A 144,179-nucleotide genomic window follows, 5' to 3' on the forward strand; every position below is an offset into this window, starting at 1 on the left:
GAAAAGAAAAAAAAAGAATTTCACAAAGGCAGTGGAGATGAAGGCTCATTTTCAATGAGCCTGGAACTTCAAGCACCATTACAAACCTTCCCCACAATGCAGGCAACAAAGGTATATAAGATTCCCTTGTAAGGAAGGGAAGGGAAAGCTGGATGTACCTGGCATATCAGGAACAATTCCTGGTGTACATGCATAAGGGTAGGATAGGAGAGGGAAGTAAAATCCTGGTATAGTCACAAAGCAGAAAAGGCAGAGGGCCCCACTGTTGCCCCAAAAGAGAAAGTCTGAAGTGGGAGCTTTCCCAGAGGTTTCAACAGAAATGGGGAACCAGATTATATATGTATGGTTCTAAAACCATGAGCATGGTTAATGTTTAGCATGTTTTTAATTTGTGGGAGTGTATTGTTTCATAGCCATAGAATGAACAAAGGGGTGAATGAATGAATGTGGTACTGAGTGTCTACTGCCGAGGGCAGGATTCATCTCCATTTGCTAATACATACTTATGCATGGTAAGAAAAAAAAAACAAAAAACAACAAAACAAAACAAAAACACAAAAGGATACAATAACTCCCGCATTTCCATGCATGTCTTTCAAGGCTGCTACCAGCTTATAGGCAGCTCCAGAGCTGGGATCTAGAGAAAAGTGTAGAAGGGGCTATAGTATCTATTGTACACCTGGAACAAGAGAAGAGGGAGCAGAGTAGTATATGGGCTTTCTGGCCTTGATGAAGGACCTGTGTCTCCCGGACCTTCTTGCAATTTCAACTGTCTTATATGAACAGTGTGATGCCTGTTAATTATTTGTTAGCCTAAATGCTTTGATATAGTGGCATAAAAACTGTGAGCGTTGGTGGAGAGAGTTCCTCCAAAATTACAGGGGCACTGTAGAGTTCACCCACTTACTGCTGACCTGGCACACAAACAAATGAGTTTCTCCTTTCTGCTCACATCTAACCTACTGGCTGCAAATGTACCTCAAATTAAACACATTCAAATTGTACTGGGTTCTTGCAAAGGTGGCAAATTTTTTTTTGGTCTTGAATTGATGCCATGAAATGTAATAGATTCTTGCAATAGTTTGATATTGTGTAACTGCACAGCACACAAAAAAAAGAAAATACTGAGTTTACTGTGAAGAAATGATATCTGAAAGACCCAGAAAGACATCGGCATGGTGGGTTAGGACAGGGCTGCACAGCAGGGACTGAATTCTAAGTGTGTGTGAGAACCTTTAGACCTACCAACTAAAATGAGAATGGATTTGTATTTCCTTTCTTCCTGCTCAGCAGAAACAGAAAGAAATTGGTAAGTAGGAAGTTCTGAGATTACAAGGTTATAAAAAGCAAGAACCCTGACCTTACAGTAGAAGTGAGGATCTGGCAGCATTTATATTCTTTGCTTTGGTTTGTGGTACATGACGTGCAGATTGTTTTCCACAAAATTAAGAGAAGGTGGTGCTTTACTAATGGAAATTGGCTTGCTTTGTTTCTTCCTGACTTCTCCATTTGCATTATTCGATTTCAAAAACCTGGTGTGAGAATTAGGAGAGTGGGAGAACAGCATGGATGTAACAGTAAAACACACATTTCAGAAAACAATAAAAGTAAATATATATTAAAAAGCAGGGGAATACTTGATAGCCTACATATTTATAACTGAACGTTCTCAGAAAGGAATTACTGTTTTGGTCACTCTAAATTGTTTTAATCCCAAGACAAAAATCTTCCTGGATTCCAGGAACTAATAAATCCATCAATCAGCAGCCAAGGGATAAAAACACCTGAAATTGCCAATAGGAAATAAAATATAATAACAAAAGGCCTCTGTTGAAAATAAGTGTTTGTCAAATGTGAAGAGGTAAAATTGGCAGAGTCCGATCTTTCTTTCTTTAGCTAAAACTGGTCACAGAGTCCTGTTTAACCATGGGTTTCTGAGCTCTGTTTGCTGTGTGTAATGTCTTAACAATCTTTTAATGAAGTTTCAACAAGTCCATTTAAAAAAAAAAATCCACACAGTTTGGCCAAATTTTAATCTGTAGCTAAAACTGATCTGATTGTGCCACAGAAGTATCTGAGAGTGGATACAGTGCAGCTCTTTCATTGATATCACATCAGCTTTTGGAGCTGATCCAGGCTTGGTGGAGGTTTACATGCAAACCTGACTCACTGTGGGTCTTCCATTCACATCTGATCTGCTTCCAGATCTGATGTCAATGGAGGCACTGTATATCCTACGCTGCTGCTCTCCAGCTTGGCCTCCCTCCAGAAACCTAATGTTTTTCTTCAGTTGCATCAGTGCCTCTGAGCAAAAAGAGAATGACATCCGTATGTTTAAGATTAAAGCCGAGTCAACATTCTGAGTGAAAAAAGGTATGCATTTGTAGACCTACAGTAATATGGTGAAGGGGTAAATTTCTTGAAATAGCAGTTCAGGTCTCCAAGCTGCTGAGGCCATTGTGTAGGTAATATTTTGTTGAAAGAGGTCAGCAGAAAGATGCATGCAGATTGCCATGTGTTTTTTTTTTTCGTGGCTAAATTTTGAACCCTATCAGTTACTGTATTTTTTAAGTCAAAGATGAGAATTTGGCAATAAATAAGTTGATAAATTCACAGTTAAAATACATGAAAGAGCAGTTAACTCAGAAAGCTGCTGATGGCAACTAGAGAGAGGACAGTGGGAGCCTGTTGCTGCCCTTTTTCTGTGCTTGAACATGGCTCTAATGTCTTTTATGAGTAGAAATTTAGATTATTGCAGTTGCATAATGCAACAAATGCAGATTGATTCCAAACAATATGAGTCACTTGCACACAGAGTGAGGCTAGACTGAAGTTTTAAAGAAGTCGTCTATTGAAGAGTTCTTCCAACTCCTCTGCCAACCTGAGCACTAAGCACGCCAGTTGGGATGGTTTCATTTTACCTAAAGGTGCTCCTGCAGGGTGCTGCTGCACTGCCAATGCGTGGGCACCTCTGCTGCCAGACATCATATAAGCTACAGTTTTCTCTGGCAGGCAGAGGCATGTGCTGGGGAATCAGTGCTACCTTCACCCCATCATGGTAACAGGGACAGGGAGAAAGTAGTTATGAATGCATTATGGAAAAGATAGTTTAGCTTGTTGTCTCTAGGACCACTTACTCCAGACTAAGCAGGACCTTACTGGAGACACAGTTGGGGTAAGATGCAGGTGCATACAAAACAATAGGAATCTGCCTCTGGTTCATTTTGTCTCAAGTCTCTTAAATAAATACTGATATTACTATTCTAAAAGCCACGGTGCCCTCCACTCTTGTTTTGCAATATGTTGTGAAAGAGCTGAAAGAACAAAAAGGACCAGATAGGGTCACTCCAAAAGTTGCAGTGTGTTTTTTTAATTTCATGTCATCATCCAACTTTTTTTTTTTTTTTTATAATGAGAGCAAGATGCACTTGGTTCTTACAAGATTCCTCTATTTGTTAAGGTTGATTTCTGATGATCTTGCTATATATGAACAGGTAAATCCCTGTGCAGAGAGTTAAAGTAGTTTGGGAAAGGTGCACCACCCCACTGGAGGTTTCCTTCAGCAGGTTGATGTGGGGCCCAGCTGAGAGCCCTGCTCATCCCTGTGAGGCAGGGCAGCACCAGCAGATGCTGCCAGCATCCCTTCAACTTTGATTTCTGAAATGTGAGGTTTCAGGAAACTTCAGGGCTTGCTAGGGGCAGGTACATTTTTACAGGTGGAAAAACTTCCGCTCTTCACCAAAATCTCCTTCTGTGTGGCCAGTGGCAAGACAAGGCAGGGTTTGAAGGCAGCACAAACCTAGCCTGACACTGGACATATCTAACACGGTGCTGCATGGGCTGCAGCAGCTGCATGGGTTATCTTCATCACACACGCAGAGCATGTCATGAAGCTCACTCTCCTTGCTCGCCTGTGCACTGCAAAGGGATTTTGGGGGTGTGGAAAACAACCCCCACCAGCATTGGTAAGGGAAGGGAGCTGCCCTGCAGCAGGATGGAGCACAGGGCTCGTTTAGCGTGGGCACACTGGCTTCTGCACCCTGGCGCCTGAAAAAAAGGGCCGAGGGGCTGAAGCAAATGATGATCATTCTGGCATTTGCCTCTTCTCCACAGTGGGAAGGGGGAGAGCTGTGGCATGCTGAGCTGGGAAAAATGAGAAAATGGCAGCTGCCACCAGTACTACGAGGTGTCCTTGACTTCCAGCCTGGCTGCAGGCATTTTCAAGTGCACCGCACTTCTATTTTTCATAGCTTTCTAGAGCAGTTTCTTACACTGCTGTGTAGAAAAGCCACACATGAGAGATTTTTTTTTTTTTTTTTTATTATTAAATCTAAACATAAAAAGAAAATTTCACAAATCTGTTGGTCTGGCTGTTTCCCAGTCATATGTCATCTGAATTACATTACCACAATATTCCAGACATTAAATTAAAGACAGTAGGAACAAGTATAGTTGACATCTGTGCAAAATTTAAAACTAAGGAACTTCCAGTGGTTTCTTTAATCCCAGCCAAATTATGGCTTTTACCACACTCTTCCTTCTATAATGCCATTTTTTTTTTTCTCTCTCTTGCGAAGGCATTCATAAGATCACAACTGTGCAGCTGCAAGGCGTCCTGTCCTGTTCCTGTGTGGGCTGCCCACGCCAGTGGTTGCACCAAGGCAATGGTCCCGGCTCATCTTGGGGGATGCTGCCCTGGTTTCCCCCTTTTTGGTAGGTCTGAGCAGGGGTGACTGGGAGTGCTCATTGCCAGGAAGAGGTGATCCCTGCTGCACCAAGCATAGTGGTCACACCTTCCTTTGCTTGTTGTAGGGAAGAAATGGGTAAGAGTTAACTGTCCTTGCTAGGAGGATATGCAGCACTGGAAAATGGTATCCAGGGAGACTGCGAAGATGCTTTCCGTGGGGGTTTTCAAGACTTGGCACTGCCATTGCTGACCTGAGCCAGGCTGGCAATAGTCCAGCTACAAGTAGGGGTTGGGAGCTGGTCACCTCCAAGGCCTCCTTCAGCAAATGTTTAAATTGTCACTCCTCTATCGTTGAGGAAATGCATGTATAGCAGTAGCCACTGCTAGTGGCAGAGCAATTGTTGCCTGATTGTAACTATGACTGTTGCTGATCTATCCACAGTGAGGCAGAGGAGTTTCTCCTTTTCTCCTGTTCTTATGGTGAAAGACCTTAACGGCATCTGGTAAACAGACACGTGCTCACCATGCAGCCCTTTGGTGCCCACTGCTGTCCCCAGGGATCCTTCCCGCAGCCCACCCGCACCACTGGCTGGCCCACAGGGGAGCGAAGCGGGATGCCTTGTGATGCCCTGTATCCCCTTGTTTTCCTCTGTGTTTGTTCAGCTGTGAGTATATTTGGAAACACACTGGTGGTGGATGGGTTGTTTTGGCATTACAGAAGGAAGAGTGTGGTGAAAGCACTGTGTTTTCCAGAACAATTATCTGATGGATACCATTCTTCTTTCCTCTTAATAGAAACAATCCTCTATGGCTTTGAGATTGCCTTGACCACATAGGCCAGAAAAAAATGGAAAATGTTCCATTTTGGCTTAAATATAAATAGTATTTTCTGTGGAACTGATCAGGCAAAGGTAAATACAATGTTGCGAGTTGTTTCAGAAGAAATATTATTCCTCTACCTTTAATATTTCCATCAAGAATTATTTTGGTGTGGAAGGGCTATGATTTTTGCATGTTTTTTTCCCAAGGGGAGAGGGAGTAAACTTGAGAAAACATTGTTGCTTTCTACCACAATGAAATGAATACTTTGCATAGAAAAATATCTGAATGCTAGTAGAAATGAACTTTTAAATTTTCCACTCTGAGTATCAGTTCAATATACCTCACTTTTTATTATATTTGGAGGCTCTTAGGTACAGAAATGAAAGTTGGGAGTACACTTTTGTGTTTTTAAAACTTCCAGCCATGTTCTGCTATGTGAGCTTAAAAGAGATTTCTTACAAAGACTGCACATTGCAATGAGTGCGAGGGGAATCCTGTCTTAATCTTATTTTTACAGAGTATCAATGGTGCTTTGATGTATCTGTCTGCATTGTCCCTCTGAGTTCAATGTCGTTAAGGTTGTAGAATCTGTTAAGCAGTGGATGACAGAGGGCGAGTAGGATATTCTCATGTTTCTGGGCAGAGTTTTGTTTCCTATGGATTGATTACCCTGAATGAAGGATCCTGAGAAGTGAAAATTGCATTGGGAACACTCCTTCTAAAGCTGGGTGGCTGGGTATGGTCCCCGGGATAGGGAGGAGACAGCCATGCATGGAAGTCAAGCAGACCATAAGGAGGACCCTAGCACACAGTGGCTGAAGTACCAGCCTTGATTCTTTCCCCTTATCAGGCCCACACGTTTATTAAGTGGAACAGGGAAGAGACAGTGCACTGGCTACTGCCACATTAAACAGTGGTATACTACACCTCTACTTGGTAAACAGAGTATACCTATCAACTCTTTTTCTTTTAGCTTGGGAAGGAAGGCATGAGACCTCCCCACATACTTGGCTTTAGGCAAAAAAAACGGAAATTAAACACTTTTTCTTGTTGTTAAGTTCTGAAAACCTGTTTATGGCACTACCAGACAACAATATGATTGTCTACGGTCATTTCCTATAACATCTTCATTTTATGGTCCAGACCTTGACTTCAGTATATGCACAGCCAAAGTAAGTTTTAATTAAGTATGTAAGTGTATGTCGTTCCATCTGATGGATCAGAGAGGAGGGAATGCTATTTGATTCTTTATTTCTGTTTTGTTCTTTTTTTTTTGTTTGCTTATTATTCAGTTATGATTTTTAAACAGCTACAAAGAATGAGATTCAAATGCAAGGTCCAACTGTTTTAACATCAGCCAGATATCTGATATCTTCTAGGCAATCTGGGGTCCAGAAATCAATGAATAAATTGCCATCATCCAGTGAATAAAACAGTCATCTGAGTAAGTACGGCACAGATGTGCCCTTTCACTTCACTAACACATATTGTATGCAGAATACCTTAAACATGATGCAATTTCATGTTTCATAATGCATGTTTTTTGTGAAACAACATATGTCTTCATTTGCGATTGTTTGAAGGTACTACTATAAACTTGATGGCTATTATTATGTCTGTTGCAGTTGGCTAGTCATTCTCGAAACCATTTTTTTCCCTGCTGGTAAAAGAGATCACTTTAATATAAATCAGCTTAATAAAAATATTTATTAAAACAATAGTCAACAATCTGCTCCTCCTAGCACGCGTCTTGTACTGTATCAGAGTGAGAGCACACATTATCATCTTACTGAAATAAAAAGATTTATAAAAGAATAACAGTAAACAATCTGTTCAATCAGGCATCCTACCTACTTAGGTGTGTAATTATAGAAATGATACAATGTTTATACGAGTGTCTTAAGAATAACAATAAAATGTAATGTGTTTTCTAGCAAGGAAGATTTATGAAAATAAATATGCTATAAGCCCAACAGGGCTACTCACATGACAACAGAAGTGTAAACAGGGAGAGGCATTCCCTAATGCACAGTCAAAAGGGCAGAAAGGCAAGGCTGTGGAATATGAAGTTTGATCAATGTCTGAAAGGTTAGTGCTCACTCTCAGTTTTCTTTTGCTGTACTTGAAGTACTCGTGCAGAAGAGGTGGGCAGCACAGACAGATCTTAAACCTGTGGCACTCCCGGCTCTCCACTGTGCCAGGTGAGTAAGAAGTTGGAAAGCTGGGAGAACGCCTGTTTGCATTTAGCTCTCATGTGTCTCACTTTGTCACAGTCTCTCTTCTACTTTCTAAATCCTATTTGCTCATGGTCCAAAAAAGACATCTAGCCTGTATGTCTTACTTCTAGATATCTCTCCTAATCACTCAACTTATAGAGCAAATTCATCCTCATTGCATCAGACTTTGCTCCGTATAGCCCTCTTTCATCTCTAATCTTCCCAGTGTGACAGGAAAATGTTCCCCACAGCAATGTCTTATGATGTCAGATTTAGAGGCTTCTGGCTGGATGAGCAAAAGACTATTTAAAAGGCAATTTTAAATGCGCACATTCTGACTGCATAGTCATCACTGGCCTCAAAAAGGACATGAAACGCCTCTCCATGGTTTGACCTGCAATTTCCCTTCTGTAGCCACCTAAGATAATTTCAGGCAGAAAATACACCTGATCTGTGGGATAGCCTTCTTTACCTGCCCTACACAAGTGTTCTTGGTAGCAAAGCACCAGTCACTGGTTAGTTGGGTGCTCACCATTTGTGACCAGCCATTGTGCTTGTTTTCTTTTACAGCATTTCAGCTGATCTGAAACTGGCCAACAGCTTTAGTATAACAGTCAAAATAATTTGTCATTATCTTTGGTAGCCTGTTCCGTGCAGTACTGTGTCTGTTCAGCCCTCCTGTCTGAAGTGGGGTCTATGAGGTTTTCACAGCAGACAAATTACTTTCAAAATACTGGTCAGCAGGATGCAGGGGAATTGGCACATCTCTCCACTGCTTTGGCTGCCTCCCACTCTTGAGTGACTGCTGATTGATAGTCATTACACCATTACCCTGGGGTTGACCAAGAACTTGTAGCAGTGCTAGGAAAACTCAGTTTTGTTGCACAAAGGTTTGGGCCACTTTTGCAATAGGTGGGAAAAAGTGCAAGAAAGGGCCCAGGCTCAGTGATCTGGGATGAAAGGTCTGAAGATGTGGGCCTAAGGCATTTTCTGTGATGCCCTGATAAAGACCAATGGGCAGCAGCATTTGCTGCCTTGGGGAATGGGATTTTTCTTCTTACAGAGCCAGTTCACCCCCTCCAGATACCTCTCAAGCCTGATCCATAGTGGTTTGCAGTCCACAACTATACTGAGGTTTTATGGACAGGATTTTAGTTTTCCTTTTCTCAATATGTTATTTGTATTATACTATATTAGGTGATATGTAGGGATATTTTTGGCTCTGTCCTGAGGAATTTCCTGGCTGTGGTAGAGCCTCTAACCCCCAAGGAGCCTGGAAAGTAACCCTGGTTCAAAGGAAGAGGATGGGAAGCTTAGTGGTGTTATAATACTTATTTTGAAAATTAAGATTGTCTTCATTTTCACTTGTGATAGTTATGCTTACATGGCTGCCTTTTCTCCATAAATAAATGTAACATTATTCCAATTTTTGGTAGCATTCCACACATTTCCCTAGCATTTCCAAAGGGGATACATAGTGTTTGCTTTAAGTTATGAAAGGAAGTTAACACACTTAGAAGTAATCCAGACTTGAACACAGATGCCAAGAACGACTAGAAATATTTTGAAGCCTGTGGATCAGGGTCACTGGGCTTCTTGATGTGAACCGCCAAACACTGCACCCTCTGCTCACTGGGATGTGTCACACTTTGGGATCCTTGGTTTTGGGACTGTGCGTGCCATGTCTTGACTGTACAGTTGCACTCCCTCCTTTTGGGCAACTTGCTGTGGAGCTGTGATTTTCTCCAAAGCAGGCTTGGCATCAACTACTGATCCTCAGGCTTTGACCATGGGAGAAAAGCTTTCAAATACACATTCAGGAGCTGGAGATGAGTGGTATGGAGGTCCACATGAAAGTGCTAATCAGGCTGGGGCTCTCAGTGAGCCCCACAACCACTGCAGCAGTGGTGTGGCCCTGCAGCAATGGCATGCCTATCCAGTGTCAGCTTACCCAATGCTGTGGGCACCCATTCCCTGCTGGTCAGGGAGCCTCTGGGTCCTCAAACTGCATGGGGCCAAGCTGTGATTCCTCCTGAGTGAACTGTAGGAAAGTTAAATGACTTTTGGGGCACTTAAGGAGACTAGAGAAATGTTGGAGGGCTGTCAGCACTTGCATGATTTAGCCTAAATCCTCTCAGCAGAGTGAATGTTCACAGTCTGAGGGGAAATCTCGCCTGTAGCTGTGTACAAGCCAACTAACTTAGTCTGAAAGGACTAAATTAACCTTGGATAAGAGGTTTTTGTGCATGGATGGTTAGTGGATTAGAGATGTCTAAGTTAAAGCCCAAACGATGCTAAGGGAAGGAGCAGCCCTGGCTGTGCATCTGCCTGACCTGGCCCTGGTCTCCTCCTGCCTCTGCCCCTGACCTTGGGGCCTCCCAGCCTCCCCTTCCTGCCCACCTGCCAGGGCTGCTGGCAAAACTCAACACGAGCCTCGGTTCCATGCTTTAAAATTGGTTTACTGAAAGCTGTTAGCTTCAGGCTTTTCTCTTCATCTTTTTTTTTTCTTCTTTTTTTTTTTTTTAAAGAAACACCCACCCTCACCTGGCAAGCCAATAAAGCACCCCCCCTCCCCTCCACTTCCCTGCTGCAAATAACCACATGTGCTTGAAGACAGGATTTCAAGCTGAGGAAGAAGGGTGGCATTGCATCCAGTGGTCACGTTTGGTGTGGGCAGTAGTTCTTACATGCAGTCATAAATACAGTGTGATAACTCCACTGTGCCTTGTTTCAAAGGTCATCAGATCTCAGGAAGTAGCTACTGTGCATTATTTTTGGTAGGGAGGAAAAAAAAAATAAAACACTTTAGTTGGATCTTTTTTTGATTAAGTTCAGTCACTTATCCCATACTCAGGAGTTGGCTGCCCATTGGACATCACCAAGTTGTGTTTCATCAAACTCGATACGAACAGTCCCTTAGTTTTTTTTCAAAGCATGTTTGCATCCTCCGGCCCTGAGTCCAGCATGGATGACAATTCATGAGCTTAGAGCATACTAACCCTTTTTGGACATCATCTGCCTGCAGTGAACAGCAGGACTGGCATGGGACCATCTATAGCCTGGGTTATACATTCCAGTTATACTGCGCTTGCTGCGTGGAGACTAAAGATGGCCTGTGGCAGGCAGTGGCATTTACAGGACGTACGGTGGCTGCTGCTATCGGCCCCGTGCTGATGCAGGGTCAGCAGCTGCCTGGCAGGCTGAGATAAGACCATTCTTTGTCAAGACGTTTCCAGGCTACTGAGGATACAAAACCAAAGGCTGTCTAGAAACGCTGCTCAGTGTTGTTAGTGCCTTGGAAAACGCCACACATAGCAAAAGGACAACAGGCAGCATGCATATTTAGAGCAGGAATTACATGCGAGACAGCTAAATCTGTGGGTCTCTAAGACTCAAAATAACCTTGAAGCTGATTTAAACCCTTTCTTTCAGGATTTCTTGCATGTACCTACAGAAAAGAGGGAGTAGCTGACTTGCTGTTGTACTATGCACTCTCCTGCAGTGCCAGAATGGTCTCCTTGCAGTCAGAGTCATACAGTAACCGTCTTGAATGTCTTTTAAGTTGAAATTTGGGTCCAGCCTGCTGTGTAATGAGCAAAGATCAGGGAATCACAAAGATGCGTATGACCATTTTTTGATTCTCTGAATTGGACTGGAGACTAAATGCATTAGAGCAGGATTTCCAGCCTGCCCTCATTATGACGCTAAAAATATTTTACTGTAACTTTGCAGATGGCAAGCTTGATATAATATCTACCTCATTAAATTTAAGATATAAACTACCCTCTTGACAATCCTGTTATTTACCATACTATAGAACTAAAACAATGCAAAGATATTTATTTATAGGAATTATGTTGATCTTACATATCAGACAACAAAATTAAATTAATATAAAAATACATATATTTATCCCCTGTAACCAACAGCTGGAATTAATAATAACTGATGTTTGGAGGTAATTATAACTGAAGTTTGGACTATTCATTTTTATGTGCAGGACAACTCCCCTGTGGTTTCTACGACCAGGATTTTTAGCCAGAGACACAAAATTTCACAACCACTAGAAACATACATACTCCTATCAAGTCAATTAGGGAGGAAAAATAACCGTCTTGAAGCAACATGCCCAGGAAAACCCAAAAGGTAGGATTAGGTTGGTCCTCACAGATCTCATCTCTCTCTTAACCCCTATACATTGCACCTATTAGAATTCACTGAAAAACTTAAAATATTTGGAGGGAAAGAGAGAATACAGAAAAAGTGGTTGCAATGTTGTTATTTTCAAGTATCTATACAGAGTTACAAATAACATCAAGCAGCCCCTGCAAATGGATAACCTTATTCCTGAGAGCTGGAATTGAACTAGCCTGGATTTGAGCTAGCTAGGAGATAGAATACCCATCCTGCAAAACTTAAGATATATCTTCTCCTAAGCCCCTTTCCCAGGATGAAATCCAACATTTATTTTCAGGAAGAAGGAAAGTCATTCCTGGTAGGTAGATGCATAGAGAATCTTCCCAATTTTAGGAAGCCTGGGTTGTAGTGGCTGTGCTGTCATTTTCTGCTCATCTGGTGGGAGGCTTCTGGGTGGGGAGGGGCTGGAAGGGGTGTGCTTTCATCCTCCTTTTGGCAGAAATTCCACCCTGGACATGAGAGAGTACACAAGTTAAAGTTCAGTGCAAAATACTCTTGTGCAGCTTTTTTGATTATGATGAAGAAGCATTTTATTTTCCTTCATGAAAAGAAAACACAGCCCCCACCCTGTAGTAGCTGCATTTTGCATGCAAGCAAACACAGTTCCCCCACAATAGCTCTATTTTGCATGCAAGCATACACACATTTCCCTTTGTTATTGTTTGTAAAGTATTTTGAATAGGAAATCGTTCTTGGTGCTGAGCATGAGCGCAGCTTGCAGGCAGCTTGTTTGCCTCATACCCTTGGTGCCCCACTGGTCCTTGGGACACTTTGTGCTGCTATGAAGCAGCACCTCTCTTTGTTTCCTCTGTGCCTTGTAGTTTCTTGGTGTATGCAATGAAGATTGTATGCTATGTTTAAATTTGCATTTTTAAGCAGGCTTAGTCTCAGCCATCCTCTGTGACAAGAACGATTAGTCTGACCTGCTATATGAATCTAGGTCCCTGCCTCTTCAGCTGCTACCCTTTTGGCATTTTCTTTCTTAGATAGAAGAAGGCCAAAAGCCAAGCATCAAAACTGAAATCAGTACATTAATATGTGTGAACATATGACATGAATATGTTTCTGGAGCCCAGAGAGTGCTTTTTCATTATTTCCACTCTCAGAATGAGATTTCTTGTGAATATGCCTCACTGGAAAGAATGCACTGGAAGGAGGGACATAGGTAGGTAGGTGGGTAGGTAGGTAGGCAGCTGCTTAAAGGAAGGGGTAGAAGAGGCCAATGTGGAAAGCCTTTGTTTGAATGGCACTGATCATTATTTCCTTGAGCCTTTCACAAAGGAGTCAAAGAGCTTTGTGTCTGGCAGGTAATTGTAGTCTGCCAAGGTTTGATGATGGAGAAACAAACAAAACATCATTCATAAAACATGTCCACAGTACACGCACTACAATCAACTGGGTTGGCTGGCACTGTAGGAAGAGGCAGCTTACAAGACCTGGGAAATCAGAACAGCTGTGCTCTGACCCCAGTTGCCATTTATTATTTATTCACTTTGTTCTGCTTAAGCTGGGACATGTGGACCAACATAAATTTGATTTGCCTTTTAGAGTACATTTGAACAGACAAAATGGGTGTCTGTCAGTGCATTTAGCTCATGTGTGGAGTGCTTGCCATAATTAACAAGGGGATGTGTTAGGGCAGGACTTTGCTAAATTCGGACCTCTCCAAAGCTTGGGCTCACGTGAAAGGGTGTTGTAGCCTAGGGTCCTGCTAAGCATAGGGCCCACTGCAGCTGTGTTGATCTTGCTTGCCTACAGCTATCCCTGAGGGTAAGCCCCTGAAGTCAGGCTAGCTATCTGTAATGCCGCCTAGGGGCAAATTTAAACACACAACAGAATGACCTACATTGGCAAGAGGGCTTTTGCTATTGACTCTTCATAGTAAGATTTCCATCCACATAAAGACATTTTTTTTTTTTTTCACACAGCCAGCCAACACTGATTTTTCACAGGAAATCATGGTTTCTTTCTGTCTATCCTGCAAATGGCATGATGTGAGCCTGCTCTGAAGAAGCATAAACAACCCAATCCTTAAAGCATAGACAAAGCCCAAGGGAAATAAAAGGGAACATGTCATCCTAGCTTTACCTAGCTATGAAATCAAGAGTTTAGTTCTGTTATCTTGCTCAGGAATGGGAGGATGATGATGAAAGATGGATATAAATGGTGCTTTCAGAGTAGATTTCTTCTATGTTGGTTAAAAGGTTTGTTTAAACAAGGAAAGAAACGCTACTTCCCTGTATTAGTCATAGTTGTTCATGACTATTTCTCAAGGTAAGACAATCTTGGGTTGGATTCCCAGGTCTTGGATAGGATTGCTTTTAGCCCATTCACACTTTTCCTGAATAAATTTACTTGAACTTCCTTGCTAGACTCTCCAGCTGTATGGCAGAGAGAGAGAGAGCTGGCCCATGGAGTCTGTGGACACTTTTTGACAGTATGTAGTTTAACCAACCATGCAAAGTGTGTCTTCACAACTGCAATTAACAGCAAAGCCCAGCACTGCTGAGGATTGACGACAGTGGCAGCTTCAGTACATGCTGACAAGCCCAATAGTCTGGCCTCAGCATCAGCCAAGAAAAAAATGTTTCATGTTTCTTGCCTTACCTCTAGTTTCTTCTATTTGTGCTTCTCTCCATCCCTCTGTTTTTATGTGAGCTGTGGAAGCAGAGACCATAGTCTATGTGGGAAATTCTTCAAATATTTCAATCTTGAGTTACTGCCATTTTATTGCTGGGCTTCGTTTTTTTTGTGTACCTTCAACTCTATGTTGTTGTCCCTGATGAAGTAAATGATGATACTGAGCAATGCCTTTTCAATTTTGTCTGCATCTAAATGAATTCTAGGTTTATTTCTCAGTATAATGTAGGCCCTATATCTAGTTTGCTTATGATTTATATTCTGTTCAAAGATATGAGCCTTCATGAAGCCTACTGCCTAATAATTAATTAAGCTCATTTTAAGTCATTAATCTGTTGTTCTGCATGATTTTTCCAGAACACATTTAAAATGTCTGACGCAATGTTTATTCTTGGTCCTTTTAATGCAAGTCTTCTCTATAACTGCCTGCCTTTATTTTCCATTTGCATCACCTGCAAATGATTATCTATACCTAATGGATTTACAGTAACCCTTGAAAAATTAGATACTTGAGGTGAATCCATTTAAGATATTTTTTACAAAAGTCTAGTATTCCACCCAGGCACCATAGCTGTATGTTCAGAAAGCCAAGTGCACTAAATGTGTCAGCATTAAGATAGCCAAAACCCATTTGCTGTGGTATTGAAGACTAACACACAAATGACCCCTGGTCTCAATACATGGAAATTACTTCTAATACTTCTAATTATTCTATATTTTCCAACTTTCAACCTGTTCATCTCCTAACGCTTTGGTAAAGACTCCTTTGAGCTGTCTCTAGCATTTATCAGGGAAAATTTTGAGATCTCTGTTGGAGCTCTCCAATTTACAGCTGAGCAGCTGACCCAGTTCTGTTTAGGGCAATGTGTCTTTGGTTACAAAATCATTGTTCCTTATAAGCCTCTTGCCATGGGACAAGTGGATATATTTTTTACTCTAGGTGACATTTTTAAGCTGATAGACAGACACTATTTGCCCAGCATTTTTTAATCTCTATTTCATGAAAAATGAAGGTCTTTGGCCTAGAATTTCAATTTGATTTATATTCACAATTTCTCTCAACAAGTTTCAGCCTAGCTGATATCAAAACATGAACATTGGCTTTAATCATTACCAAAGGTCTCCATGTGATTTAATAGTGAGAGAGAATGTTGGTTTTCCTCATCATTTTTTAATTTCTCATAAACTGAATATTATATTCACTAAGTTTCATCCAAAATCAATTACTTTTAAAACCTGTAGGAAAGGAGACCTTGAAGGAATATCCTACCATAATTTCTGTCTATCCAATCTTGGTGATGTCTCTCATTAGTTGGAATCATTATTACACCTTAAAAGTAGCAACTTTGTGCAGTAAAATGGCACCACACATCTCAATTATGTACTAGGTAGGAGTGCTCTAAATTTTTGCTGTGTATCTTACTGAAGTTTTTTGTATTTATTAACACTAGATAGTCAATAGAGCCGTGAAAGTAAGAATATTTTGGTATTTCAAGTCATCGAAAAATGCTTTTTGTTCTGAGGCCAGGATCTTTAGAAGTGGACAGAATGTAAATCCGAAGTGAAAATGACTCAATTCCCACTTGCCAAAGGGAGTTTCCCATCTGTTCTTCCTAAAATGCATGGGAATTCTTGTTGTTGATTATCTTGAGAGGAGGGTCAGACCTTGACTCATGGGAGGAAAGTGCGTTTAGCTGTTCTGTATATAAAGTAAAAACACTTCAACCAAATAAGCTTCTGACCATCTGAAGAAGCTGTTTTGTAGCAAACATTCTTGGTTTTGCAGAGGTGTAAAACCCCCTTGAGATGATGTAGTCTTGCCCACCACAGCAACACATAGGCATAGATTAAAGAGGTGCTTCAGTACCTCTTGTAATACAGAGGCCAAATCTATTTTTTTTCTGCCTTCAGCATGGGTAACATGTATTGTGAAGACCCTTTTTAACACCAGACTTTTGCTGTTCAGGGAAAAAAGCACTGGACTCAATGTATAAAACAAGAACATAAAGTAGCCCTAATAAATTAGTTTATGAAAAATGGGAATTAAGAAATATTGCAAGAGGAGATTAAAAAAAAAAAAAAGCCCTTTAAAGTAATTATGAAGCATAGACTACATTCATAACTGCCAACTCACAAAGGGAACTTTTCTTGTTGATAAATAAATATGCATGAAGTGTTCTCTTTCTACCTTTTCCCACCAAACTTTCTCAAGTGTACTGTACCTGTCTTATCAAAGGTAAGAGACCTGCCTAGGAATATGCCTATGTGGGAAATCATCTACTAGTGTTAGAACAACTACAGACGTTGTTGGCTAGGGAGACTTTACTGGTTAAGGAGACCTCCAGAGAACATCTCTTTTGATTCTGAAACATATCTTCAGTTTCAGAGCCTCTGCAGGTCAGGATGCACTGAAATGTTCACATGTGTATTGGCTGAACACATACAATTTGACAAATTAACCACTTTAAAAGACCATGTCCCATCAAATTGCTCAGCATTTCCTAACCTGAAGTTCTAGTTCTCATTAAACAGGTCATGTAGGTCATGCAATGTCACTTGCAGGTCAGCTAATGGCATTGGATGTAAATCTGCATCAAATGTCTTTATCACCATAGGGAGATTCATGGAGTCCCTGTGCCCACATCACCTCAGTTACTGTCTTGACTTTTTAAATAGCTGATAGTTTTCTCTTGCTTTGCTCATTACTCTCTGAGATAAGCTATTGAAATTCAATGGAGTTGTACCAATCACAGCAGCTAAGGACGCCACCTTCTATTTGCTCTTACAGTTCCTGAAGCATATGTGATTCAAATTCCACTGGAATTACTCTTTCATCTTTGCAGTAAAAACATCCATTTTTTCTTCCAGTTTGCCCAAAGCAGCATAAAGGCTGCGTGTTGGTGGTTAAAGGCTGCAAAAACATGTTTTTTTTTTTTTTTGTTTTGTTTTTTCTTTAAAAAAAAAAAAATTAGATTGTAACCACTCATTTGAAGAACTTTTATTTATTTCCACTAGTTCCAATATTTTAGTTGCATTTTATAGTAACATTCTTAGGAGCTTGTTTGCAAAGAAGTATGCTGGTATTGCAAACCATCTTGTAAAATCTGAATTTTGTTGCGTATTTCTACCAAAAATAAACCACCCCAGACTTACAAGTTTTGAAGCAATAGCTATGGGGCAGTAGCAGTAGTATGTTAAATCACACAGCAAGAATAACAAATTGTCATGGTGAACAGTACCACACAGATATAGCCTGTAGAAAGATTACTTAAAAAGCTGTTCATCAGAAAATGAACATAACTGCACAAATTTAGTTTGCAATCAATTAAACGTGAGTAGTTAGATCATTAAAAGACTCGCAATAATAAAAAAAACAGCTATAATAGAGACACTGAATGGAGTAGATACCTGTTAAACACCTTGTCCCCAAGTGGTTACAGAGCACCACATGGTACCAAGAATAAAAATAACATCAGTGAAGAAATGAAGAACTTAAAATCTCTGTCTGAGCCAAAACTCTTTGAAAATGTGGAAGACAACTAGAATTCTAATTTCAGCAGGAACTTTTCTCTGTGTTTGTAAGCAAGCAGTGACAATAGAAGGGAAGACATTCAGAAGGTAGCCTTATTTTTAATGGTGGCTGGCTCCAGAAAGCTTGTTGCAGTTAATAATTTTCTGTAAAGCAGAGCAGAGGCTAACTGTGAAGTGGTAGTACAGAAATGTGAGGAACCCTGAATTCCATGTAAAAATGAAACATATGTGTGAGATTGGCTCAGAGTGAGCAGTCTTGCAATTTTGAAGGCTAACTGAGAGGAGACTGGGTCCTAATGGAAGCTGTGAACAAAATTCCGAGAAGCTACTGGAAAATCCAGAGTGAAGCTGAGCAAAGCTCCTAGAAGGTGATGGTTAATAGATGTTAGTGCAGAAGGAAGTAACTCAGTACAGCTACGGGGTAAACTCTATAGTTCTTTGAGACTGCAGGCCTGATTTGGTATGTAAAAATATCACACACACACACCCTTAAGGTACAAAAGGAAGAAAAGCTCTAACAGGGAACCGAACAAGAATAACACCGCAACATGCATAGTTTGGATAACCACCAATTAAAAGGACAGTGTCCAGAAAAAGAAATATAGACCCAAAAAGGCAATGGGCTGCACCATTTTTTAATTGATTGCAGACATCCCCAGAGTGTGGCCAGCACAGGCAAAAGATGACAAGTATGCCTCTAGCTCAAATGAACTCCACATAGCAGCAACAAATTACACTCTGCCAAAATATGAAGACTGTCGACCTGAAAGTAAATATGACAGCTATTATTTCCAAGCTGCACACTGACGCATAAACCACTGTTCCCGGAAACTCTATTAAAAGAGCTTAAAGAAAAGCCTCAAAAACAAAAGATAAACTGATAAAGAGTGTTATTTACACATAAAGTACAGGAGTATTTGAGGTAGAGCCACAGTTAAATAGTAACAAGGATATGAATGCTACTTCTTGAGTTATAAGGATGCCAGTTCTTTTATCCAGGGGTATGATCCTGCAGTGATAGGAGCCAAAATAAATAAGGACATCTTTAGGACAACACAGAGAGGATGCTTTTGCTCTTGCTGCAGCATGCCAGAGCTGGTAGTGCCCTACCACTTCTGCAGAAGCACTGTGTAGATTATCCTGATGTACTTTGGGACTGTCACACCAGAGGAATGCATATGATCTGACCTGGCACTTACTGCTTCTTGACATTAGTATTCACATATCAGAGGAGACATACAAGTTTAGGAATTGGTAACATCAAGGACTAGCCGGATGTTGCTGTTAAGGTTAGTTTGTAGTCAGTCTGGAAGTTCCTGGGATCCTGTGTTATGCAAACACTGTTCACTTGTCATCCGAGTGATATGGAGAATAATGCTATGGGGCCTGGCCTGTGCAGAAACATGTGCTAGGTCCTGCCCAGGTGCATCAAGGTACAGTGGAAACAGTGAACGAACAGTTGCTGACAAGGTCCTTGCTGCAGAGTGATGACTGAATAGCACAGAGAGCTTGAACTCAGATAATTAATTTTCTATTCTTCTACATTGCTCTACTTAGTATTTTTCTATACCCAACCTTAAGATTTTAGAAACGAGATCTCTTACACAATAAAGCAGAGCAGTGACTACAATTCCTATTCCTGACTTGATCAGTAAAGCTAACTGAAAGAAATGCACTGTTTTGCTTTTTTTTCTCCGTTATGAAATGCTGCAGTGAACATACATCGGAATCCTGTGTCTTCATCCACAACTGGAAAACAGAAAGCTAACTTTCTTTTTAAGTTGGAAGTTTTGATTTTCCTCTCTTTCAAAAAAGACCGTTCTTTATGGCTACAAAAGAAATTGTCAGAGAAATCATTAGCAAAGTTTCTCACCTAGCTCAATGTCATTCTTCAAGCTGCTCTACCTTTTTTAGCTGTCTTCTGACAGAGGTATTAGACTAGGTTGTTTGTAAAATTTGGTAGCTGTTATCATTTGTGATAGAAGTTGCCCTGAGACGTTGTGTTTGTCCAACAAATCCATTTCCTTTTTTAATTAGGATTGATGTAGAAGTCACTCTCTGGTGTTGAATCAGTCTTCAGTCCATATCAAACTTTGTGCAGCCGATTACACTGATTAAAATTCTTTGGCTGGTTCCTCCAGCTTTAACAACCCTGTTTTAAAGAGGATGGTAGTGGTTGGTTGTAACACAGTAGATAGCTAAGTGGATGTTTAGCAAAAATTATGTCCAATATAATAGATGTCATTTTCTTTTTAAAGGAGTGTTCTCTGGCAGATGCTCTTTGGCAGAGCACAGCTGATATATAGCTCTGGACATAGCACTCTGGATGGCATAAAGAACTGTAAGAAATGTCCAGAAAGAGCATGCATGTATGTGGGATAAGTTTCAGTTACATCCAACCACAGGTTCACTATTTGAAAATAGAAAAAACATAAATAACTTTTAGGACTTAATTTCACCTCAGAACCAAAGTGCAGGATTGGACTTGTTGAGCCTGTTGAGTGCTGGAAGCTTACTGAACCTGTATTCTGTCAGCCACTCTGGCTGCTGCTTGGTTTTCAGATCAATGTGGAGACACTGGTTTTGAAGAATAAAAGGCAAATCATCTGTGATGTATCTGTCTGAGAAAGCCTCTAGCAGTCAACAACAGACTGGTTGCAACTGCACCATGAAGTCCCATCATCATAAAAGAGAGGAGGTAGCTGTCAGGCTGCTTGCTCTTAGGACCCCAGAGTTTATAGCAGTCTTTTCCTGTGTAGATTGATAATAGCCATATTTCTTCAGCTTTCCCTGTGAAGCCCCACCTGATTTAGCTACTGAGAAGACAAAGTGTATGTTGTCACTGAACAGAGTGAGGAGATTGGCTAGCACCAAATATACTGGCCACTGTGTCCAGATTCTGATTTTGCATGAAGAAGTGTGAATAAAAACATTTAATGTGCATTTTTAGCAATTTTTCCTTGCAAAGAACAGAGGTCATATTTGACTTCAAAAGTCATTGATTTAGGCATAATAATTTAGTAACATGACTGAATGTTAGGATCAGGTATTTAATCACATAGCAATACCTGCATACTTCATTGACTATGAAAATGCTCCCTGTGTGCTTTCTGGAGTGTGCCACGTGCCACAGAACATATATTATCTTTTAAATAATGATAAGATCAGTAATTACCTTCTTTTTGGAACAACTCATGTGATGCTTACATTTCTGCCTTATTGGACTTGCTCTTTGGGGCCATTTAGTCAGTCCTGGCTCACTAGATGAGGAACTACTTGAATAAGTGTAGTTTACCTAACACTTTGTTCAGATTGATATGCCCTCATAGAAGCCATAAATTACCCAATGGGTCCAATGGACAATTTATGGCTTCTGTGGACATTACATCAAAATGATTATGCATCAAACTTCTAAATGGAGCATAGTATAAAGTATAAAGGACACACGCAGGAGCCAGGTGTTTTGATTTCTACATCCAGCTTTTTGGCTGACTTAAGGAAGTGTTACATGTCTGAGGCCCAGGCCTAGCAGAAGGTTGCAGGACATGGCCCCAACATGTACAACCCAAGTTGCTGTCTAGAGCATGCACTTGTATTTATATGAGGAAAGGAGTACTATGAGAGGTGAGAGACAGCACTTCTTCATGAGTGATGGCCTTGAACTCCAGGTGCCCAAGCCACCAGTTTGGGTGTTGTAAGCCATGCATGGTGTGAAAGCAGATGCCCCACTACCAGCTCAATACCTGAAATGGGATGCTACTGTGCTCCTCCCCTCCTTCCTCTTTAATTCCATGAATCATAAGATACTCAAACCTGACAGCCTGGCTTAGGTAAGACGGCAGTGTTCCCACTGCAATGAACTTCGCCAAAATTAGTTTCAGTGCTGTTTCAGAGAGATGGTGCTGGGACTTTGGCTTTCTCAGGCCAAGGATGGAGATGCATCTATAGCTCCTTCTGTGAACTCTCTGAGTGGTCAGTGTGTCAGAGAAAGACAAAGAAGCCATGCCATTTTGACTATTTTGGTGCTAGGTCCAACCTTAAGACACTTTTCCAGCATAGAAAATTGTGGAGGAGGAGAGATTGTGTGGAGGAGGAGAGATGTAAGCATGAGTCTGTTCTGGGGCTTGGACCAGAGGAAGCAACTGTAAAAAAAGCAGCATGATCAGAGAGGATGCTTGAGGTACCTTGAGTACATTTAAGTCAAAAATCCAGTTTAGAGATTCACAGCATTAGATAGCAGCCGAGGAAGAGTGTTTAGGACCCCGATTTTCAGTTGCTGTTGCAGTACTTATATCCCTTCCTTGATTCAGACCTTAATCTTGGTTACTCAGTTTTGCCATCTGTTGGAGTGGAATATTAATTCCTTTATATATAGGCTTTATACAAAGAGATTTATGGAGCTTAATTTATAATCTTTCAGCTTGCTTTAATTGTTCAGAAGGAATGATATACACACACTATATGTTATTTCTGATGTAAAATTAACAGTGTATGTTTCATTACAAACAAAGTAGTTACAAATATGTTACTCTTCTTTTTATCAGCCAACATTTCAATTAACATTTGCCTGATTCTTCTTTCTATTTGTTTTCTAGTTTTGTCGATAATTTCATTGTCACAAACAACAAAAGGTTGATTTTTTTTCTCCATCAGATTCCACTGGACATATGCTGCTTTATGTCCACCAAAATGTGTAGATATAAGTCATGCTAAGGCCAGAGAACACAGTGAAAATTAATATTTTTAAAAATCCACTCATTCAGAAATGAATAAATAATTTATTGCTTTTGAACACTTAGTGTCATAGAATATCTCCATTGTTCACGATAAATTAACTTTTTCCTTTTTTAAGATTTGCAACTAGAATAGTGTAGACTGATCGTACAGGAATTTATACATAGGAATAACATTACATACAAGTAATCTTGAGGTGAAACAGAACTAGTGAATTCATAATGCTACCTTAATGCATATTTACAAGTATGTTTTCACTTGTGTATGGAACATTTGTTGTCCTCTGTTAAAAGAAAAAACATATGTGCACATATATATATGAAAAGAGATAAGAAAAGGAAAAAGTAAGCAAGCTGAAAACAAAATCTCTGCTTGTCCTTCAGTTTACTATTATAATAATGTTTGTTTAGTATATGTTAAACAAAAAAGCCAGGCCATGTTATCTTATACTTGGCTGTTTTCCTAGTGAGACTCAGTTTGTCCTCCTCTGCTTTTACTTCTGAGCTTGACAATTTGAAAAAGTTGTCTTCAAAATTAGAATATCTTCTCTATGAGATAAATATTTTCTTTGTGTATTATGGGATAAATGTGCCTCCAATACAGAAGGTGTGATAACTAGTACTGTTGGTAACTTCTTTTCTTGGCTGCAGTCCCACCAAATGAGTCACATTTAATCAAGATTTTGCCCTATTATATGCCTGGGGTCAGTATCCTGGAGATTCGGTGGTTACTAATGGTTACTCAGGCAGTGAAATGAAAGACGAGGTAAGGCAGAAAAAACATACATGTAAGGTGTATTTTTCTAAGTCCTGCTGTGAGAGTGAAAGCTGAAGACACTTTCCCCCTCCAAAATATCCAGCTTTTGGGGGCTGCAAAATGGATTCTTGTTATGGTCTCAAAAAAAGGAAAGTGATGGTAACCCCCTTTTTGAGTAGTCTCAAAGACTTCTAAAGAACCTGTGGGAGCAGAGCAGGAAAAAAATAAAAAGGTCTTGGTTAGATCCAGCCTCTGTGAAATAATGGGCTGGGGAGAATACACTGTAGGTGCTCCACACCTCAGTTCCTCAACAACCAGCTGTAAACAAGAGCATTAATGGATGTAGCCAATATAACGATAGATTTTAGACATAGCTAAATTACACAATTAGCCTAAACATTTAAGATTTTTTTTTTTTTTTGGTAGTTCATGCAATTGTCTCTTTTCCAAAAGTCTGCTCATACATCTGTCTGCAACTGATATCATATTGTCATTTCATGTCACTCTCATTTGATCTAATACCTGAAAGTTTAATTCATGGTTAAAGGCCTAAGAGAAATGGCCACTTAACCGAACGCCTACATTTCAGTGGCTTCACCAAATGACCGCTTTGACAGAATGACTGTGATAGGAATTAAGAGTTACACAGCTCCCTTATTAATCAATGCTCTTTGGACTTTAAAAGCAGGTAAATTGTATCTAAGGGAAGTTAGTGTGTGCAGGGGATTCGTGTGTCATGGGAGGAGGGTATGGAGTGGAGAGAAAGGTGGGAGGAGAGGGGTTTATTATCCCTTTGGTTTTGGGGGCATTGTTCCCACTGAAGTCAATCACAAATACACCATGACAGCAAAGGTGCATGGGCCAGAACAATGAATCTTCAATATTGGTGTGCAACTACATGCTGGATCTTGCTATTTGAAAAGCATATATTTCCCAGATGAGGGCACTGAAATGAATAATCCCTGTTACTGAAAGAAAGTTATGTGGGAGCAAAATAGTCCTTGGGACTGGGATTCAGTTGCCAGTTTAGCTCTCTGCTGCACAGTTTTGTGGCTAATCAGGGCACACAGAAAGGGTTTCCAGCTGCTCCATGCTTTCCCTGGGGAGGGATTTTATTGAGTGCTTGTGTGTATATGTGCAGCAGCACCTCTTTCAAGCAATGTATGCGACAGCCAGGGAGGTTTATTGGTGGGTCTGGTTTGTTGATGGGTTTTTGTTTGGTTTATTTGAGGCATTTTTTTGTGTATTTTTTTTTCTTCCTATGTATCCCAGAAGAAACAGCTGGGGAAAAGATTTTAGAGTAGCCCTGCAGGCCTCTTATGCCAGTTTATTTGAGCTGTTTGTTATGTTTGATTTAATTTGTCCCATGTTTAAAAAATGTGGACTCCTAAAGAATGTAGACGTGCATGAGAAACATTAAAAATAAATAAATATTCCAATAATGCCACCCAAATTGCCCTAATGTGGTAGGATAAAATAAATCAATGTGGGTATTTTCAGTGTGATGAACTAATATTTGGGAACATATTCCTAAAAGGAGCTAATTCACCATTGCCTATGACCGATTTTGTAGCTTGAAGTCAAAGAAAATACATTTGCCCGTAAGGATTACTCATACAAGGCTGGTCTTCAGCCCTGGAACTTGAACCAGCAGCCCACAGCATGAGACAAAAGCTCTGCATAGGTTGCATTTAAGGTTGTTTTTTTTATTTGTTAGGGGAAAGATGGAAATTTATTTATGTTTGACAACGTTAACATAGTGGTGCATTTTTTTAATAAGGATAATATCTTTATAACAATTGTGTAAAATATCCATATTTAATATGGCTTTCATTTGTTAAATAACTTCTTTCTCCATTTCTGTGTTTGAGCTTGAGGCTTCAAAAATCTGCAAGAAACACTCATTTTTCATATGATTAGCAGACAAAAGGAGCAGACAGGCAAAATGACATCTGTTCCTTTTGTATTTTTTAAATAATTATCCCATTTAAAGTTAATATAAAATTGATTTATTCAGTTTTGTTATAGGAACCTGATATATTAATGAAAAAAAAAAACGCTAAGTACAGCTTTTTCTCAAAACCAAACCACTGTTTTTTTTGCTCTTTCTCATTAAAGTATTTCTTTATCCAATACCAATGAACTAACATCACATTTTTTTTCACCTTTTTTATGCTGAAAGCTACATTTCATTATATTAACCCTTTATTTCCCATCACCTACAGTGGCATATCCACAACTTTCAAGAAATCATCTCCAATGAGCAAGGTCATCTTTAAGTAGAGTGCTGAAGATCCAGTCCTATATTTTCAAGACCATATAATTGAGGTATTTTATGATATAAATATAATTCACAGATTGTGTTTCAATTTGTTGTTAATTCTGCCACTGTAACTGTTGCTGTCTTAGTTACTCCCCCATCTATACTGATTTTTTAGATTTCTGTTTTACTTTTTTCTGTCATTCTTTTTTCCCCTTGGGTTGATCTCACTTCTTACTATATTCCAAAGCTTGGCTTTAGATAACCATGGACACGATTTGGAACTGGCTTCTCAAACAGTTTGTATAAATCTTGTGGCCAAAAATTCATATTTCTTAGCAGCAAAGCCTTTGTTTCATTACTATATACAGCTTTTGCACAGAGACTGTATCCTTTGCAAATATCATTGCCATCTAACTAAGGGCATTCCTAAGAGAAAAAAAAAAAAAAAAACACAAATTTTTCATTAAGTTGTTATCATGGTTTCACGTATGGGTCAGAGTAGGATTCAGTCACCCCAAATCCACCATCACTGTAAAATCATGCATGCATTGATTCTGTTTATGCATTTCTATTAAGCATAACTGTGAATTTCCATGTTGATATGAGATACAGTGTTCAATCTGTGGAATAGACTGGGAAACCAAGAAAGGAACCCTGAATACAAGCCAGAGCATGCTGCCAAAAGAGAATGCGCTCCTGGGCTGTAGTGTGAGACATAGGTATGTGAGAGGATACATTTCCTAACCAAATGGGTTAGGTAAACATCTGTAGCCTGTCAGCTGGGTACAAAGGAGTAAAGAACAATCTTGTAGATTTATCCTTACTTCAAACAGATTAAGTGCAGCTTGCTTTTATTTCTGTTGTTTGCATCTGTGCAATCCATGTCTTTGTATCTGGTTGTTTTTGTGAATTTTGTTAGTAGTCTGCTTTTAACTTTGACCTAACTTAATTGAAGCATCATTTCTAGGTCATTAGCTAGCACCAAAATGCTCCATGGCTGTGGCTGTCCTTGCAGCTGCAGGGTTTGAACCACTCTTACAAGTGCCCTGCAGTTTCTTACATTTCTCTGTAACACTGAAAAGCAAGGATTTATGGCGATGTGAGATGCTATAGCTGGGAGTTAGTAACGCAGTGATGTAAAGAGAAAAGAAACGTCTCTCTCTGTGTGCAGAAAAACCCTGGCATGTGGCTACTAATGGAGAGCATACCTGAACCTGCAGAGACCCAGCAGAGTTGGTAGCCATGTCCAGGGCACATCGATAATACATCAATACTTTACATTGATCAGAGAGCAAACCACCAGCTTTAGAAGGAAAGCCTGCATACCTACTATTGTCAGATCAGACTGGAAATAAGTAAATGTGGAGAAACAGTAAAATTATTTATCCTTATCTCGGTTGCATTGTATAAATATGATAAGCCTTAGAAACAAAACCAGCCTATAAAATCATTTGTCATTGCTTCCTTCCCGTTTCCCTTCCAACCCAGCTGGTGCATTTGCAGCCAGGTGAGCTTTTTAAAATGATCTTCCCACGTAAGAAAGTATGGGAGCTATGAAATATTACTGCAGTCCAGTTATCTCTGAAACGCTGATCTGCCTGGCTAACATGGAGACGAAATGCAGTTATTCCCTTTGACATGAAGTCACTCGTGAATTTACCAGATGAACTTCCCTGACAAATGGCTACCACCCACTCAATCCATCACTTCAGGGAGGCTGGGCTGCCTCATACTTTTCCTTTCCTGTGTTTTTAACTTTTGTTCTGCTTCTCAAAAAGATCCAGGGGTAAATTCCAACCCAGTATTCAAAAGTATGTGATTCTGAGCACCAAGTAACAAAGAGGTCTTTTAAAATTGCATATTATACAGTAATCATGTACTTCAAAATTTCCTCCTTTTTAATATAGAAAAATCAGCTAGAATTCTTCATTAATATTTTAATTGGCGTAAGTGTTGAGTTCCCAACTATCCACATGGTAATTTACACTTATGCTGTAGCTGGTGGGAGTTGGTTTATTTTTCTTTGTGCTAATCCAAGGATCTCACTTCCTGTGACAGGAAAGCTGCAGACGACAGTTGCACTGCATGGGTAAAAGGCACAAAGGGAAAGGTAAAATATGTATAAAAGGATTTTTCTAAAATATAGAAGAAAAAAAATGATGATAATAAAAATCCATAGTTAAAGAAATCCACTCTGTCATAGCAGGTAGATGAAAGTAGGAAATAAGTATTCCATGTTGATACACAATTCAGCCTTGCTTTATTTAAGCAGCTGATGGTGTGAGGTTGCATTTCAAGAAAATTAAACTGTAAAAAACATTTTTTTCTACTTAGAATCAAATCTGAGAAGAGGGAGGATGCTCAGCAGATATGCAGTATCTCAGAAAGTTATGTGGGAGAGCACCCCACAGATTTCCTATCCCTATGCACGCGCTGCTTTTACACAAGCTCCAGGGGAATTCGGGAGAGCCACCATCCCGGTGTCTTCTCCTGCTTAGCACTGGCACAGCACAGAGCTGCAGATGAAGCAGGGGTGGAAAGGAACGGCTGAAGGAAAATCTGGTCTAGCAGGAGACTTTCCCCCGTGGGCTTTGGCACATGGGGAGAGAGGGGGCGCCCTCTGTAATGCTCAGTGGATGGTGGGAGTCAGGGCTCAAAGACTACAGCTGGTGTGAACCTGGAGAGGAGCTGTCAGAGGAGAGACTGGGCTACTGAAATTGTTCTCCTTGTGTGCTGGCTAAAGCCCGGGGCTGACAGGTTGCATGGAGCTGCTGTCAGACATCCCCCTCCCCTGCCCTTCCTGGGCTGGTGTCCTGTGAACTTGCCTTGCTGATGGGACAGGGAAGAGGTATTGCCCCTCATGTGGCTTTCCCACCATTTCCTCTAGGATTGTGGGGATTGCTTTAGAAAGTGTGTGATCTTTCTCACTGTGTGGTTTTGCTGTTTTTGTCATTGTTGCTGCTGTTGGTTTTTAATTTGTTTCTTAAGGGAATGAGGTTTATGGGAGCATAGGGTCTGACTGGTTGTCTGTCTCTTTTTCTTTGCCTGTTACTAAGTCTCGAGCCCAGTGACAGATTTCAGCCAAACGTAACAGAGGGCTAAAGCTCTCCCAGATAATTAAGTAACAAATGTCATGAAAATAGACAAATGGGTAGAGAAGACAGATGCTGTAAATGCCCTTACTGTGGGAAAAGCTGCCGAGTGGTATCTCACATCATTAGGCACTACAACAGCCACATGGGAAAAAGGCTCATGTAAATGCCCCAACATGGAGCTAGCTTCAGCTGGGTTTCTGTTTCATGCATACTAGACCTGACCACTTATAAGACAAAGCTCTACAGAATGCGGGCTTAGATTCTTTCTGTGCCCAAATAGCTGCTGGTTTTCTGATTGGCATCCCTACAAAATGTTCTTTGGATTCAACTATTTACACTTAAGATATTATCTACCTGTAAGCAGGTAAGCTGAAGTGCATATGATTTAAGCAGAAAACAAAACAAAACAAAACAAACAAACAAACAAAAAAAACAGTATCCCTCAGAAACACTTTTCCTGCACTAAGATCTGCATTTCAGAGACTTAGAAAAATGGGCACAGTGAAGAATGTATTGTGTTGTGCCAACAAAGCCATAGCTGTCAGGAGAACTGAATCGACAATGTGGCCATGACTGCATATGTTGCAGTGAGTAGGATTCAAGAACAAAGAGCAGAGACCGGTTGAGAGAAATCAGGAGAATTGGCTCATACCACAGCATTAATGATGCTCTAGCCATAATGGAGATGCAACAGCTCCCACAGCTAAAATGGCTGAAGCTAGCAAGATCAAGAGCTCCACACATTACAAGTTAATCATCTTGTTAAATATTTGGCTGTTGTGGCATCCTGGAATAACCCTGACGGAGTGATGCACAGGGATAAATAAGGCAGGCAGCTCCTACTGTGGCCAAGCATTCCAGCTGTGCGTGGCCACATCCAGGGCACAGCTGGGGACCAGTGACTGTTAGTCCCAGTCAGTTTTAGGAATACACTAAATTCTAGTTTTAGAAAAATTAGCTGAAAATTTAGAAAATGAGAGGAAGATAGTTTGCAAACCTGTTTCTGTGTGTCTGAAGCTAATCACCTAGGTTTCTGCTATGCTAAAATCTCATGAAGAGTGTTATGAGACTTTAGAGCAATCAAGAAGAAAGGAGGTTAGAAAACAGACACCTCTTGGCTTTGTAGCCCATAATCTGGGGAGTGGTTTAGATCTGTGGCTCAGCCCAAAGTTCAAGGGAGAGAATAGAGTCAAACTTCCTTCTGTAGCCCTGCTCTATTTAAAGATACTTTTTAAAATAAAAGCCTTCTCTGGATAGCCGGTGCAGAATTTATTACTAAACAGATGCTCAGATATCTTTACAGTATCAACCACTTCTTTAATATTCTATGCTATTTCCAATATTTCTGCGACCATCGAAAGAGAGAAAGAGAGTAGTATTCTCCTTTAAGTCTCCATCTTAACAAAGCATTGGTTTTGCTTCCTCTGGGTGATTTCAGGTTACCTGCCATCTGTGGCATGACATGGAGACTGACTATGGGTAAAGCACCGTAGTATTTTAGCACATGTTCAGTACCAACAAGCCAGCATAAGTGAGTGAAGAAAACAGAAGCCTAATCATTACTCCATGTTCCTAGTGCATAAAGAGAGATACTGTCCACCCACACAGTCTGATCAATGCCAAGTCTTTTGCAAACTTGGGGCTTTAGTTCAGCTTCTCGGATTTATGCTCCTACATCCCTCCCTGCTCCCACCGTTGTGGTGACTTAATGAGCTGACTGGAAGCTGCTCTGCCACAGTGCACAAAAAGGGTGTGCTGAGGATGTATGCTGCTGAGAAAGGTCCTCTCAGAATCACAGAATGGCTGAGGTTGGAAGGGACCTCTGAAGGTCATCTAGTTCAGCCCCTGTGCCAAGCATTATCACCTAGAGCACATTGCACAGGATCACATCCAGGCAGGTTTTGAATATCTCCAGAGAAGGAGACTCCACAGCCTCTCTGGGCAACCTGTGCCAGTGTTCTGTCACCCAAACCATAAAGAAGTGCCCTCATTTGGAAAGGTTAAGAACTAAGCTTCTTAATACTTTTGGGGGCCTCATGTCATCGCATGGTGGCTTCAGCTTGACAGGATTTCACCAGATGGCAGTCACACAGAGCTGACCACACAGCACCTCTTTACCCCTTCTTCCCTGACTTGCCTAGTGTTGCCCATGTTTTAAAAGCTGCTGCATCTTCTTTACATGGATGCTTTGTAGTCTCCTGAGAAGGGAATGGGTCTCTTTGGAATGAGCTCTGAAATACATCTACGGTGATGTCATTTCCTTTAAAAGGTGCCAGTATGAAATGCTCAGCAAAATCAAGACTGTCCTTGTTAAAAATAGATCACTTACAATATTGTATTAAGTTGTAATCAAAAGTGCACATGGCTCAGCCATGGGCAGAGAGTGGAGAAGTTTCTGTGAAAGACAATTCACACACTGTAGATACACGCATTGATACATTAAGAAAATGTCTTTCAGTTTACAAAAAGAGAAGAAATACAAAAAACTGGTGGGGTGGAGGACATGTCAACATGAAAATTTTGAATCATGATGTACAGCATGGGTAGAAAATATCCCTTTCAAAGGACAAAAACCCTAGTAATATGAGTAGAGGAATATTACAGAGGAAGTCTGTGCTGAACAGTGTGTGTAAACAGGTATATCTAAAATTGTCCAAATGCCATGCTTGCTCTCTCTAGCAATTCTTATAGCTCCAACTACATTAAAAAACAGAGAATTGTACAATTCCCCCAGAAACTCAGAATGAGTATAGAACTCATTTTTCAGTGAGAACTGGCTATGGGAGACATAGATTCTAAGTCAGATTCATCTTTTGGTACAAAAAATATAATTTCTGCAGTGCTTTAACAAATGCAGATCTTTAAAAGAGCCAGTTATTAATAAGACATTTCCCCACTTGTCAAGATTTTTCTTCATAAACAAAAAAGGAATTATTTATTTATTTTTTGCACTGGAAGTTATAATCAGGGAAGAAAATAAAGATTTAAAACTACCTTGTTGAAGGTTAACGTCTGGTGTGTTAGAAGACTAAAAAGCCTAATATACTTGCTTATGAATATACAACGGCAATAAAGATTATCAGCAAGGGCAAAGGGGAAGGATGCTTGGACAAATATCTGTTATTCACAGCTTGACTGCCTTCTGCAGGGTTGTGAGTGTGTGCACACATGTATGTATCTGATTAAGCTTCAAAATTGCACTGAGGTTTTCTACGTGATATTAATGTAATTTCCTAGAAAGTAAATAGGGTCAGACATGCAGTATTTTCATTTCATTTGTTTTCTTCTTTCTCCCTCTTTAGTTTCTTTCAGGGGAGAAAATTTTTGTTCCTCTGTGGCTCCTACTAGTGCGGGTCACATTTCCTTCTATACACTATGGATCCTTTTTAATACCAGTGTAAGTGTTGCCATTGACGTCACTGAAGACAGGATTAAGTTGGGAGAGAAAAAAAGAAAAAGAGAGAGAAGAACATAAAATCTTGCAATACTCATATTCTTTTCTTTTTCTTTCTTTCTTTTTTTAATCTAAAAAAAAAAAGTCAAAAAAATGCTAAAATACTGCTTAAATAATATGCATCATTATTTCATATACACTAAGAGAGAGAGGTTATGAGGTCACACTACAAATTAGAAGACTTTGAGGTGACAAGGTTGGGCTGATGATAAAGCAACAATCCAATTTACAATTAATTGGGTTTAATGAGTATTCTCAGTGTCTCCTCCACTGCAGGGCCTGATCATCCTATGCACTGAAACATATGGAGTTGTTTGTATGCAAACTAAGTAGGTATACAGAGAAGCATGAAAATTATATCTCCATTTATTACTTGGCATCTTAGAAAAGAAGATACTAATGACTGTACATTGCACAAGATCATAAATAATTGTTTTGATGAAATAAATACTAAAGTAAAAATTTATAGTAAATATTGTTGAAAACATCCTTTTAAAAGTCTGCATTGTTATATTAATTTAACTGTGATTTACAAGATTCTTGATAGATTTTATTTAAAATATATTAATATTATGTATTTTGCCTTTTCAGATCTGTTCTGTATAGATTGCTTTTGACTACTGTGAATTCATTAGCATGATGTAATATGTATTTAGGGTGTACAAATTATCTCTAACCTCAGCAGATCTAAATGGAAACAGCGCCATGTAGATCTCAAGGCTATGCTGGAGAGCAATGTTTTTCTGTAACTCAGATTCAAATTCAAGCAGGAGACAGAGCTCCTCTCCACAAGGAGCTATATACATGCAAGACTAATTGTCTAGTCATATTTCCTCACTCAGATTATTGTGTTTCTCATCATCAAAGGTTAAATTCAAACCTAAACTGGGGTCTGATCTGCACACATTCCTTGCAGCAGGGCTGTGTCCAGTAGTAGAGAAAACATGCTGGGGAAGGTGGTGTGGAAAGAGATGCCAAGTTTGAAACAGATAGTGAATATCAAGGTGCTAATCTACAAACAGTTGCTTTCTGTAATTAGTCCAGCTGTAGTCTCATTAAACTCCATGCTGAAAGGGTGCTACCTAAAGACACATGGGTGCCCTGCACTTCGCTTTGGGACCTCTCTGTGCAGCAGGGATGTTGCAAGGATAAATAGACCTTGAGAGCAGCCCAGAGTCTCCTCAGCATGAGGAAATGCCACCAGAGGGTGTGTGAAGCCAGGCTAGATCACTCTGCACTCTATGTCCCCATCCCTGCCCTGAGGGGCACCTGGAGGGACCCCAAATGCCCAGAGGCTGGTTCCTGGGGTACAGATGTCTGGTGGTGTTGCATAGAGCACCGCCAGTCCCTTGGCTCTCTCACCAGCTAGCTACACAATTCGCAGGCTCAAGTATTTTAAGACTGCTATAAGCTATGCCAAAGCCTGTTCTGGCTGGTGGCCAGGCAAGAGCTGGAGTAATAAGAGTGGGAAAATGCCTCCCAGTGACATTTTCCTCAGCTGCCCTCAGCTGCTCCAGGCAGGACGGCTGTGCAGATCCAGGTGCAGGCCAGGGAAAGTGGCAGCCACTGAAAAAAAAAAAAAACGAGAGAGAAAAAAGAGAAAAGATATTGGGCTGTTTTGAAATGGTGACTTCATTAAAAAAAAAAAAATATATATATATATATATTTTACTTGGGGATTTATCATGGATGTTTACTTCCATGACTGGAAAACTGTTTTTCACCTTGTATGGTCATTTATACACTGATGACTGGGTGTGAAACTTCAGCACTTCCGTAAGCCTGACTTGGCAGTACTTCGTGCCAGCCGAGCTCAGAGTGGACGGGGAACACACAGGGGGTGAGAAAGATGAAAATAGAGCCCCTGCTCGCTCTTTATGTATATGTATATGTATATGTATATGTATATGTATATGTATATGTATATGTATATGTGTATGTGTATGTGTGTATGTGTATGTATATGTGTATGTGTATGTGTATGTATATGTATTAAAAACTCCAGAAAAACTAGTAATCATGAAGTGCTCCTGAACAGGGGAAGTGTCCTCTCCTGACAACAGAAGCCAACAGGGCAATCAAAAGGTTATTTAGGTCAAGTCATCAGGAGCCTGAGATGCTAGTGCTCTCTGTTAGCATTAGAAAGAAAACTGGTTCATTGTAACATTGATTCATCCAAACTGAGGTTGTGTTTGGTTTTTTTTGTGTTGTTTTCTCTTTTTGTTTGTTGGCTTTTTTTTTTTTTTTCTTTAAAGAGAGATTGACAATGTTGAAAGCAGGGCAATTTGGGTAGTGGGTGTCTCACACAGGGGATACTTTCACTAGTCATGCTAGTTATTACAGAGTTTGAGGCCAGAAACAGGCCAAGCTCGACCCTATCATATAACATAAATGAGGAGACTACCAAGGGAAGTTCAGCTTTCATTGCCCAGGTTAGTTAGTACACTTCATTCTTTATAAGGCAAGCAGTCTCGAGGACTGATTTATTTTAGTAGCACTGGAGAAAACAGTATTTCTTAGTACTGCTACCTCCTTCACTTTTCACTACCCATGAAGATGCCCATCAATACTTAGCAAGACAAATTATGAATAGGGGAAGGAAAGACTCAGAACAGAGGAAGAGCAAGCAGTAAGCAGAAGAAAGTACTGTTAAGACAACATTTACTCTGGCTTTCCAGCATCAAGTAAGGAGATCTAACAGAGAGAGCAAATGTGGGCTGCAGACTGAACCCAAGCAATATTTATGGTCTAATACATGAAATGGCTGCTCACAGAAGAAGAAGAAATTATTAGGTATCCAACATGATCCTTGAAGTAGACTCTGTGAAATATATCTCTGAAAGGATAGAGTAGACTTAAATGTAAAAGTCCAGTTAATAAAATATAATTTTTGCCAGAGGAATAAAATGAAACAGGAGGATCTTGGGCTGAATTCTTCATTGAGATATTGAAGTAACTTTATTCATTATGATGATTGGCTTCTCCCGCTGCTCCAAGGAGCATGATTCCAGACTGTTCTCTTTTGGTCTTGTTATTTGACAAGCATAAAGTGAACGGTAAATCTATTCCAATCTTTAAGCACTATTAACAGGAAGTTTTCAATATCACAGGATAGGTCTAAGCCATATAAAAGAGGAAAGCAATCAGTTTAGAGCCCTCTTAAACCTCTAAGTCATGCAACCAAGGAACCAATGAAACAGCTGTCAATAGCCAGTGTGCCAAGTGAGACTTCTGGAAAGGAAGGCAAGCAAAGAGGACAGTGATCTTCTCACCCAAAGAATTGCTGTAAAAAGTGTTGAGTGGATGTGAAAGATGAAAGCCCTAGCAGGAGAAACGCCTTTTGTGCTTTTTTGGCTAAGCTTCTAACAGTGAGCCATGAAGTTGTCATTCATCCCTTGTCAGCTGTAATATGTAAGCTACATGCAAGGCAGCTTCACAGAGCTGAAAGGAGTGCTGCTAGATAGCAGAGTTGGATTTGTAGCCTGCCATCAGGACAGCCAAACATGCACTGCTGAGGTGTGAATTATGAAAGTTAGTTTCCAAATGGCCAAGGGGCAATAAACATTAATATCAACTAGACATGGATCCATGCCAAATAACCCCGACTCTCAGGGTGTTTGGATTGCAAACATTTGATTGGGATCCAAGCTTTGCAGCTGGCCTTATCTCTGCAGTGGCCAAGCCAAAACCCCAGGGTTCATGGCCACCTGGCACATTCTGTGATCCAAGGATGCAGCGTCTGATTACCTGCTCCTTTGCCACCTCCAGCAAACAGTCCTTTTTATCAACAATCACTTGTGCTTCCTGTCTTGCTCTGGTATCTTTTCCCTGATTTGGTGTTTTTTCTCTCTCATATTTATACTGGAAGTTCCCTGAATAAGGGACAGGCTTTAAATCTGTTTAGAAGAACTCTGGGTAGAATTATGCAATATTGTGGAAAATCATCAACGGAAGGCATGGAATCTGAGCATGAACTTTATACCTTCCATGCAAAGCTTACAAAGGGCACTAGACTGCTGTGCTTGTGAAAGAGAGGTGGGTAAGCAGTACATTTAATAAACATACCCAACTCAACTTGGAAGACCTTCTGAAATTTTAAAAGATGTATTACGGCTGGTTAGCAGTAGGTGACTACAAAATCCAAGCCAGAAGTCTCCAGCCGTTCCTGGGGTCAAAGACTGGACTCTAACCGTCTGTGTTTATTCTTTCCACCTCAAATCCCACTGACTAAGTGTCAGATGGAGATTGGCAGTCTGGAGATTATAAGTGTTTTTATTCCCCAGGACATAATGCATAGAGTAGAGAATCACTTGACTTTGCCAAAATATAGTCTTGAGCCCCTCATTTCACCTCCAGCAGCCATAGCCATGCAAGGAGGTGTATGATCACCCTGTTCTCAGTGGCTGCTCTTTTTCTTCATGGACATTGGAAAGGAGGGGCTAACTTGGAGGATTTTTCAGAATATCAATAATTGGAACAAAAAATGTGTTCCAGAAGTACATGTACCTTTAGGGGGAAAACATTGCCAGGCCCAGTTTCTAATAAATGCCTTTACCCTAAACCAACAACCAGGAAACAATTCACATTTAATAGCTTAGAAAAATACCTAGGAACTTAGCTCTCTATTCTTCACTTACATCTAAAATCATATACATTTGTAGCAGGATATACTATGTCCCTCTACATGGGGTATATCAGAAGATACAACAAGAGAAAGCAGAGCCTCTTAAAAGGTTTGAAAAATTGAAAAAAGTCTGACCTAAAAGTCAGACTTTAGGGACAGAAACAAAACACTTTGCCTTGCCCTAACCCTTAAAGCCAGACCTGCATTGTGATCCTAAAATTGCTGAGATTTTTCCTGCCTTCTGTAACAGATATAGTTAGACATGACATAAATATCGAAGAATGCTGATTTTTGTTGAATTCTAAGAGGTTAATTAGCATGTTAATTATCAGTAATTAATATATGCAGATGCAGACATGAGAAATGGAGACTTTATTGGTATGAAATTTGTCTATTAGCTACACTTCACACTCATCAAGTCTAGCGTTTCTGAAGCAGTAAGACTATTGATCTACATTATGGATTCTGCTTGGGTAATTACGATGTGTATTTAATATCCTTATCTTAAAACAGAATAAGGGGATGCTGAGCTTGCATCTGGAGTTGTCTCAATTTCCTCTTCTAACTTAGTGGTTGAAAAAATACATGAAATTTTATGATCAGTTCAATCCCTGGTTATAACTATCTCCATTTTTAGCTGAACAGGTTTCCTGAGCCTACATTTCTGGCTATTGTAATTATAGTCTTAACTCATGGTTGCACAAGGAAAAACTTTGTGGACTCCACACTGATAAAATTTCTGCAGGGACCTCATCTGAGCTTCTAGGAAACAAAAGGTTAATAATATTGATTGAGTTGGAAGGATGAAACCTTTGGTTTCTGACATTTTGAGAAACATCTCACTTCAATGATATTTAAACATAGTGGTGTGGCAAGTCTTCATGGATTGATATCATATTAACGTATATCTTTTCCTTTGTTTTTTTCACTGTCCCCATTGATACAGCTATCATTCCATACCAAATTTTCTATATAGACTTTTCTATACACACCTCCTAAATCATGAGTATGTCTTTCTTTAGATGACAGTTTTTATAGTTATCAATTTTTTTTTGAAATAGTGTAGGTCTAGGACATACCAGGGAGTCTAGATCATCAGAATACTATAGCAAGTTGATGAAGATCTGTTCTGTCTGAACTGTACAAGCATCAGGAACATGCCAACATCATTAAGACACAGTTCCTTAAAATCCAGGTGTAGGTATGGATATTATTCCATATCTCCATATCCATAATCCATATCCATATGGAGGTATGGATTATATCATATATATCATAACATATATATATATATATATCATATATAACATGGAGATAATCCATATCCATATCAGTTAATACTGCCCAGCCTTGTCTCCACCTGTGTGGAAGTGTCAAAGATGTCTGGCAACATCTTCATTTATTTGGGGCGGAGTGCTAATGAACTTGTGTTTCCTACTTGGCTGAGGGTTTGGAGTCTTCTTTTTCAGTTCACATTTTCAGTTCTACCCATGTGTTGTCATCATCTTCTACATCTAGCTTGCTGCAGGAACCCCAGATTCATTGCCTGTTCTCACTGTTGACTGTTTTATTAAGAATTCATATTTTCCTGCAGCAAAATTCAGAACTGACATGCTTTGCAAGGACTGTCCTGGGACACATATCCCTGACAGTCTCATGAGACTATGGGGCAACCCGTCATTTGTGTGGGGGTTAGGAAGAAGGTAAGCTATGGTGCAAATCTAATGTAATGCAATTTAAACCAGAAACAGACAGCTCCAGGTTTTGCAGTATCACCTACTGAGACCCCAGGAAAGGTTGAAAGGTCAAGCTGTGAGCTGTTTCACTTTCATCTATTTGTGAAGGCCACAAAATTCTTTGTAGACATTTTAACAAATAATGCTTCAGAAATATATTTTCCCTTAACATCCTGCTCCTTTTTACTTCCCAAGTGTAAAAGCCAACAACAACTCAGCACGCATGTTTTAAGTTGAATAAAAAGAGCTGGTAAGAATGCATGTTTCACCCTTCCAGAGGGGTCATTATGAAAGTAGTGAGGTTAAAAATAATGTTAAAGTGATCTGCGGAAAAATGAACTCTTCATTTTTCTGCATCTTTTAAGACATTCTGAAATGTCTCTGCATGAACCCTTGTCTCATCCTCTTTCTTTTCCCTTTGCCCCCACACCCAGCCTCTCCATCTCAGAAAAGGAAAGTTTTTGGTACCTCTGGCTGTAACAAAATGAAGGGACCCTCAGTGCTCTCCCAGCTCCATCTTAAGATGAAGTCAAAGTACACAATTCCCCTTCTCACTTTTCCCCTTAGCCTCTAGCATGATGGTTACTGGAGTAGTGAAGGAAACCAGGCACCCAACCATAATGGGATTACATTACAAGGATGTTGCAGGATGCACCTCTCTGTAGTCTTCATGAGCCAATACTAATCCAGATCTTCAGTGAATGCCTGAGAATTTGCAGGACATTTGAAATGACATTGATGGTGCTTTACCCTTAAAAAGCAAAAGTTACTGGGCATTTAAAGACATCTTTTTTAGCAAACTGTTAACAGCTATTCAAGATTATATTTGTCAAAATTGCAGGAGAACTCATCCTGAAGTATGTGTAAATGCATCCATCCTGACCTACTACTGCTGGTGCTGTCCAATGGACTGAATCATTACCAGTTCAAGATATGCTGCTGTCAGAGGGAACTGCTAGCAGAACTTTCCTCTCTTAGGAAGATGCTCAACATCATCTTAAAAAAGGTAAGTTCCCTTCAGGTATCTCAGATAAACAGCAAGAACTACAGTTCTGCCCAGTCAGGCACTTCTACAAGCACTTCACAAAGTTAAGGGTACTTAGTGTCATATTTTTAAATGCTGAATCCTAAATACCTAGAGAACTCAAAATGAAGAATTCCTCATCGTGAAATTTCAACATGTGGTACAAATCAGTTTAGCAGCAGAGTCAGGTTTTCTGGATTCAGAACACAGGTTCATTCTCAGTGATGAACCTGTTGGCCCTGAAGGCAAGTGGAGACGCACCAACAGTTTGTTAGCAATGTCCAGGACAGTAAAGGAATGTCAGAGTTCTGGACACTACAGCAATTGAATTATTAATGAACTAATTAGCATAGTTATTACAGATATGTTAATAATCTTACCATCACAATGATTATGATAGTTATTAATATAGTAACAAGCATAATTAACAATAATAACATTTATTAGTACAGTTATAAGCTCTTTGTATATTATGTGAGAAGGTATGCTCTGGTAGCACCTTCTCACTTTGTCCTCTCAGATACTCTCAGTTCTCTTCTGCTTTATCCCTCCTTGGAGCTACTGTCTTTCCCTTCTCCTGTTTAATCCTTCCAATCTGTTGTCCCAAAGGTTACCCTTATCCCTGACTTTTCCCCTACCCCAGGGAATAGTCATTCTTCCATTCCACAGGATTTGTACCAGCTATGCACAGTGCATGTCATGAACTGTACAACCATCACTGGATTCACTGCACATGTGGGATATTCGCCTTCACTCTGGGAACTGGGGTAGGAAGCCCTAGTTTCTGTTGACATCAATGCACATTCACTCTTGATCTCTTTCTCTTGAAGTCTTCTGTGCAGAACAAATACAAAAGAACAAAATAAAATAAAATAAAATCAAGTGGAATAGTACTATTGAACATAATTCAATGATGAATACAACAAACATTTATTTATAATAACTAATATTGAGGAAATAGTTCTTATGAAACCTAGGCTTTCTGACGCAAGAAGTCAAGTTCAATGTGGTTACTGCCTTGGGTCTAAACATTTAGGACCAGGCTGTGCACTAGCTGGACTTTGAAACTACTAATGCAAACATTGGCTTAGAGTATACTACAGCAGCTCATAAAGCTCCATGTTACAGGGACAAAGTATCTGCTGTTTTGGTGTTTACTGTTTCTGTTCTGGGGTAGACTGCATGTAAAACATGGCAAAGGGGTATGGCATCTTCATACAGATGGAGGAACATCCCTTTCCTCCCACTGCGCCCAGACACAGTGGTGTATCTACAGAAGGAGCAGCTATTGAGCCTAGGATTTCTGAGGTGTACACAGGGGAAAATGCCCCCTTTTCTTATTAGTTCAAATGCAGCTGAGAAATTACAAGCACAAATTGCATTTGTAGAACAAAACACACTATCCTTTGGAAATGTGATATCTTGCTTTCCAAGGGTCTCACTACTACTTATAGTTACTTCAGTTTATGCCCGCTTACCCATCACCCTCAGGCCCAGATCTAACAGAGCAGCAAATTTTGATGCAGATGTCTCTTGTCACCATTAGCATTGCACAGCATCATGTGCAGGCTCAGAAATGCAACCACAGAGGGTAGCAGGTTCAGATGTGCACACATGCATGCATGCATATTCAGATAACAGTAGCATCTGGTCACAACTTTACATGTTGTCCCTTCTTTGTACACCTTCAAGTGCTGTCTTGCCAATAGACCGCAAATTGGCCTCCTTTTGAGAAGTATATTTTAATGTGTATATACACTCACATACATATGTCTATACATGGAGAGAGAGAGACGCCATGGCATATATGTAAGTATACAAATACAGCCTAATAACATATGACCCTGATTGGGCCACCAGATGTTGGCAATTATGAAACTAGCTAAAGGTAATATTAATGACACACAAACATCCTTTTTTGGAGTTCTTGTTCATGGTCAGAAACAAAAATGAATAATGAATTCTAAAATTGGTTTATAGCAGTGCCATCAACAGCATCTTTGCATCTTCTAGGTGTTTAGAGATGAGGGGCCCAGTCAAACCTGACTGGCATGTAGATAATCCCAAAGGAGGGACGTGCAAACTCCACCCTTTCCAGTGCTCACTTTTGCAGAGGATGCTGCTGTGACTGTGGCTCAGTCCCACTGTCATCAAAAAGGACAGGGAGCAAATGGGACTTATAACAGCAGTGCCTGGTTTCAGCAACTATGGAAGCCTGCCATATATGCTGTGCATCGTTTTTATAGCCCTGATCATGACACAAGATAGAAGCCGGAAAATAGTCTCTTATCATCATTCCACACACAACAATCTCTCTTTTAGTATGTGCCCTGGGCATGATCCTGCCAGTTTCACTGGCACAGATACAGAAGACAGTATTTACTCTTCTCTGTAACCTATTTACAGGGATTTCTTCTGAACTCCCAGAATTTCCCCTGGAGTGGGACAACCCCATGCTGTTCTCAGTTAGTGCTATTCATAACAATTTCTAACAACAGCAACAAACAACAAAATTCTGCTGTGTTGAGCCTGAAAGATTTCTGGCACAATATATTTGCCAAATACAGTCCAGGATTTCATTTGGTGGCTTTTTGACCAGCCTGCTCCTGAGCCAGGGTCCTTGGGAGTCCAGGGTCATCAACTGGGAATGAGCTACTCTTCCCACCTCTCTGCTTGGCAAGGGGAGCAGAAAAGGCCAGGAAACTTTAACTATAGCACAGACCACAACTTTGGAGTTGCAGGCAGCTGTTCAGCAGAAATGACTTTTCTTGCATCAGTGAAACTGTGGAAAACAGCAATGTTACTGAGCTGATGTAGCTTCTGGGGAAAATACTTAATCTGGGAAGTGTTATATATCTTAGGTTCTGAAAGAAAATGTTCACAATTTCTTGTTCATAGGAACTTGTGAAACATTTTACGTTTTGGTTCAGTTTTGATTAAAGTGAAGTTTGGAAAAGGTTAAGTTTTTCACACACCAGAAAGCTACTTTAACACCAGTTCTCCTTCTATTGCAAGCTAGGGCTAATTAGGCAAGTTCTTGGCCCAATAAGCAATGAGATGGCCAAATAAAACAAATAGCTATGCTACTAATCTCTCTTACATAAGTGAAACATGAGAGAATTTCACAGAATCATTGGTGTTATTGTAACTAGGATTTAAAAACAGGATAGTAAATAAATGTCATTGCCTTGTCAAAGAGATGTAAGACTTTTATACTGGCTGTATATTTGCCCTCTTGACTGCTGCAAAACAGTGGAAAGAAATATCGTAAAAATAGAAGCGCTTGAAAAATATGGTGGAAAATTAGGCAAATAACCAAAGCAGTTTGTAGTTATAGCTAAGTATTCAAATTTCCATTTACCCTACCCAGTCTTGAAATGCTAGGGTAAATTTGGGGTTGATTAGGAACACATGACAGGAGCCTCGATATCTCTCAGCCCCATAGCTCTCAGACACATGCAGTATTATGTAATGTCCTCTTCATGTTACATATGCTCTTCGGGATCATGACCAGGCAGGAGCCACCAATAAGGCTGACACTGATGTTGCAGGTACAGAATACAATGCTGCCGCCTAAAATGCTTGGATGTTGCCACCAAAGAACTGGAACATGAAGGGTTTCTGAGCATGAAAAGGCTGTAGCACCTGCTCCTCTACCTTCTTCCTATACAAGAACCTTCACCTTCCTGTACAAGGAGAACTGTCTTACCTAGCCAAGAAAAGAAAACAAGTTACCTGTCTGCCAGAGGACTGGCAGACTAAATACACAAAAATTTATTCACTCGCATGCAACAACGGCATGCAATCCGTTTGTCTGTACATAGTGGTGAATAAAACCATTGCAAGCTGAATGAAAACAAAAGGTATGCTTTGAGTTAATAGATTTTGTTCTAAATAAAATATGGAAATGGAACCCTAGAGGGAGGAAAACAACAATACTTCATGCAAAGGTAGTTAAAAAAAGAGACAGTTGATATGGGAATATGGAATTTAATGTCTTTGCATACAGTATTTTTAAAAAATGCCAATTTTCAGCTTTTACTTTGTGGAATGTGGACTAGCAGGTCAGTTGCATAAGCTGTTTGCTGCTCCCATTTTTCCACTGTTCATACCTTTGGCTTGGATAAATTCTTTTGAAAAACAGCTTTACAGAGCACAGAGACAGGTGCATTTGCTGGTGGAACTCTGTAGACCAACTAGTCAACTGACTATGGTAAACCTCTTCCCCCTTAAAACTGGTGTTTTGAATTGTTATATAAATTCAACAGTTTCTAAAGATAAATGTGACAGTGACAGCTCTCAGGCTGGGCAGGTCAGTTACTCAGTTATATAAGAAACCCGGCCTTCTGTGCAATGTCAAAATTTGCCTGCAATATGTTTGGCCAAAGATCAACTATAAACGGAGACTCTGATCTCTTCAGACTTCGTCTGACCTGCCTGTGGTTTTTCTAATATGTAGCCGTCTGCTCTGGGCCAGAACTACATTTTCTTGCATTCTAGATTTTATCATCATTTTACATTTTACCTTCAGTGTCCCTGTGAGAAAAAGACTGAGATTATTATTATTAATTTATTATTTTTTTTTAAAAAGAGGATCAAGCAAAGAAGAAGAAAGGTACCAAAAATTGTAGCCTGAAATGATTATCTTAAACTAAACTCCTTGGCAAATATTGGTATTTTCTGGTAAAAAAAGAAGATAGAAGAAGATTGTGAAAACACATCCTGCCCACCTTGCTCAAAACTGACTGGTGAGAAGAGAATTGGTTGTGGTTGCACACATGCTATGCATGAGTAATCAGGCCCTCAAAGCTTTCAAGTTACAAGCCTGAAAAAGGTAAGATCTTCAAGCAAGGGGTAAGTCTCTTTATGAAGAGATCAATATGAGACATGCTGCTGAGTGCTCACCACTTCTTCACAGTAAAAATCTGGCATATAGGCTCCTCAAAACAATAAATAATTTAGCACAGATCCCAAAGACTTCATCAGTTTAAAAATCATGCTTTCATTTTTTTTCTGAACATGCTGTGCCTTACATTACTATGGAAAACAACTTCCAGTGGAAAAAAGAAGACAAGTGTTAGTGAAATGGTTAAAGAGATGCTTCTAGGTTTTCCCCCGTAAATCTGATGGCATTTTGCAAATAGTTCCTTGTTTTGCTTATAGATTTCAAAATTATTGTCTCTGATTTACACGTGTTTTATACATGACCAGAGGAAAACATTTTTAAAATTAAATAAAATAATTATCTTTTTCTGTCCCACAAAATGGCCTGAGGGAGTCAGGATGTAATCTACTGTGCTTTATAGATCGCTTTTTGAAGTAGATTAGATAGGTGATTTTATATCTTTTAAAAATAGCATAGCAAAGTATTCCATAACAGCAAATTTTTCACACTTCATCCCTGGATCATGAAAATGGTCTTCTTCCATTATGCGCTCAATAATGAGCAAATCAACATGTTTACCATCTAATTGAGACATGTAACTACAGAGAAATCCAGCCATCTCAAGTGCAGGTGGTACAGAGGTCTTCAAAATTGTGAAGTAAAATACATCTTCAAATAAAATCACAGTGCAATGACCTTGGTCGAAATTCAGCCTCAGTTCTACATATATTGGGAACCAAATTCTGGGGTAACAAAGAATGAACTTCTTACCTTACAAATGATCAGCAGAAAGCCTTTTCCTTACTTCAGTCTTACTGAAACCTGGCATGTAAGTGGGACAGGCTTTGTGAATCAGCCCTGTGCCTGACTTGTGCATGGAGGTGAATGCTATCCTGAAAAAGGGGAGGAAAAAAAAAAGGTGATTCAGACTGAGCTTTTCTAGACTTAAATAACAGTTTAAAAATTTCAGATGTCAGAGTGCAACTGATTAAATTTGCAGCTGTCTAGGTGAAAGCAAGTGATTGGAGGATCTCAGAGGATTTGGGACCAGATTCACCCATATGGTTTCAGTCATTCCGACAACAGAAAACATCTGTAAAACTGTTTCCCTGGCCAGAAAAAGTTGAGTTTATAGTTACTTTGTGTCTCTAAGTATCTGATGAATACAATCCTTTGTCTCTAGAAGCATCTGAAAACCCAGATGCTTATCTGCAATTCTCAGCTAAAAAAATTGTGATAGGCATCTTGTGATAGCCCATCATGAGCTTTTCAGTCATTTTTGATATTGAGTAATCGGTTAGAAAATATTTGAACAGAAATTCTCTCTGTGCCAAGAGGAGTTTTTATCTTGTATGGACTTTTATGTTTATTAAAAGGAAGATCCTGTTCTGGGAAACTTGCAGCCTAGGTATAAAACTGCAGAAGAACAGTTAACAATCAGTTTAGATAGACAAATTAAGACAAACAGTGCAGGAAGAAAGTCTAAAAAGGAAGAGTAACTGAGCACTTGCATTTGGCTCATTTTCATGTCTTAAGGCTGCAGGGGGTTGTTTGTTTTTTTATCTGTGCTCCTTTGATGGACTCAATGGGAGGGTTTTATGAGACAAGAGTATTTTGAGAAGAGACTTTAAAGAATAAGGGGTGGAGGCACAGTGGATTGGGTCATGAAGGGAATTTCAGGCAGGGGGGCTCCATTGAAGAAGGCACCAGAGAAAGAGCTGGCGAAGCAGATGTGTGCAACTTGAGCCAAGTAAAGGAGACAAGGGTGAAAAGATGAGAGCAGAGCTCTTCTAGCAGACTTCTCATGCTTCTCGTCCCACTCCCACTTCAAGCCTGAAATGCATGGAAATAGAGGGTGGGGAGGTGCTGATGGAGAAAGAATTGCAGTGGCAGAAACTAACCCAACCTTCTCAGCCTTCAAAAAAGATACTTTTAGTGTTCTGGATTGAGAGTTTAGATTAGAAATTTTGTCTGTTTCCACTTCCTAGTGCTGACAGGTAACAATATTTTCTAATTCTTTTTAAAGATTCATTTGCTAGAAATCTGCTACTTTTCTTTGTGTTTGCTTGAGACCACTTGCACATTTGGATCTCCCAAATATCACGCAGAGAGACTCTGGAGACAGAGAATGAAAGAGGTGCTTTATTGTTTGCTCCCTTGCTAAGTCTCTCTCTTTCTCTCTTTTTTTCTCTCCCCTGTCTCTGAAGGAAATATTTCCAAATGTGCACTTTCTCAGTCTTGTCTGAATGTTCTTTAGATTAAAGGTCAAAGATACAATTCTTGTCATTGCATAGATACCAAAGAGAATGGTAAAAATGGAGCAGTATCAGTTTTGTGGACCACATTAAAAATAACTGAAAGCAACAGCTTTAGGACTGATTTAAAAGGCCATGCAAATGGGTAAAATCTAGCAGCCTTAGGACACAGTTTAACACTTTGGGACATATTGCATACTTTTATAAAGATCTTTAAATGTTGGCAGGAGATAAATCACCTTTTCCAATTATTTTGAAATTATGCAAGCTAGGCATACTACAACTTTTGATCACAAGTACTTACTGAAATGTATGTAATGTATTCTCTAAGTACTCCTATCAAGGTCACACTCAGATCTAGACCATAATGGCTCTCAGAACACTGGTGGTCTGAGGGCTCTCTGCCCTTCCACTGGCAGCAGTTAAACAAGTACAATAACATAGGAAACTCTGATTATAAAAATTCATCAAGTTAAACTAAAACACTAGCTATTAAACGGAATACATAAAGTAGGAAAGAATTATAATATAAGCAGTGTTGTGTTTTGTAAATAATGAATAGATATCTACTGCCCATGGGAGAAAACAAACAAACAAACAAACAAACAAACAAAAAAAAAAAAAAAAAAAGACAACAATTTACTTTAGGCAACAAGATAGACAACGACATGCTAGCATTAAAGTGAAAACTTTTGTGTCCTTTTAAAAATAAGTACTGCATATACCTACATAGAGAGTAATGTATTCTTCAGTTGCTGAGAGCTAGTACAAAATCAACATGCTTTGACAGATAGGGATAGTTCTGAAAGGGTTATTCAGTGCTTAAGAGAGTACTTGTCACTTGCATAATTTTAATAGAATTAGCAGACAGTTTGATGGGATTACTTCTTCTCATGATAATCCATCTTCTCTGTAATACTGGGAATTTTTGGTGACAAATGTGGCTACTGGCTTATACAGATTTTTTAAACCTCGTTTTAAAAGTCATTGTGTCATTGAACATTGTTATTATTAGATATGGACATTTGCCAAAGCTCAGAGCTGTGCAGTCCCAGATCAGGAGAAATTTGGATTCATCCTTTCCATTTTGAAACTAACCTTCTTTAATTATAATTAATGTTTTTTTTTTGTTTGTTTTGTTTTGTTTTGTTTTGTTTTAATTATTTGTTAAATGTGGATTCAAGCAAAAAGGAGTATAGAGAATGAAAGTGTCCTGAAATATTTTAGAAACAGAGATGACACTGGAAGTATGGATTAAGGGATGAGCAAGAAGAAATCGGGTTGAATTAGCAGTAATAAAATAAAATAAACATAAAATAATAATAAAAAAAGGATAATAGGATGAAGGATATTGGGAACAGTTTTTACCTGACAATGCAGTAAAATGCTTGACCAAATTGAGTACTCTGGAAGACTCCTGCCTTCCCAAAGGTCTTATGAATAAGGGGTTAAGAATGCAATTGGTAGGGAACAGAGAGAATGAGTCTAGATGGTTTTATGGGCTCTTTCTGAGGATTAATTTCTGAGAATTCTATACAACCAGATGGTGGGGAAATGGCTTCTTTGCTAACCATGGAAAAGACCACCATTGTACGAAATTAGAACCAGTGACACTTCTCTGATTTATTTTCTGCTGCTTATTTGAAGTCCAAAGTAGGAAGTGGAAAGGAAGGACCCAACTTTGCCTGCCTCTTTTGTCCCATAGAAGTTCTGCTATTTTGTCCCATAGAAGTTCTTGTGAGTAGGTGTAGAGTAGTCCCCAGTGCTATGCGATGCACAAATGAGCCAGGACAGGGAAGAACAAAAGTGACCCTCATACAATGCTGTCATGACTGAGACTCTGACAAACTATTTGGAGGGATGAAGTGTAAGAATTGATATGGAAGAAGGATTCTCAGAGGAGTATAAAGGTTATAAGATAAGGGATAAAGTTGCTCTAGTGGTATCAGTGGGGAGATAACAGCTTTTTGGTACCCAGAAGTAATATTTCCATGGCTATGTACCTATGGCAATAGAGAGTATTCTTCTTCCAGAGCTAATATCACTGTGAAGCTGGAGGATATAAGTAGCAAAGTTCATTTTATGACTTCCCTGATGCTAGCTTATTGGGCAGTCCTCATTTGTATGCCCTTTGAGGTTTACATACTATCTTCCCTCCCAGCTCAGACCATTAAGACCTCTCAGGAGCCTCATTTCATTTGGAATAAAAAATGAATGTCAACCTGGGTCTAAGGGCTAGTCTGAGGCAGAAGCAGTACATAACACCAAAGAAAGAGATCATCTAAAACCTGTAACATATGAACATATGAATCTTTCCAAAGTATCTGTAATTTACTAGATATAGTTTCAATTGCACTTACGAAATTTCAGAAGTAAAAACTCTGGTATTGGTGAAAATTGTATTTACTATGAAATGTCATATTCATTCAAAATTGATTTCTACATGAGCTTGCAAGTTCACACACAGAAATGAGATTGTTCCTAGACCTGGGGGTAACGTAAGTAGTGTAAAAAAGGGTAAGTAAAAAAAGTGATGTGAAAATATATACCTCTCAGTGTAGGAGCAATCTTGATTTTTGCAGCATTATTCTTGAAAAGCATGGCCACAGCAATTTAAAAAAAAATAAAAATATAAAAAAATGTAACTCATCACAGAGATATAATTTCTTGTTAGATATCCTATCCCTTGGTATGTTTTCTTTTTTTTTTTTTTTTTCCTTTTTTTTCTTTTCTGTAGAGACAGTTCAAATGTGCAAAGAGAAAAAAAAAAAAGTATAAACTGAATTCTGAAGACTGTGACAGGTGAGATTCTGTTGAAAGTGTAGTGAAAAATGAAGACAGCAAGGACACTGAAGAATTCTAGTTTTTATTATCTCACTTGGACTAATGCACATTTCAGTTGCATGTAGTGCATAGCATATAAATGAGATACATTTGCAATAGACCAAAATGTAAGAAAAGCAACAAAACTCTTCTAACAGAGGATATGTAAGGCAGGCTTATCTGTACAGAATGCTCAGTAAAGTGTTCCTAAGGTAAAAAATATGTACAATTAGAAATCAACTTTTGTAAGCTGAAACACGGACTCCCCCAGAGTCCTGTTGGAAATCTGGATAATTTTAAGATCTGTATAGCACTCGGGCATACAGGACATTTCCTTGCATGTTCTGGAGTGTAACACCCTGGATCCCTATGAGATACTGAACTGACAGGCCCAAGGGGCCCAAACAGATTCAGCAGCAAGTAAATTCCTGGTGCCATCAAAATCAGAGAAAGCTCCCTTTAGTCCTTCTCTTGAAGCAGCTCTGCTCAAAGGCCTGTGGTCAAGGTGTTGTGAGGTCCTGGGCAGAGTAGCAGGAGTAGTTTTGAAACCAACCAAATCAAGAATGAAAAATAAATGGAAATAAACACACTGGCAAGTGTTCCCACATAAATATAATGCAGTGCAGAGTAGGAGCAAGTGGTATAATGAATTGGAATAGGATAGCATTGGTTTGGCGAGTTCATGCAAATATCACAAAAAATATGAACAATGCTTATGTTATTGTCTTTATGTAGTTCTCATTGTTTCTGAATATGTACAGACCTCCAATAGGCTATTTTGTGGATTGTTCATAGCGAAAAGGAAACATGAAACAAGAGTTATGCAGCTGCAGAAATTCAAGCCAAAATGCTTCCTAAGAGGAAGCCAACTGCTTGGCATCATGACCCTGTAGACAGGAGGAGAGCTGAGTGATATATCTGCAAGATGAAGGGTACGTGTTTCTGACATGGTGATATTTTAAATTGGGAAGAAATTAAATCATTTAAAGTTGATAACTTTCCTTTTCTGTTTGTCTGTGTATGAGTCAAAGAAAGTGCCTGTGGATGAGGGGCAGCATGTTCTGCCCTCTGCGTACCAATTAATACAACTTCATTTAATTGTAATTCTGTTTCTATTAATTTTGGAAAGAATGCCAACCTTATGGTGTTTTTTTGGTAAGTTTGAGTTCTTGATGAGTTTGGTTCGCAACATAGTATTTTTATTGTCTTGTTGGAGGGCAGCCTTCTTCAGGGCTTGATTCTTCCTTCTCTATCCCATGGTGTGAAAGAAGAGTCTGCAAGGTTAACTCACAGATTCTAAGATTTATTTTTTTTTCCTTTTGCTACTTTTGAAACTTCATCTTACATTTGAATGGCTTGCTTTTTCAATGTATTCTGTCTCCAATAGTTGCATGTTGTTGTGAATGGAACAACAAACATCAGTGAACACCATAGCTCTCCTTCAACAGGTGATTAAGGCTTTGAAGCAAAGCATTGTTGTTTGTTCCTGTAACTTTTAAAATGCTATCTTATTTGAATTTGCATTTGTTTGAACTTAATTTGATATTGATAAGATCCAGATAATTAACTATAATGAACTGTTTATTCAAGATATCTAGCTGTTGCTTATTCTACTGGATATTACGTTGCAGATAGCTGCAACTGAACAATTCTTTTCTAGTTTACAATATTTAGTACATGAGTAATTATTCCAACATACATGCATAAGAGATTAAATGAATATAGGAACAATCTTTCCTGTGGCTAAATTTTTGTGTGGTAAATGTATCCTCATGTTAAGGACTTGATAGAATACATAAGGCACAGAACATGGTATATATTACTTGATCTTGGGTGGTCTAGTAGATCATTCCTACAGCTCAAAGCCCCTTGCCATTTAGTGAAGATACAATATAGTATTCTTCCATGACTATTTACATTCCCTTTTTTGCAGCAACTTCAAAGGCATACATTAGGCATTTCTTTCCTCTTGTCTTTTTTGATCTCCCTGAAGACAAATTTTACTATGGTGACAAAATATAATACAGTCCACTCATTCATTAGACACAGATCTTATTTACAGCAGTCTTATTTATTGTAGTGAGAAAGAGAGCATATTCCTCAGAAATGGTCATGGAAGAAAAATCAAAAAACATGACTAGCAAACTTTAAAAATAAAAATAAAAATAAAAAATAAACTATTGCTTCTTTTATCTCACCAAGGCCTTTCTGCAGCTGGGGAAATGATTAAGAAGGCTCTGTAGAACAGAAAATCTGAGAAATCCTGTAAAATTCAATTTTATTATTTTAGAGGTTTCTGAGCAGTTATGTAGTCCTTTTGAAGCTCAATTATAATTCATCAGGAGGAGGCAAAGGAGAAAGATTTTAAATCTTCCTTGGAAATAGGAGTTACAGAGGGACTGGATATAGAATAAAGATAATGAGATCTTTCTGTCCCTTATATAGCCAGTGAAGATGCTTCATGTAATTCTTAAATGAGTACTTAGTTCTAACATATTTTAGATAAAGTTCCCCAAATTTCTCATTTGTAAAACCACTCTGAGTTTTCATGGAAGAAAAAACAGCAACAACAATGACGACTTATTCAAAACAAAATTAAAAGAACCTAAGAAACTGTGGGCATCATTTCAGTGATACGTGCTTCCATTTATAGTGTTTCCTTTGAGGATCTCAGCAGACATGAATCGAACTTCACAATGACTATGTCAAATATTTTGGATTATTTCTAGAACAATCACAACTATTTGCAGTCAGAAAATACTGATTTGTCAAAAAGAGAATAATGTCTTACTCTGCTGGTCTTTGTAAAGATTTGTCTTGATAACATGGCATGTGTTGGACTGATAAAATTCATGTTTTGACTTTTCCAGCTGTCAAATAATATTATATCCCGATACAGAATATGTAGGAATGATGGAAGTTCAACAGAGGGTAAGAAAAAAGGTTTTGACCCTCATGAAAGCAGACACTCAATTTTTAAAAGTTTATTTCATATAGGTCATGTTTTGATAATGAAAATTCTCAGAAATTGAATTTTGTAGCAACTTAAAATTATTGACCGTTTATTATAGTTCAGGAAGAATAGAAAATGATTTTTCATTTATGTATTTATTTTGTAACCTTTCATGAACTGAAAGGTTTTGAATTTTAGCAAAGGTAATTATGATATCAAATTTTCAGAGCTTCAAGTGTTCTGTAAGTACTACTGCATATGTTAAAATTTAAACACAAAATTGCCCAATCTGCAATGGACAAGCTTGTGATCTTAATTTGTAATATATCTGCAGAACAGGGATTTTACAAAAAAAAAAAAAAAAAAAGGAAAAAAATAGAAAAAAACTTTCCATCTGAGACACCAGTATTTCCTGGTATGTTTTTCCACTTGCATATAAACCATGCATCCAACATATCAACTATTCCCCCTCACCCCCAGGCTTAGGAACACAGAACCCTGAACACACTGACACGGCCGATCAAGTTGATAAAGTGGATATACATACTCTGTTCTTCATTAAAACTAGCTATTTTAGATATGCTGTACTGAATTAAAATATTCAGGGAAATACTTAATATATTGCTATGGAAAACTGACCAGTACAGATAGGAGTTTATTTAACGCAAACCAGTGGAGAACTGAAAAATGTCCTATTTGAAATCTCATTCATAATAAAACCAAGTGAAAATATTTGTAAATACAATTTCCATACTATCCTGTGAACTAGCAATACTAGCAATATATTTTTTGTATACATACCTATATATAGCAGTACATGCTCTTATACTTCAAAGATAGCTCCTGTATATCTAAAATTAAAAAAACGCTTGTTTTGTAGCTAGATCAAAGTTTTGTGACAGAATGGGCAATAGCTAAACGGCACTCATGATAGGGAAGATAGCTTCATATAAAGCAGGAAACAGCTCTGGTCAGACATTTGAGAATGTATTAAAAAGGGATGTTACTGAAGCAGGTAGGGATAAGGGGGGAAGAAAAGGCAGGTAAAGTAAAAAGAGAAAGGAAACCATCATCGCAACTTGTACTTTAAGGCATCTTGATAGACAAAATAAAGAGAAAACAATGCTAATCTACAAGGTCAGCAAGTACAGAGGGAAGGGTAAGGTATGTGCACAGATGCAAAATTGGCTTAAACATTGAAGACAGAGGGTAATTGTGAACTTCAGAAAGAGAAATGCAACTAATGGACCTCTACATGGGTAATCATTAAGGATGATTCTGTTCAGTTTTTGTGTCAGTGAGCTAGAAGAAGTAATGCAGCTCGCTGACAGAGGAGCTGGAGTGAAAGACCAGTTATCAAGTGAAAAAAAGCATTTGAATTGACTTAGACTAGAAAAGATGTGGTTTAGAGCAGAGCTGAGACTATTAGTGACAGAAATGAAATACATGCATCAAGCAGATGTGCAATAGAAAACACTAATAAAGAGAAGGATCTCAATGAAGTTATCTAGAATAGAAATTTTGTTTATTAGATTCTCAAGTTAAACTGAGAAAATTACCATAAATATAAGTTAAAATACTATTTGCCAGAAGACAGATATTACTGAATATTCAAACAAATCTCTGAATGCATGTTACAAATATATTTATGTAAATATATCCACAGTAGAAAAACACTCCAACTGTAAAAGGTAAATACCAACCAGCCCAAAACTTGAAAGAGAATTAATCCTCTTTCATTTCCTTATTAATAGTGATTGAATGTGGTACTGTGTACCTTCAAGGCAGATACAAGGACCCAAAAAGAGGAAATGACAACTGTTTTTTTCTTGTACTGATACATTGGGTTATCATTACATAACACAAACTAATCGATTAGATGATTTTATAGTTCTTGTGCTTTTATTTTTTTGCTATTATCCATAAATATTTTCTTGTTACATGTTTTGTGAAACAGTTATAAATGCAAAAAAAAGGTTACAAACTTTCAAAAATTGAAAGTTATACGAACCATGCTTTCACTATTTAGGTATGTGTGAAAGTAATGTATTTTGATGCTGATTTTAAAGGAACTTAAAACATAAATATGGTGTCTCATTAATCTACATTTATATAAACAAATTTAACATACATTATTCGCATTATATAATTGCTGCATAAGAGCATATAATTTCCCTTATCCTGGAAGCTTCTAAATCATGATAGAATTTTTCTGTACTGAAAACTGCTCTTGGCTAAAATCTTTTCTTTTCAAATACATAAGCTGAAAATTGTTTTACTTGTTGACCTGTGAGCCAAGTTCCCCAAAGCCTGATGCAAATTAAAATGGTTGAGTTATAAATATCTCTGAAACTAGGTTTATAATGGAAACACAACCAGATCCTCGACTACAGCAGTACTCATGGGGGCTGTTAGGGCAGTTTATAGAGCTATCAGCGCCAAACTATAAGTTAATGAGGAGGAGCAATTGACTGTAATAAAGCACCCCTAAACAAGAAGAGAGCATTAAAAAATGCAGGCACTGAAAATTCCTGTTGGGCTTTCCATTAGCTATATCCCTGTATAAAGTTGCTTCTTTCATCATTTTGATTCTGGAAAATATTGTCTTTACTTCTTATATTTTCATATTCTGAATTCAGTACGTACACTTTTATAGACCTGAGGAAGAGGTGTGTGTGAAACTAAAAGTCAGAAGCCAGTTGTCAGAAAGCAATTTACTATTCTCCTCTCTTCTCAGCCTTCCCTCTGTTCTCTTTATTATTACATGACTGGGAATGCGCCATAGGATGACAGCAAGATAAAATTAGATATGGCTCCATTTGACTTTTGCACCTTTTCACATCAATCCTCTCCTGCAAGTTTTATTGTTAACATTTTAACATGGCACAGAGTACAGGTGTCTGTGGCAGGCAATCAGTGCTTGAGAAAGATGCACTTAAAGACATGGCTTTGTTAATGTTAGGGTATAGGGGCAACGTGGAGTAGGGAGACAATTGCCATTATTCTAGTCATACAAATGTATCACTAAGTAAATTTAATGCATACTATGACTATCATTATAAAGCCAGCATTAACTGTAGAAGAGATAACAGAAAGATTTTTCTCAGTTCAAATATGATTGGTGATAGCAAGGAGAGAGAAGGTTTTTTATTTTCCAGACAGAAATCATGGTACTCCATTTTTGTAAAAGCAATTAAAAGATTGAGGCTGAGTGAAACTCATCAGCAAATAATGCTGTTGAAGGTAAACATGAACACCTTTGAAATCACCTTGGTTGTTTTTTTTGCATTGGGATGTATGTGTTGCAGGAAGCATTAAATAAATTCTCTGTCTTGGATTGAGATGAATGAAGCAAATGATGAAGTAATCCCCTCAATATATTTGTGTTTTGTTTTGTTGTTTTTTTTTTTTTCCTTCTTTTTGGCTATGTGCTGTCTCTTTTCTGAACTGCATACATACACTTCTTAGCGAGAGTAATAAAGAGATAATTTAGACAATATGCATGCTATATAAAAAGATGCATACAGTATTCCTGTGTCTGGCTTACATTAGTGAGTGGTTTAAGAATGTAAAATAATTCATTATGTGTAACTGCATCTCCTCTCAAACTCTGTTATATGAAATGCAGTAGCATAATGAACCCTTTTAAAATTAAAACTCCCTTTGAGGTCCCCTAAGCCCGTGCTTCCTACCTGTCACCTTCACTTGCAGAATTGCTGCCACCTCAGTTTTCTATGTCTGCTTAGCCTTGAGTGATGGTAAACTGGAAAGTGAAGGGTAAAGCTGATGGGAGAATGGCTATGCTTTTCTGCAGTTTTGCTCTAGACCGCAACAAAATCCCAAAGTTTCACAGCGTGGAAACTGACATCCCCTTTGACAAAATGGGGTTGCACTGAAATCCATTTTCTCCAGTCTAGTCCAAGACAGTTCATTGTGGCCTCCTTTCCTGTGCATAGGGAATGGAAAGTGAAAATACAGAAAATAAGCAGTCTCCATTTCTTCAGATTTGTTTGATCAGATGCCTCCCGTTCCTAAGCTAAGAATGTGACAACAGGTTTTAACTTTAAAAATGCAGACAACAGGATAGCTTCAGTGGTGCTCCCAAGCTATGTCCTGCTATATTTTTGCATTTATGGGAAACCCATTAACTTGGTGTTTCATGAGTGTGACTACTCCTATTCTACATTACACTGGAAGACCTGGCAGTGGAGATTGCTCTACACCCATGACTACAAAAGTGGACCATTGCTCTCTCCAGAAACTGGTATGTCCTGCTGATGTTGCCTGCAAAGCAACAGGGGCCACTTTCCTCAGCTTCTTGTGACCCTTTCAGGTGAGGAGCTACAGTCTGCTGAGGGTTTAAGGCACCATTTTGGAGGAGCACAAAGGGCTGGAGAGAGAGGATGGGACATGACTGGGAAGAAGGAGGAATCTCCCTGCATGTCTCCTGCCTCACCACTGTTTTTAATAAGGATACTTGTACTGCAGCAAGAGACAGGGTACCAGGCAGTCCTGCTGCAAGCCTGGACCTGTGCATGTTGTGGCTCCAGTGGCCAAACTGGTTATATGCTACTGATACATAACATGCTATATTGGATACTGTATGCAAAACTCCTAAAGATAAGGAACTTGACTTAATTCAAGTACCATTTTTATCATGTTGTGTCTATAGTAAATCTAGCAGAGCAAGACAGAAGACCCTTAAACTTTAATGCAGATTCATTTGATTTTGAATCCTACAATTGTTTGTATAATACTGAGGAAAGAGAAAAATAATCCTTCAGCATGTCTGCTGGGCTCTTCAGGCACAACATGTTCATAGACTTACTATATATACTTTGTATCCTGCATAATTGCAGTGGAGAAAAAAAAAAAAAAGAAAAAGAAAAAATTGCACACTCAAACTTAATTGAATTCAGAAACTCTAATATGTCAGGTCACAGAAGGCATGTACACATTTAAATAGGACTGCTGCTTTGGAAACCAAGTAGCTCTGAAGTACAGCTACATGTTGGCTCCTAACTCCATGCAGCTCCATTAGGTAATGTTTTAAATATAAAACCACTTAATGATGAATGTTCATAAATGAAAAATGCATATTCCCCATAATACGTTTATCAAACAGCAGTGCCCACATATTTTTAGCACACACATAAAAAAATCACATTAATCCATATTGTTGTGAAACTCCTGATCTGCCCTTGAAAGTCTGTTCTAGGATTTTAAATAATCAGTCTAACAAGGGAACCTTTTTATTTTATAATTTCCTGCTTTTTCTAATAGATACCTAACAAAGCAGAGGAGGAATGAATGTGAAATGGCTTAGGTTTGAGGTGTTTAATACCAACAAAAATTTTCTTCACCTCGAGCTGTATGACTAACTGTTAAGAGATCTTAATTCCCTTAAAGAAATTAAGTGTTGAATTGACAAAGGCATGCCGATTACAGAGCCATAATGTCCACAGCAGCAGAAGAGGCAGAACGTATTCTCAGTAAGAGACCACTGTTATTAAATACACTGTCACAAAAAATTAGGCCAAAAGCAGATCACGTTTATAGAGGCAGCATAGCAAGGCACACTCTTTTAAATTAGACTGTCCTCGTGCACTCCACAGAGTTTGTTCTGTACTGGAGTTTAATTTAATTCAATGCAAATCGTACTGTAGTCAACCTTTTGGCTTCCACCATCTTTTCTCCCATGTTTGCATGTTATGGAGACTATTTTTAAAGTTAATTAGCTTATCCAAAATAAAGCAGAGAAAGATGCAAATCCCAAACTAACATTTGAAAGCACTATAATGTGAAACTGACTATACAATGGTAGCTGTTAATTTTCTCCTATAGAATCTGCTTTTCTAAGAAAAGGAAAGTAAAGGATTCACAAGAAAATTATTTTGAAGTCTTCATTTACATAAATCCCTTAAAACTAATTTCTTCCCCTCTAAAAATGAAGTAGTAAATATTGAAATGAAGCATTACATAATGGGAAAGGAAGCAAGTAGAGAACAGTAGAAACAGTGAAGTGGAATTGAAAGGACAAATCTTGACCAGCAAGTCAACGTCTGCCATCAGGATTTCATGTGGTCTCCATCATGTAGGCTTCCTGCTCCACGGGAACAACCTTTGTGCTTATTAAATATAAAGAAAATCTAGACAAGAAGACAAAATTACTTAAGAAACATCAAGAATGGTATGGAATCCATGACACATGATCCACTTAATAGGAGCTGGCAAAACAGGAAATATACATTATTGTTGATGATCATCATATGAGTAGTACTTACACACCATAGCCAGGGATGATGACCTCTGTGATGGGTACTGTGCAACCACCCTGAAGTAGCCACTTCTTGTATCCACAGATTTATTACCCCAGGAAAGAAAATAGGGCTAGACCAGGAGCAAAACCATAGATAAACCTAAATTATTGCAGGGCAAAAGGTAACTGAAGCATCCCAAACCTCAGCTAAGAGCCAAGTCATGAGCAGCTCTCTCTGGGGAATTCTGTTTCTGTGTATCTACCTGTCCTATGGGTGTAAGACAAACATACCATTGCCAAAAGCAGACTTCCTACCTCTCACATGCCAAACACAAATACTGTAGGGTTGAGCCAGACATACTGTAAGTGGAAAAGAAGCCAGCTATAAGGATCTTCAAGGTCAGGAGGAATTACACTGAATAATGGTGTCCCTAATGCCATAATGAACATTTATGTTCAGTTTTATTATCTCAGTCCCAGCCAGTTGCCTCCTAGAGCTGGTGTATGTGAACAGGGGAAACATAAGATGACATTCATCTTAAGAGAGCTGGAGATGAATGCTCACTCTAGTTGAAACTGCTGTGAAATAAAAGTGACAATTTGAAAATTTCAGTCAACAAGCAGTTGTCCATGGTTTGTCATGTAACATGTATCAAGTCTGGCTCTGCGCAGACCTGTCCTACATCTGATACTGAAAAAAGGTTTTTATTTCCTGCTGAAATAACAAAATACATTATTAAACTTTCAAAATACTTTTGAGGGGGTAAAAACTTTGTAGTATAGGATTAGGAATCAAAGAGTTCTTGTCAAATTATATAAATGGTCTGAAATACAATGAGATGCATTTCAGTAAAGATGAGTGATAAGTATTCTACTTAAATAGGCATAATCAACCACACACAATTACGGGGAGTAATGATGTGGTAGGCAGTAACTCTGCAAAAAAAAAAATATCTGATGGATTGCAAACTCAACATAAGTAAAATAACCAATAGTTATAGTTAGAATAAAACAAGTTTCATGCTGAAACATGTAACTAGGAGTGCCACAGACATAAAACACAAAGTAATCCTTCATCTTTTCTCTTCACTGATGAAATCTATGTCCAGCCTGAGACATTGATTCCCAGGAAAAATGTAAACCAATACAGAGATCCCAGAAGAAATCATCAGAAATCATCATCAAAAAATGATGCTGCATGTAAGGAGGGGAATGCCCTGAACAACTCAAACCTCCTGCAAGGTGGAGAAAAGTATCCTGCACGTCATTTGTGATTCTCTTGCTCCTTAGTATTTAGCAGTTTGTCTTTCACGTCACTTAACAAGCTTATATAGGCTTTTGTGAGTTGCATTGGGCTAAATCCCTACCAGTCACATTACTCCAATCTGTGCAACTTATGTTCCTGAGACTTACCACACTCCAATTGTTCTGCACATTGCACTATGCCAAATACTGCTAGGTTGCTTTATATCAAGATTTTTTAACTTGAGACTATTTTTGGTTTCTTGAATAATGCCCAGGGAATATGGATCACTTGCATTCATGGGCAGGCTGCTTGTATACATTTATTAATCACATTAAAAAAAAAAATTAAAATAGTGACAACAAAACACTTCTGAATCTTGTCAACTTCACCTGGCATTTACAGAGAAAAGCCCAGATGTGCTGGGAAAAATATGGCTGAGTGGCAAGCTAGTGTGTCTTAAAAACAGAAGTGCAAGTTTCTTCAAATGTGTACAATTTTCCATTGATTTTCTGGCAAATATCTGTACTATTCTCATTTCAAAACACCAAATGGCTCACACCAGACAAAGTATAATGAGCTAAAAATGTTTTCCATTTTGGGTAATATACCATTTTGATCAACAATTTGGCTAGAAAAGAAACAAAATATGAAGATGCAACTTCCTTTTGCATTTTCTGTAAATCAAAAGCAAGGGAAAAAAATGTGTTGGTTTTTGTGTATTTGTTTTTGCTTTTGCTTTTAAACAGAAAAAGAACACACACTCAGCAATTGACTTTGGAATACTAAGTATAATATTTTGAAATACATCTAAAATATTTTTTAAAAAATCATATTCATAGAATTTTGAAGACTAATTAACACCTGGCCTCTGTTTGGAGCTAAAAAACAGGCAGTCCAGAAAATATAAAGTGCGGTTGTAATCTGTAGTACTCATGGATCCAAATTCAGCATTTCACACCTGGAACAGTTGCTCTGTCAACAAGAAATGTATGGCTCATCTCCCTTAAATATGCAACTTAGATGTCTGTTTTTATGATGGGGTCATTCTAGAATCTTTCTAGTTAGTTGAAGGGGTAGGTACATCTGGAGAAAAATTCATCTTCCCCTAACCATCTAACTTTCAAATGAATGCTTCTTATGATTATTATTATGTTTGCTAGATGTTGAAATAAATAATGCCTGTTTCTTCCACTGGGTATGCAAGCAGTCTAGACAACTACATGGTTCTTGATGTCTATATTCCAGACACCTGAAGTGTTGAAGATAAAACCCAGCCAGGACAATGCAAGTGAACAAACCCACTGGAGTGCTAATGTGTACTAGATCAGAGCCTTATTATACTCTGGATAGATCACCCAACAAATCACATATTCCTTCCCACCATTTTAGATAGTTACAGTTAAATGATGGTGACTATCTCTGAATGATGTGACCTAAATGTTATCTACACCTACAGTTGCAAAATTAAAGTAGCCCACTGTAAAAGAAACTAGACACTGGCATCACTCTGAGCTGCAAGCTGTAAAACAAACCCTCAGCATTAGATAGCTCTTGATGACTCCCTTGTGCAGAGCAAAGTAATAGTGACTGCTCTAGACAAGTGGTTTCAGAATTTTAAAAACAATCAGGTAAATATTCCACTTACTCAGTGTCCGCTAGCACAGGGATAATTGCTAGTAGCTGCAATAAGTTGAGGAGTTATAGTAGATAATTCAATGTGCTATACAAATATACGTGTTCTTCTATTATTCATACCATGACATTTGTTGGTTGTCTCAGGAGTAACAAGTGAGGCTCCTACCAGTTCATGAATTACTTGAATTATACATGGTTATGGGTAGGCACTCACCATGTACAAACTGGTTTTGAATCATGCATTTCCTGAGGGCAATATTTCTCATGGTAACTAGCAAACTTTTTAGGTCTTCCAGAGCCTGCTGTGTATTAGTAAATTATTACTGTGGCAGTGATCCTAGCAAGCATGCTTTCTGGTAAATGTGAGAGATAATGAATGTATAAATGTCGGTAGATGGGAATCAGCATTTGTAATTTTTCACATTCAATAAGCTATCTATAAAACTACTAAGCAACTATCTGCAGTTCAATTGTCACTATAAATAGCTGTCCACAAGAGGGAGGTGGCAGTAGATCATATTTTTTAAGTTTGGAACTGTATAATCATATCATAACTAACAGTCCTGTTATGTTCTCAGTTTTAGGCTTTTGTTTCTAAGTACCTCTTCAGTGTTTTTAGTTGTTCTTTTGTATGGGCAGTTCTACCCATCTATAATGGAAATGTGCATACAAACACATTGGTACACATTCACTGTGTAAATACAACACATTAGCTTTACCAAAGGACAAGCCTTTTCTGAAAAGATTAATAAAGACAAATTTTTCTTGTTAAAAAAAAAAAAAAGAAAAGGAAAAAAAGAAAAAAAAATGAAACTAAACATAAAAAAACCTTTATTTTCCCAGAATCCCAGAATCCATTTTTACACCAGTAAAAGCTGAAGGGAAGCTCAAACATTGTGAAGTCTAATGCTGTTCATGGAACATTTCAGATTACTGAGGTAACAAACTTTAATTTTTTGTTAATGTTTTAAAAAAATGTAATGTCATGATGCAGATATCCTGTTCAAACCTTGGTGCAGGAAATGGAGATCCTGCTTTGTCCTGGCTTGGGCAGCAGATTAGCTACAATAGGAGCCCCAGCAAGATGTGAGCATGGAGTGGGGCTGGTACCAGGGCTGCCATGAGGCACTACCTGAGGGAGCCAGCCCACCGGCAGGCATCATCCATTACTTCTCTGTCAAGGCTTTTAATCCCTATGTCAAAACTAAAACCTAAATACTTGTGTTTGGTAGGAAACAAAAGCACCAGCAAGCTTCATTCCTCTGGCAAAATGAAGGAGGTCTGTATAAAGTGTTTGCTCTGCTGGGCAGGAAGTATTCTCTGTATTTTCTAAGCTGGATAAGTACAAGTGCCTTAACACTATGCACTTAGCACTCATGTCTGCAACATCTAGAAGTTTCTTATGAAGCTTGCTGAGTTGAAGACATGCGGTGAGCTAAGTAAATGTCTTTCACTGTCCCCCACCAAAAACATAATGTGAGTAAACATGCTGTCAGGGAAGTTGGGAATCAGTAAAAGGCATTAGATCTTTTTCACCCTGTGAAAGCAGATTTACTTATTACATCTATTTTCTAGTGTTTTGTCCAAGTGCAGCCTAAAATTCTGAAGTACCAGCACTTCTGCCTTCTGCTTCGTAAAATGAGTTAGATAAACTTCATAGTCAGGATGCGTCTCTTGAATTTCAGGTATAATTCATGCTGTTTTTCACTTCATTCTTTGTAACAAAACAACATAATAATAATCTAATGCACTCCTGCACTGCTTTATTCTTTGCTTACCTAAATCAATCCATACAGTGAAAGTTTAGGAGTCTTGTTAATAAGAAGGCATTGTAAGGATTTTTTATCACATTAGTTCTTAAGATAGAACTGCATTTAAATACTTTATTATTATTATTTTTTAAAGGATGTAATGATAAAGGAACATGTCACCACTTGTTGGTGATAAGTACAGAAACTTGCTAAACTTCCTTTATTTGATAGGCATTGAGATAGAAGTTAATATCTATTATAAGACATTTCTCTAATTTGTGTAAAAGTAAATAACTATTGAAACCATCTCAGGAAAGAAAAAAAAAAAAGTCACAGAAACACAACTTGTAGACTTTCTGCATGTTTTATTTGCAGGCTGTGAATTTTATGGCCGTAAACTTTGAAAGCATTTTGTATTTGTACTTCCTATTCCTAGTCTCAACAATTGCACTCTGCAAGACTTTCTTTACTCCTGTTCTACCAAGAAAAAAAGGGTTCATTCAGCCCAACACACCAAACACGGCTCCAGAGTAGTAGTCCCCAGTGACTCCAGTGCCCCTCCAGTGCCCCCTATTTTAGTGATCTCTTTTTCTCATTTTGTTTGCTGGCTCCACATTCTAATCGTGCCTTGCTGAGAAAAAAAAAAAAAAATCACAGAATGACAGAATGGTTGAGGTCAAAGGAACCTCTGGAGGTTGTCTGGTCCAACAACCCGCTGCTCAAGCAGGGACACCTAGAATAGGGTGCCCAGGACCATGTCTAGGAATCTTTTGAAGATCTCCAAGGAGGGAGACTCCACAACCTCTGTGGGCACCTGTGCCTGTGATCCTCACAATGAAAGTGTTTCCTGATGTTTAGCAGGAAACTCCCGTCTTTCAGCTTTTTCCCACTGCTGCTTGTCTTATCATCAGGCACCACTGAAAGAGCCTGTCTCTGCCCTCATTGCACCCCCCCCCCCCCCCCCCTTCAGGTATTAATAAGCATTGATAAGATTCCCCTGCACCTTCTATTTTCCAGTCTTCCCTCATAGGAGAAATGCTCCTGTCCCTTTATCACCATTGTGGCCCTTTGCTCCACCACTTCTTGGAGCTGGGAAGGCAGACCAGAGCCTGAGAAACTGCAGTTCAGGGCAGCAGAGCTTCACCCCAGGCAAACTGGGCACTTCTGCAGATGACCCCACATGTCCATGCAGCAGAACCCCGCTCCACACCTACTCTTATCCTACTTTAGCTTGCTTTAAATCTGTGCACAGACCTTTTAATTAGGTACAAAACTAGATACTAGGTGAACTAAGTAAGCCCTGAAGTAGTAAGTAGAAGGCTGGTTGTCATGTTACACCTCTAAGACCTGTGCATAATTCTAGATTATTTTTATAGCTTAATTTATGGCTACATGTTACAGCAGGAAACTGTGAGGGCTCCTGTTTGGATGCTATTTTGAAAGTATGGGCATACATGACTGACACATGCCTAAGTAGTCAGTGTAGTCTTCTTCAGTAGTGAATATGTTTGAAGTGAGCAGGTTGCACTTGGAAACCTTATGGTTAGTTTTATTTGTCTCAAATTCAACAGTGAATGGTAGTTATCCCTAAAGAAAGTCAGCAGCTGCTAACTGTAAGTAGGTGGGGGTTAGTGAGCTTAAGAGCAGTAATTAATGTCCCCAGGATAACCATTTTAGGATGCTTTAAGTCTGTTACTGTTATGTCAATAAATCCTAATAATAGCAAAAATGAACCAGTTGAGAAGGCATTATTATCTTTTTTTTTTTTTTTTTTTTTTTTTTGTCATTCATAAAAGACATGAGTAGCTGCTTGCTCTGCTGTGATCCTTACTAGCATTAAGGAAGCCCCAGGCTGTAGGAATGCCAGCCCACTCACCTTTTAGAAGCACAGTGCCCCAGAGAAGTGGGCTGGTAACATTCTACAAAATTTTAATGTAGTATAATAAAGAAAAAATACAAGAAAACAGGAACTTGTAACATCTTGTACAACATTCACTTCATCCTTTGCACTTTTTTCATTGTTTATGTGTACCTGGCAGGAAGACAAGTATTTCAGAGCCAGTATTTTTGTACACTGAAGTTGTGTAGCCTTACTTCCATTACACAAATTTTTGCTAGTTTGGCGGTATATTAATAGAAGATCTTCATCTATTAAAAGGTATTTTAAGCAATACATTTATTTCATATTTGTTTGTGTTTGTATGCACCTGATTTTTTATGGGGTTCATCTACTTAGTTTACAAAGGTGTATCTATGAGTGTATGTCACTGAGCTCTGTAGATAGTACTGTAAAAGAAATGCTCAGTAGCAAATAATACAAATCATTGTGTATTTTATAGAGACGTGCTTCTGTTGGCTGGTTACTACGGATACTTTTTCTTGTGGGTATTTGTTATTTATAACTTCAGTATTGCATCTCATTATAATTTTGCTTTTAGTTTTTATAACTTTTTAATAACAGGGAAAGAAATCATTAGGAGTACTTGTAAATGTGTTGGTGAAGCTTTCCCAAATTCACTATAAGCAAGTACAAACTTTATTGTAAAATAGATCTCAAATTATAAAAAAGAAAAAAAAATGTAGATGGAATGCATATATATACTCACAGCAGGACTTTAAAAAAAAAAACAAATCCTAATAGCGGGTGAAAATCCAACAGCTCTGCTCTGGAAAGGCCTTGGTGAGCTGACTGTCACTTCCACACTTTCTATCTTCTAGTTGGCAGGACTTCATATAGGAAAATAAGGAAGATGTCTTCCAAAAGTAAAATCTAAATGCTTCTCTGTTATAGTTAGCATCAAATCACATTAATTCCTCTACTATTCATTGTGATAATGATATTAATCAAGCTGCTCCCTGGATACTCATGTAGATGTAGTATGTAATTCTATGGAAGCTCCACTGTAATTTAGTATGAATTAATGTTCACTTATAGCAAAGTGTTATGGGAAAAATATATTTGTGGACTTTACGTAGGATCCTATTCTTCTACTGTGAAAGAGGCCAAGCAGATGAAGCATGAGCCTGAATAGACGTTGGGTGTAATGAGTAGATGCAGTTGCATGTAGAGTGCACTTAACAATCTCACAGTGTAAAAATGCAAGGCACTCAGAGCTGTTATATTTTCAATGGCTTCATCAAGAAAATGTTGAGAGACACTGGTATTGTGGTTAGGATTAATGGAATCCCTCAGTGTCCTCATTAAATTTAATAAACCTGTGCAACAGGAATAATAATAACACTTCACATGTGTATAGCGCTGCTCCTTTTGTCAAGGATCTCCAAGCACGTTACGAGCACTTGTGAATGGAGCATCACCATCCACCTCTGTGGAGAGGCTCTCCTCTTCCTGCCACAGACGATATCCTCTCCTGGGAGATGTCTCAGCACAGGGTCCTACAGGAGTTCTGGACAGGCTTTACTGTTCTGTTCTGATACCTTCAGAAATTATATTCAGTGGTTGCCTAAGACCCTAGTACTATGTGTTAGGACTAATTTATTTTTTTTAACATTCTGTTTTTATTTTTAAGAATATCTACATTTATCTACAGCTTGTCCATTTACAGTACCATTATCCCAAAACTTATTTCATGTTTTTAATTGTATTACAGACAAATTTATACTGCTCAAACTCTTCTTTACCTCACTGGGACAGTTTGATTAAGTAGCCATGCAGCCTATTGTCCTGGAATACTCATTTTAGAAAAAGGCTTCTCTTCTTATTTTTGGTAGATTTCCAGTGGCACAGAGATCTTGTTGACTTGTGGTCTGTCTCATCAGATCAACCTATGTGTAAATGCTCAGAATTTCTAAAAGTTTCTTCAGCTGTTCTGCAGCAATCATGACTTCTCCCCCTACATAAAACCTAAGCTGTCCACAGCTCTAGGATTTCCCTTCATCTGGTGAAAAAGGATCACTGATTTTTAAAATGTGCTTCAGATTCTCAGCTACTGTTATGCCATTTGTTAACACCCTCCTCCTTTACTAACAGTCCAGCTCTCTTCTACTTTAGTCATCTTTGCCTAAGATGTGGATGATGTGAAGCCACTCACTTTCCCACTCATTCAGACTAGGAGAATGACCAGGAAATTCTTTTTAACAGGAGACTGACTGCCTGGCCAGGGTATGGCAGATCTGCTGGGAGCTAATTAATCTGTCATTTTCTCTTTGCGTGCTGTGTATCTGGTCCTTTGATGGTTGCTGAGAAAGTTATGAAAAATGAATAGAAGGGAGAGAACTTAGGGATTCTCTTTTTTCTCCCTGAAGCTATAGATTTGTGCTTTGCTTTGGCTGCTGAGGACTATGTCCATACCCTTATTTAGAAGGAAGAAAACTGACCATGTTACTATTAGAGAGGACAGGACTTCTGAGCTCCTGTGGACAAAGGATATTACAAAACCCTCCTTGAGAGGCAACACTTTCAAGGTTGCCCCATTCCTCCTTAGCCCTTTTAATAACACAGACTAATTCTGTTCCTTTTCTGTCATGCTTACCTGATTCATTACTCTTGCTAGACGCCTTCTGTCTTTCAGACTGCCAGTCAAATGCACATGCTCCTGCTCTTTCTACCTCACACAAACAAGTTTTACTATTAATTAGATTTGCCTTCCAGCCCAACTGTTCACAATCCAGTAAACAGAGAAATGTCCAACAAAGAAGACAGGAAAGGGTGGGAAGCTGGGAGATCCATCTCCAAGTTTTGCTCCCAGGTCAATATCTTTCCTTACTTAATTATGCTCTGTAAAGTTCTTTGAAATCATTGGATTAAAAGAACTGTGCAAGTATATGGTGCAGTTAATTATATTGCATTTGTAATCAGGCCATAAAAGAAAAACCCTTGAACCACAGCTACATTGTTCCAGGCACCGCAGTCCGTGGACTTCTTCCTTTCAATTTTGTTCCATGACAGCCAGCGGTAATAGGTTCTCACTGTATCCAAAACTCCTGCAGTCTTTTTCAGCCTGTCCTGGCCAGTAGCCCATCAGCTGTTCTACAAACAAACATATATTTCATTCTGTATTTATTTCTTCCTTCTTTTTTGTCCCACTGTGCAAGCAATTATCTATTGAATCCTTAATAAGCCAATCTAGTCCAGCCCACATGACTATTTTGCTTCTAATCAATTTATTCAGCTCACATAGAGGGATTTATCATATTTACAATATCACAGCTATTTGTGTGGGAGTTATGAAAGGTAAGGAGTAATTTTAGGGAAAGAAAATCCAGTTGTAGGTTTTTGCTGTTTTTGTTGAGCTCCAGTATGCGGGGGTTCGTGCCTCCGCTTGGGAGGGGAAATTCTGGATTTCAGTCAGCAGAGTTCAGATCCACCAAGGGAGAAACAGAAATGTATAATTAAACAAGCAGCAAATTACTTGGAAAAAAGGAGTCAGACTTTTGCAAACTGTCTTTTTTTTTTTTTTTTTTTTTTTTTCCAGAAGCATTTTCTTAAGTTTTACCATTGTTCTCTAAACCTTGAAGATGGACTTCACCCCCATCTGTTATCACTTTAAAGTGTATTTATTATCACAAGGGAAGAAAACACAAAAGGCTCAGTGAATCTGGTTAAAGAAGAACCTGTGCAGGATGGATATTTATGCAAGGTGACTTTTAAACCTATTGTAAAAATCTTAAATTTAAACATGACTTTTAAATCCACTGCTGTAGCCTCAAGTCCCCACAAGGTGTGCACGTGGTTTGGTCTCCACATTTCCTGGGCTTCGTGTCCCTCACTGCATGTGCTTGGCGAACACTTTTGGATCCAGGCAACCATCCAGCTCTACTTGAGATTTGACTGCAAATCAAACTAATAACTTCCTTGGCCTGCAGGGAAAAAATAATAATAATAATTAAAAAAAAAAAAATTATGCCTTCTCAACTGGTTCATTTTTGCTATTATTAGGATTTATTGACATTACAGTAGTATTAGGAGGCCCAGCTGAGGCTCCTGCATTGAACTTCTTCCCCGGCTGCCCCAAATTCCCACCCTTCTCCCTGATATTTCTGTTTCATAAATGATATGACTCAGATTTGAGCACAATGTGCATGGTGTTATTCCAATACACGATGGCACTATTCTTACCCTGCCATAAAAATAAAGCCTATGCAGAAACAAGGCAGGGTCTGTAGAAGCAAGTAACACTTGTAAGAAATTTCGAACTATATTTTCTGTATGAATTGCAGTACATGAAAGGGTTAATTTCATGTTGACTCATGAGAAAGGTATGAGCTGCTAAGACTTGTACATTAAGAGGCTTGGTTTCTGCTGTAGCTGCAGCATGTGAACTGCAACACATGCTTTGTTTCGTTTCAGAGTGAAAAATTCTCCTCTTAGAGTTTTGAGAGGAAAATGTTTTCTTCACAGGCACTTTTATGCTAATTCAAGTGTTCTTTCTTCAGATACACACACGTAAATCAAGTTTCCAGAAAGACAGTCTGCACCAATACCAATGTTAAAACATACCTGGATTATTATTATTTGTTGTTCTTCTTCTTCTTTTTAAAAATTTCAGTATATTTTATTCTTCATCTAGATCCTGGGCTCTCCAGAAGGGTATAATCCAGAAGGGATTAGTTCCAGCAAATAGCACAGATGAAAGCTGGTATCCAGTATCTGCAAGGGTTTAAATCAAATACAAATGCAGTCACTGAAGATTAAATCCAACCTTGCAAGTGCAAAATGGATGGAATTTGCATCTTTCAGGGTAAACTCTGGAAAACCACTAGGCCTGTCATTCATTAGAAAAATCTCAGTTATAATATTACATATTTATAGCACAGTGGTTGCATTGAACAATATTTATTGTTAGTTCCCCTTTTAGGGCTAAACCTGATCCAATACAGTTTACTGCCTTTCTTCCGGTATAGAGAATGAAATGCCATCTGTGTCACCATACTTGATCATGCCTTTTGATAGAGGGTTGCTGACCATCACTGCTTTGCCCAGATTGAGCTTCTGAATAGTGGCCAGACTCCTCCCGGGGCAGATGTTGCTCTTAATCTTTTTCTGGGGCACATGGGCAGAAGATCCAGAAAAGTGCCATCCATCTGTTTCTGCATTTCCCAATTACTTGAATTTGCAGTAACGTAGCTTGTCAGTGCTGTCACCCATAAGACACATTCTCTTATAATTGAGTACTGCACCGTCTCAGCAGGCTTCTGAGCAATATTTTTTGATGGAGTAGAGTTCAAAGAAAGATCTAAAGTCTGTGAAGAGGGAGAGGCCCATACATGGCATCTATTTCTCTGTGCCTGTCTCCTCCCATGGAGATTTAGACAAAATCTTCTGTATGATAATGTTTTCTTCCAACTTTTTTCCACGCTGTTCCTCATACAGCTTCAGGCTAAACTTTTATTAATTAAAAAGAGCTTCCAAAAAGCAGGAAAAATTCCTAGAAGACAGGAGGGGTGAAACTAAGGCAAAGAGTTTTGAGAACTGCTGGAAACAAATAACACAGACAGAAAAGAGGGAGAAGCAAGCTCTCAGTAGTGTTAAAGATGGGAAGAAAGAAATCAGGGTTGAGGAGGACATCGATTCCAACAAGCCATGTTTTCTTGGCAGAGGTGGTGCTGTTCTTCACCTTTAGCTAAGCCTAGCTTGTATTAAACAACCTAATTATTCTTGCTTAACAGTCACAGCTCTCTAGTCCAGATCTGAGGCTCGTTTTCACTGCAGTTTGCTGCTCTCTCCAGGCTCATTTGCTGCAGACCAAGGCTCTACACCTTGACGATATACCAATGAGCCTTTTGACCTTCTCAGCCTCATCGTAGATGCCCAGACAATGGCTGTTCTGCACAAAAGAGAGCTGAGAGATGTAGGGAGCTGAGAGGTATGCATGCTGGGGACTCTGTAAAGCTCTCGGTAATTTGAGCCCCATAGGGTGCAAGTACTTACCACAGTGAGGCTGAGTCACCAGAAGAGGTTCAAAAATCCGTAGTTTTAATCTGAGGAGTGCAATATATAAAAAATAAATAAATAAATAAATATATAAGTCTTAATGAATGGCTGCTTTGAGTATGGATTATACATTGCTAGCAATATGCCAGTGTTTATAGCACATCATTAGCCTGTTAGAGATGTAGTGATTGAACTTTTGTGTTTGTTTCAAAAGTGCCACAGTACAACATTTTAGTCTTTCTGCTGCAGTAACCACTGGTTGTTACAAATCCCTTCATGAATGCATTATGGAAAACTGGGGCAGAGTTCTTCACTAGCTAGCCAAGTGCATGCCTGCTGGGGCTTTGTACTAGGAAGCAGTGAATAATGTTTTTAAAGCCAAAGTACAGTAGAAACCCATTTTATGCATACAAGCATGTTGCACAAAAATAATTCGCATTGAAGTTCCCTGCTGGTATGTGAAATTTATATCGTTCTACAATGCAAAGTTTATTTTTCAGGTGTTCCTTTAAGTGGGCTCATTCTTGTATCACATTTCACCTGTTAGTGTCCTCAAAATAACTTAGCTCAGTACGTTTATTATTTTGTTGAGTATTCATGTAAAAAAGGCATCATTGTACTTCCCTCTATGGTCTAGTGCACAAAATAATATTCTCAAAGGATACAGTACACATTTAATTCTGCCCTGCTTTACTCATTGGTATTATTGCAGGGAAAAAAAAAATCATCCTGCTTGATACCCTATGACATGGCTATTAAAGGCAGCACTTCACAACATGGCACTGATGTTGTGACCTCTCTAAAGGGGTTGGGACCTATGCATTCTTGGCAAAGCAAAAATATAACACGAGGCTGTAAATAATTACATTATGAGAGAAGTTTGTTAGTTTATTTGGTAATTATGAATATAAGGTACAGTTTAGAATACAGATCATACGATAAGTAGTGAAATGCTCCATTGTTATATTAGTAGCATTGGGATAACCTTTGTAAAAATTAGTTCACGTAACTATTTGTTTGAAGCTATTTGTACTTAGAAACAATGAAAAAAATGCAATATTTTAACACTATTGCCTATAAAACATGTATCTAGTTGAATGCTAGAAAAAGCAAAGAACTTGGTGCTTTGTGGCTCCTTTTCATTCTTGGGTCAGTCTAAAATTGGAAAGAGTGACTATTCCTTGCTAATAACTTTTACCATGTTGTTCTTCTTCCATTTCACTACTCCATGTGCTTTATCTCCTGCCCTCCAACAGAAAAAGAAGTGGCAAAATAAAATATAAATAAAAAAGGAAAGGGAACAAATCAATAGAAGATAAGGCATTGTATTATGGAAAGGTAAAGACAGCAAAGCAAAGGGAATGGAAAAGTAGGAGAAAGAAAGAAGAATAAGGAAAAAGGAGTGATATTTTCCAAAGAAAATGGGAGCAATACCATAAAAACGTCTGAAAACAAGTAACCCCATAACAGCCTACTATTAATATTTAAATAACTCACCTAATTGTTTTGTCATCTCAGTATAGGAATCTTATAACTATATTTATATTAGACATACCTATTATCTTCTTTTTACAGGAAATAATGAATGGAAACCTTGAGGAGACCAATGCAAGTTCTTGGCCACTAAATAAATAAAATGACTAAAAGCATAAGTGCAGATAAGCAGACACAGGTGCAGTAACAGCTAGGCATCACACCATTAACTTTTAGATTACAATCTAGAATTAGCTCTGCCCTCTTTTTTTTAGAGGGGTCTGAAAACCAGCATCAGTTTTCCAGCCCTTGGAGCAGCATCCCTCTACCACTTTTGATGCTCTAGAAGCATTGCCCTCATCACTACAGATAGGGTGAGAATACATTTTGGCTTTGAGATGGAGCTGGTATTTCAGAGCATGGTTGCCAGAGACTTGCTGATCCAGGTGGTTCATTTGAGTCCTTATCTATAATGGGTATCCTAAATATTTATCTATGTTTTGAATCAAGATGAAACCACCTCACTGTGCACCTAGCTGAGGTCACCATGACATTAATTACAGTACAGGAAAGAACTTTATGCTTTGTTTATTTATTTAAAGAAAAGCAGCTGGATACAAAAAAGTTGTAATTCCATCAGTAATTAGGTCTGGAGCTGCAAATTACATTTCAACATTCAACACAAACAACATATATATACATACACATAACAAGTCGGTTCCTGTACTGTGCCTAGATATGTTGCAAACACAGAAATGGATCATCTTGGAAATGCATGTTTGGCAGTGCTTTCACTTGTAAGACTTGATGGCAGCTGGAGATAAAGCATGCTGGATATACTGGTCAAGATAAAAAGATATAGGGGTAGATGATACAAACAGATTGTAAGAGATGTGCCAGATGCTGTTTATGACTGTAAGCCCCTCCATACACACAACCTGTCTTGTCTGTCTCCTTTTAACATTTTCTTAACTAGCTCTGGATTAGTTAAAAATCACTTCTTTAGCCAAGTCACTGAGTTAACAAAATTATTATTACTTTTCCAACACAGGTACCATGGATATATTGATATCATATTTTACAATTGAAGATGTGGATATTTGCTTCTGGCATTACAATATTTGCTTTACAATTATGACACTTGCAGGAAATGAGGAGAAATTGGAAAACCACAATTTAAGTGGAAAAAGAGAAGAATAAAGAAATTGAGACATCTTCTACTGCTGACAGACAAGGACTACTTGGAAAATCTACATTATAGCTGCGCAAATCTGGATCCCAAAAGATGATGTAATGCAGGGTTTGGCCTGAGACTTTTCAAAAGCTTGAATGAGCTGAAAAGCTAGATGTATTTATTCAGCAGTACACAGTGTAGTTCTCCAAGTTAATCTAAAATCTGTGCTACCTGGGTACAGTAAGAGACGTTAGTAGCAGAGCAGGGATAGATGCCAGTAAGTTTTGCAATTGCAATTTCTCCAGAGGCCCCACATCTTTGTCACTGACCATAAGTGAGCATTTCATACTCTTTTTCTATCATTCCTGCTAAAGGCAGACTTGAGTCAGGAGTGTGGAGAAAGCTGGTTGCTGATTAACCTGTTTGACCTGTCACCTAAGAGACTTGTGATATAAAATATTGCTTGAGCTTTTAAAACAAATAACTGTAATTTCCATTTAATTGATTTTTGACCTTGCTCTGCAATTATTCAATGGTAATTTACCTGAGCATAGAAGAACAGCAGCTGCATACAAACTGTTAAGAAAGATGCTGTAAAAAAGATATGTGCACCAGAGAAAGACTGCATTTATTACAGGCTAGCTTACATTTGTGCAGTAGCCAGTTAATACCGTTTCCTTTTCCTGTGATGTAATTATCAAAGGCAACATAATTCACAAGGAAAACTTTGAGAAACATATGGAAGTCTGTGCTATGCAAACAATAAAAATCCTTGTTTGAAAGCAGTTCTATTGCTTTGTTTAGGACTGTTTTTTATTATTTATTATAAGACCCAGGAGCGTGCTTAGGATTTTACAGAACAAAAAGGAATTGCAGGTCCCGGCCCTGAGAAGCACACAGCCCAGGAGAATGAACACAGGATTAATGCATAGGAGGCCAAATTCTGTTCTTTGTTCAAAACAACCACAGTTTAAGAATGAGGTGGCTCAAATTCTGTCCTGGATATTCAACCCATGATTTTGGATCTGAGGAAAAAATCCTATTAACCATTCATCATAATCTGGATGTCTTAATGATCTGAGTATGTCTTTTTAGGTAGATTACAGGGTATACAGTAACAATGATTATCACTGTTACTACTATCCACAGTAACAATAATCTGTATTGCAGCCTTGCATAGAGACTCACATAGGAGAGATTGTTTTTTACCATTGTACACAAGCTGCTATAATATGTGGTGAATTGCCTTCTTCTTAATTATGGTGTAAAGAGAGATTGACTTTTGCAAAATAAACAGTAGAAGAAAGGAGGAGAAGCTGAGCAGTTCTGGTCTTGAGTTTCTATTCCTCCAGGCACAGAACAGCAGTCACTGCTTGTTTGAGAAAAACATTATTTACCTACTGGATACATTGTAAATCACCTCTCCAGGTCTTGAGCCATCCTAACTTTATTCTTACAAGTTATATCAAACTTCAAGAATATCCTAACATCTCTTCACTGGAAACTGGAAAAACAAGGAAAAGCTTCACTGTGAAAGGATGAAAAAAAAAATAATCCTAAAATCAACTACATAAATCATGGCCCTGACTTGAATGAACCCTTTGAAACTAACTGATAAAGGATTCAGTGATACCCTTGAAATCAGCTGTCTGTCACAAGCCCATAATCTCCATGCAGTGGGATAGAATTTGGAAAATGGAATTGCAGGAGTAATTGAGAATTGACCTTGATTCTTAGGCACTACCAATATCCCATTTTCAGATTGGCTGCCAAGATGACAATATCGTGGTGTGTATCGGTGAGGAGAATGGGTACATGCAAGGTCCTTCATTCAACCTTTCCTTCCCCTTAAGGACATGAGCTGCACAAAATGTACCCACAGTTCATATTCCCACTGCAAGTGCTGGCAGAATGTAAGAAGAGTCCTTGCAATTTGTCTCCTATATTTAATCAAGGGGCCCATGCTGGCCAATAACACACTGTTTTACTGCAGATTTTCTGCCTGGATACTGGATGAGATTTTTTGGGTTTATGCTCATGGCATTCACATTTGAAGTATCTTGGTTTGGGGTTAGAAAGCCCTATATCAAGCAAGAATTGTCCCAGCAAAGGAAGGCAAGAGCAGACATCTGACGTAACTAGAAAAAATTAGCTTGTAAGAACCATTAATGCCACCTGCACTGGTTACAGCCTGCCTCAAAGACACTTTCCGTGAGTGAAGTAAGCAAAACTCTGGTCTAAGCATTCGACATTTACAGCTTCCACTATGTTTATACCAGAGGATATAAAGCTTGTGGTAAGGGGACTGCTGAAAGGAAATTAAAGGGTGAGGTCGAGGCAAGAAGCAAACACAGAGAACATAGATGTATCTTGTCATAAATGCTGATTACTGTGGAATGGGAAACCCCAGCAAAAATAGGAATAATGCTGGCTTTTTAAAGAACACAGGTCCTGAGAGAAGGGGAATCAGAGAGCAAGACCGAGATGTAGTGTCTCACAAATTCTGCAACTTTCTGAAGAATTGGATCATCTCTCTCTTCAAGTATTTAAAAAATGCATCCTGCTAACAATGATGTATAGTGCAGAAATAAAAGGTCTCCACAGAATGTTTTTTTAGCACAGAGAAATATATAAGGTGTTAAATATTTCAGGGCCAGTCAAGAAGATCAATGAATGGGTTTATAACAAACATCCATCTAGGAAATTATTCATCAGTGATACACAGAGAAGTAATTGCAACTAAGTAGGACGGCTAGCTCAGAAACAGGACATGCAGTGGACAAAATTAAGTCACAGAATAGCAGTCATAGATGTATAAGAGAAATGAAGGTTGCCAAGAGATGGCAAATGGATGTGATCACAGCATTTTCCTGGACAAGACAGATGAGCAAAGTACAAGGCAGAGAAAAATGGCAGTTGCTCTCTTACTCCATTAGTTACTTGGTATCAGCAGCTGCTACTACTAATATGATGCTATCTGTATCTACAATCAAAGTTCTATATTTTCAGTTGATTTGCAACATAGGATAGAGCTCTTGTTTAAAAGAGAAATGTGCACTCATTAGTGCTAGTGAGACTGTGTTGTGGCAGTGCTTTGCACAGAGGGTTGCTGCTGGGCTTCTGGTGTAGCTGCTCCAGCTGGAACAGAGCAGGAAACTTGTGAATTAATTCCTGTTTTGAAAATATTCTCCATGGGATCACTCTTAAAACACATACTCTGTTTGCATGTGGAACAGAAATAGGTAACAATCATCAGACTCGGATCTCTACATACCTCACAAAACTACAGGTACGCTGTTCTCTCTGTGCTGTTGTTTGCTATATGAATAATCATAGTTTGCTGGTATAAACCCACATATGATTACTGAAAAATTATGGGGAAAAGAACAGAAAGAAGTGGCAACTTGAGGGAATGCCAAATAGGCTTATGTGGCTCAGAAAGTGTCATTTTTTCTAACTATATGAATTGATCAAATAAAGTGTATTATCTGTCTATATAAAGCTTGGCTGTCTTGTTTATCTATGAGAAATAAAAGAGAGCTAGGCTTTGTATTTGAATGCTATTAATTATATACATGTACATAAGAACATTTATATGCATATATAATCATATAATCATCCTCAGAGTTGCAATCAGTTCTGTCCCAGTTGTGCTGGCTAGGAAGTTAACATAGAGCTAGAAATAGCCACTAAAAAACAAATCCTGTGGTCTCAATGGGAACATGAATGTTCCCCAGTTACAAGCACAGGAGGCATCCAAAAAACATGTTCCCTTTGTTTCCTTCAAAGAGATAAAAATAAACCAACCTGTAGTTTATGAATGTCTGAGAAATATAACAGCAAAAGGGAGTTTCGTGAAATAATTCTATGAATCCAAGTTCTTGCAAGCTTCTGCTGCTGCTGCTGCTGCTTAAAGGTTAGCAGTAATGAGGCAGTGCCAGTGAACAGGTCAGGAAATATGACTGGGAGAAAGTCTGGAGGTAAATATGCCTGGCTGCCCACCTGGACGTGATCTGAGGTGACTGAGTGACTGATTCAATATGCCTGAGCATGAGTAAAAGAGCATTGCGATTCAATATGATTGCAAGGATAAAAGATCATGTGTGTAAATGATTATCTCACTGTCTGTACAACTAGAAGATGAGATGAAATGACAGGAGTAAATGGAGGAAAACGGGAACATCTGAAGTGCAGAATAAGTGGTGACAAAGAATGGTCCCAGATGGCCCATTTCTAATAATCAATGGAAAATCCATATTAGCAATAGGCTTATGAGTAGGATGGAAGTACGCCAGTGCATGAATTTAACATCACTTGCACCTGACTTATCCCCAAGATCAAACAAGTCAAATTGTGACACGAAGAATAATTGCACCGAGGTCTTACTATTAAATTATTTTTGACAGGACTTTCTCAAATGGAGACTCTCCTGACTGCTCCAAAGTGACTTTGTAAACAGGTATGCAGGACACATGTGAAAGAAGGGCTGCCTCTTCCAGCTATCTTTGCAATATGTCTTGTATGCTTTTTGAAGAGGAATGGGGGGAATATTGGAGGCAAGACACCTCTTTCTGCCAGGGAATTACTAGATGTACAAGCTCCTTGATTCATTAATATATATTCAGTTTCAAATTACCTATCTATTGTATGTTGCTTTAATCTTCTTTGCTCTTCCTTGAACAGTCTCATCTGCTTTTGGGCGGAGGGCATTAAACAGGCTTATAAAATTCCAATTCTTTCATCCTCATTAACCATTTTGCTCTCTGCTGTTGTGCAGAAAATTCCAACACAAGGCAAAACAGTGGCAAACAAAACCCTTTGACACAGCCGTCTATGTGAGGGAAGTGCAAAGAGAGTTCACAAGACCACCTGTCTACCCGACAGATTTAACGAACAGAATATCTGAAATACCACAACTGTCAGCATGCAGTTACTCTGGATAAAACTACATCCCTGCTCTGTGATTGTAATGGCAGAATTACCTTCAGACTAATCCACCCTCCCTCCATAGGATTCATAACACTACAACTATAATAAAATAAACACACAGGAATGTCTCTGTGTTTGTATGTGCCTCTCCATCCCTCTATCTCAATATAACTGAAAATGGAGTTAATAAGTAAATAACAGATATTCTTGCTTGATATTTTTTGTAACACTCTGAAAGAAACATTTTATTCTGCAATTTTCCTTAACCTGAAAGTTGATGAGAATTAGGTACTTTTCTTCCAAATTTAAGCAAGTTTATATTGATTTATTCTAGTATTGTGTGCAAGAGCAATTTTCTGTATCTTGTAAAATACTAACTTTTTCAGGGTTTCAAATATGCATTAATCCTTTCTTGGTTCTGAAAGATTAAAACCAACCTTTTCTTATATGATTGCGTGTAGATGCCATTGGGATGTTCAGAAATTATAGAAATACAGAGATTGGTACATATTTGGTAAACCACCTAGTTTCCTCCCATTGCCAGCAGAAATGGTGAATGGAGAAAATTATATACTTTTTTTTTTTTAGATGGTAACTTTCCTGAAGAGCTGAACTAGAAGAAGAAAATCCTGCCTTACCGAAGGCAATGGCATGCTCTCAAAATGAAAAATAGCAACAGCAGTCAACATTACATACCAGAAACCTCCTGTTACTGTCACAGTTGACAGTCATGTCTTTTGGGATGGGAACATTATCCCAGATTTAGGTCTGGGGCATAAACTGTGTTTCTACTGATTATGTGATTATGCAATTGAAAAGATAAGCAATCATAAATTTAATATTAGAATACTGTTTATGAAATTAGACAAGAGGCTGCTACTCTCTGAGCAGCTTCCAACGTTAGAAGCAGCTTCAACAACAATGACCCTGGAATAAATCTTAAAATCACTTTACATCATCTTTTTCTTTCCTTGGACTAACTTTTACACAACACACCTATATAAAATAATACTGCAGAAAGACCTACTCTTCTCACCTTGGAGCTGCAGGGAAAACAAAAACACAAAGTTTTTTGCAGTGCTACCAATGTTCCTCTGGAGGGAAACCTTCTGGTATGGCTCCTTCCTTCTGAGGAGGAGATACAATGTCTGAACATTGACTGAGGTGAACTTCAGAGGAGCAGACAGCACCCAGGGAAATATGAGATCTGTAGCCAGAAGCTTTATCCTCAACTCCAACAGGCCATGCTGTGAGTTGGTGCAGGAGGGCAGCTCCTCCCTGGCTGCTGCAAGCTGCTTTGCACAGCCTCAGCAAAGATCACGAAAGTGGCTTGCTTCACAGGACCATGGTTCTCACCTTCTGAGCTCAGGCAGCAAGAGGCACTCTTCAAAGGGTGCTTTATAAAGCCTTGTGTTGGTGACACAGTGACTCCTTTCACTTTTGAGAGGGCCTTGTCTGCTCTGTCGCATCCCTCAAAATGAAGTCAACAGGTAGCTAACCATCATCTGCTTAAAAAAGCCTGCAGACGTCTCTCACAGCTAACAAGAAAAGAAACTGAAAAGCAGTTTAGAAAGAGTAAAATGCTTCATTTAGCTCATTTCTGTCACTAATACTAAAAGTCTCCTACTAATTCATTTCATGGTAGAGTGCAGATGGAAGTCCTCTTCTTGACTGATACCACTCCCTCCCTTTCCCTCAGTGAGCACTTTGCCCTTGTGGCACTTGCAGGCTGAGCCCAGGCTGGGATGAAGAGATAGATTGGGGGGTGGATGGGAACGAAAAATAATAATGCTGCAATTCATAATTCTGTCATCAGGCCCAGTTTGATAACTTGCATAAAATACATTATTGACGAGGGCTGCTTTAGGAATAGAGATTATTCTGTTGTCACATTTGTGGCTCAGTGAAGGAGACAGTAATGCAGAAGCAATAAAATGTAAGGGGTCTTGTGATTTCATGATTAGGTTTTATATTATGATTGTGGCAAGTTGTTGTTTAATGGCCAGGTTTCCTTTCCACTTAAGTCAATGGGGCTTTTCTGCTGATTTCAGTTTTATAGATTCTTAACTTTTTTTTCACTTATTTGATGATTTTAGATTTTATATAATGTCTGTCAATTGGTGTTTCAGCAAGTTCTTGGTGATCCATCAAAAAGGCCAATAGGCTTTTACCATCTTGTCAGCTATTTTATTAGCTTCCTTTTTTTTAGAGTACTGAAGTTCATGGGTAATAATTTTTCCTCTCCTTTTGTTGACAGTGGAGACTCTTGCACCAAATTTTAAATAATGCCTAAGTCTAAGCAGCTCTATTAAAGCTCAGTCTGAAGAGAAAGCAATTATGTCACCTTATCTGAGATTTTTCCCTCTGTCTCTTGCTCTCTCTGATGATCTTACAGAGAAAATAATTTATGAGACATTAAGAGTCAAAACAAGCCCTCAGAGATGCAAAGGAGTACTGGGACTTGCAATTAGACATTACGTTGCATGAGTGTAACTAATCACAGAGCTAGCTTTCCTTCTCCAGCAGAAAGACATGACCAGAATTGTCAAGGTTGTGGGTGTGCAGAACAGGAAAAGACACCTCACATGTTATTTGAAGAACCCATCACTTGATTCTGGATTGAGAAGACAGAGAGGAAGATAGATTTATTTTTTTTCTTTCTCCAGTTTTTAGTAACAAGTTATGGGCAGCAAAACAGAAAATTGCAGGAGGCATAAAGACAGAGATCCTGAGCCTGTGTCCAAAAGCTTTTCATCTGTCATCTTAAATCCTGACAAGATCAGTTCTAACAGTACGAACTTTATGGGTGGTTGGTGGCCTGTCTGATGGTTGCTAATTTAAAAGGAAACAGACCTTTATGCCACCACTGCAGAGCATGATGCCTCTTCTATGGATGTTAGCATCATCAGCAAAGAGGCTGTGAAATCAGCTTTTGGACTTCCTCTTCACTATATATAAGAGGACAGAATGAGAAAATTCATACCAGCAAGTACTCCGTGTTTATGCCATAAGAAAACACTCTGACATTTTAGATTACATTTTGTAAAAGTCGCTTGGTGCAAATGATGTTGAAATACCATTCAGTTTCCTCTCTGCCATGACTCAATGTTGCTTTGTCAAAAATAAGACATGTTGAGGGCTTCTTATTATTGTGAATGTCCTGTGGCAGAGATGACACTTAGTGGTGTTTTTCTGAAAAAGCATACTTTGCAATGTTACTCTGCTTGTTTGTTTGTTAACAGCTATTTCTGGACTGTGAAGTCAGGAGACATACAGTGAAGACCATGTCCAGGTTTAAATCCACCTAAGTCTGGTGATGAGGAGGCTTAGCAGAATACGTACAGAACTGGAGATCTTAGTCTAATGTATTTTTCCACTAATTTAATGGATGGTGTCAAATAACTCACTGAAATGTTTTCCTCTTTTCTGTACTAAGATAAGAGGGCAAGTTTTTAATTGGGCTTGTTAATGTATTTGGAAGGTGTAGTAGAGAAAACCCACTTTATCCATAGTCAGTGCTCAAACAAAATGTAGGAGAGGTTGCAGGATTAGAGCATATGAAATTGCGTACTATGCAGACTGGACTTTCATCTGGGAAAAACCTGCAGCAAATATGCACATTCCACCCCCCACTCCCCACCCCAACAATATCTGGGGGGCTTTGCTGGATGCTGCCACAGGGCAGACCCTGCACAGACTTCCTTCTCTGTTCCTTTTCTCTTTATTATATGATGAAGGTCACACCTAGGAGGTGTGGGTCATTATGTCAGTGAGGACTTTCTCAAATTCTTTGAAGCTGTAAAACATAATTTGATATTTAAAGAGTAATATGAGTACTAACAAACACTTTTCCATGTCATTTTTGAAATGGGTTTTTGAAATTTTTCTCTTGTAGTAACTTAGAAACAGAAAAGATAGATGGTACCTGTAGCTGTACTTCACTGAGGGAATAATTAGTAGCATTCCCCTTCAAAAAACAGCACTCACCACTTCCACCCTTGCCAAGAGCAAGAAGGCAGTCCAGAGAAATCACTTCCCAGGGAAAAACATTGCTCCAGAGCAGAAAACTTCATCCAAGGGGAAGGCCTGGGGAACATTCGGGTCCTGCAGCACTCTGGCTTTCTCAGGGTGATCCCAGGGTGATCTCCAAATGTTTGTATGCTGTGGGGAAACCCCTCTGGGGGTGAAAGATTTATTCTGGCATTTTTCCAGCTGCTACAAGGGGCTCCCCCAGCAAAGAGAGAGAGCCCTGTGCCTGGTGTCCTTGCCCAGTGCTCACTGCATCAAGCTGGGACTGCCAGGGCTCAAAGTAGGCAAAGTGTAGATAAACCTGTACAGCAATCAGGGCAGCCTCTAGGCTCTGATGCTGCTATAACACCAGTGGATTTTTGTAATGTACAGCTGCAGCACAAGCTTCCCCCATGCTGCAGTGCCTCCTCCAGCAGCACCTGGCTCAGGACCATGAGGGAAAAATCCCAAACTGCTCAGGGGGTTGTCAGCATGGGTCAGCAGAGCATTACAAGACAGGTGTGATGGAGATGGGTAAAGTGTCCCCTTCTGTGTTGTGCTCTCACCATGACAGGGAGTAACACCAGCTGATGTTGTTTTGCCAAAGTTAAAGTGATCTGTGGATCAAACAACTTTCTAATCTGCAGCTTTTCTAAAAAAAATGCACCCACCATTTCATTTAATACCAATGTGTACAGTATTTCATAAAGTACCTTATTGTGTAAATGTAAATGTATCCCAATGTGTTAATCTCAACCACAATATTTTACCACAAATAGGAGAGTCATAGAAATTCTATTTGAATGTAACAGTACTCAGAAAGGGGGACACATTTTGGGAAGGAGGCACACCATTTGTTTCTTCTCTGTGAGGAGTATGGGATTCCAGGCAGCCAGGCACAGCAGTTAGCTACCCCAGATGGCACCTGCTGCAATGCCACTCTGCTCTGGTCAGTGGCATTATCCTGCCACTGGGAGCAGCTTCCAAACCTACAATGAGCAAAACTGATTGTAAAATTCAAAGTAAATCATACATAGCTTCTCTCCCTGGGGATGTATGTGTGCTACATAAACACAACAATACTTCCACCTGAGAAAGCCATTCCCAGTGTGCCTTTTTAATAGGAGGAAACTAGAGCTTAATACAAATACTTTGGTAGCGTGCACTCCAATTCTGCTTAGCAAAGCTCCATTTTCCTGTTTTAAATTTAGAGCTTTAGATCCTTTGATCCAAGAGGTTAAATACTTCAAATCACATCAGTGCCCTAAGATGGTGAAGGACCAGCTCAATGATGATGACTGCAAGTTGAAACATTAAGAATGCAAATTATCAGCCAAGTGACAACTGTTAAGCTGTATTAAAGAGTATGCTGCTTCTGCTTAGCAGATACACAGATAGAAATGTTGCTACTGTGATTTTATCTATTTATTTATTTATTTATTGCAGGGTGTGGGAGTGGTGGGGTTCAAAGTACAGAGAAAGCATTTGTTCTCTTGTCTGTTCACGTGCTGTTTTGAAAACATGGAACAGTATCACCTCAAGAAATCTGCAGCTGGGTTCTGTCACCAGGCAGTGTCCTTTTTAATAAATACAGGATGGTGATGAAGAAAAAACATTAAAAGAAGTTTTAGTTTAACAGTCAATATGTTGTATAATACCAAATGCTCCTTGTTAGACCAGTTTAATACTTCCTGTGAGTCATAGATGGCACATTATGGAATTGAAAGGCAACGGCCTCTGCTGACTCTTTGCTGAGGTCTCATAAATTCACCGAGCTGATAGAGCTTGTCCGAGTACTTCTGCATATCACATTGATTTCATCTCTTCCTTCCATCAAGAAAAAATAAAAACGAAAAATAAAAAAACTGTATAGAAATTCTTCTGCTTTGGATGTGCAGATGAGATTTCTTTACAAAGGCAGCACCCAGCAGGCAAGGAAGAGTACTTCTCATGTGTCCATTTACTTATTTCTAAATGGAAGCACATTCTACTTTAAAGCCTTCTGACACAAATGTGGAAACCTGATGATGAACTCAAATCAAAATGTACCAACCAAAATATAAAATATGTCCACTTCTTCTTCCTGGTTCTGCAATATATTGCTGCTGGAAGGCAGAGATTTTAATGCTACTGTTAAATTAAAAAAAAAAAAAAGCTAGATGGTTTTATGACACCATTCACACATCCCATTCTGGCATTGCACAGTTCACAGGCTGAATTACATTTTAGATGTTATATGGCACTTCACCACTGACTCCAACAAAAGGAAAGATCAGACCTCATCTTCTTCTGAACTGAATCTTGTGTCTCTGCCACAGTGTCCGTCCTGCACTCCTGCTCTTACCTGAGACAATCTGCTATGGTAAATCCTACGTTCATGCTGCATCGGTATATTTTTTGTAATAGTGGAGTAGTATATCATATTGAAAAAGCTGAATAAGGCATTAATGCCAGCTGGTATGACTGCATCATCTTACTGAAATGTTATTCTCATCATATGATGTCTGATGCTTTTGTGGCCTATGAGTATCTTATTCACTTATGGATGCAATAACTGCAGGCAGCCTGCAAGCAAAAATCCAACCAAATACAAATACAGTAACATTACCTGAGCAGTGTTTTTTTGGAAAAATAATTTTGAAATGCACAGATATAAACACCCACCTTGCACAACACCACTGAGCCAATCACATAGATTTTGCTCATAACTTTTAAATGATTGTTCCTAAACATCATGAGAGAATATTTTGCACTTTGGTATGGAAATTAGTGACACAGACCTATTGACAATATTGCAAAACTATATACATTGCAACTTCATCTTGCTGGTATCTTCCTGGTGTAAAATATAAATTCCTAGTAAGATGATTCTTTGGTGAATTAATTTCTAATGCACAAACCAGCTTGTGACATTCAATGATTTTTCTCTGGCTATCACCGCTGCTGTTTTTGATTAGCCTTCCTTCCAAAAACAGTTTGGAGTTCTGGTGCAGTCTGTTAATTTTTGAGACACTTCCCTTGGAAACAGTGCCTATAGACTGCCAGCATTCAACCAATATCATTACTTGCTTTTCCCTCAGTATTTGGAAGTCATTTTTTCCTTGGTGTTTTAAATACCAGGTTCTGTGAGATAAAGCACAATGAAGCTCTTTTGGAGAAGCATCTGGAATTCATCTGTGTAAAGAGTGAGTATAGACATGTAGAAGATAGTGTTTGTAAAATGATTATCCGCCTTCTTGATTTAATAAAATTTTATAGAACTCCAGATTCAAGTTAATGCAGTTCTGAAACAACCAGCTGTATTTATAACATAAAGTTGCAACTAATCACAATCTCTCATTTACTGCACCTCGAAGTACTTTACAAAGGAGGTAAATATCATTATCCCTAATATATGAATAGCAAAACTGGCAGACAGAGAAGCATGACCAACCACCTTTCAACTTTTTCATAAAGCTTTTATAGTCTTTTCAAAGCAGAGATCACAGATACCAGCCAACGTCCAACACAGCTCAATGAGAGTATGATAGATAATTATGTTACACAATTGTCTCAGATTTCTAAAATGGTTAATACAGTACCGTATCTTACATGAGTTTGCTGTACTGTATTACACACAAGGGAAGTCACCAAAAAGAGAGAGACCTTTGCTATTGTTGAAAATATTTCCTGATTCATGTCCAGAGTGAGACCATGAAAAATAGATCTGAAACCAGCTATGGCTGCTGAATGCTGAGAGAGTTGAGAACAGCTCTCACCTAAGGAGGCTGATGTGACCCTTTTGGAGTTGTAAGTAGTTTGTTCAGACAATAACAAACATGTAATGGGAAGTTCCTCTGAAGAGTGATCATCTTCCTTCTGTGTGAATTGAATCTCCCCCTAGTAGCTCAAGTGTTTATAGGAATGTCACGTTACGCAATTCCTGACATTCAGGTATTGCGTCTTTGACTGTGTGGACCATAGCCGTAATTTGGAGGAAGTCTGATAGGATTAAGGAAGTCTCTTTGCTGTCCGTAGCCCATGAGTTAGCACTAAAACAATGTGATAACTGCATTTCCTGAAACAAAATAATAGAGATATTGGAATGATATCACCACTGTTTCCTACTGCAAAAGCATTATGATTGTTTTGCATATGCTATACAGAAATCTTAATGTCAAGTTCTGTTTATTAAACAATATTTTTACAATAATAAATTAAAAATGAAATTTCAGCTAATATGCAAGCCTTCAACATTGCTATACAATTTCAATTTCTGAGCATGAACAACTATATTTATCACATCCACCAGGTATACAGGGTGTGACAAGCTTTTTAAGCTTCCCAAAACAGTTTTGCCAATGCACCTTCACCCTGATTTGGAACTTCCTTATTATTCCAGTCTCAGGCTTTTCTTGATGAGAAATGACATGTTGTGCCAAATTGCATAGTAGTCTCTGCATCAGTAAGAGCACTGTAAAAATTAGGCTCTGTCAGTTTCCAGTTGCATCAAATAATGTAATTTCCCACAAAATCGAGGCTGAGTTTCATTCCCAAAAGGCAGTTCAGCATGGTCACCACACAGTAAGTGAGCTGCCAGGTTAAGCCAACATTTGAACCTAAATTCCTCCAACGTGGTTATGAATAGATGTGCAGCCTTGAACTGGAAAAGAAGGCCTGAAAAACACACATATGAAAGAGTAATTGTTGTTTTTGCTGTGAAGAACATAGGCCTGGAAACTGCATCCTGCGTCATTGTGTCCAGTCCCCTGCTGTCTTAGGCAACCACAACATATAATCCTTTTCATAAATTTATCAAGTTCCATCTTCAACCCAGTTAGGTTTCTTGCCCCCAATGGGAAGGCTGTTCCCAAGCCTCACTGTGCTGAGGGTTAGAAATATTCTTCTAATTTCCAGCTCACATTTATTCATGGCCAATTCAGACCCATTTGTTCTTGTGCCAACATTGTTCTGTAGCTTAAATAGCTTCTCTCCCTCTCTTGTGTTTACCACCCCTGATGAACTTATAGAGAGCAGGCTGTCCCTTTGGCCTCTCACTGTCATGCCATCCTGTTTGTACACAAGCTGCAATCCCCCTGAACAATGGATGGGCTATTGTTTTAGGAAGGCTAGCTGCAAATAAAAGCAGCTCTCTGCCTCACTGTCCTGGATGGGCAACATCCATCATTGGGTGTCAGGCGACCCACGGAGCCCTCCAGAGCTCAAATGCACAGCTCAAAACAGAAGCATAAAGTCGTCATGGACCAGTCATAACAGATTCAACATAATGGGGACGCTTTAACACATTTCCCCAATTAGCCCTTGTTACTTCTGAGTGTGAAAGAGCAAAAAACTGTGTGCAACTACCGTCAGCAACTGGGCTAAATGAGTATTTTCAACAATGTCAGCGTGCCTGTGGGAGGAGAAAAACACATTCGTGCTTTCAGGCATAATGGGAGTAACTGGTCAGAGAGCATGGAGGGTGTGAGCTAAACACTTCTCTTGTGAAGGCTCATCTGTGTATGCATAGCTTAGTTTCATTGTAGGTGCTAACAACCACAAGGCAGATTATGAAATTTTCTTGAGAGCCCTCAGTTTCAATACTGAAAGGGTAACTGTTCCTTAACATCTGCTGGAGCAATTTAAAAAGGCTCTGCCCCCTTGTGTTTCTTGCTTATGCGTTTTTTCCTGTGCTTCCATGATTACAGCAGGAAATCTCAGAGTATCATAACATAAACATCATTTTCTCAATGAGTAAGATTTAAGTGACAGCACACTTTATAAAGGATGCAGGTTTGTCTGAATTCTTCTCCCTGTGTTTTTATGTATTCTATCATATTATATATATTCTAATATATTGATTGAATTCTATGTAACATTACATTATATTATAAAATATAGTGTTTGTGGTAGAAGAGTTGGGAATGGTGGAAATTGCTGGCAGAGCCTCATAGCTTGAGGACTGATGACCTTGTAATTTAATTCCTGCTAGTATGACTACAGTTGCTATTATATTCATAAGTGTCTAGCTCTCTTTCAGCTTCACTAAAATATCAGTCTTTTAGTCAAACCACATTGTTCAGATGGGTCTCTGCTTTCCAACATACTCATAAAGGTCAGAAAATTGATCCATATTTTATTTTCAAAATTATCTTTGAGCTAGACAGATTCTTGCATGCTGCTCAGGAAAAGAAAAGAAAAGAAAAGAAAAGAAAAGAAAAGAAAAGAAAAGAAAAGAAAAGAAAAGAAAAGAAAAGAAAAGAAAAGAAAAGAAAAGAAAAGAAAAGAAAAGAAAAGAAAAGAAAAGAAAAGAAAAGAAAAGAAAAGAAAAGAAAAGAAAAGAAAGAGAGAAGAGAAGAGAAGAGAAGAGAAGAGAAGAGAAGAGAAGAGAAGAGAAGAGAAGAGAAGAGAAGAGAAGAGAAGAGAAGAGAAGAGAAGAGAAGAGAAGAGAAGAGAAGAGAAGAGAAGAGAAGAGAAGAGAAGAGAAGAGAAGAGAGAGTTTTAGAATCCCAAAAATTCTGAAGACCCCGAGCCAAAACCAAGAGAAAATGGAAGGGTCAAACACAGTTTCAAAAAAAAGTGGCATTAATTTAATGAATTGTGAGCTAATGAATAGTGAGTTATAGCTGCAGGGCTGTTCCTGCTCTAGTGCTTTCAAAAAACGTTTTGTCCTTTCACAAAAAGATTTTTCTTGGTTTCACACACAGAGGTGAAGGGATTCTGGTATGCCATTTCCTGGAAATCTCTAGTTTGCAAATCACACATATCGTAGTGATGTTAGGAACAAAATGGAGAAGTAGATTTCTTATGACAATATCTATTCATAATATTGTCTTTCTGTGCATAATGCTGGTGCATATGTTTGAGGAGCTGATGTAGTACATGCTTCTTCTGCAGCACCCATTTCAGCAATAACATCCACCACCAGGCTAGCTCCCATGCAAAAGAGCTACCATCACCCATTTCCAGGGCATTGGTGCCAGCCCAGCCCCTGCTGACAGAGCTGAAAAGACAGAGTATTTGGTCATTTTTTCTTAGTTGTTGCCATCATTTACTCACGTTTTGGAGACAAATTGGCATGTACAGTTCCTTTTTCTCAGGATAACTTTGGTATAGACATTGTGTCTGACACAGCATCTAACATTAAAATGAAGAGACCTGTTTTTGGTTTGAACACAGTTGTAGTGAAGAAAGACCTAACTCCACTCCTGATATTTCATGGCTTCAACTGAAGCACATTAGCTGTTGTCCTTGACACATGATCAGACTCAACTTCAGCTCATGTATATCTCAGCAAGACAGATTTGGCAGTGGGAGCTGGTGTTGGTCTTTGCAATAAAATTAAGCAGTCTGGGTGCAATTGATGAGACTATTCCCTTGAATCATCTCACTGTAATTCTGACTTCCTTTCACAGTGGATTGGATGGAGGCCAGTGGTTCGTCAGGGTGCCTTGGGCCAGGAAGAACATTAGGAGAGAGAGACAGAGGATTTATCCACTCTGTTGGAAATTAGTCCCTCAGTGATCAATGCTGATTTGCTCCTTCTCTGGACAGTCTTTCCTAGCTTCTATAGATTAGATGCTGGTAGTGTGGGGAATAACAATAAAACCATTCGCTAGCTGCATCTGGTGCAGGGAAAGCTTTCCAGAGATGATTAGTTTAAGCATTCTAGAGAGACATAATAAAAGGGGGATCATTATTACAGTGTGTGTGTTTTAGGGGATCCATTACTGCCGTGTCTTAGCATTATTACATAATTTAAAATAATAAAAACAATTATCCTTTAGAATAAAGGAGACTTTGAAGACGCTGAGTTATATGTCACTGCTTATGCATTTGTTAGGCCAGAAGCATCTTGGCATGGTCATTAAAAACTAAGCAAAATGCAAGCTCTAGTGGAAAATCTTGGACAGCAATAGGAAAGCTGCAAGAGTTGGGTTCAGCATTATCCACAACAGAAGCGATGTCTACATCTCAGAGCTTGGCACCAGCATCAGCATCCTGCCACATAGCTCAGGCTCAGCCTGTTCCTCCTGAGTTTTGTTTTCATTTGTACTGCATGAAAATAAAGAGCAGGGATGGTTTTCATCCTAGACATCCCCTAGACATCCTGTCAAGGCTACATCTTTGGATGTATTGGGATACAGATATCAAATGGAGATTCCCAAAATTGTTAGTGTCCCAGAATCTCAGGCTGGAAGAGTTCTTCCACAAACTACTCAAATGCTTTAGGACTTGAGGCTTGTGACCTTTGCAGCAGGTCTGAGATGGTAGCAGCAAAGTCCCAAAGGAGACTGGTGGGATATGTGAGGTGTCTTGCTCTCAAGTTATAAATATTTTGACACATGGCATTGCCTGATGGATATGTAAATGACATGGATCTGGGCATGAGGGCTTTTTTTCCTCACAACTTTTCCTTCTGTATCATTGACTTGCTGAATGACTTGCTTAATATTGGAGGTGTTTAAAACTGCAGGGACTCAGATCTTTTGAATATGGGAATGTTGTTTTTGAGGCTTCAGTCTAACTTTAACCTTCCAAGTTTGAAAATGTCAGCTTTCATTTACTTGTCTCTTAAAAAAAAAAAAAAAAACAACTTGGGAAACCCAGTCAATTCAAATCAGTAATATGCCCACCAGACACTGCATAAAATGTGCTACTTAAATGCAAATTATTGGTGATTATGTATTATTTTGTCTATATTAAAATATATCAACACTGAACATATTGTCATAGATACTGGAGGATGTGAGAGGGCTACACAGGCTTTGTAAAATACCATGTGTTTGGCATGCGAGTTAACTGAGGCAAATGTTCTGTTTGAATGGATGTCATACATCCACCAGTGTGTGGTGAAGATGACCCTCTCCCACACTAACACAACCTTGAAGGACTGGCGTTATGGGAAGTATCCTGGTTTCAAAATGCTGGACCACTTTCCTCTCTCTTACTCACTGCAAATTCCTCTTGAAGTCAGTGGGTGGCTGGTCTGAAAAGAAGTGCTGGGCTGAGAGCTGTTTTTCTTAGATAAAAGTTACATAGAGCTCTTGTGCTCTCTGTCCTTTACTCTTTTTCCCCAAGAATCCACATCAGCAACTATTTGTATTGGCCACACCATTATGTTAAACAGAAGGGGCTGACTTACACCCAGCCCACACACAATCAAAATCACCACGTAGCATGAAGCTGATGTCACCTCTTGCTGCTACTCACATAATGGATTTTGTTCTCGGTCTGTGCACCAGTACATAATTTACTAGTCTAAATTGTTCCAAGAGACATAAATTACTGAATCAAAACAGTCTGAAGGATTACCAAAATTCATAATGAAACAAAGAATACAAAAATGTCACATGAATGTTCTTCTAAAAATTCTCTATCAGTTTGATTTCCACAATCCATTTTTCTTTTCAACCTCTGGAACATCCCCTCCAAGAGTTAAATGGTCACAAATTCAAGGCTTCTTTTCTTTTTTCCCAAAACAATCACTTTGTCACCAAGACATATATGAGAAATTTATTCCTGTCTCTGCTTGGCATCACTGCCACCTCATGGATTAATGAATTCTGTGTCCTCTAATTCCCCCACATTATGTACCTCTGTTTTATATGAGTAGCCAAATGTATCAAGATTCATTTTAATGAATGTGAGTCATTCTCCATATTCAGAACTGTTATGTTTTAAGTAAGCACACCATTAGCTGTGCTAAAAATAAACAAGCATTACCTGCAGGAAAACCTATATCGTAAAAGTATGCACTGTGAAGTACAAAAGAAAAAAAAAAAAAAAAAAATCCAGGAAGGGTGTTTGTGCTGTATGCACTGTCTGTGAACTAGATAGATTACGCACAGCATCTACTCTATGTTTACTCCAGTGTATCTGAAAGCAGAGTAGAACCTGAGGATTGCCTTACCAGGAAATTTAAATTGAAGACTTCCAGTGTCATTGTAGGTTTTATCAATTTTCTGCTGTGTTTAAGTTAATTTAATTGTTAGTGTTGAAAGAAAAATAAATGGATGGTTCTTTGTAACACCGTTTTTCTTCTGTGTCTTTGTTGGTGTACAGCAACTATTTGTTGTGTGGCTTTCTGGAGGTTTCAAGGTTTGAAAAGCTGAAAATTTCAAGGTCAGCCTGAAGCTGCTTAAACAGAAAGCATGCATGGCTTGGCCATGTGGTATTTCTGTTCTATTATTTTCATGATTCTTAGTGTGGTGCAATGGGAAAGGCTCTGGTTGAGTCTCAGAAACCAAGCCCATAAATCAGTAGAGTCAATCAACAAGTCTGGGGAACAATATGTTCTTCTATTTTAATTTCTTTGTGGGAAATGTGTAAATAGATACTGGCAATGAAGCTGGAATATAATGGGTACTTATAAATTAAAGCATCCAATGATTTATCTTCTCTACGTGCGATGTAAAAAGAGGTTATGCTTTCTGATCTGTTAAAACACTATTTTTAAAGTAATAAAACATCTTTAGCTTTTGAGGATGAAAATTACTGTCTTCTGACCAGTTTCTAAAAATATGGGAAGTTAACACACTGAGAATAAAATGTAGAGACTCTCAGCAGAACATTTCTATATGACCATGCTCACATGTTACCAGAGACCTACCAGCTGCACCTCATGTACCACACAAAAGCAAGGCAAACAGACCTGGGCAGGGATGGCACCAGTTACCACAGACTCAACCTGTCACTGCAGTTCCACCAGTGTAGGACCTCTGTGTGTCTTTACCTAGGTGTTTCCCACTGTAAAAGTGGATGACGAACACTAGGCTTAACTGTTTCACAGCAGTCTCTGGAGACTAATTAGTTAATGTTTGTGCAGAGCTGATAAAGGTAGTCATAAACCATAATACATAAAGCATTTATCAAAAGAAGGGAAGAAGCCTTGAAACCACGTTGTTCCTATCCCTTTGCTAATGAGTTTTTACTAGCATTTGAACAACTAAAGAGCTGTCTGTACAACTGATCCCAAACAGCTAATTTAAGCCCCACTTACTGAAATCCTTTTAAACAAAACAAACAAAATGTATTTTATGACGAAAATTCATTATGGAAAGAAACAGAAGTCATTTATAAAGTTACATCATCCATTCCAGGAAAATAATGCAGGACTTGTGATTTAGGAAGCCAAACACCAACCCTACATCAAAGAGTCTACTAAATGTTTACTACAAACAGCTGACAAATGGCAATTCATAACTCAAAAATATCCACAAAACTGCTTGCCATTTTAAATAATTTTATTACTTTTTTTTTACATTTTTTTTGCTGTTGTTAAAAAAGGCCATTATTTCTGGATAACTTACAAATAGAAGGAAAAAATTAACATTTGAGAAAACAATTGTTTGCAAACAGTAGTCTGTCCTGCCCTAAGGACCTGACTTTTAAGGTGTATTTGGGAAGGCAGACCATAAGTGGACTTTTCGAAAGCTTCTGAATATCTAAATGAGGTACCTATGAATTTTTAAAATCAGCTTTCTGCCTGTATAAATCTTGGCACGATTAAATGCCTTTAAAAGCTGACCCCATGTTTTTGCAACATGAAAGGCATTATCTGAAGGCTCATCTCCATCGCAAGAGGCAGCTACTTACTGTACTACAGTCATATCCCTCAAAGAGAACCAAAGTAAGTCAACAATACTAGGCAGAACAGCAACAGAGTGTGTCGTGCTAATTCAGGCTAGCTTCTACCTTCATCACCAAAAGATCATTAGGTTGAGTGTCTTCCCATCTTCGACCTGTTCTCTTAAACTGCAAGATAGCTTAAGCTTAAATATGGCCTCAGTTTTGTAGGAAAAAGGATCTGGAGAGGGATCCTATAGTGAGGAAGCTTCAGGTGACAGGTATTAATCAGCTACATCTCTAGGCATGATTTAGAGCTTGGGTTTTAATTTAAGACAAGGAGTCCATCCTTCTACTTCCATAAAGATATAGTGTATTTCTAAAAATATAATTCCTGATGAAGCTGACTGAAGTGTATGTCCTATGTTCAGTCACAGATGTAAAGACTTAATATTGGATTTTTGAATGGGAGAGATGCCTTTTCCTTTTCAAAATTATGGTGGCCAGATGTGTTGATGTGTAGGTCATTCTAAACCTAGTTATTGAAGTGCATAATTCAATCCTAATATGAACTGCAGCAGGTAATTTTTTAACTGAAAACAAAGTTATAAAACAACAAAATATACCAACATCTTAGAAGTTGCTTATTTGTACCCATAAAATGAACAACAGCAAAACTTATTTGGAGATGGATCTAAGAACTGGGCTGGACTCATTGGTGAAAAAAATGTTCCCTAGAAAACAAGACAGTTTTCAGCTCCCCTTGGGAACACGGTGATTAATTGAAACTCACTATAAAGGGACATGAAGAAAAAGCTAATAAAATGTAAACAAAAACCACTATAAACACCACATTGCAGAAAGTTTGGCTGGCTCCGAACCCTGCTGATTATAATACAAAAAATGAAAACATTAATTTAAAACCAGCATCTTTGATTAGTTTCTTTATTTTTCTTAATTTGTGAATCTTCCAAATATTTTCCTTAAAAACACTTACTATGTAAAACACTATTAGGTTTGGAATAAGATTTATATATCAACATCTATTTTTATATAGCTTTAGAAATATAAGCTTTATAAAAATACACAACACTCACTACATTGATGGGTTTCATATGATTTAAACAGGTGGTTTTCCTGCCCAAAATGCTCCATTCTCTGTCTTTATTGTATTGTCTTAAAAACACAGAACGAAAATCCCTGCAAAAATTTGTGCACCCAAATTTAAAAATGAACTTTGTACCTGCATTTTGAGTACTCTGGAAAACATTTATCTCACTGAATTCAAATGCTGACATATTCCTGTAATACAAACACAGTCAGATGCAAGATCAGATGATGCAGACAGTGTTAAAAACATAGCTGAACTATTTGTACCACAGCACTTGGTCAGCTACTCCATCATATTTTTCAGAGCAACAAAGGCTGGCCTTACACCTGCAAAAACAGGCAGCTGCACAAGACACCTCCTTGCTCTGAAATTACTTTTTAGCTGCTTTGTCAACAAAGTGGCTCCCCCTAGGCAAGTCTTGCTTGCCCTTGAGTTGAAAGACTCGTTCTGCGCCATAAATATGATCAATGGGTAGTGGGATAGATTTACTGCTTCTCAGTCCTCTTCTAATCTCTTCCCACAATATCATCAATACCCTCTGTTGAAAAAAAAAAAAAAATTAGCACAACCATGTAAGGCTGTGAACACCACGAACTGCCTCTTTTCTCTCCAGCAACCTAGGGGATGTTCCTTAGTATCCTTGAGGAAGTAATCTGAGGAATACATACAGCAGGTGTTAGCAATTGGCATGGGGGTCTCTGTGCAAGCTGCTCAGAAAATAGTATTCTCAGATGCCACCTTGACTTTGTCAAATCCTTCAGATGCCACAACAACATTGCAGAAACACTGCCTTTATGACAAGGAGAACCACACAGCCTAGAAGCCAAAGCACAAAAATGTAATTGTGTGCCCATGTGGCAGAATTTGGAAAGTAGAAAAAAAAAATCATAGAATTCTGATTGCCTTTCCTAGTCCTGTACTTCCTGGATTAACTGAACTGCTATTGCTTCCTTCTCTAAAACCCCTGTTTACCAGTGATTTCTTCACTTCTCATTCATAGAAGGAGCTGTGTTGCACTGTCTGGAATCAATCAACATTAAAATGCTGTTTTTACTAACGTGGATTCCTTGGGGAATCACAGTTTCTGCTGTGATTGAAAGCTTTCAAAGGTCAACCAGAGCATACGATATGATATATTCAACATGATATATTCAACAAAACCCACAGAATCAAACCTCAAAGATTTCTACGTCATGAATTACATTTGAAGCCATCATGTTCAACTGAACTACAAATTTTCACAGATGAACACTTTTCTACTTATTTATTTATTTATTTATTGTTTGGACTGTACCATAGGATCTTTAGGTTCCAAATGAAACAAATTTAAATGTCTATTTACCACCCAAACCAAAGAGCTTTTGGAGGCATTTTTCATATATTCTTTTCCTTATATCCACCTACCCATCTTCTTTGTGCAGGTGTTCCCTGTTGACAAGGACAGATGACAAGTTGGCTAGAAGTCAGACCAAGAACTCTGCTGCTGAAAGACAGACCTTTTGTATATTCTTTGTGATGTATGTTCTAAACTGCATCAGAATGTGTGTGTTACGTGCTTCTTAATATAAGAAGTTCACCTATGACTACTCTGTCTAATATAAGAAGTCGATCCCAATGTCTGCATTGAAGTCAGACAGGAGTCCTTAAAGAAAAAAATAAAAGGGGGGGGAAAAAAAAAAAGAAAAGTTGGCATCTTTCTGAACACAGGTCATGAAATAATTATGGACTTAAAATGAAACTATTCATCTTTCAGCAGTAAATCAAAACAGATAGGTAGATATTTTCCCAGACAAATGTACAACAAGACTAATGAAGTCTGACAGGATGAGTGGTAACCGTAGCTTTCTGTTTGGCAGCCCTGTGAGTTTACCCAGTCAGTATCTCAGACAGGAGCAGTTCTGAAAAGGGACAGACAGAAATCCAGACATGTAAAACCTTGACAAACCTAAGCTTCTAAACTAAAATGGAAGCTTAAGAAATCATTCAATTTCCTTCAGCAAGCTATGTCATATCTATCCTGAAGTGCGACATAAATTTCTGATTCTTTTTTTTATATCTTATACATAAAATGCCATTTACTATATAGGCCAATTCTAGTAGATTAATAACATATGGAAGAAAGTCTTCCAGAAGAAACTTTGAAGGCTTCAAAGAACTTCATCTGTCAACTACTAAGCTTTTTTTTTTTTTTTTTTTTTTTCAGTCTTTAGCCCTTATTGGAAATGAAAACTCTTCAACCTGTTTTCAAACTATGTCCCCAAAACAACAACCATGTCTCAGAAAGTGCAAAGCTTTTGTCTGGTGATCGCATACTCTTTTGTCCCCAAGGAAAAGTCTAATTTTAATAGATACACAAGTAGGAAAAACAGCATATCTGTATTTAGTTCAGTAAGGAAACACAAATTTCCCTAATGCTTGAGTTTTTTTGATATAATAGGCTGTGTGTATTTAACCATCACTTTAGGATGTTAGCTTTAAATCCCATTTTTTGGTATTATTATCAATGAATTGACCAACCTGGTGATAAATGATTCCCTCACTAAGTAGTATGTCCTAGTAACAGTAATAATAATTATAACAACAGTCATAGCAATACAATTGTCAGATAAATGGATAATTTGTGAATGAATCTCTTGGTAAACCTTGCTCTTTTGATTCTCCATTAGCTGACAACTAATGACCTCGAAGTTACAATTGTACATTTGTTCTTAATTATTAACATCTGATCTCACTAGTCATAATGATTTTATTGACAGTATGCAAATCACAAAATCAATTTGCTTCTCTTAGGTAAAGACTTCATTTAATTAAAGTCAGCATTTAATAAGGAGGAAACATTAACACATTATGTGGCAGTTATCCGTTTCATAATTACATTCAACAGCATGCCTTCATCTGTACACTTTCCTGTGGTTAAAAAATAAAAATAAAAAAAAATAAAAATACAACACCAGCATTACATTACAAGGTTTATATTTGTGATTGCTTCACTTCATCATTTGAATAGCTGTATATATTAACAGAAAATAGCATTAGCATGAAGAAAAAGCATAGATACAAATCACCAAGAGAAGTCATCTCTGTGAATATAACAGAGTGATGAGGACCCAGCAAAGCATGGTTGTCTAATTGCTTCATTTACATAGACATAGATGTTCACAACAAAACATCAATTGTTGTACTGGAAGTGTCTCTGTGAGTACAGTTGGAGTTAGATGAAGGTGGGTTGAAGTGTATTCTGGAAACAGTTATCAAATGAAAATGTGCCAAGAAGTTGTTTCTACATTAACTCAAGTACCTAAAAGAAAGAGTAGCCCAGGCAAACTAAGAAAAAGAAGACAAGAGTCTGAATAAACCATGCTCTGCAAGACTCTCTAAAAACAAACTATAATTGAAGATTATTAAAACTATGTTCAATAAAAGAGCAGCTGCCATTCCACATAAAGCAGCCAGCAATGTCTGTGTCTGGGATCAGCTGTTGGTTTCCCACCTAATTACATCAGATTTCCCCTTGTAGTGCGCCATGGGCACACTTTGCTCCCTGCCTGCCACGTTACCGGCCGTATGCCTCTCGTCCCAGTAGTAGCTTCATCTGAAGCCAGGCATGTCAGGAAGATGTCTTGTGACTACACTTTGTTACACAAAAACAAGGCAGGGAAAACAATTAGAAGATATAGACTAAAACTGGGAAAATGGTATAGTAATAGCAACCATTTCCTAGGAAATAACAAGAGGCCAAAAACCAGCAATCTGGGTGTATCCCTTTACCTGTTACAGATCATGAGCTGTTAATAAAAACCTTTAAAAGGAGGGTTGTGTTGATAAATATGCATTTTATCCAGTTCAGGAACAGTAAACTATCATGCAGCTTGTCCTCCATGCTCTGTTTCTAAGGAGAGAGCAAAGCAGGCATTACACATGACAGGATTTCCAAGACGCAACGTGTAAGAGATTTAATGCCCCTGGAAAATGACAGGCATCTAATGTTACATCACCTGTCATTTTCCTCCTCACCTGGCTAGGTAGCCTGCTTCAAAATAAGGATAATCTCACCTTTTACCCATTTTCTTCTGAGGTTATCTGCCACCTCTACATGCTGCCCAGTGATAAACTCAGTGGTTCACTATGATGGAAATTAGCAGAAATCCCAAAATAATAAGATCCAAGGAGGGAAAGGTCTTTCACACATTTGCCAGGTGCTTAAGGGGAGGGGGGGAGGGGGGGGGGGGGGGATCGGGAGGAAGGAAAGAAAAAAAGATGATGACTAATTTTCCCTTTTTGGAAAACACATATGGACAAAAGAAAATGATTTACATTCACACTTTTACTCTCCAAGCAAAAAGTCTTGTTAATAATAGAACTTGGCTGGCTCATACCCTACCCTTATCCTTAAATCCATTGCAATGGCATGGTACTTCTGTCAGCTTCCACAAAATTTGTTAATCAACAGAGATTTCAGCTTAAGAACGTGGTATTTCAGAACATACAATCCATTTCCAGGTTGATATCTAGGACAATATCCCTGATAAGTGATGAGAAATGTACTTAGCGAAATGATAGAGACAGATAGCCTAGATATCTGAGCTCCAGTAACATCCCAGGCAGTCTGGGACTGCTCATGACTGTGCACAAAAGAGCATATTTGTTGTGGGTCTGGTCAGCTTCCTAGTGATCTATGCAGACAATTTGTGGATCTCTTTTTCAGGCTAGGGTAGAAGGTACAGGTGCCACCATGTCTGAATAGCCTTCAAAACAGAAAGTCTGGTCCTGTCTTCAGATGTGCAAATGCAGCTTCTTAGTTCCCGCAAATTCAGCTTGTGGGGGTTTTCAGCTGGCAGGCAGTACACTTGCTGCATTGTGTTTAATAAAGCTGCAAGTGTAAAAGACACAATGTGCAAAAGATTGTACATCCACCCCTAATCCTCTGCTTTATCACACCCATACTTTTTTGCCACCAGGTGCTGGAGTGAGCACTGTCCAAGCATCCTGTGCCTGCCTGTGCAGGGAAAAAGAAGGAGAAGTTCTGAAAAGTAAGAGCACGTAGGCACAGAACATATCTGAATTACTTTCATACTATTGATCTATCTTGTGATCTTGAGCAAGAACAAGAACCCTGCACTTCTTTATCTTCTGGTAGACTAGAGTATAGTGTACAATGAAGACCAAACTCTGTTAAGCATGTGGTGTTTTATAAATGCTGGTGATAGATTAAGATTACTTAGTGGCACATAGTGGCTACCTCTGTGTACGAATAACACAGGGGTATTTAGGAAACACCTTTTCCCACCAGGAATTTTGGCAATACAGTTTGTTACTTACATATTACATCATGATTAAGATACAGATATAATTGTTTGTAGTAGCACTTGGCTTAATAGTAGTATTACACAGGGATTTTGTGCACAACATTTTACAGTGATGTCATATCATTTAAAAGTAATGCGATGCCTTTTTTGTCTTGTGCAATAAGCCTTGCTCTGAGAACATTTGGGAAAATCATTTTATCACACAATATTTTACTGAATATCACCTACACTTATGAAGTCAACATGCAGTTTTGTATGAAACATCATCTTAGTGGCAGGATTGACCATAATGAAAGGTACCTTATTAAGGTGATAATCTTTCAGGCATCTCATGCCTCAACAGATGAAAACAGAGTCTTTGTAGAGAGCTTTAGGCACTGGCCCCAGAACTGCAACTAATTCAGAAAGACTTCAAGGAAAGAGAGGAATACAAAAGTGTGCCAAGGAAATAAGCTGTGGATTTTGAATCCTATATCTGAATTGCAAAGTGAGTCTAGATTCCATCATATTACGACAAGAGTCAATCTGGAGCATTTTTGTTCCCCTGAAATCTTCTGTGAGATTCCCTCTAAATATTATATGATTCTTGCCAGCTGAAAACAATTGCACACAGTTCCCTCCAACTACATTATATCATATGCAAGATGTTAAAGGAGATATAAGATATTTTATTACCTCATAGACTATGACAGTTCCATTTAACATAAATAGAAAGGTCCCTGGCACCTTTGGTCCACCCAGTCTGATCTCAGAGGATTTCATTTTCCTGGAAAAACACTGCTGCTGCTGCTTCTAGTGACTATTGCTTGTGACAGTCCTCTCGACTAGGGGAGAATGAGGAAGAATTTCCAACCACTAATGGAAAGAAACAACAAAGCCTGTGAAATGCACTCTCAGGAGAACATAGAGAAAATGTGACTGTTTGAAGTATATTTATTGTCTTGTGTGATGTAACGATGGTTTCTTGTGTGCTCTACAAACACGAATGGAAGGGATGCCTAAATGGTTTAGTGAAGAAACAATTTACCGAAGTCCCTTTAACTCATGGTCAGCAAAAAGGTAAGCAGCTTGAATTCAGTCCCTATTATTTGACCCTAACACTATAAGAAAGTCTAGTAAAAAAACAAAACTTGATTTGCTGTACTGAGATGTGTTATGCTCCTTAAATACCATTTGGCATATAGCATACGTCTAAACTGTTTGATAAGTGTACCAGTCCAAATAGCCTAGATCCCAGTCTATCCCCAGCCAAACTGCCATGACTCCCATCTGTTCCACATGGCTAGTTTACTTCCCCCAACAACTGAGGAACTGAGAAAGGGAGAAGTATATATATGTAAATCTGCCCCCTGAAATGAGGGTGGCATTGGGTTACACAACTCAATTCGTGATCTCGGAAGTACTTCCAGGTGCTGCTTATTAAGCATACCCAAAGAGTACTCTGGCAGAAAGCCTAGATCTCATGGTATGGAAAACTGTAATAAGCTGTTGATGATGCATATATGGAGATTGCATATACACAATTTTCTAAAACTTCTTTATCTCAGCTTCTTCCAGTGCATTGGGCACCCTATGCATTTTTTCTTAATTGTTCACTCAAAACAAATCATTGTAAATACATACATATTTTACACACATCCTCATAGGAGAGGAGTAGAACATGCCCATATACAGCATTTGCACGTTGAAAGGATCTGACAAGCATCAACTAATTATACTATTTAAAATAAAAAGAAGAGGGGCTCATCTACATAGCTATAGACAAGCTAGTCTCCCTTTCAGTCGAATGGCATCTAGGCAACACAGACGAGAGTCTAGGGCACTATTCATTTCATCCAAAAGCAGACACCTAAAATAGATGAGATGTATGTAACCAAAACACACCTTTTTCTCTCTACTGACTGCACAGAGAGTATTCTCTATGTGCCTTAAGCATGGAAGAATTTAGATTTCCAAACCTGACTGGGATGAACTAATTTCAGTAGTAGGATGAAGTACTTTCAGTAACTTCATGTCCTGTATAAATTATATTCAGCTCAATTTTATCCAACTACGAAAACAATACTTTCAATATTTGAAATTGCCTGGAGAAGGAATAAGAAATTTCACATGCACAACGGAATATAGTCTAGTAAGTACTTGTGAGCAATATTCTTCTCCTGTTAAAGTCAGCAAATGGATTGAGTATTTGTTGTTCTTACTATGATTACTAGTTTCTAAAAAAGCTGTTTGCTCAACTCTGCAGGGTTTATGTTTCATGTTACAAGTGTTAACCCTGGTTTCTTTAGATCAAAATGCTGATAACAATAGCTATTTTAACTGTCCATAAAAGGTAATCTGTACGACAGCAATCTAAGAGTCAAAAACAATTGTCTCTAGATCCTTTCAAATTATATTATCATAATTATCATATTTTGTGCCATTCGAATCCTGCATATTGACTTCTTCTATAAGAAATCATGTTCATTTGTTATGAGAAAATAAAGAAAGAAATATAAAGAAATCTACTTCTGAAGGAGTCATGAAGAAGCAGCTGACATGTAAGTTAGTCATACTTCCTTGTGGCTTGTCTTCTAAAGACATGCATGGCCAATCTGCTCATAAAAGCCATAGATACACTGCTAATAGTGAGAGATACAAAACCTAAGTTGCTAAACTTTTGGCCAGTCTTCTCCAAGCCTCCAGGTGACAAATACAATAGTCTATATACTAATGTTTCAGCAAGAGCAGAATCAGATGGGTTTTGTTTATGGCAATGATATGTAGGAAAAAAAAATGTTTTCTAAGGATCACTGAAGAAATCAATTACGTTGTCTAGCTGTTGTATTGATTTTGTTGTTGTTGTTGTTTTGTTGTTGTTTTTATTAAAAACAACAACAACAATGAAGAATGCCTATATATATATATATATATTAATAAAAACAACAACAAAAATGCAGGTTGCATTGAAGAGAAGGTGTCCTGCCTTCTCAGGAGCCCCAGAGTACAGGGTGTGCCACGGTTTCTTTCACATTCTTTTTGATCTCTGTAACTTTACATGAAAGTGTTATAACAAACAGAAAAATAAATAACTGCATACATTTGCCAGGTACAGAAGATTGACCTGTATGGTACATATATTGACCTCCAACTTCATCACGTTACATCATTTTGGAGTGCTCCAGTTACAATGATAAAAGTGCAGAAGCCATAATAGAAGAGTGAGAATGGGAAGGGGAAAAAGAAAAGCAAAACAAAACAAAGCAAAGCAAAATAACACAAAGCACATAGATAAGCAAAGCAACAACAACAACAACAAAACAAACAACAACAAAAAAAAAAAAAAACAGGAAGAGAAAGCCAATGCCCCATAACAATTCAGTAGCAGATGACTCAATGAAGCCTGTTTGAGCTAAGACTGTAGCCAATGCCACAACAAGCAGCAATATTAGCCATCTGGGAGCCTGAGACTTGGAAGGATGGTTGCAAGAACAAGCCCACCCCCTCATCTCCTGGCTCCTGAGGGAAAAGGGCAGCAAAGCACCTCAGTTTCAAATCTCACAGAGTTTTAAAGAATATGTATTTTTTTGGTCTTTGTGTATGAGGGCACAGTATTCACTCAGAAAGACCTCCCCTTCCCAGGAGGATGTAAAAAAGAATGACTCATGAGTCAGTCTGATGATGCTTTGACAATGGTAGAAGTTCTCACAACAAAACTCAGAGGTGCTCTGTGGTCCTTTGATATAATTTAGGACAACCACCAGCTGTCTTAAATTACACCATGAAGGCACATGAAGTTGCAATAAGCTAATCATGCTCTCCATACTGAAAGCATGTTGTAAGACTCCTAGTTCCAGGCTATCACAAAATCCACACATGGAAACAATTAGCTGGGCTTAGTTTACTGTTTTGTTATTGTTTACATATAGGCACAGATAGACAGATAGATTGACAGTGTAGCAAACATTTTCTGTCACAAAATATCCTCGTCTTTGCATGACACTTAATTTCCATACCTTTTTCTAATATGATTACAAATGAGAAGAAGGGAAAAAAATGAGGGAGGATCTTGAAGGAGAAAAAAGCTTAACAGAAAGAAAAAGATGAGTAATACTTCTGTTTCTGCTTTTCAGAAGGTCTTGTTTGAAATCTCTGTTGTGCCTGAAATGTTGATTCACCCATTATGCTTTTCAGTTTTTACGTTTATCCTGAACAACAGCAAACTTTTGTAACTTGTATATGGGAAAGAAAGAAGGGTTACACTGGGGGGAAAGGGGAGAGGGCTGTGTAGTTTGCGTATAAAAGTACAGTTAGAGGAGCTTTATAGTAACTCTGCTTAATTTCAGAAGGAGGGGTGGGGGTGGAAAAGAGAGAGCACATTTGTTTTCTGTCAGCCGGGCAAACAAACCTGAGTTAAAACATGAAGGTCAGTTCGGGCTTATTCCTTCCTGCCCGTTATTGCTGGTACCGAGGAGTGTGGCCATGGGGGTCGGAAAGCCCCGTGGTTGATGATAACATTAGACTCTTAACGATGAGGCCATCAGGAATATAAGAGTTTAGAGGGAACAAAGAAGGGTGATTCAGGAGACTCCATGCAGTCTGCGGTTGCTTGTTCTCCAGCCATTAAGGCATGAAAGTTTCTGGGTGTTTACTGTTGTTATATTCAAAGTTGTTTGACCAATGAAAAGTTGTTTTGGAAAGAACTGCTATGGATGGAGAAAAGGGTATAAGAGGGGAGCCTGTCCTCAGGATTAAAAAAAAAAAAAAAAAAAAGGCAACACGATGTAATGAAGTTACGTCGTCAACGGGGAGGCAGAAAGAAGGAATGAAGAGGAGCAGGCTAGCAGAACGGAGACCAGGACGGGAGCAGGCACATTGATTGCCTCATGAAGATAGGTTCAGCCCAACTCAGCAAACTGCTCAGAGAAGCTCGTACAGAAAGTCGCTGGAAATGGTCACACCGGAGCTGGGAAGAAGCTCAAGCTGAGAGAAGCGGAGCCGCGCACACAACTACCTCTCGCTGGTAAGCAGCTGCGCACTATGGGGAATCATACGTCCTTGGAACAAAGACTGTCCTGGTAACCTTACAGCTTATTCTCCTTATTAACAGTTGGATAGTTTATGAGCCTGAAACATGGAACCAAACTGAGGTCAAGGTGTGGGACTCTGCGACTGAAAACGACAAGGTTCCAGTGGGATTGCTCGGCACCTGGTGAGCAGTCTCTGAGGCCCTAAAGAGCCGTGTGGGACCACAGTCAGAAACATGTGGTTTGCCAGACCATGAGGGAGCTGCGGGCTCCTTTACTGATCCGACTGCTACGCCATGGGCCCCTCTGCTGCCACAGCCATCGAAGGCTTTTGCTGTTACGCCCCCTGCTGACCTGGACGTGCCTTTTGACCCAGGCCTATTGGCCTTGAAAAGGAGCTGGATATGCTTTTCTTTGATCTGGGAAGAACGGGATACATGGCACGAAGGCCGAGTTGCTTGACAACTTAAAGCAAGACATATTGTTCAAAAGGAATGGAAAATGGAGACTTGTTTGTAATCAAGAAAAGGAATGTAAAATGGAGGCTGTTAAGTCATGGAACTTAAAGGATTTTTTGTTACCTTTTCTGATTGTATAGGCATACTTTTTTAGTATGTAAAAGCAATGTTCTGTATATTTAGAACATTTGATGTTCGTGTGTGCGTGTTGGTAGAGTGTAGACTCCCCTCACACCCAGCACTGTTTACTTGCCTTTTATACCTTTTATAAATATTCTTTTAGAAATATTACTAAATTCAGATTGAGATGAGACTTCATTTATAACAATAGGATGCAGCTCTCCCTATTGGACTAGATTGCTGTTCAGGGTTAGTAAGTTTAAAGATCAGTAAAAAATATTTTTGTAACCAACAACAGCAGATGTAACTGAATGCACATTAGGTAGCAAAACTAGGGACAAAAGTGCCATTTTACATAGTCACTTTTCATAGGTACACCTTTCAAAGTCCCTTGTTTCTTCTGCATATGAATAGGTTTCTGCCTTCTCCAGTCCTGCTCTGTGTAATAAATCCAGACTTCCTACTGTGGGTTGTAAGTAAAATGGCAGCTCCCACAAAGTGATAAGAAAAGTTCAGAAAATGGACAGCTATTTCTAGGAAATGTTCTGGAAAATTACTTTCAAAAAATTTAGCATACCGTGCATCATTTTTCTCTCACTACTTTTTGTGCTTATAATACTTTCTTGTTTGTTGTAATTATTGATGTTTGCACTTAATTCACTGAGGTGAGTTAAAAGTAATGATGGTTTCATGTTTAAAATAAAACACAAATTAATATCTCTGTGATTAGAGGTCTTCCTCAATGAGATAAATTCAATGTCCAATCATTTGGTTACAAGGATTACTTGTGGGAAATTTGACAGAAGTTTTGAAATTATTCTGAAATACATATATATTTTACCTATATATATATAGGTAAAAAAAAATGAAATCTGATTAGCCATAAGGTAACACACTGCAAATGGATATAAATAATATAAAGATCAGAAATGTGATTACTTATGTATCTATTTTACTTCTATTAAAGAACCACATGATTTCAATGATCATTCACACAGCAAAAATAAATAATCCGAGCAATCATACTCAATCAATGACTCATTGACTTCTTAATAAAAAACTACTATGTCCACAGGAAGCAAAAATAACACTGACAACAACTTGCCAACCAAAAAGGAATTGAAACTGTAAACTATAAGATAAGAAATGAGTAGCTACATGAGATCAAATGTCAAAAGAGAAAGTAAGAGAGAATGGAAGAGAAATCCAGATTTAGCCTTCCAGTATCATGTATGTAGCACCTACAGCTAAATGATGTCAGCTTGATCTGACAAGAGTTCAAATGTTCTAGACTGAGTTAATAATCACAAACATGAATTTTTATGCAAATCTAAAAGAGAATATCTAATCTTCTAGATGGCAACATAACCAGGTTTTATCATTCATTCTGACAGTAGAATTATAATTAATTCACAAAATGCAGATTTAAAGGTGGTGAAATGCATATATAGAGAGATCTATAGATATATGAAAGGCACTCAGAAAAGAAAATATATTCATGCAGTACAACTAACCACTGGCAATAAAAGTCTCTCAGGAGCCATGTGTAAATCCCCTCCTTACTGGAAGCCTAAAATAAGAGGAAAAGAGAGGGGGAGTGAGTTACCTCTTTTTTCACACCCTTTCCCAGAACACCTGGCAATGCCCTTAGGGACTCAAAGATGAGAAGGCATCTGGGCCAGAAGGTGAGAAATATACGTAAGGTTCAGCCTCAACTCTGAATGGTGTCACTTGGCACTGTGGAAAATACCTGCTCTGAATCCCAGGACAGCAGTACATAGAAAGGTCCTTAGCATCAAAATTTTTCAAGTTATTTCTAGGAAAGTGTCCAGCTTTCTGGAGGGTTGATTCTTGAATGTATTTCTGCATTATAGATCATAACCTCTCTGAACCAATGCAACACAGCAATGATAATTTGCATAAAGTTTGGTGTACTTTTGGGGAGTAGCTTTCACTCTACTGCAAGTTGATTTGTATTCAGAGGAGAAACTACTGTTAGGGAGACAACAGGTTGTCTTTCAGTTTCACTTCCAATGACTCCTTTGGTCCTCCATTAAAGATGTTGGTGAATGTCATATAAGCATTGCCCTGTTCTAGTGGATTGATACCCAGGTAAAAGAGCCTAGGCAGACAGTTGGAGACAGAATTAATAATAAAATTCTTTCTATTTACATCAGCTTCTCCCAAAAAGAAATCAGATGATAAACCTCAGTTTTGACAGGAAAAGCGAACATCAGCCATGTACAAGAAAGACAAAAGGACTGACCAATCCATGTCTTATGGTACCCTCTAGTGAATACGTCATCACCAGATTTCAGCTAAAGTGCAGCACATCCAAGGACAATCCCTAGGGTCACTCCTGAATGTATGGAAATCAGTCTCCAGCTTCCCTTGTTAGGTAAACTACTGAGTGCTGAGCATTAATTCGTTTGTTGCTTGCACCAGGGTTTGACACTCTTAATTCCAGGTGCCCAGCTTTTAAAATCTATATGAGTTTGCAGCAAGACACACAGTATTCTTTGATCTCATGGTATGAGCTTCCTACACAGCAGGAAGCTGATATTTTTTCATGTCAAAACCCAGTCATATCTCAGAAGGAAACAAAAATAAGCTTTTTATTCTCTGCCCCAGTTTTCATCACAAAACCTTTGGCCCCTGTTGCTTTCATAAGGTCTTTCCTCCCTGTCTGGCACATGAATAGTGAGAAATTTTTCCCAAGTGCACTTAAGCCCTACTCATCAATCCATTCCAAAAGCCACTTTGGGTTCAGTGTCCCTCAATTCAAACACTCCCTTCTGCTCCCATGGGGTTTAACTCAGAAACTGGTGAGAATTATTAATATCACCTGAATGGCCTGGCCTTGAAAGGTCATCTTCAAAAGTGCTGTAACTCCCTTCTTGACCACTGTTCTATGTGGTGACAGAATGGAAAGAAAAGGAAACTTCAGCAAGCTTTGTACCTTATTTCCTTACTTTTAAAGGCATTTCTTTGTTGTTCCAGTTTCTTGAAAATAGTCAAAGAGATTTTACAACTTAGATAACAGGGAATACAAGGGAACTGGTATTAGTGAAGAAATGAAAGGGCATAATATCTGTAGGGTTCCGTATGTGCTATATATTTTCAATAGCTGCAAACTCTACCTGTAATAAGATATCACTGTTTTGCTCTTCAACATTATAGACCCACCACTTCAAAACAGTGCTGTCTTTGGACCATAAAGCCAATCACAGTTTAGGCAAGGGATGTTTCAAGAGGTGAAGGTGAAAAGGAATTCTGGGGAGAGAGTTTAAGTCTTCCTTGAGAAACTTTGCAGCTCGTGGCTGAATGGTTGTTTGTACAGGAGTAGTTGGAAAAATGTGCCAAGCAGGTTGTTGAAGAAGCATTAATGCTTTTCAAATGGATTTATGGATGGATACCTAAGGGGTCAGCATTTCATGATGCAGTATTGAGTTATTTTAATCCTTTACTCCATCCATTTATGCCTTTGGTCCCATTCCCAGAATGGTTGAGTCACCTTTATGAACTTATGGCAGAGAAACGCAGTGACTGGGAAGTGAGCAGGACACCAACGTTTGAAACCTGAGCTAGATCTGCTGATGATACCTCCTTGCCATTCCCGGAACTAGTGGCGAAAACTGTATCTGATCTGTTTTATTTATCACTGCCAGCCATCCAGTGAACAGGTCTACGCACCGCTCTCCAGAACACGAATACAGTATCTTAAAACTCTCCAGGGCTCCAGTTTTCAGCTGTAGAAGCTGTTTTGAAATTGTGCTTAGGGATGAGCAAACAGCAGCATGACTGGCAGCTATCATGACTCAACCTTGATACTAGGCAAACTGAATAGTCAAATAATTCACTGTAATTCAACCTAGCAATTCAAAATACTGCACATTCCTGATTCTCTGGCAAGCTACCTCATGTAGGGTATGATATATTTTTTCAGCAGTTTCAAACTGCCAAAAATGTGGTATTATTTCTCAAACAGGAAACAAATTAATGAAGGATATGAGAGGTAAATGAAAACATGTCACAGAATGAAAACATAGTTCAAAAGCTCTTAATAAATTAAAAGTTACAAAAAGCAATTTACAGAGTGTTTTATGTATGTCACTACGATGAGGTTTTATTGGTGTGATATCATAATTTGGCTGTCTCTGATCCCTTTCTCTTGGCAGCTCTACCTTTAAAGACATTATGCGCTGATCATGCCAGCTCAGAAAGCTGAATGCCAGAGGTCTGCTTTATTTGGGCAGTAATCAACAGGACTTGTAGGTTTACCTGAGGACTTCAACATCAATTCTCCAAACACCAGGTCTTGGGGTATTTCTTGTTTGACTTCAGTAATTGCTTTTGTGCAGAGAAACTGACTAAAGTCATCAGGATTTGCTGCCCAAATTGCATGGTTTTCAGTTGTTTTCCAAATTTCCCACGGAACTATCTGTGTTTACAAACGTATCCAGATTTTACTTTGAACTTGCTCCCTTACTCTTGCCCTCAAAGATAAATGAATTCCTAAACATGTTTGTACTTTGCAAATTCATAGATTTATACACTTCATGCCACTTTAATCCCTATTAAACTAATCTGAAGTCATGTCAGGCCAACTATCCACAGTAAAATGGATTAGACAAGCCAGTTGATCAGATATAGAAATGACTCTGGGTGCTTTTTCTGTCTAGCCTCCATGCATTTAGAGCACTATTTTCATACAAATAATTTTGTTCTCTTTAATTCTTTTGTGATTAAGCTAATTCAAAAATAACATTGGTTCTTAGAGAATCATTAGTGTGAAGCAGAGCAGACAATGCTTTTAATTAGGGCTTTTCATACCTCCTCTATCCATTTGGTAATAAAATTACTTCTGTATTAATTGATTAGTTATTTTAATTTACACAGCAGTAAGTGCTGATATGCAGTGGCCATAAAACAGCTTTGTTAAATAATTTTTAAAGTACAACTGATATTTATTTCCTGGAGAAGTGAAAGATGTTTTGTTTAAAAGCTTTGTGATGTATGTGCTGTAGCTCCTGAAAATGTTTCTCACCAGAATGTAATGGACCTCCCAATGAATTTTAAGATACTTAATACATATTTCAACATTATTTTTAATTCTACTACATACTCTTATATTGTTAAAGGAATACATTGGTTCTTTGTATGTCTGCAAATTTTGTATGAGACCTCTTTGTGTAAAGGGATTCTCAGACTGGAAAAGAGTGCTTATCTACTGAATACTCAGAGAAGTACTGTGTTTTCAATTTTATTTACACTTCTGTTAATTTTTGTCGCAAAGAAATAAATTAACATACTTTAGCTTAGTAAAGGGAATAGTCATTAAAAATGGTTGTTGAGAAACCAGTTTTTCATGCATGTTTAAAACAGAACAAATCACAATTTGGAATAATAGATTAACATAATTAGATCATTACATCAAAGTCTCTGTTCAGGTTGCAACATTAAAAGAAATGTAAGGATATTTCTAAACTACTACTTTCCACATTTCATTTTGAGAACAATGGCCTGACTTCTCAGCTATGCTAAACTCTTTGTACTGAAGGATAGAAATGCAAAGAGGGTTTTTACATTACTTAATTATAAATTACCTCACTCAAATGACCCCTTATACTACCAGGTTGACATAACACAGTTTTGGTACAAATATTAATTGGGATCTGCTTCCCCTGCCTTTCCTCCATAGAAGGATATTTCCTGGCCACATTGCCACGTTCATGTCCCTTTGGAGCATGGCAACGATTTGACCCCATGTTTGACCCGACCCACTCCCAACCACTTATGCCTGTCCCTACTTCCTCCAGCAGGAATGGGGCTTTCACACTTATCCTATTCCCACCACAACATCATGCCATGGTTGGAAAATCAGCAAACAATACTCTTTCTCCTCATCAGTTAAAAGGTTTGGAACATGGTACTGGCAGGCATAAAATTACCCAGCCCTGTCTTACATATGTGAGTAAGGGAAAAAAGAATTCCAGAGGTTTTTCTACAGGAGATGGTATACACTACATTGCAGTTTCTTCAAGCCATGCTTTGGACTAAGAAGAGAAGATCTGAGTGAAAAAGAAAACAAAAATGAAATCTCCCAGCAGAAGTTTTAAAGAAAAGTGCCTGTCTGATACCCAGAAAATACCAGTCTTGAGCTTAGACTTGCTGCTCATGTTAAGCAGGTGTGCTGAACTTGCTTATACCTATATATATCAGTAGTCTTTTCTGAATGTTCTTGAAGCAACACATTGGAAGAAGTAGCTAAGAAAAAGCAAGGATTGGTGAAATAATCTCCAGTGGTATCTCCCGTTCTATGGTAAAACATAGGGAAACAGGAGAGTGTTTAACATACTGGAGAAAGAATGACATTTACCATTATACAACTCCATTTACTGTCCCTTATGAAGTTTCAATCATTTAAAAATTTCTGAAGTCATATATGTGTTTCCAACTGAAGTTATTTATTTTATTTGTTTCACAGAAAGAGTTCAGAAGTAAAAAAAATAATAATAATAAAAAAATAATAAAATTGCCCCAGCTAAAAACATCATTGAGCACTGAGGCATTTATTTTATGTGTTCCAGCAGCTTGCCACAGAAAATCATTAAATGAATGTCATCCATCCTGTTCATTGAATGAGGCCCACATCCTCTGGGAAGAGAAAGGAAAAAAAAAAAAAAAGCATGCAATCATATGGTCATAGGCTGCATATTTGGAGCATTTTGCAACTCTAGAATATCAGATTTTTGAGGATTTACCAATCCTTTAAGATTTTTGCATACTATGTTTATAACTATGGTTTGTCCATGTACTTCCTTTTCTACATTTTTTGCCTCTCTTAGATGTTGCTTTCATCTGCCACCAGATTGAAACCTCTTAGGGCAGAAAATGTATCTGCCTGTAAGTACAAATGGCAACTTGCATATAAACAGTATCATAACAGCTGTAATAATGATAACCTGAGTTACCATTTAAGCCACAAAAAGACACTGTTTTAGGAGAGGGACAAAAGAAGGTACACTTTTAAGGAAAATCATATTCTGGTGTTTAAAGTCTTAGCACTCAAAAGGAAGAAAAATGAAAAATGTTAAAAAAAAAAAAAAAAAGCTGCTCTTATGGCTGAGTAGTTGCTAGCTATTTTGCAATTTTTCTGCACTTGGCAAAAGAAAATGTAGAAAAAAATAATTCCTTCTATTCTGTGGGGTATTATTAGTGTTACTTGCCCAACAGAAGTCAGCAAGGTGACAGAATGAAACTCTCAAAAGACTGAAGAATTAGACTGAGCTTTTCTGGTGTATATAAGCAATAGTACTATCCTGTAGCTCAAATCCTTTGCATTTGGAAAGACTAGGCATATACCAAGTATAGAATACATTGGGCAGAGGCTTTCTAGTTACTGTCAAGGTGAGCTTCACACTGAGCCTTCATCAAAGTTTTAACCCAAACAATGATAATCAAAGAGACAGTGACAAATGGAAAGGAAGTGGGGAAGAATAGTGACATTTGGTGCTGAACCATATGTGCGTGGTTTGAAAGACATGACTGAATTGTTTTTGGTGCTCTATTATTCTGACATTTAGAATGAGGCAAGTTTCCATTTCCATTAATGTACTGCCAACTCAAAGGGGAACTGTCGCAAATCTGAGACTAAAGAAAGCTGTTCCTCAAACTTCTCTTGAGCATAATCAATGCCCTTGCTAAGCAACAGAGTAGTATCACAATGTATAATCTAAGTGATTATTATGCTTTCTGCTTCTTGAATACAAGAATGTGTTTTATACCGTCTGATGATATGGCATAAGTTTCTTTGATAAAAGATCGTGAATTTATATATGAATGGAGAGCAACCAGTGCAAAGGAACTCTGTTGATCAAGATTTTCTGAATACTAACCTGGCAGATATAGCCAAGAAAGTGATCCAGCTGTAGGTGGAGGGTGTTCAGGTGAAAGACTCTGAAAGTGTGAAATCTTTTCAAACTGTATCTAAAAAGCAAAGCTATTTGAAGAAAAAATACAATGATAATTAATTTCTTTTATTCCTTTTTAAAGTCACTTGATATCTTTACCAAAAATAAAAATTAAAGGGAAAGGGGGGGGGGGGGGGGGGGGAGGGAGAAGGCAACACAAGGTGATTCAGGATTCAAAGTCCAGCAAGGAAGTTCTGGACTCTTGAATTCATCCCCCTCTGAAACAGCTCCTGGATGATGAAATCTCCATGATCCATTTAGCTGCTTTACAAACAATTTGAATTCAAAGGATTCTCCTGACATTGTGGAACAATAGATGAGCAGTTCTAAGGATGACATTCAGTGATCAAAACTGAAGGGATGATTTTTCAAAATCATTTTCAAAATTAAAGTCATCAATATGAGCTTTATTTACTAATTAATGTTTCCCCCTTGTGACTACTTATCTTTGAAGCTTTGGTCATTGGCTGGATTTCATTCTCCCTAGCAGGCTGTGATAGTTCTTCAGTAATGGAAAAAAAAGAAAATCAGGCTTTGTATCAGTCATACTGATTGCATGTGAAGTTATTCTTTCTGCTTTTTGTTCATTTGCTTGCTTGTTTAGTCTGGCAGCAGTTTAAGTCTCCAGGTGATAAGCCCCATTTTTTATGTAATTCCTTTTCTGTAGTAGACGTGGAGTTCAACTTTTTCTATTTCACCTAGAACAAACACACCAGGTTCTATGCCCTGTGCCAAATCATGGACCTGGGCTGGTTCTGCTTCCCAGCTCCTCTTGATGCTCATTCTTGGAGCACTCTCTGAAAATTCTGAAAAAAATCTGAAACCCATAATTTAATTTCTTTGCATGATTCGCAAATATCCTTCTGACCGTATAGGACCTTGGTGCCATGATGTGCATTTCTTTTTAGTTTGGAGTAACTTCCTCATTCTTTATCAATTTGAGTTTTGCATCCCTTTTTGTGGTGTATTTCCATTCTGATAGCATAAAAAAGACCAAAAAAAGTATATAAAAGTTTAGGTATTAGAGATACACCTTGACTTCATAAAAATAATTTTATTGCTAGAAAATTTGGCAGGCCATGGCGTCTGAATCTCCTCATTTACCCCCAGAGCAAGTGACATAAAGATTAAATGCTCTGTAATAATAACATACATGCTCCCTCAAAACACCCCTCCTCAATATTGGACCTTTGTTTAAGATACAAATCATGCAATAAAGGAGAGCTAAGAATAACCAGCAGAAATGCCAGGGGAGAGAGGCACAGTTTGAGTATAAATCACAGAATTTACCTTACAAAGGATGCAAGCACAATCCCCAAGAAATGTTGTAGATTTGTGAACCAAAGATTGAATTAATCTCCCTTTAAACTTTAGGTAGAATAGGAATAACAACTAACACAACATTATGTGAGATGGGGAAATAAATTAAACCTAGAATGCAGAAGAAAAAGAAAAAAAGATATACAAATCTACTGTTCTGTCTGCAATGATTGCTGACAAAAACACTAAGTTGGATAATTATACCTTCTAAGGAAATAGTCTCCAACTCCCATGATATTTGACATAAGAAGTTGAGAAACTATCCATTGGAGCAGTTTCTCATGTTACTATTCTGCTCTGCATTTCACTTTCTGCCATTTGGCCCAAAGAAACCACCCACTGAACATTTGCCTTTGAAGTGCTGCACCTTCTCCTATGTAGTATGAGTGACTTCTTGGTTCTCTCTCAATTTGCCACAGACAGCTTCAGAAATCTCGAAGTTGTGAATTACTTCTTTTATTTTTGTAGAATTACAGTCGCATCTTATGTTCAAAGCAGCAGCCTCAGAGAGAAAGGACTGCCAGCTTGTGTTACCCAGACAAGACCAAACCAAGAATGAGTGCAACAAGGTAGGAGAAGGCTCAGCAAGAGCATGGGTAAACTACATTCAATCCATTTCACACTCAGATGAGAATTTTTTACCCTTCAGTTTCTTGCTACCTAGGATCTTTATGATTTTTTTTTCCACATATTTGATTCACAATGTACAAAACACTGGAGAATTATGCAGGATTACAGCTTATCACAGATCACAATACAAACTTTGACTCTCTGAAAAGTTTTCTCAGTCCTCAAAGAGCAATCACTGTTTTGTATGAAGGTCATTGTATTTTATATCCCATGTTTCTACTATTAGTCTCCCAGTCAAACAGTTTTCTTGTATCTGGCTGGCAGTTATCATCATATTATTTGATAAATCACTCATAAATCCTTTGTACTATATTTGTGGTACCATTCTAGCAAGAAAACATTGTTGCTGAATTCAGAGCTGTAAGATCAGAAATTCCATGAAAAAAAAAGACTTATGCAAGTAGTACTGCCATTCTTAGGGACATAACTGCTAATTATTTCTTAAGAAAGAAAGAGAGAGAGAGAGAAAGAAAGAGAGAAAGACAGAGAGAAGGAAAGAGAGAGAGAGAGAGAGAGAGAAAGAGAGAGAGAGAGAGAGAGAGAGAGAAAGAGAGGAAGGAAGGAAGGAAGGAAGGAAGGAAGGAAGGAAGGAAGGAAGGAAGGAAGGAAGGAAGGAAGGAAGGAAGGAAGGAAGGAAGGAAGGAAGGAAGGAAGGAAGGAAGGAAGGAAGGAAGGAAGGAAGGAAGGAAGTTCTTTCTGCCCATGTCCACTAACTGGGTTATCATTTGAGACATTTTGTGGACCCATACTAACTTCAATATAGTTTTATAGTTTGGACAAATTCATGGTACTGAATATTCATATGGCGTATGATACAGACACTGAACCCAATTTAGTAAATGAATACTTGTAATTTCACCAAGGCCCCTCTGAGAGATTATTATGCAGATTTATGAAGAAATATTGCTGAAGCAATTCTTGGCTATGTTTTCAGTCACTGAGGACTTAAAGTATGTAAACCTAAAATAATTTCAGACTTATTTACTGTCAGTGCTTTCATCTTCTGAACTTTCCTGACATTATTTCTCTCACTGCTTTGTATCCAGCATCCCCTCCCCTGTCCTTGCCCTTGAGCAAAGAGCCAGCATCACAACACTTACAAGTGTTGCCAAGCTACTCCCAACAATATCCTTGCTGCCATAATGCCAGCAATCTGTTCTAATCCTGCTGCTGCAAAATTGCATTACAGACAGGGGAAAGTATGGACACAAGTGTGTGGGTAATATCACTCACCTGGAAATACAGAGACTGAGACACAACCAAATTTGAGCAGATTCTCCTACCTTCTCTGTATGATGAAGATCACCTGACTATTTTGGGAACATCAGCCTCCTAAAAGAAGGAATATTCAGGTGGAGGAAAAATGCAGATACCTGACAGCATATTATTGTCTTTTAAAATTCACCATGTGTGCCGTAAGTTGTTCACCAAGGCAGTGATTTTACAAGCAGTATCTTTCTAAAAGTGCCACAGACACGTGTTTTTGCAGCAGTCCCCATACCCATTGTATCACTTTCAACTTCATTCCTCAGGGTGTTGAAAAAGAAAACCCATTGCTACTGGCTAATTGTCTCCTAAAACAACATTCTATTCTCTGATATTGCTACCAAAAATAATAAATTAAAAAATAAATCAGTATCCCTCACTCCTCTCTGTTTTACCTCCCCTGCCCTACTCATTAAGGAAATTAGTCACCATTGGACCATCTCAGTTTGCTAGCGGGCAGAGGGCCAGATACTGAATCCTTATTCATACTGCATCATTCATTCCTCAGCAATAAGGGTTCTAGCTCTCATTAGATGAAGTAAAACATGGGTAAAGTCAAAAAAAGGATGTGGCCCACGGACTTCAGAAGGCTACAGCAACAGTTAAATTTTAGCATACTGTAAATACCACAGCTCTTCTTGGTTACATTTCTTGGTATACAACATAGTAACATATGCTATATGGAAGTGAATTATAAAGGCCAACTTCTGCTCTTGGATTCAGATCTCCTTGACTTCAGTGAGACTGCAGAGCAAGGGAGTCTGGTGACACCTGCAAGCAGTAAGTAACCATGGCAAATTCTCCATGGGGGAGCCGTGGGAAAGATCAGCAGACATTTCCTGAAGGTCTCCTGTGCCTCATGTAAATTGTCACACTGCAGCTTGTTTTAGGAGTGTTTTGTGTGGTAAGCAAGCACATGAACATCTTGAACTCCTTTTACAAATTTGTATGCAATAGAATAAGGCAAGTGAAGCCAACGGCCCCAAAAGCTAGACATCTGCAAGTCAGAGACACAGCAATAGGAAAAAAAAAAAAACAAAAAACAAAAAAGGTGGAAATAGACAACTATGGGAAAACGCAAGAGAGCTGGTGTGAAGTAGCTCTTTTTCTTTTCTTTTTTCTTTCTTTTCTTTTCTTTTCTTTTCTTTTCTTTTCTTTTCTTTTCTTTTCTTTTCTTTTCTTTTCTTTTCTTTTCTTTTCTTTTCTTTTCTTTTCTTTTCTTTTCTTTTCTTTTCTTTTCTTTTCTTTTCAATAAATTTTTTCTTGTTTCATCCTTCTCTGTTTTTTTTTTTTTTTCCCCACATTTTCTATTGTTTCCTGTATTCCTTTTCTGTCTTCATACCCTGATCCTCTATCTTTTTCTCCCTTGTTACTCTGTTCTTGATTGACTGTCAAGTTAGAGATGGGAAGAGGGAACTATCTTTGCAAATGTCAAAGACTAACTGCGAAAAGACACATATTTGCACACTTTATAGGAAACATGTTCAACTCTACGCAGATAGGATCCAAGACACAGGTACAGAAAAGTAATTAAAGAAATCCTCCTTCTTTCCACTCTGCAATCACTGAACTATCAATCGCACAAGTACAGCACAAGGAGATGACTGAATCTTAAGGATGGGTCCAACCACTTGGCTCTGTGTGACTGCAAATAACAAAAGCCAAGTTGCATTTTTTGGAGGGTGAGTCATGGCTGTAATTGACTCGACTAGACCAATAAATTGCACATGGTTTAAGGAAGCTTTTCTCATTGTCAGAAAATTCCCCTCCACTTGTGGCACCCCTTCAGTAGGACCACTAAGCTTTGCAAGGATTGGAAGGTTTGAGAGGGGCTGGACATTTATCATCTTTCAGACAAAATCAATCAAAATACCATGAACTGTATTTAAGAGGTACTACAGTTAACATTTCAGTGCCAGGGAGTGATGATGTTGTTCCACAGTACATTACCCTACTATTCTCTCAGGAGTCTTTTCCATCACCCATCTCATATAAAAATACAAGGCTTGCAACATCCAAAGGTAGAACTAAATGTGCCTGACTTGCAACCAGCTTGGCTTGAGGATCATTATTTATGGGTGCTGGTAAGAAGGAGTTTGAGGTTGTTTTTTCAGGTAGTCTTTTGGCAGGACTCCACCTGTCAGCTGTAGTGGCCGGACACCATTTTGCAGCATCTGGAAAGCCAGGGATGATAGGCAGTGATTGTGAAGGCAGAGATTTTTCAAAAGAATTTAAATAATTTAGGTAAACCTTCAATATCTCTTCTTTACCTTTATAGTGCTGTACTTCCATAAAGGGCAATGCCACTTTTTAAATAATTGTAGTCAAGAGTAGTAATGACGAGTTTGCATATTATCCTTTTATTTACAATAATCTCATGCTTTGGTAGTGCCAGCCTTCTAACTCCCAGTACATCCTGCTGCTCTTCCAACTGACCTTGGGTGTTTCTGTCTTTTTCTTCTCCTCCTGTAAAAATGTACAAGAGCAAGTATTACTCTTATTCACTGGCTGAAATTTTGGGAAGATTCTTCATTCTTACAGGACATTATTCTGAGTTTACATCAGCACCTTATGTTGGAGTTGCAACACTTCACACAGTCCTCAGCTGGTGCTTGTCTTCATCTGTCATCTTCCAGCAAATCAAGTGGCTTCACTGTATGTGTTTTCTGTCCTGGTCCAGCTCTGAACTAGAGCCCTAGTAGCTGCTGTAAATAGTCAGTTAGCTATGTCAGCCATGTTTCCCAGTCCATACTCAGAGCAGAGGGCATAGTGTGAGTACTATGCTAATTTCTGGGAAGACAGGTATACTCCATCTCTGGTGCTTCAGCAAGGAATAAAGGAAAATTGTTCTGAAATGGGGTGAAAGTAAAATGTACATTTTTGCTTGAATATATGTGCAATGAAAGAGGTAATGAAGGAGGAAATTCCAGATACAGTACATGTACAGTAAGTACAAGATTTCTCTTTCCCTGGTAATTCATCCAACCCGCTATAGTTAACCCTACAAGCTATTACACAGACAGCATAGAAATTAGAGCAAAAGAAAACATGAGAGCATCCAGAATCTGCTTTCCTTATGACATTTGTTTCTGTGCAGTGATCATTTTACGATCTCCTTAATTTCAGAGTTGATTTATCCACCAAATCAGAACAAATCTCTTGCTCTTCAGTCAAGGCCAGTATTTTTACTTCATACATAAAGGCCTACTCTATTGCCTGACATGACACATTCTACTGGATAGCCTGTACCTGAACTGGGTATTATTTCAGTTACTTGCAGTAAGGGCAAACACCAGAATATTAGCTGTAATTTTAATTTGGAGAGGGTCTTCTTTATTGAAGAGAGAAGCCGAATATAAAACAGCTTTATGTCCAACAACTAGATTCTTAAAAAAATAAAAATAAAAGCATTCTCTGAGATTTAAAAACCTGGTCCAAGGCATCATACATAAGAAAAATCTGTTACTATGAATTTCTTGGCAGTGTTTGTAATATAAACGTAATTTTCCTTTTGTCCAAATGACAAAAAATAATTGCATACAAATATACTTCTAGATACAAAAGTCAGAGTCTTGCCTGGATCATATAATACCCACTGAGATCTGCTCTGAGTGCTAACTGAGGTTTTTCAGAAACCTTTTCCTTCTGTTTGTACAAACTGTTTCTCACACAAATAGTATGCTTTCTAGTGGAAACTCACAAGGCTCTAGAGCATGCAAGCCTAATGCTTGCTCCTCTCCATGAAAACTTGAGTAGAAAAAAATCAGTTACTCAAGAATTTATGAAAAGTGGAAAAAGTGATGTGAGTACAGCTGCAGGAAATTCATTTTATAATCTGAATAGCTGCTCAAGAAGATTTTTTAATAATAACCACCTAGATTTAATGGGGACATTTTCATATCCCTCATTCTATATTTCTGAACAACCATCTGATACTTTGTTTGTTAGAAGTACTTGCTTTATCATTTAAATGAAGCAGAAACATTCATTTTCTTTCTTTTCCACCTCAACAAGATTTGCCTTTTTTGACTCTGAAAAGCCCATACACTTCTGCTAGTCGATCCTCTCAAAATGTGTGAAGATGTTCAGTAAATGCCAAATACACCTCACTACCCCACTAACACCATCCATCATCATTTGCTCTCCAATATCAATCTTCCCCTGTCTCTGTTCGCACTTGGTACCAGAAGGAGCTTCTAGAAGGTGACCCGCATGACTCCTATCTAACTTCTCTGCTGTGGTCCCTGAAGTGATTCATGATCATATCAAATCCATCTCCCTGGTGTTGTTTTGTCCTTAAGGCTTCGGCAATTGCAGAGACTGACTAGAAACTCCAATCAACCATCTGGTGTCTGCCAACTGTACTGTCTAGTCAGGTTACACTGAACACAGAGAGAAATGTGTTTTGTATTTGGATCCTTAATACACACATCTTTTCCCATGGGCCAAGCAGAATATTAACGGGTTGCAACTCTAAAAGGCTGGGATTGCAGCAGAAGAAAACCTCAGATGTAAAAGGAATATTTAAAGTCAGCTCTAAAACTTGACTGAATGGAAGTGCTAGTATAATGTGTGCTGCATCTCTGTACTGGCAAGCACTGGATTTAATAAGTGACAGAAGTTTTTTCATCAGTTCTTTCTACAATTTTATGATCTGTTTTTAATTGTAATTTGCCTATTTGTAAGTGATTAGAATGTTGTTAAGAGAGAGCAGTTTTTGTCTTTAAACTCTGCTTGTCCTCTAAATAACAAAAAGGAAATATTAGAAGCCTGAAGAACTCATTATATGCCTTTTGCCAAATATTTTTCTGAGCAGGCTGCATCAATCAGTGCCTTGCCATCGACTGTTCTACTCTGTGTATTTTGAGATGAGCATTTCCCCGTAGATCTCTCCCCTTTTTTCCCTTCTCCCCTCAAAGGATACCACAGAAATGGAAATACGGATGTGTTTGCCAGACCTGGTCTTACCACATTACTGCCACATGAAAAGTCCTATTTGTTACAAGCCGTTAATAATAAGCTTCTTGCTCGGCTGGTTTCCTTCTACCAAAACAAATTTTATCATGGGCTTTCATGATCACAGCAACCAAGTGCCTTAGGTGGACATTTGGGGAATTTATTCTCAAAGGAGGCAGCACTATCTGCCTTGGTGTCATGTGCCTCTTGACAAAGGGCACTAAGGACAGGTCTTCCACAGCATTTCAGCACCTTGGTGTCCCATCCTTGAACACAAGCAGCAGTCAGTGCATCCTTGAATCACAATTTTAATAATACCAGTTGCTCCTGAGTTACGTGCATTGGCTGTTCACAGGTTAATTTGGTGGCTGTTATTGCCCAAGAGCTTGAAACCAGACAGCAAAGCACAGTTCATCATTTTCACTGATTGCAATACAAACCACAAACTGACATTACATTCACTCTTTCTTTTTACAACCTACAAGAGCAGACCTGGGGCAACCATCCTGCAGGAGATAACAAGCTAACTGTGACCTTGCTACCTGTTTGGCTTATGCCAGAGGGAAAGCCAGGGCAGTGCTGGTCAGACTGTGCAAGATGATCTTGGGGGTGCATCTGGGGTCTGTGCCCATAACCATCTCTTTCCCCTGGGGACTATGAAGCAGCTAGCTCTGGAGGGATTTCCTTGCCTGCCCACCCACTTGCTAACACACCAGGGAAGCCAAAATGGCAAAAACGGAGCAAGAATAAACAATTTCTCATCAAAATATAGAGGGAAAACCCAGAGAAGTTTTCTGTTCTGTTTGACATCATACAACTTCCTTCTTAGGACATACAGATACAGACAGAAGCTGAAGTTTTCAATTGATTCTTATTTTGGTTATTAAGTTTGCCTGCCTATATTAAGGAAATATGCCTGCAGGGAAGCCTAGCTAGAAAACAAAAGTGAACTTATGTTTTTCAGCTGAGGACAGAAAATCTCAAGAAATCAAACTATTAACTTCTGAGATCAAATTCTTCAACACCAGCACATTGAGACTGCGTATCAGACCTTTTCATTTGCTAGATTTTAAGCTGGGCTGTACATGTGTCACACACTTCCAAGGTACAGATTTGTCCAAAAGTAAAACCCAAAACAACCCCAGCAGCAACATTGCTAAATCCTGGGGAGGCAGCTCAGGCTATATTTACTATATACCATCTGCATGGAGCCCTAGGAGACATCATGTTCCCCACTGCCTGCCTCTACTATGAAGAGCTTTTCTGATGTGTAAACCATCACTTATCTTGTCTTTAATTCCCTTCATGTGACCTTTTGCAGAGCATGGCAGTATAACATCCTTGCTATGGCAGGCTCCAAGACCATTTGAGGACAGGCCTCATAAAGCCTGCCTTTAACATTAATCGATCACTTTATTATGGAAGTAAATCAAAGCAGTAAAACTCAGGCCTTCTGGGAGTTGAAGGTCAAACAGGGAAAAACAAACTTTATTCCAGGAAGAACTCAGAAAATTTCTTTCAGCCCTTTGCATTTGTTCCTTGCCTTGGAGAGGTGGGAATAATGCTCGCTTATGCTCACCATTTAAGGGGAGAGGAAAGCAAACATACATTAATATACTCAAGAGTGTTTGTGTCTCATCACCTCTTAATCTGTTTTTTTTTTTTTTTTTTTTTTTTATTTTTATTATGCATGACAGCATAAATATTTTCAGAGATAAAATTCAGCTTAAATAAGTTTTGCAAATAAGAAATGCTGCAATGTTAGTCTTCAAATGGCCTCTCCAGGGCTGGATGCGCTGACAGCCAAAGCTGCTGCTTCCCTTCTTGCAGCTAGTCAGGGGAGATCTCCCTTCCTGCCACATCCCAGATTCTCAGCAGTGTCCCAGACATAAGTGCCTCAAAGCTTTATTACTGTAATCTTCTGTATCTTGAAATAATACCATACAACTTGAAAAAGTGCCCCAGGGTTGAGCGACAGGGTTGTGAGAGAAAGACAGCCCGGCAACAAGCTGCTGCTTCACTGTGAGCCCAGTGCCAGGTGATGCCGATGCCCTTTCCCCAGGAACCCTGTGTCTGCAATAAATACTACCTCTGCTGGGCAGGAACATAGGAAACTCCAAAGAGCTGCCCCTTCCCACACTGGAATTGTGGTGGGAGACCAGCAGTGGTGGAACAGGAAGGGATGCCCCCACAGTGAGCCAAGGGCACAGAAGCAGAGACTTTGCCACCACCTTGGACAGTCTCTGATTTCCCCCATCCAAAATAAGGAATACCAAATACTAATTTTTTCCTATTTTTCAATACACAATTTTTTTCCAGTTTCATTTGCATTGGTTGCTTTAAAGAATAAAATCCTCAGCACTGACTTTGCTACTAGCCCTTCACTCATCAAAACTAGCATTTGAGGTTGAAGCGTCTCCTTGAACTGTTTTGCTTTTTACCTTACCTTGGATGTTTCAGGACTTTACAAACACACTCACAGGCACACCCACATGACACAGGAGGGTGTTGGCCAGTAATGAGCTTTCTTGTCCGGGGAACCTGCCAGTTTAATTTGTTTCTTTGTAAGACAGCAATTTTTTAAACAGAAACTTGCTGACATGGTAAGTAACATGAGTGCAAGCACTGGTCAACTACTGTTCATTGCATTTAGCATGCTGAAAAGCATGCCAGTCACTTCACAGAGCACACATGAAGACACTGCCTGTTCTGAGGTGTCTGAAATTTAAACTTAGACCTGTGGTGGCACAGGAGGATAAAGCATCCTTGGGAGCAGACGGGGTTAGGAGAGGCAAAGGTTACCAAATAAGATGATATCACTGATCAGTTATGGAATGTCCTTATCTTAGCTTCTCAATTAGAAACTATAAATAAGCTTATTTTAATGGGATTGACACAGTGATTGACTCACAGAAAAGGTAACCACTCAAGAAAAAGGTACTTGTGAAAGAAATGATTTCCAGTTCCAGGAAGCAAGACATGAGAGTTTACAAACAAAATGAAAAATATGCTAGTGCACTCAAAACTATGACTGGAGTGGGAACAATAGGTAAATTTACAGTGGACTGTAAAGATAGAAAAGTAGACAAAGAAGAATAGTATAGAATATATGCATCAATTACAACTATTAATGGAAGACAGAGGAATGGAAAAGTGCATTGTCAGCTTGAAATACAATCCATTTCATAGAGTTTTGTTTTCCTGTTTTTTAGTGATTTCATTTCTTTTTCTTTTATGCAATGAATCATCTAAAAAGAACAGGGAAATCTGACTGCACTATTAATTAGAAAAAAATATGGAAATATAAAGTACTATCAGATACAAACACAGCATTAAAACCTAGAATATGTATTTCCACAACTCTGTTAATTACAGTAGTATTAGAAGCATTATCAGTACCTAAGAAAAATCAGAAAAACTATGTTTTCAGTATCCTAGTGACCCTTTAGGCATGGGAAATAGAGATGACTCAAAGGTGGCATGATGCAGCCAAGAGTGTGAGAGGTCATTTTTCTGAAGATCTCTGAAATTTAGCCAGGTCGACTGAATAACACAGTGTGGGTCACCAGGTTCAAGAGCAAGACTATGTGAATGATCACAGAGCAGTAACTATCACTCTAGCCACAGGCACAGGGGAAAACTGAGGCTGTTCTATAAATTATGAGTCCTTACTTCGGGTTGTTTGCAATAGGAGCCATTCATAGCATCAGAGATAGGTTCTGATCCTACAGCTGAGCGTGGAAATGCGGTGCCCATTTGGAATAAAACAGGGATCCATCTCCAAACTCTACAGCCAACCCCCTTTTTTTGAGACAAGAGCAGCAGGTCACCTTGGCTCCAATTTCCCCCTCACTTATGGCAGGAACATCAATCTAAACCTGCTGATGTGTCTGGGGCCTGTATCTCTTAAAAAGATTTATTTTTTTTATTGGTCAGGCATCTAAATCCAAAACAACCTCAACCTCTGGATGTGCACAATTTAATGGGAAATATTTATAACAAGATATCCTGAAAAATCCTAGTGCTTTCTAATACTTAGTGTGTCAAGGAAACAGAGTACTGAATATTCTAGTATTCCCATCCCACTGGCAACCACAAAGTCAGAGGTCCACATAAAAGAAAAAAAATATGGAAGACTTTCTCTGAAATGTCTTGAGTCTCAGAAAAAAAACAAACAAACAAACAAAAAAAAACGGATGGGTTTTGCTTGCTTTGCTTTGAGTATTTTGAAGTGAAAACTTGACTTCTTGTTTCCTCCCAGCAGACTTGTATGCTAAGTTAGCAGTCATTCAGTGTTGGAGCACTTCCCTGCATATCCACATGTGCATGTAAATAATTCCAATAATTTCCCTGGACACAAATTCCAATAGTTTGTTTCTAACTATAACATGTCTCTCTGTGCGCACTCTCTCCCCAACATGCAATTTCAGCAATATAACAATTATTTTTTAATCTACTTGCACACAGACAATGAAGATGCATTCCCAGGTTTAAATAATAAATCAATAAATAAATAAAATTTTAAAAAAGCCCAAATATTTCCATCAGGATTCCCATCTGGAGCAATGCTTTCTACCTGGAGGGTATAAATATACATATACTTGGCTGATCCAAAACCCACTTAGCTTTCAGTGTGTGTTTTGCTCCTGCTGTGGCTGTTGCACACAAAAGACTATTCTACCTGACCATTCACAGACTGGACTGACCAGATTTCAGTATCCCAGACTACAAGAGGCCAAAGTCTGAACCTCTTGGTAAATCTTCTAAAGGTTATTTCTCCAGTAATTGCATCTAGGTGTTCAACTGGACTTGTGGACAAGACCCATACAAATATTTACAAAATTTACATAGCTGTCATGGCAAAATATCTTCTTTGCCCTGCTCTTTTAGTTTGGATAAAATATTTCAAATTTCAAGGATGAATCTTGACATCCAGAACTCAGTCACTTTAGGGTGTAACTTCTTAAAAAAGCAAAGAGTTTGACTGAAATATTAGCACTCTAAACAGGACAACTAATCATAAAGGGTGGTTTTCAGTTTGGCAGTCTTAAATGACGATGCTTGCAAATGGACCCACTCATTCACCTATGTGCTGTAGCTCCACTGGAATAAAAGATGGCCAGGAGGGCTATTTTCATGATATACTGCATTCATAATCAATTTTTATATAATCTGTTCCTTTACTTAAAAAATAGAACCTTTCAGAAAATGTAAAACTCCATTGTTTAATGAAAAATATATAATAACTAGCTTGGCAAATGTTGTATGTAAAATTTCAACAGAAACCATAAATTATATTAAATGCCCAATAAAAATGTTCAATCAAAAGCTCATTTTAAGATACATTGTTAATGAACTGTATGAAATGATGCTTAATCAAAACCCGACACCTTGCAGGGGAGAAGGATTCCACAGGACCTCCAGAGCACTATTGTTCTGAAAGAAAGATAACGAGAGAACACAGTAATTAATAGTCTGCACTCCCCTGGCATTCTCCAGGGAATTCCAATTTCTAAATGAGCTCCACTGTTTTTCAAGAAAGCAGAAATTATGCTGCATGATACCGTTAATGCCTTCAACTTGATCAAACATTAAGACATCATTTGTCAAGCAGGTTCCCTTTGCTCTGGAGTTTTGATCGTTTCCCTGTTGAAAGTTACCGTGTGAGAAATAGATGAAACTTTCTCTGTAAAAGCTCATTCTGCAAAAGCAGTGCAGCATCCTTATCTTCTCCTTCTGTAATTTTGTAATTCTCAGATTTGATAAAACAAGTTAAAGAAAACATCTAGGAAGACTTCTTCACCATAGCAGTATTAGTAAGAGGTATAGTGTGGGTGTATTGATATGCACAACAGATTTTCTTATTTGGTCCCCTTTCAGTTGGCACCCTATTACAAGCATGTCATATTCACCATATATAAATTTCTAAATTTTCCTAGCCAAAGATAGAAATTGCTATTCTTTCTAGCAGATTAGGAGAGGGGGGTAAAGTACTACAAGGACAGTGTACTGAAATGCTCGTCTCCCTGATTACTGTCAGCATTTACAGTTGTAAATAGTTTCAAATTCAGCTCTGTGTGTATTTTTTTCCCCTCTTAAGTCCTCCTTCCTCTGAGAAACTTGGAAACATTCATTTTCTAGCAATGCAATTTTTCAAAACAGTCATAGGCTACTATTATTATTAATCATGATATTCATTTTAGTACAAAGATGGATTTACTGAAGAGCAGAGGCAGATACAGCCCCCTTCCCTTCCCTTCATTGCTGCCTCCCACTCTGAGCTGCGCTCCTGCTCACTAAGCCTGCAACACTTAGACCTAGAAAAAATACATGCACACCATCACCAACAATGTGTGAGCAGTATTAATGCCTTGAATCTTGCATTTCCTAACAGGAAAGTTGAGGTTTTTTGTTGGACTTGTGCTGCCCTGTGACCAGTGGCCTCCAGGCATAAGCTGGGGTGGGATTTTATAGCACACTGGCAGTGCCATGGCTACCTAGCAGGAGTCTTTCACTTTTCCTTTGGGTCCCAGCACTTTCATGGTCACGTTCATGCTCTTGCTTCAATATCCCTGGCAACTTGTTCATCCCCTCAAGCACTTTGGAGAAGTCATCCCATGTTCGCGCCAGTGGAGCAGCTCCAACTGATGGGGTGCGAAGTGGGAGAGACCCCGTGGAACAGACGTTCTTCTGGAGACTTCCACGTCTGCCAGAGTTATGAAAACGCATGCAAAAAAAAAAACGGATTTATATTAAAGACAGTTAGATGTGAAATGTTCCTACTATGAAAAGCCTCTTTTAATGCGTTTTCTGCTGGACTGGAGACAGCTGTACTGAAATGAGCAAAACAGGCTGAGTGGGGAGGCTGTTAAGGGTATTGCATGGCTGCACAGGACAGCTTTCTGCATGCCTGAGGATCCGTGCCTCAGTGCAGAGAAATAGTTCACATTATTAAGGCTAGAGAAGGACAGTGGGATGTAGCTTTTGCTGACAGAGGCATTACTATGCCAATGGTACGCAACATGTAGGGTGTTAATAATTGTGGTCTTATTTGCATTGTTTCCATCAATGGGAACAGCACGTGGGGCCCCATTTCTGAGGAGTCTGGTGTTGGGCTGACACAGATGGAGGAGCTGCTTCTTCCATCGGCTGCAGACACAGCCTGGGGCCAGGCCCAAACCTCAGCTCCATGGGGAAAGGGGCTGGCTGGCCCCTCATCTGCTCTTGCGTGCACATCAGCAGCTCAGTCCTGCCAGGAAGGTTGTTCTTACTGGCGTTGGGGGTCCTTGTTCCACAGTGGAGTGTAGGCTTTGGAAGTACATCTATGTGACAATTCAGGAAATACAGATTAAGCCAAAGAATCAGTGCATTAGTCAATCTGTCTGTTTTCTGATTATGGTTATTTTTTTCTTTATTTTTGCTTCTTATAAATCTACATATATCTACATCTGTATACCCACACAGAGAAATGTGAAGAGGTTAGATATGCAGCCAATATGAGACACCAAAAAACACTTGATGTGGTGACAGAAAACACAAGATCTCTCATATCTCAAAGCAAGTCTACTCTTCGGCTCTATTTTCCCATCAATTTTTCAGCTCTTTCCTTCAATTTCCTACACAGTAAATTTGGTCCCATTGCTATCTTTATTCCTATAATTTCTAATATAATTGCTCTTTATATTTCTAGGTAAACAATGTTCTTCCTAAATAATTGTTTAAATTGTTTAAATGTATTTTCTTTTTCTTTTTTTTTTTTTTCCTTACAGTAATAAACACCACTATACATTTACTTATTTTCAATTTTCAATTTCAGATATGATCTGTCTTCCATTTTTTTAACCTTTACTTATGATTTCTTTTCCATACCTTGAAGCATGTTATAAAATATATATATTATATAAAAAAAAAAAAAAAAGTAGTGAAAAATTCAGAGGTTTATTCTCCTTGTAGGTTTTAGGAGATGCAACTTTGTGCTGAAGTTCCAGACTGCATTTTATTACTTCCAAGAAGGTGCAAAGAATAACAATAAACACCTGCCTGCACTTGTATGCTGATAATCAGTTGTAGGCTGACAAATATACTCAAAAGTACTCTCACCTCAATTTTGAGTCACAACTGGATACCTCCAAGACACAGATGCAGCCATCATTGTATTTTGTCATTCTTTGAATGTGAATGTTCTCCAAAGTTTATTTAAATATACAATGCTCATACTGACTTGACTGATTATTGAAGTGTACCAAAAGCTCTTATACTGTTGCCACACACAACTAGCCATGTTCATATTGTCTCTCTCTCTCTCTCTTTTTTTTCTTTTTTTCTTTTTTTTTTTTTTTTAAGGAAAAATGTACTGTTTTGGTGTTTGTGGTTGTCTGGGCCTCTGTGGTGATTTCACAGCATACTTTCCCACCTGTCTTGTTCCACTCCCTTTTTCCTGCCCATCAGGATCTTCATTACAACATTCTTTCTCTTAGTCACATGCATTTCTTTTAGGTTACATGAGCTACTTACGCCAACCAGGAAACTAAGTGAGATATAATCAGAAAACTCTGGTTCTAAGCAGTTCTCTGCCTCTTCCTCGATTGCTGAGGATGGCTGCTTAGCATTAGCTTCTACTCAGAGATATGCCTGTGCAGACAAAGCAAAACTTGTCAGTGAGTAAAGCTGTACATGAACCTCGGAGTACCACCTGAGTACTGCTCTCAATAGAAGGGATGACTCTGCAAATGAAGGACTAAGAATTAATCCTGGGAACACAGCACTTCCCATGAAAAAGAGTGCTTCTGGACTTCCGAAGTGTGATGCTCTAAGAGTCTTCTGTAATCAAGAATGAAAAGGGGAAACGGTACTGTAGATGTTTAGATGAATATATTATTTGAAGAGAAAAAAACAGCTGATGACATATATTCTTAATAGGTTGTTAGTGATGGTGTACTATTAATAGACCTACAATTCTTGTCATCAGATAAGGTAATCTTAGCATTTAAAAGCAAAACAGTCTTTAAGAGTGTAACATCTGAATGTGCCTACAAAATAATCTGGGAGAGAATTACTGTTCCTAGGTAAATGTTTTGTGTTTTTACTGATATATGTGAAATGCTGGGCAAAAGTTTATGCCTTGAAAGTTTATGTGTTGGTCGTGTAAAAAACCCATTTGAATTAAATCAAAGTTCAAATGAAATAGATTTAAATAAAACAATTAAAACACACAGAATGGCACACAACTCTGCTCAAAATCTGTGTTTAAATAGAAGATAACGCTTCACTGAGTTTTCATGCAGATTATAAAAAAAAAAAATTGATGCCAAAAGCTAGCAGACAATGAAGCTGTAAGCAAAAAGAAGCAGTGGGAAGTGGGAAGTACATGAAAGCACAAAACACAGATGAATGTCTAAAAAAAGACTGGGAAATTGGAAATCTGCAGATCTCAGAAAGTTAACATGATGGACTCAGGGTCACAGTACAGAAGGAATGAAGCAGTGGATATATGATACTGCATGAATAGAAATAACGGTAGGTTCAGCTATAATACACAAGGTATTCACAGAGGTTACCAGCAAGGAGAAATGACACTAGGATAAACATTAGTTGATATTTAGTGCACATATTATTTTAATATCCATAAAAATATTTGAACAGGTAAAGCTATTCAAGCTTATCACAGTCATTGTCAGAAAACTGGACGTATTTTGCAGCTTAGTCATGAACGTGCAAGATGTGCATGTGCATTAAAGAAGATAAAATATTTACAATTCTAAATTGCAGATACAATGTTCCACTACAGCTTGCTTTCAAACCATGCCTGAATCTTAAATTGATCGTGTAGATATTAAGACTGGGAACCATCTGACTTCCAATGCTACCAGCATGCATTAAGCCAGAAGATGTAATGGAAGAATACAGAGATTCACTTCATAAAGCCCAGCAGTTTCCTGGGGAATACAAGATTAAAGTGAATCCTCCACTATGAGCACCATGAAATACCCCTCTTGCACTAAGACAGATTGACTAGCAATACTCCTTGAGACTGAAAAACAGACAAAAGCTCCATGCTAAAAATAGAAAAAGGAATGCATGAGAGAGCTGTAACTGCATCTAAGTCCATGATATCTGAAAATGGTGCCTGAACAAGAATATTACTATATGACTGTACCTATATATGCTTTTATATATGCAAGTTATGTCTGTATATGCTTATATATGTGCAAGTTATACTAAATATTGCAGCTGAAGGATCCAAATGCAGCTCTAGTTTGATGTCCTTTGTATTGTAGATTCTTAAATCTTATTGTTTGCTTACATTGAGCTTTGACTGAAGTTCACTTTCCAGAAGACACCATGTCTTAGAGGCATTCATAGGAAAACTGATGCTTTCCCCATGCTCCCAAGCAATGGCTCCTGTTAGCACACCTTCCCTCATCAGATGAAGGCACTCTTCAGTATCCCCACTTTTCCCCCAAAGCATACTTGTACACAGTCATCATTTTCCTTTATGACAATTTAATCAGGCTGAACTCTTTTAATCTCTCACATTATTTACAAGGCCAAGTGTAGTCATACCATGCTGCGCTTGTCACTGTCACCTAAATGAAGTTTCTGCACCAGGATCCTACCTTTACATAAGTGAAACCCCAGACCACAAGTAAAAGCTCATAAAAACAAAGATAAATTATAAACTCATTTACATAAGGGGTTGGGACTAAATGGATCCAAGAGGGCAGTCAGCAGTCTTTAATTGAGACAAACAAACCTCTAATTTTCATTAAAGTATGCTGTGTAACAAAGAGGTATGACCAGGATATTTCAGCTGTTCTTGCATCAGTAAAGTCATGCCTAAATTTTGACTGAAATCTCATTAAATTTGGTAAATCAATGCCCAGTGTCCTGAGAATGATGTTATGCCTATGGAAATAGTGCAATGGAGATACAGCATTGGAGAGAAACACAGATTCAGGGATAGATATGCCAGCTGCTGGCACCTGAAAGAGACTGTGGTGGAGCATAATAATACAGAAGACACTTGAGGCAGGCATTGAATCTAATATAACGATGGGTTTCATCTGAGCCAGATCATGAGTTATGCCTGTTTCTAGACATTTTCTTCAGGTAAATTCTGTGTATATTGTATTTCCAAATGTGACTGCTTTCTCAAATCTGTGTTATTTCTAAACAGACCAGTGATGGATAACAAATTGAACTGTGTAGTCTATGATCACTGAAAAATCACGTAGTCATTCATACTGTATATAAAATATGGGAGTACTCCCAAAATATACTCTTACTTATATGCAGGTGAATGAGCACACAGCCTTGCCAGTCTGCAAATATAACTTGACCACAACAAAATTAAATTGTTCTTATTGTGAATTTGTTTTGGACTGAGAATGGAAGAACACATTACAAACTTATATTACAAGTTTATTTTCATCCATGTACTTCAGATTATCTTTCATGAATCTTTACCTTCAGATTAGATAAAATTTTTCTCACTCAAATTTTTCTTCTTCATTCCACAGAGAGATGAAAAAATACAGGAAATCTCTGTTATCATTTTGTGTTGCTTGTACTGTAAAACCACCTGAAGGCTTGAATATATGAATATTTGCTCTGAAGTTGACATTAGATGTTCCTCTTGAAAGGTAAAATGTAGTGTGCTGAAATATTAACACAACACTGTCTAAAACCTATCTTAATTGTAAATTCAAGGGGGTTGCTCTCTAAAGCTGGCCCTGAGCTCTTGAAGCTATGATAATTTGGACCCACTGTGGAAGTGGGGAGAACAGAGGTTGTGGGTAGGGGGAAGGTGCAGTAATTTGGGGAATCACTATCTGGTGTTATGACTGACACTGGTATACCACTGTCAGTTCTGCTTAATGAAACATGGGGTGAAAACCTTCACTCCCTGTTGTGGGACCTCCCCTTTCAGAAGTGGTGTATATTATTATTATTAAATCCTTCTTATGATGGCTTTTCTGTCTGGCAATGATTTCTTGTCTATAGTTATTGACCCAGGTTAGATCTATATTTTAAAATATAAATCTAGATTTGCTCTCTAGAATTTCTTCTGGAGTGTCAACAGGCAGGAAAGTATCATCAGCTCCCCCACTTGACTTCTTGTTCTCAGAGATCCCATGGAGCCAAATTCCCATGCAAGCCTAACCAGCAAGGTCTCGTCACTCCGAACCATGTGTGAGGGAAGACAGAAGTGACTTCTGAAATCAGCTGTGGACATAAATAATGTTACAACACATGGACATGTGTGCAGTAGACCACAGGAGTGTGGGAGCTGTGTGGTCTGCTTCTGGTGAGACAAAACAGGTGAGCAGAACTTGGTGGCTTAGACCCAGAGCAATGGCAGAGGAGGAGATGATAACTTTGGACAGGTAGGTGATGGGGAGCTGCAGAGATGGGAGCCTTCAGGAGAGACTTGAGAGGGTATCCAGCCACGCCCCCAGTAGCTCAGAGACCCGAGCATCTCCTTGCTGGGGCTGCTGGTCCTGCATGTCCGTGAAACCAAGGCTGCGGGAACCCTGCAGGAGTCAAGAGGGTAGAATGAACTCATTGTACCGAGGACTTGGAAGCATGTTATTTCTTCATTGCATCTTCTGGTCAGGACTGTCCTTAGGACTGTTACAGAGAATGAAAACAGGGGAATGCAATGTATTGATTTTTTATAAAAACACATTTATGATGTCTTTCAATATACTTTAATAAAAGATGTTACATCAGAACACCACCGTTTGCTTTTCATTCCTTTTACAAGACACAGAACTTGCTGCACTCTGCAATAAAGGCAGTGATTAGTCTTTCTCCTTCTGCTGCAAAGTAACTCTGGATTGTTTTTATTACTCGACCAACAATTTATTCCTTTACTAAACAGAGTCTATGAAATGTGCTATGAGGAAACAAGGTTTCTGTCTCTGTATTTATAAATACATTAAATAGATTTTTTGATTATTTTTTTTCTATTCTTTAGCATTGTCCCAAAATGTGTTTCCTTCATTGTTACCACGGAAATGCACATGCTTTCCTTGAATATCTCATTATGATCTTTCATACAAAGACCTTCAGGAGTGTAATAGAAAAAAAAAAGTATCTTATTCAAAATAATCTCATCTCAGTAGACCATTTTCCTGTAGCCAGTCTGGGTGAAGCGCGTGTGTTTTGCAGGTGCATTCTTGCTGACCTTGAATATAGCAAATAGGTGTAAATGACATTCAGGCCCCTCTGCTGCTGTCATTATGGGTTCTTTGTTATACTGCAGGAGTCACATTAGCATTACACTGAGAGTACAGTATTGCAGGTGAAAGAGAAAACTGAACCTCATGGATTTTACAGTATAACAGCTTTGGCTCAGACTCCTGAGGCACTGAGCCAAGTGATAACAAAATGTATGTTAAATTAAATACAAAAACCCTCCTACATTAGCATTAAGGATTTGACTTACACTCCTAAAGAAAAAAAATGTTCTAAGTTAAGTCTGCATCTGTCTGAGTCTGGAATTAAAGCAACACAGACAACCTAAACTTTAAAAGAAATGACAATGGCTTTGCTTGGTTTAGTGGTGTTTTTGTTTGCTTGTTTTGTTTGTTTTGTTTTTAATTCTACTTCGGATAGTTTGCAAATGACATATAGTAGATTATGTTTTTAAATCTTCATATTTTTAATAAGATTTTTTTTATTATTATTATTATTTTTCAGATAGGAAACATTAAGGGGCCAACCTATAATTGTTGTTATCAAATTCAGCAGACTTCGGAACTGGCCTTGACAATCAAGGAATATAAGTGAAGCAAAATTTTGCTGAATGCACACAAAGAGGACATGCTGAAAGATGGTTTCCAAAAAACCTTTTCACAGAGTTGTTCAGGTTGCAGTAATTTCTAGCATTACAGGTATCCACTTTAGGCTCACTTTTTCACAGTAAGAAATACAAATTTCCAATTGATAGTGTCTTGCCTAACCATATGATTAATCACTAAAAGTTAAACAATGAATTTATGTTTTAAAAGCCAGAAAAGGCAAATTGCTAAGCATAAACTACTTCCCCTCAAAAGAATGGAAGGACTTACATGAGTAAATCCCACAGGACCTAGTCTTCTTGCTGAAAAATTAAATTGTTTATTTGATCTTCTATTCCTTTCTAACCAGGCACATGTATACAGCATGAGTAATCTAAATAACAAGGTTTGACTTGCATTTTAAAAAAGGCTGTTATGAATTCCCTCCTCTGTTTCAAAAGACAGAACAATGAAAATACTGAAAGCCCCGTAGTAATCTGTGCTGCTGGTGATGGTGAAGGAGAAGGACTTGAAGTAATTCTTCATCCACAGGAATGGACAAAACAAATAACAACAGCAACAACAACAAAAACAGGTTATGATCAAAGATCTATAAATTTAAAAAATATAATAATCTTGCTTTTTTATTAATTACCACATCCTATGAACCATTACATATGTCACTGAAAAAAAGACAGACAAGATATTTACTTAAAATTAATCTGATAAAGAAACATTGAAATAATATCCTAGTTCAATAAAAACACATAAAAATGAAAATGGAATTGGTGTACTTGCAAGAAAAATGTGAACATGCTTGAAAGATGTGATGCAGGACTCCAAAGGGACTCTGAAAACCTGCAGTCTCCCGATAGCCTGGATGGATGCATGTAGCAAAATGCTTACTTATCGACCTCTCTTAAGGAAATTATGTTCATAAAACTTATGGGAAATATTCCGATCTGAAATTGAAATTATTGCATCCACTGGGAGACATAACTACTCACGGGACTTCCTTAGTTTATTTCTTATTAATTGAATTCTAGGTAGAAATGTAAAATAATTTTTAAAAATAAATAAAAACAGATACGAATAACATGAAGACAGATGAACTTCAAAACAAAATCAATTTCTTATTGTTACTGATTCACATAATTTGTCACAACATTTCATACATCTTCAAATGAGTGAAATACAAAAAGAAAAGGGAGACTTTTCTCTCAGTATTTTCACCATTTAATTTTCTTTTGCTGATTGTCACAAACTTTCAAAAGTGAAAGAAAAAAATGTTCTTTCTAACCAACACCATGCTTCTACAATTGATCTTTGCTCTCTTTTGCTTTTTAATTGGGACCAACCAGTAGACAATAAAATGTAAGTCAATAAACAGGTCAGCTTCTATCCATTCATGTGGACAAGCTTGGGTTTGTTTAAAAAAGCAGTACCAAAACCTCCAGTCATACAGCAAATGTTCTGTCAAATACACGTATGTATACATATATTAATGACAAGCTATGAAAAAAAGACTGAAAAAGTGGCTAGAGAGCTTAATAAGCACTCTTTCTCCTTTCAATAGTTTCAGATTGGTTATTGTGAAATGAGAAAGCACCAGGTCTTTTTCTTGTACTGTGCACAATGCCAGGCACAACTAATTGTCTGAACCTGAAGCTGTCCTGGTGCTGCCTTGTGCTCATTGTCCTTGGCTACATTCCCATGCAGGGGAATGTCCATGGGCAATCCATGGGGTTTTGTTCATTTTTTATGAATGCCAGTCTTCCAAGTGGATCAAAAGGTCATCCTGGCATGAGGACCCCAGCAGCATTTGGTCTTCATACATATTGAAGGTAAAGTTGCACTGACATTTCACAATGATCAACAAAACCTTCTATTTCTATGGACATGATGGTGCACCACAGTGAGCTCACGTTCCTCAGCCTGACTAAAGGTCCTCTGACACGTCCTGGGACATGTTTTAGATGCTTTGCTGTGTTTATTGTCCTTGTGCCACAGCAGCTGCTATCCTTGTTCATGCTGATTAGTGTGTGGGACAAGCCCATCCGCTCGCTGTGCACTGAGTCACCGCATTAATCAAAGGTTCTCTTCCTCTTGTCTTCTCCCAGCAAGGAGACTGGAAACACACTTGATACACTTGAAGCTGGGATCCAAGATCTGAACAAGATATCATGCTACTCATACTCTTTATACCCCAATGCATGAGTCTTCTCAGAGCATCTGCTGCATATGAAGATCCTTTTTCACCCACTTGCTTACAGTGAGACATCAGTGCTGTCTCACTGGTGTAGTTTCTTTAAAGCCAGATGAGATGCACTGCTTGGCTGAAGGAAGCATCTTGGTTGCCAGCTGACCGGCAGGTAGCAGTGACATACAAAGTTCCCAGTAGGCCTTTCCTGTGTTCATGTCCTCTCCTCCTTGTTGTAAGTCCATGGGGATAAACTAACTTAGGCAGACAGCTAAGCTTATAGTCTTCAGCAGGTTTTTTTTTTTTCTCCTAGGTTTCTGGAGCTGCTTTATAGAGTGATGATTAATTATTTATTCAATATAAGTAAGGGATATACATTTGTAAAACTGAAGCAAAGACATCACTGGATTTAAAGCACAGATTACAGTCTTGCTCTGAACGAGTAGGATGCAAGCTCCCTCAAAATGTACAGCTCTCGGGTAGCAGCAGATCTGGGGAGCTCCTAGGTGAGTGGGTTCGAGGTCCATCTCAGCCACTGTATAGACAGTGCACTGTGGAGCTCAGGGTAGGTATGTCTTTGCATAGTTAGAGCAACATCAGAGTAAAGTCTCTCATTCCTCCTCCAGAGATGCATCCCCAACCAATAAATACGTCCATAAGAAAAGGACAGGCTTTGTGCAGCTCAAGATGTGGACTATCCCATTCTCGAGGCAGTTCAGCTGAGACACTTCTCCAGACTTTCTCACCATGTTCACTGGTTGCTCTTGAAGGATATAACACACCAAGCACAATCTGCTAAACTAGCCACAAGTCTTACAAGTGACGATCAGGCTCTTTCGCGTTTTCTTTCAGCAGTAACAGCAGCGTGAACAATCCTGCCAAGAGGAGGTGGATGAGACACCAATTTTTATATTGCTGATGATGAATTATTAATTCTCCAAGAGGCTTCTGGGAATTGGAAATTGGAGAGGAGACCAGATCATTTCTGAAGGGAAAAGGAGGAAACCTCCTAACATCTAGACATTGCTGAAGAAAAACTAATTCTGGAGAGGACAGTAGGAGACAAAAGATAAGGAGAAAAGTCAGGTCCTGGGGCAAGTTGAGCACAACTTACTTTCCTGGAAGACTGAATTTGCCAAAGTTGTAAGCAACCATATATAGAAATCGTCCTTACAACTTTAGCCAGAAATGATGATAAACCAAATCCTAACATAATTCTCTTAAAAGACTGCTGCATAGATGATTATTTCCTTCATAACTTAACAGTTGCCCAGTAGTTCCCCACATGAACAGCCAGAAGCCCACTACTGCAAAAGCTGTTCATCAAGGCAGGCAGGCCCAACTGTTTTGGATACAACATCACTGAGTACTGTATTCATTTGCTGTAAGAAAAATTAAACTTTAGCCAAATAAGGCTGACTACAGCAGTTCTGGTAATCCTGCCCTAAACAATGTTAAAATAAATGAAAATGCCAGACCTTGTAGACACAGGACAGAGCACTAAGACTTTAGGTTTGGTGAACAGTAGAATGAAATTCAAGGGGGGTTGGGGAGGGGAGGGAGGAGTGAGGGGGAAGGGAGGCTGAAAAATCTCCATTATCATCATAACTGAGCAGGAAGTTGTCCTAGCTGATCATTTCCTACCTCAGCACCACCAGGCATAGTTTGTCTGAGGCCCTCATTAAAGCAGTGTGTCTGATGAACTGCACGATGGGTCTGATGAATTAGAGTTATTATCTTCTAATAGAGATTTCAGGCAACTAGGTACATTAGCAAATAAATTTGGTACACTATTTGTGCCAGATCCTGTGTATTTTAACCAGTGCATCAGAAATTAAGTCAATACTGATTACATGGTGAGTTACTTTTATATGGAGATGCATTGTTTAAAGTTGATGCAGAAGAACAGAGCATGACCTGTGTAACATGGACAGAAACAATGGGGTCATGGCAGAAAATCCAGATTTGCCGCTAATGTAAACGGTCATAGCTTCACTGCAGCTCACTAAAACAAAGACTGCTTTAAAAATCCAGATCACATAGCCACACCCAGCATTAGCTTTCATCCCCTAAACAATGAGCCACTGTCATCCTCTCATCAAACCAGAAGGTGAAAAGAGGAAAGGGAGCTCTGGCTGTAGAGAAACCAATGTTTTCTTAGATACCTCTTGACCTTGGGGAGGGGAGATGGTATACATCAATACTTACATTTCTTCACCTTTCAAGAGATGCTGAAGATAGGTATGTTTGTGTATTGGTTTGTATGGATGCTATCTCAGACCTTGCATCACCACTTCAGGGCTGGCTGAAGAGTAAATGAAGGCTTTGTGAAGTTAAGCCAGCAAATATACATACTAAGGGAAATATTTAGATATATTTGAAGAGATGGTACAAACTAGTTGTACAGGCTGAGGCTGGTAAAGCATAAATAACATTTCTCTTAGAGTATTCATGGCTAATAGCTGAATCAATATTCCAGTCATGAACAATTAATTTGGCTAGGCCAAGTCAAGAGGTACATCTGACCTGTGGCTTGAGAGCTGAGCAACAATAAAACTAACAGCAGCAGTTACTGTGTGAGGGAATTTGTGGTCCACATCTGTTCTGTCACTTACACTGTGCAATGGAAATTACTCATATGTAGAGGGTGTTTCCTGCCTATAAGGATGGATTTAAAATTCTGAACATCTGCAGAGCAACAAAAAGCTTGTTTTCAGAGGAGGTAAGTGATGGTCTGTGGTTTTAACCCAGCTGCAAAATAACAGCAGATCTACACGGCAGCTTCAAGTAGGTATCTGGGGCTTCCAGCTAGATGCAATACCCCAGCTCCATCCTGCTGCCATCCCCTTGTCTGGTTATCAGCCACGCTAGAGCACACAGGCATATCATTCCTTCAGTCTTGCCCTTACAGCTTGGTGTGCAGTGATATTGCATTGCATGGCTGGCCAAACATCACAGCTTATATATCAGTGGCTTTTTAAAAATACCTGCCAGCTGTGCACAACTTCTCTGAGCATTCCAGCCATGTGTGGTGGGATTGGTTAGCTGGGGAGCTCCCCTGCTGCGAAGTTCAGGACAGAACTTCATTGGCAGAGAAATGTCAGTTCTACAGAATGGCCTGATGGGACAAAATCATTCTCTTTCATCACAGGTAGAGTTTGGGATGATAGAATGACTGATTTGCTTTGCAAAAAACCTGAACAAAGTGCAATGTCTTTATAAATCCCCTGTACTTTTTCAGATTTGAAGAACATTAAGCTAACAATTCAGCAAAGGTAAAACTCACCCATGTGCAGGGGAATTGTACAAGGCTGTGCCCTATGTGCCAAAATACTCTTTCAGTGAGAATATGAGGTACATTTGCCTTTTCAAAGCACTCTGCTCAAGGAGGAATTCCTTCCTAAATGAACAACAATTCTCCAGTAAGTAAAACCTTCCAGAAACAACTTGCATGATGGACATATCACACAGTACATCATGTACTATATTTCCCCCCCAGGTAACCTGCCTGAACGAAGACTCACTTTTGTCCTCAAGTTCTTTTGCCTCCTTGTGTGACTTGTATCACTCATTCTTCAGCAATGCTCTCCATGCTGGAGAGACGCCGTGAAGCCGCGCTGAATTGTGCAATGTTGTCAAATAAATTTATGGTACAATATTTTGTTTTCAGAAGGCTGCTCCTCCCAGTTCTGCTTTAGCAAAGAATTTACTCTGGCCAAGGTCGTGTGAATTTCAGCAGTGGGGATACCTGACTGACAGTCTACCACCACATGCCCCAAAGATATATTGCCTTTCAAAATACATGACAACAATGCACTAAATCCATACTCAGCTTACAGCTTTTTTATTCCAGGTTTGACTAAGTTTGCATGCTGTACAGACAAAACCAGACAAAACTCTGGTAGTTGCTCCAGAGAAAGAAAAGAAAAGAAAAAAAAAAAAAAAAAGAAAAAAAAAAAAGGATAATTCAGAATAAAAGCATGAATCCATATCAATCATTCACACAGGTTTATACACACATAGGTGTGTGGGAAAACTCAATCAAAACTGATGTGAAGAAGAAATGACTGGCTATATTGACAGTGAGGGATTATCACTATAGAGATACATGCCAGCAAGACTTATAAAAGGGATCTTCAGAACTAGTCACATAATTTGAATGAGAAATGTCTCAGGAAAACTTAAATGTCATTGCCGTTCAGGTTGTCAACAGCAGTTCTGTCATTTAGGTAAATGTTCTGTTACTTTATTACAAGCCTTTAATAATTGTTCTTGCATTCGAAACATGTTGTGTTCCTTGAAGCTCAATAGCAAAGTGACCCACTACTTATTAAAGGTATAGTGGTAGCATAGCAGCATGATAGCCCAAGAAAAAGAGTCTTACTTATGTAGATCCGTGTACTGAGACACATTCATGGAGCTAACTCTGGACAACCATGCACGGTACTTCATTAATATATCAGGTCCAGTGTTTGGTCTGTTTGTCTGTGCTTGTCACATTTTCTAAGTATGAAGTTCAGCTTTACTACATACATTAAGGGCATGACAGTGTATTTCTAAAGGTTGTGGAAAACTGACTTAAAAAACAATGAACATTTGTTCCAGTAATGTGCCAGGATGGACTCATTACAGGGCTCTGAAAGGCCTCCAAAAGATTGATTTTATGGAGGGATAGTAATCAATATACCTTCCAAAAGTAGGTTTCATACCTTGACAAGTACACCTTAAAGAGAGATCACATCAGGTAGCTTTCCAGCCCAGGCTTCCTTAAGGACATTAATTCATGAGCCTATTTTATAACTGACAGCTGAACTGTGAACTTTGTTTTTTTGCACAGTGTGTAAGATTGTTCTCCCAAACCCCTAGAAAATGTGGTGGAAAAAAACTGGAAAATGCAGTTATACCTCAGTCCCATCACATGACTTGTCTGTTCTTGACCCCAGGTTCACATCCAACTTAACTAAGAAAATTTAACAGATATATAACAAGGAAAATGGGCCTGGGGGAGGGGAGTAATAATGGCCACATGCTGCAATACGGAGAAGAACTGGAGCAAAGTATTAACACATGAAAATCACGATTCAAGGCAGGAATAAATCAAATGGGCTGCAAAGACTGCAGTGTGTCCAAGGTATTTTCTGTGAGCTAGAGAAAAAGAGGCCATCCAGGCATTTACAGGAGGGAAAAGTGTCAGCCCTTAAAAAAGCTCCTATCACACTAATAGCAAATATCCTCTGATCTAATTTTCTTACTCTGCAGTTTTTCCTGACCTGCTATAATTTTGCAACATGCTCTACAACTTTTCAATTGGTCTGTTGCTTGAAACAAACTGACTCATCAAGTGATGCACTTTTACTGCTCTGTTTACACTACTGTAACAGCCTTATTTACAGTACAATAGTTCACTGTAATGCCTGAATATAAAAAAAGACAAGCAA

General features: G+C 38.6%; 2 long non-coding RNA genes across 2 annotated transcripts; both read left to right on the forward strand.

The window, feature by feature from the left end:
* The first annotated feature begins 5,134 nt into the window (after positions 1-5,134).
* On the forward strand, positions 5,135-40,193 carry LOC119716858 (uncharacterized). The gene is made up of 4 exons (XR_005265600.2): positions 5,135-5,352; positions 6,889-6,953; positions 7,638-7,710; positions 39,597-40,193. It is a non-coding gene; the product is annotated as an uncharacterized lncRNA (long non-coding RNA).
* An 8,506-nt stretch (positions 40,194-48,699) lies between these two features.
* Positions 48,700-77,525, forward strand: LOC140002452 (uncharacterized). Its single transcript, XR_011809077.1, has 3 exons — positions 48,700-50,674; positions 62,679-62,773; positions 74,005-77,525. It is a non-coding gene; the product is annotated as an uncharacterized lncRNA (long non-coding RNA).
* The last annotated feature ends 66,654 nt before the right edge of the window (positions 77,526-144,179 follow it).

This window comes from Anas platyrhynchos, chromosome 4 (genome assembly GCF_047663525.1).
Source record: "Anas platyrhynchos isolate ZD024472 breed Pekin duck chromosome 4, IASCAAS_PekinDuck_T2T, whole genome shotgun sequence".
NCBI classification, from domain to species: Eukaryota; Metazoa; Chordata; class Aves; order Anseriformes; family Anatidae; genus Anas; species Anas platyrhynchos.